General features: G+C 47.2%; 2 protein-coding genes and 1 non-coding gene across 6 annotated transcripts; 2 read left to right on the top strand and 1 right to left on the bottom strand.

Moving 5' to 3' along the window:
• Positions 1–28,021: 28,021 nt before the first annotated feature.
• SRD5A1 (steroid 5 alpha-reductase 1) lies at positions 28,022–72,889 on the bottom strand. Of its 4 annotated transcripts, none has more exons than XM_070476459.1 (5): positions 72,275–72,889; positions 49,680–49,846; positions 44,787–44,888; positions 42,805–42,955; positions 28,022–28,804 (listed from the first exon to the last, which is right to left on the bottom strand). In XM_070476459.1, the coding sequence occupies exons 1-5, from the start codon at positions 72,559–72,561 to the stop codon at positions 28,744–28,746; spliced, it is 768 nt and encodes a 255-aa protein (XP_070332560.1). In that variant the 5' UTR covers positions 72,562–72,889; the 3' UTR covers positions 28,022–28,743. The 4 variants fall into 4 exon arrangements, with proteins under 4 accessions (XP_070332560.1, XP_070332562.1, XP_070332561.1 ...); XM_070476460.1 differs by lacking the exon at positions 28,022–28,804 and adding an exon at positions 36,479–36,597 and having other exon boundaries at positions 72,275–72,887; XM_070476458.1 differs by lacking the exon at positions 28,022–28,804 and adding an exon at positions 37,521–37,644 and having other exon boundaries at positions 72,275–72,884.
• A 234-nt stretch (positions 72,890–73,123) lies between these two features.
• NSUN2 (NOP2/Sun RNA methyltransferase 2) lies at positions 73,124–105,092 on the top strand. Its single transcript, XM_070476457.1, has 19 exons — positions 73,124–73,374; positions 73,473–73,630; positions 74,940–75,044; positions 80,642–80,747; positions 83,873–83,944; positions 84,716–84,800; positions 86,485–86,677; positions 88,508–88,582; positions 91,458–91,588; positions 94,468–94,541; positions 95,188–95,318; positions 95,636–95,732; positions 98,719–98,903; positions 99,204–99,296; positions 100,024–100,159; positions 101,089–101,169; positions 101,418–101,556; positions 102,647–102,686; positions 104,281–105,092. The coding sequence occupies exons 1-19, from the start codon at positions 73,288–73,290 to the stop codon at positions 104,588–104,590; spliced, it is 2,298 nt and encodes a 765-aa protein (XP_070332558.1). The 5' UTR covers positions 73,124–73,287; the 3' UTR covers positions 104,591–105,092.
• Positions 89,657–89,789, top strand: LOC139038301 (small nucleolar RNA SNORA70). The gene has a single exon (XR_011491300.1). It is a non-coding gene; the product is annotated as a small nucleolar RNA SNORA70 (small nucleolar RNA).
• Positions 105,093–112,692: the final 7,600 nt, after the last annotated feature.

Here is a 112,692-nt window from a genome sequence, read left to right as displayed (position 1 = left end):
TGGAGGCTAATTACTTCACAGTATTGTAGTGGTTTTTGCCATACATTGACACGAATCAGCCATGGATTTACATGTGTTCCCCACCCTGATCCCCTCTCCCACCTCCCTCCCCATCCCATCCCTCTGGGTCTTCCCAGTGCACCAGCCCCGAGCACTTGTCTCATGCATCCAACCTGGGATGGTGATCTGTTTCACCCTAGATAATATACATGTTTCGATGTTGTTTTTTCAGATCATCCCACCCTCGCCTTCTCCCACAGAGTCCAAAAGTCTGTTCTATACATCTGTGTCTCTTTTTCCGTCTTGCATATAGGGTTATTGTTACCATCTTTCTAAATTCCATATATATGCGTTAGTATCCTATATTGGTGTTTTTCTTTCTGGCTTACTTCACTCTGTATAATGGGCTCCAGTTTCATCCATCTCATTAGAACTGATTCAAATCAATTCTTTTTAATGGCTGAGCAATATTCCATTGTGTATATGTACCACAGCTTTCTTATCCATTTGTCTGCTGATGGGCATCTAGGCCTCCCAGAATATTATTTGTTTTTAAAATTTATTTACTTGACTGCACCAGGTCTTTGTTGCAGCATTTGAAGTCTAAGCTGTGATGTGGGATCTAGCTCCCTGACCAGGAATTGAACCCAGCACCTTGCACTGGGAGCACAGACCTCTAGGACCACTAGGGAAGTCCTTGCACTTTTGTTTTATGTTTCTTGCTAGTATCTTTGTTTTTCAACTGAAATTATGTGATGGTTTTTTAAGTTTACTGCTATTGCTGCGATGTCAGAAAGATATTGATCTTTGTATTGCTAACCAACCACTCAATTTGAGTTTGTTGTTAATTAAAATATTTGTGTAAGTTGATTTCCTTGGGCTTTTCGGGCAGACAATCAAATTACCTGTAAAAACAGGAAGTATTGTCTCCTACTTTGCAGGATGCAGCCTCATGGTTTTTTCACCTTACTTCATTGTCTGAAGTTTTCAAATCAGTGATTAACCATACCAGTGACTGCAGGCACTTTTCTTATTTTTGATTTTAATGGGAGTGCCATAGTTTTCATTGCTAAATATACTTTACCTGCTTATTTCCAATAAGTTGTTAGACTTTTAAGAAAATGGCATTCTATTTCTAGTTCTAGAAGCTTTTTTAAAAAAATTAGAAATGAATGTTATCAAACACCTTTTTGATGTTTATCAAAAAATCATAAAGCCTTTCTACTTTGACCTATTTATTCATTCAAGAACTATAGAACAGTTTCATTTATGTTAAATCATCCTTATATTTCAGCAATAAAATATACATAGACATTGTGGATTATTACTAGAATAGACCACTAAACAATAGATGCTAATATTTTATTAAAGTTTCAGCATCTGTGAGACTCACGTGGTTTAAATATGGTGACATTGGCTCCTTAGAGACTTCAGGATCATGATTTGTAAAATTATCTCGCAACGTTATTGACAGGTTTTTGATAATTTTTAATATTTCAAGAATTTTTTCCTGGTATTCTAATTCTCATCAAATCCATTTGAGTTATTTGCATCTTTCTAGCAAAATATCAACTGCTTTCATATTTATATAGCCTAAAGTTGTGTTTCTATCAACCTATTTTTGTATTTCTAAATAGTTGTGGCCTTGTTTTTAAAGCTCTGTTGTTAATGAAAAGTCATTACAGTTACAGATTCATTCTGAACTGTATAATCTCACAATACAAAATAAGTTCCCCAGCTCTGTTCAATCCTCTTCTCACTGGTGAGTCGGCATTCTGTCAGAAAATCAGAGTTACTGGGAGCATTGTGATTACAGAGGTCTAATGTTAGGAATCAGGGCTGATGGGGGTGGGAGGGAGTCAGGGGGACTGCTGATCTGAGAGGCGGTCCCTCACCAGCACATCGGAAGCTGGTGGACATACGGACTATGCAGGTCCCACCTTCAAGGCAAAACCACAAAGGGCACCCTTGGCGAGGGTCAGGAAGACTTCTGCCTCAAGAGATACGCTGCCTCTGGGCATGGCCACCGTGCAGGACCAAGCCGAGGACTTGGTGGTGGCCTGGGCACACAGCTGGGCAGCAGCGCCAGCAGTCCAGAGGATGAGTGGGACCCAGAGCCAAAATGTAGCAACATTTAAGCACGGTGATGTCATCGTTGTTCAGTCGCTAAGTCCTGTCCGATCATTGCGACCCCGTGGACAGCAGCGCGCCAGGCTTCCCCGTCCTCCGCTATCTCCCGGAGTTTGCGCAAATTCATGTCCGTGGAGTCAGTGATGCTCTCTAAGTATGGTGATACATAAAGTCAAATTTAGGTTAATTATAACAGAAGTTTAACATCTGAAATCAATCTACCTCCTTTGCTACGTGAATATAAGAAGGAGAAAAGGCATATCATCCTCTAGATAGATTCAGGAAAAAAAGATGTGAGATTTAACACCCTTTCATGATGATAGCTCAGCTGGTAAAGAATGCACCTGCAATGCAGGAGACTACCCACTCCAGTATTCTGGCCTGGAGAATTCCATGGACCGTATAGTCCATGGGGTTGCAAAAAGTTGGACACAACTGAGCAAATTTCACTTTCACTTATGATTTAGAAATCCGAACACTTGAAAACCAGGGGGAGAATGGGCCATCCTTGTTCTAATAAGAAGAATAAACAAAAACATTGAAGTAAACCTCTTGATAGTAAAATATTGAAACTTACCATGAGATCAGGAGTGAGACAAGGATATCCATTGTTACACAATTCACCACCCTGTGGAGGGTCTTGTTTGTAACAAACCATGAAAAAAAGGCAAAGAAGGCTTCGGCACAGTCAATAAAGCAGAAATAGATGTTTCTCTGAAACTCTCTTGCTTTCTCGATGATCTAATGGATGTTGGCAATTTGATCTCTGCTTCCTCTGCCTTTTCTAAAACCAGCTTGAACATCTGGAAGTTTACCGTTCACATACTGTTGGAGCCTGGCTTGGACTGTGTGGATCACCACAAATTGTGAAAAATTCTTCAAGAGATGGGAATACCAGACCACCTTACCTGCCTCCTGAGTAACCTGTATGCAGGTCAAGAAGCAACAACTGTTCCGGACATGGAACAGTGGGCTGGTTCCAAATAGGGAAGGGAGTACATCAAAGTTGTACACTGTCACCCTGCTTATTTAACCTCTATGCAGAGTACATCTTGCTAAATGTCAGGCTGGATGAAGCACAATCCGGAATCAAGATTGCCGGGAGAAATATTAATTATATCAGATATGCAAATGACACCACCCTGATGGAAGAAAACAAAGAGGAACTAAAGAGCCTCTTGATGAAAGTGAAAGAGGAGAGTGAACAAGCTGACTTAAAACTCAACATTCAGAAAACTAAGATCGTGGCATTTGGCCCCATCACTTCATGGCAAATAGATGGGAAAACAATGGAAACAGTGACAGACTTTATTTTCTTAGGCTCCAAAATCACTGCAGATGGTGACTGCAGCCATGAAATAAAAAGACACTTTCTCCTTGTAAGGAAAGCTATGATAAACCTAGACAGCATGTTTAAAAGCAGAGACATTACTTTGCCACCAAAGTCCATCTAGTCAAAGCTATGGTTTTTCCAGTGGTCATGTATGGATGAGAGAGTTGGACCATAAAGAAGGCTGAGTCTGAAGAATTGGTGCTTTCAAACTGTGGTGTTGGAGAAGACTCTTGAGAGTCCCTTGGACTGCAAGGAGATCCAACCAGTCCATCCTTAAGGAAATCAGTCCTGAATATTCGTTGGAAGGACTGATGCTGAAGCTGAAGCTTCAATACTTCGGCCAACCCTGATGCTGGGAAAGATTGAGGGCAGGAGGAGAAGGGGTAGACAGAGGACGAGAGGGTTGGATGGCATCACTGACTCAACGGACATGAGTTTGAGCCAGCTCCGGGAGATAGCGAAGGACAGGGAAGCCTGGTGTGCTGCAGTCCACGGACATAGAGCCGGACATGACTGAGCAACTGAACAACAAAATACCCAGAAGCAGACATATCAAAATATGTGCAAGACTTTCACATTGAAAACGATGAAACATTTTTCAACTTATTTATTTTTAATGGAAGGACGATTACTTTACAGTATTGTGTTGGTTCCTGCCACACATCCACATTAATCAGTGCTAGGTAGCTATATGTCCCCTCCCTCTCAAACCTCCCTTCCACTTCCCACCCCCTCCTACCCCTCTCTTTTGCTACAGAGCCCTGGTTTGAGTTTCCTGAGTCACACAGCAAATTCCTGCTGGCTAACTATTTCACATGGGGTAGTGTATATGTCCATGTTACCCTTGCTGTTAGCTCCACCCACTCCTTCCTCCCCCGCCCCCGTGTCTACCCCCAAGTCCCTGTATTCTCTGCTGCATCCCCATCGCTGCCCAGAAAATAGGCTCATCAGTACTGTCTTCATAGAGTCCATATATGTGCATTAATAGACAATATTTGTGTTTCTCTTTCTGACTTACTTCACTCTGTATAACAGACACTAGGTTCATCCACCTCATTAGAACTGACTCATATATGTTCCTTTTTATGGCTGAGTAATATTCCATTGTGTATATGCACCACAGCTTCTTCATTGATTCACCTGTGGATGGACGTTTAGGTTGCTTCCATGTCCTAGCACTATTGTATAGAGTGCTGCAATGAACTGTACATGGGGTACATGTGTCTTTTTCAGCTTTGGTTTCCTCAGGGTAGATGCCCAGTAGTAGGATTGTTGGGGCATATGGTAGTTTTATTCCTGTTTTGGTTTTTTTTTTTTTAAGGAATCTCTACCCTGTTTTCCATAGTGGCTGTCTCAATTTACATTCTCACCAGGAGTGCAAGAGGTTTCCCTTTTCTCCTCACCCACTCCAGCATTTATTGTTTGCAGATGTTTTGATGGCCATTCTGACCGGTGTGAGTGGATATCTCCTTGTAGTTTTGGTTTGCACTTCTCTAATAATAAACCATGGGAAGCGTCTTTTCGTGTGTTTACCAGCCATCTGTATGTCTTCTTTGGAGAAATGTCTGTTTAGGTCTTTTGCCCACTTTTTGATTGGGTTGAAAATGATGAAATATTTCTGAAAGAAGTTAGAGCAGAACTACATGAGTGAAAGGGTACGTCTTTTCCATAGATGAGAGAAACCTATACAGTGAGGATGCCAGTTCTCTCTAATCGACCTGCAGGTTGAACCCAATCTGAAGTAAAATTCCAGCAGGTTTACTTTGTGAAACTTAGAATACTTTGTCCTTCAAGACAGCAAACAGCACTGTAAGGGTACAGTGTTCCAAAAGTCTTGTGACTAGGACATTAATAAGCCAAGTCGAGATGGCCAAAAACAGGCCCACGTAAATCCGGAATATAGGAAATGAAAAGAGGCGGTATTTCAAAAGCCCGAGGAAAAGATAAACTGACCTTTTCCACAGGAAAAAAGATAGCAACCTGGCCCTGAGGCAGAGGGTTCTGAAACCTCAGACGCTCTGATCTCAGGCTTCCAGCCTCCAGAAGTGTGAGAACATGGGTTTCCGCTGAAGCCACCCCACGTGTGGCATTTTGTGAGGGCAGCCGGAGCTAAGAGAGTGAGTCCTTGCTGCTACCTCCACCGCTGGGCCCCGGCCACTTCAGTCCTGCCTGAATTAGACATGGGTGCAAACCACGTGTCTGTTTGCATGTGTTCTGACTCATTTAAGAGCTCCACAAGTAGGGGCCTTCACTACTGACTCAGCGAAGATGGCTCTCAACAGATGACAGTTTCCAGAGTGTTGAGTCATTAATTCTCCCTGGAATAAAAAGGCTCAGACCTTAAACATGCAAAGACATCCCTGTGAGTCCTCTGATTCCTAAACACATCTTGATTGTCTTCTTAAAGACCCTCAGCTAATTCCAGTGGCGTTGGACCTGCTGGAGGTCCATAATGGTGATTTTCATCCTTTTCGGAAATGTTAAATGCACGTTGCTTGATTTTTAATCACTTCCCCCAGCTTGCTCAGCTTTAAGTGTCTTTGCAATACTACCATGAAATGAGTTTCCATTGTTCTGAAGAGATTTCTATGAGCTTCCTAAAGATGATGTCTGTTAACCCCAAGTCAAAAGCACAGAAATGGGGGATTCCCTGGAAGTTCAGTGGCTAGGACTCAGCGGTGTCACTGCTGTGGGACTGGGTTCGATTCCTGGTTGGGAAACTAAAATCCCACAAGTCAAGTGGCCAAAAAGAAGGACAGGAATGGGAAAAGGGTAAGCAACTGTGATTGGAAGTTTTGCCCCTCAGCTGGAGCTCTTTATGTGATCCATGTTGCAGAAAAATTCTTTGGTCTTTCCTATAGTCATTTTGAACCTTAGCCAACAAACTTAGGTTAATTGTGGTTTGATCTTTATGAAATTGCTAGAGGATTCTCAAGTCTGTCCAGAGGTCGCCTCCTGCGTGTAGGAACACCCCTGTTTCCCCAACTCTGGAGCTCCCACAGCACCTTGAGGCTCCCCTGTCCCTGCCATCAGCCCCTGGGTGGTGGTTGTGGCTTGGCTGGCAGCCTCTCCATTCTGACTGTGGGTTATGACTTCCTGGTCCCTGGGGCCCACTGCAGGGCCTGCCCCAGCAGGGACTCAGTGAATACGAAGGATGACTAATCCACTGTGAAAGGAAGAATAACACAGGTGGGGGTTTGCAGAGCAGGAATCTGCCATCCTAACTTGGAGCCCCTCTGGTCTGACCCCAGGTACAGGCCAGCAGGCAGGAACCCGGTAAGCCTGTGTGATTTATGGCAGCCCCCTTGAGGAGGGATGTGGGGTGAAGGAGCCAGACCACCCTATACTTCCAGGTTTCCCTCCGAAGCACCCCTGCCTCCCTGGGTCACTTCCACTGCCCTTACATCAGCCTTTGTGCAATTCCCAAAGCCTCAGATCTGCCCAGGAATATCATCAACCTCCTTATGAATTCCTTCGGATTAAAATTTCATAATTTTCTTTTGCATGTATGCGATCTTTTCAAGATCTGAGTTCTTTAAGAAGAGTAGGACTCTTGCTTCTGAAGGTTGCTGGGATGGTTAATTTTATGTGTTGACTTGGCTAGGCCATGGTGCCCAGTTGTTCAGTGGTCCTGGTAGGTATTTTGTAGATGTCGCCAACTTTGCAGTCAGTTAACTTGAAATAAACATTCCCCTTGATGCTGTGGGTGGGACTCATCCAATCAGCTGAAGATCTTAAGAGCAAAATCTAGTCCTCCAGAGATTAAGGAAATTTTGCTTCAAGACGCAGCCGCTCCTGTCTGTGTTTCTAGCCTGACCTTCCTGCTGGCCTGCTTGATGGAAATTTCAGGCTTGTCAGCCCTACAACTTCATGAGCTCATTCATTCATTAAAATAAATCTCTTTATATCTATTTGTCTATCTGGGATTCCCTGGTGGCTCAGATGGTAAAGAATCTGCCTGCAATACAGAAGACCTGGGTTCAATCCCTGGGCCAGTAAGATCCCCTGGAGAAGGGAATGTCACCCCACTCCAGTATTCTCGCCTGGAGAATCCCATGGACAGAGGAGTCTGGTGGGTTACAGTCCATGGGGTTGCACAGAGTCAGATACAACTGAAGCAACTCAGCATGCATGCATGTACACACGTAGAAGCTGTATGCAGCAAATTTCTTACTCCTCCAAAAAAAATTCCTTCAAACAATATCCAGGACTTCCCTGGTGGTCTGGTGTTTAACAATCCACCTTTCAATGCAAGGAACATGGGTTTGATCCCTGGTAGGGGAACTAAGATCCCACATGCTGCTGAGCAACTAAGTCCACACGCCACAACTACTGAGCTCACGCACCACAGTGAAAGATCCTGCATGACGCGGTGAAGATCCCACATGCCATAAGTAAGACCAAATACATAAATGAATAAACTAAGGAAAATCTCCTGATGTTCTCTAGACTGTTAGATGCCTAGGAACCTTATCAAGATAATGGGCCCATGAATTTTCCTTGCCTTTGTCTCTCACGCTCTGTTATTGATCTTAGTAAGGCATCTTATACACTTATACGCCTTATATACTTATACATCTTATACACTGAACTATGTCCCCCATATTCACATGCTGAGGCACTAACCCCCAATATTACTATATTTGGATATGGGGTCTTTAAAGAGTTTACTGAGGTTAAATGAGGTCATATAGATGGAGTTCTAATTATATATAACTGGTGTCCTTATCAAAGGAAGAGATGTTAGTGCTCACGCTCTCCGTGAGCACAAAGGAAAGGCTGGTGAGGATACAGGGCAAAGGCAGCTATCTGCAAACCAGAAAAACAGATCTCGCCAGAAACTTACCCTGCTGGCCCCTTGATCTTGGACTTGTAGCTTGCAGAAGTGAGACAATAAATTTCTGTTGTTTAAACTGCCCAGGTGTGGTGTTTTGTTATGGCAGACTAAGATATCATTGAAGGTACTGGTTACTTCTTGATCAGATGCAATCTGTGTAATTCCAGAAATATACAGGGTCAATGTGACATGCTGCAAGATATCCACATAACAATTCCACAGACTAGATTATGGCAGAGAAGACAAGTGAATACAACTCTGAGGCAAGATTGTGAAGGTATATTGTTGGCTCTGCCAAGTAAAAGCAAACTTCTCCTGGTTCTTGCAAGATGGAAAATAATAAATGAAAGCATATGTTGGATCATAGCTACACGCCAAATGCCAGGAGCTGTGTTGATATTTTCCAGTAAAGGTACCATGTCTGAAAGAACAGCTGCTATTGGAGTCACTGTATAATTAAGTTTATAGTGACCCATAGTCTGGTACCTTCCAAAAAGCCTGAAGATTTTACTGAAGGTACTAGATGTATCAAATTGATGTGGCCAAGCTTCTGCATCTGTCATCCAGCTTAACAAGATCAGATTCTAAGTTTTCAGAATACTGAATCTTGTCCACTTCTCAATCGTTTTCTTGGCTATTTACCCAGTCTGTTAGCTCATGTCTCAGCTTCAAGGGTAAATCGTGGCTGAACACAATAAGGATTAAAGAAACACTAGACCAGTCTGAGATTCCATTTGAGTCTGGCTTCGTGCGCCATGCATGTTCATGGCCATCTAGTCTAGGATCTGAGGTCTTGACTTCATAACTTGGTAACAGCTTTATGGCTAAGATTCTACTTACCTTTCACCCTTGCCAGGGACTTTTGTGACAGAACTCGTTAATACACATTTAGATGTTCAACCTGATATCATGTCCTGTGATGTATTTCCTAATTCTTCTATTTTGCAATAAATTTAGATGATTATAAGATAGTTGCAAAATAGTAGAGCATTCCCGTATATCCTTTGTGCAATAATCAAACCAGGAGATAAACACTGGTTGAGCACTCTTAACGAAACCATATCTATAGATCTTGTTAGACTGTCACCATTTGCCTATGGATTTTTGAAAACTGTTGCAGGGTGGAAGTCAGGGTCCCACATCTTGTTTAACTGTGTTGTCTCCTTGGTCCCCTCCTCTCTAAATAGCTTCTCGGTCTTTCTTGCCCTTCATAACCTTGACATATTTGAAGAATATGTTAAGCGTTTCAGAGAGGCTCTCAATTTATGTCCTGTGGTGTATTTTAAAAGGTGATATTACATCACATTATTTCTGCCTTAAAATTTCTGTTTCCACATCACTTGCAGAATAATACCTTAAACTTCCCTTTTGCACATATAGACTCTATCTTTTGATTTTGCTGTCATCCCATTGTCTTTCCTATATGACCGAGTTCTGCATCCATCTGGACCTCTTCTAATAAACATGCGCCAGCACCTACGTCCTCACTGCACTGGAGATCCTTTTTTCCTTCCTATTTATTTACCATGTGAACTTCTAATCATTATTCAAGGCAATATTACTCAGGCAAGTAATTCTAGAAGCTACAATGGCCCCAAGTCTTAGTGACTTAACACAACAACTAGTCATTCTCACTCTCTCAAGTTCTCATGTGGCTATCCTGGTTAGATGGCTTTTCTGGGAAGTTCTCCTCCAGTTGGTGGGGAATGGCCATCCTTAAAAAACAATAGCCTCTAAGAGCACCATGAACGGGAAGAAAAAGTACAAGCGGTGGAAGGTTTTGGTTTTGATTCTTTTACCAGCACAAGCCGCTTCATGCTCACACCATTCTGACTCATGTTATATCAGTTGAAACTAACTGTATGATCACACCCATTTGCAAAAAGAATAAGGAAATGTCTCCTGGATTCCAGGAGGAAAACAAAGCAGTATAATACGATTTTAGCATTATCTGTGCTGGGGGCCACCCTTCTGGTTACTGAAATGCTTTCTTTTAAATTCCATGTAATACAGCTTGCTCTCCTTCCCAAGAACTTAGACACCCACCCAGTTTCAGCATCCAACTCCGAGCCCAGCATCTCGGAATGGCCCCAGCCACTCCCTGAAGAACAGGGGAAGCTCCTTTAGGTGTGGCCCCTGTGATGTGAGGATTATTTATCACCCGCTCCCCTGATTTGAATCGACAGTGCTGAATCAGAACAGAATTCCATGAAACCCTGTCATTTGTGAAAAGAAGAAAGGAAGTGTCGTGGCCACTGCTGACTGGAAGCCGTTGCTTCAGCCCTGCCAGCCAGGCGTGGTGGTGATGCCTCCCTGCGCTCTGGTCTCCGGGGAACTCTGGCTGGAGCTGGCTTTTGCTCTCCAGGCTCAGACATCACCCACTCTCTAGGAGTTCCTCTTTCCTCCTACTGCTATGGCCACATGAGTGGATTTCAGGTGTGTTCTTCTTGAGGCAGTACATCTTCAGGCACTGACTTCCTGTTTAGGAAAGATTGCGGGCTCAAAGTTTTCTAAGTCCCCCAATAATCAAAAGATTCTTTATTCCACACTCAAGGTATTCCTGGGCTTCCCAGGTGGTGCTAGAGGTTAGGAACTCGCCTGCCAAAATAGGAGGCTCAAGAGACACAGGTTCAATGCCTAGGTCAGAAAGATCCCCTGGAGGAGTATATGGCAACCCACTCCAGTATTCTAGCCTGGAGATCCCCATGGACAGAGGAGCCAAGTGGGCTGTGGGCCACAGGGTCCACAGGGACACGACTGAAGCGACTCAGTGAGCGCACACACACACACACGCACATACACACACACGCACACACGCACGCGTGCACGCACACACATATGCACACACATGCACACACGCGCGCATGCACACACGCACGCACATGCACACACATGCACACACGCACGCGCACACACACATGCACGCGCACACACACATGCACGCACACACAAGTGCACACATGCACATGCGCACACATGCACACACACTTGCGCGCACACACACACTTGCGCGCACACACACACTTGTGCGCACGCACACATGCACACACACGCACACACACGCACACACACGCGCACACACGTGCACACACGCACACGCACACATGCACACACATGCACGCACACGCACACACACGCACACACGCACACACACGCACACATGCAGGCACATGCACACACGCACACACACTTGCGCGCGCACACACTTGTGCACACACACACACGTGCGCACGCACACATGCACACACACGCACACACATGCACACACACGCACACACATGCACACACACGCACACGCACACACGCACACACATGCAGGCACATGCACACATGCACACACGCACACGCACGTGCACACACACATGCACGCACACACACGCACACACATGCACACACACAGGGTATTCCTGGCAGAGCCATCATCTCAGAAATTTAGTGACACTGTGTATGTGTGTGAGTCAGTTCCATGTCCCTGTAACTGCACCAAAAGATCTTTCCTGAATCTCCTCTGTTTCCTGGCCTCCTCCCGTTGTGGCTTTCTCTCATGCAGCAGCCCCTTAGAGGACATTGGGTTTGAGGGGCAGTCTACACACTTACTCACACCCTGGCCTTGGGTCATGCTATTTCACTCAGAAAGCTTACCAGAACTTGGTCAGCTCAAATTATACATTCCTCTCATCTTTTACTGTCTGGGGACTAGAAACAGTTACCTTTTCAGTTCTTGAATTTCTAGACTCCCCAGTGTTGTTGTTAGTCACTAAGTCGTGTTTGACTCTCTGCAATCCCATGGACTTTAGCCCACCAGGCTCCTCTGTCCATGGGATTCTCCAGGCAAGAATCCTAGGGCAGGTTGCCATATCCTCCTCCAGGGGATCTTCCTGACTCGGGATCGAGCCTGGGTCTCCCACATTGGCAGGTGGATTTTTTTACCCCTGAGCCACCAGAGAAGCTCTCTATTACCTTTCATTTTCTGCTTACAAAACAGCCATTTACTTCCTGAGCTCATCTCTTTCTTGGATCACCTTCACGAACAGAGCCAATTCCAGTGAAAGCACATTTCTAACTTCTCATTTTCCAGTGATGCCCCATAGAGCTGATCATGATGTAGTCTGCCCCCCAAGTTTCTGCAGGTAACCCTTTTGTCAAATGTTTTGTCATGTGGATGGCCAGCCACCCAGCATGCTGTTTCCTCACCCTCTATTGCTCAACTGCTAGACAAGTGAAAATTTCTCACGCACTTGATATCTGATGCAGTTATTCCCGTCAGGGCACCTCTCTTAGGCAGTGACTCAGCAATCCAGGCTCCCTGCATCTTGAGGTGCTACCAGTTCCAACATGTGGTTCCAGATTTGGCGCAGGAGAAGAGGAGAATGGATCCAGTGTACAAAATATCTTACAGACCAGCCTGGAAATGTCATCCATCAGAGCTGCCTACGTTCCTCTAGCTGGAATGAGTTTCAGGGCCCCCCCTTGCATAGATGGTGCTGGTAAATGTTAACCTCCTGGGTGCCCAAGAAGAGAAGTAATTGGATGATAAGACTGAAAATGATTTCTGCTGAAGACCAATCTGAAATGTCACCTGATGTCTTTTGCAGAATCAAGCACGTCCCCCTCCACTTAGACATGTCTTGAAAACAATTTGTACCACCTTGTGTTAGACATCGTTTTATTGACTCATCAGGTATTGAGTGTCTCGAGGTTAGGAACTGTCCCGTATTCCTCCCTGCAGCACCTGCCTGGCACTCAGAAGGGATGAGTGAATAATTGTCAAGAAGATGTTGAGACGGGAGGAACGCTAAGCTGAAAGGGGACGTTTAGTCATCCTTGCGGCAGGGGAAGGTGGGATTTCTCTACTATGTGATCAAAATATGTCATTCCTTGGTGGCTCAGATGGTGAAGAATCTGCCTGCAGTGCAGGAGACCTGGGTTTGATCCCTTGGAGGAGGGCATGGCAGCCCACTCCAGTGTTCTGCCTGGAGAATTTCATGGACAGAGGAGCCTGGTGGGCTACAGTCCATGGGATCAGAAAGAACTGGACATGACTGAGTGACTTTCACTTTCACTAACATATCGGTAAACGAAGGATGTTGTGGACACCAATCACGGCAGTGACCCTGACAGTACCCCGAGGAGACTCAGGGTGAGGAAACGCAGACACTGGCCACAGACACTGAGGTGCCTGGACTCCCGCCTCTTCCCGTACTTAGAAAAACACTAAATTCCTTGAGATATCTGGTTTTCTTTAATTAACAGGAATCATTTGATGCTCCCACCCCTTGGTCTTTGTTGTAAAAATTCCTGTATATCCTGTCTCCCCACCTTGCCGTTTCAGGACAGCCTTTCACAGTGATCCGAAATGCTGTGTCCTGGTCTTAAGTCTTCAATTTTGTCCACTGAATAAAGCATAACTCTCAGGTTGTGCATTTTTTTCCCATCAACAGTTTGAAAGAGAGACATTGGGAAATATTCACCAGATGGTCAACACCGAAATCACATTGATTATATTCTTTGCAGCCAAAGATGGAGAAGCTCTATACAGTCAGCAAAAACAAGACCGGGAGCTGACTGTAACTCAGATTATGAACTCCTTATCGCCAAATTCAGACTTAAGGTGAAGAAAGTAGGGAAACCCACTAGACCATTCAGGTATGACCTAAATCAGGTCCCTTACAATTATACAGTGGAAGTGAGAAATAGATTCAAGGGATTAGATTTGATAGACAGGGTGCCTGATGAACCATGGATGGAGGTCGTGACATTGTACAGGAGACAGGGATCAAGACCATCCCCAAGAAAAAGAAATGCAAAAAAGCAAAATGGCTGTCTGAGGAAGCCTTACAAATAGCTGTGAAAAGAAGAGAAGCAAAAAGCAAAGGAGAAAAGGAAAGATATATCCATCTGAATGCAGAGTTCCAAAGAATAGCAAGGAGAGACAACAAAGCCTTCCTCAGTGATCAATGCAAAGCAATAGAGGAAAACAATAGAATGGGAAAGACTAGAGATCTCTTCAAGAAAATTAGAGATACCAAGGGAATATTTCACGCAAACGTGGGCTCAATAAAAGACAGAAATTGTATGGAGCACAAGATATTAAGAAGAGGTGGCAAAAACTGTTCAAGAAGGATCTTCATGACCCAGATAATCACGATGGTGTGATCACTCGCCTAGAGCCATACATCCTGGAATATGAAGTCAAGTGGGCCTTAAAAGCTAAGTTGATGTGATGGAATTCCAGTTGATCTATTTCAAATCCTAAAAGATGATGCTGTGAAAGTGCTGCACTCAATATGCCAGCAAATTTGGAAAGCTCAGCAGTGGCCACAGGACTGGAAAATGTCAGTTTTCATTCCAATCGCAAAGAAAGGCAATCTCAAAGAGTGTTCAAACTACCACATAATTGCACTCATCTCACATGCTAGTAAAATAATGCTCAAAATTCTCCAAGCCAGGCTTCAACAATATGTGAACCATGAGCTTCCAGATGTTCAAGTTGGTTTTAGAAAAGGCAGAGGAACCAGAGATCAAATTGCCAACATCCGCTAGATCATCGAAAAAGCAAGAGAGTTCCAGAAAAACATCTATTTCTGCTTTGATGACTATGCCAAAGCCTTTGACTGTGTGAATCACAACAAACTGTGGAAAATTCTTAAAGAGATGGGAATACTAGACCACCTGATCTGCCTCTTGAGAAATCTGTATGCAGGTCAGGAAGCAACAGTTAGAACTGGACATGGAACAACAGATTGGTTCCAAATAGGAAAAGAAGTATATCAAGGCTGTATATTGTCACCCTGATTATTTAACTTATATGCAGAGTACATCATGAGAAACACTGGACTGGAAGAAGCACAAACTGGAATCAAGATTGCTGGGAGAAATATCTGGGAGAAACCTCAGATATGCAGATGACACCACTCTTATGGCAGAAAGTGAAGAGGAACTAAAGAGCCTCTTGATGAAAGTGAAAGAGGAGAGTGAAAGAGTTGGCTTAAAGCTCAACATTCAGAAAACTAAGATCATGGCATCTGGTTCCATCATATCATGGCAAATAGATGGGGAAATAGTGGCTGACTTAATTTTTCTGGGCTCCAAAATCACTGCAGATGGTGATTGCAGCCATGAAATTAAAAGACACTTTCCCCTTGGAAGGAAAGTTATGACCATCCTAGACAGCATATTAAAAATCAGAGACATTACTTTGCCAACAAAGGTCCATTTAGTCAAGGCTATGGTTTTTCCAGTAGTCATGTATGGATGTGAGAGTTGGAATATAAAGAAAGCTGAGCATCGAAGAATTGATACTTTGGAACTGTGGTGTTGGAAAAGACTCTTGAGAGTCCCTTGAACTGCAAGGAGATCCAACCAGTCCATCCTAAGGGAGATCAGTCCTTGGATGTTCATTGGAAGGACTGATGTTGAAGTTGAAACTCCAATACTTTGGCCACCTGATGCGAAGAGCTGACTCATTGGAAAAGATCCTGGTGCTGGGAAAGATTGAAGGCAGAAAGAGAAGGGGATGACAGAGGATGAGATGGTTGGATGGCATCACCGACTCGATGGACATGAGTTTGAGTAAACTCTGGGAGTTGGTGATGGACAGGGAGGCCTGGTGTGCTACAGTCCATGGGGTTGCAAAGAGTTGGACACAACTGAGTGACTGAACTGTACTGATAAGGCATATTTTCTTTAAAAAATGAAAGTAATAGTATGTTCCTTTTCACTCATTCAAGAGGGAAAATTGTCCTCCACCCCCACCATCCTTGGCATTCACTTAGCAAATCTTGCATCTCCCAGTGCATTATTTTCAACCCAATGAAAATTCCTAGTAGAGACTATTATTTATATGTGTCTTGCCCTGAATTACATTGTTACTTATAATGGGAACAAAGCCTGTAAATTATGGGCATTGGACATTCTCAGGACCCGCATTGCACTCAGTACTGTGAGGGGGATGGATGGGGAGTCTGTTCCTGAAGTTTAGGACTGTGTCCCAAGGCTTCTCTTCTCCAGGAGCCCAAGATAGACAGAAAACCTTCCTATTCAGGCAGAACCAAGTCCCGTTCACTGGTGGAAATGCATAGAAATGTGGAACAATAGTCCATTTGTGTGCTATTAACCAGGAAACAAAGGGCTGCTGATGAAGTGGCTTAAAGGGATTCTGGGTGTCATCTGTGATGTCTCCTGTCCCCCAAGCAGGGGCGACTGAGTGTGGAGGAGGACGCTTCCCTAGGGTCAGAGGAGGTCAGCCACCAGGAGCTGTTAGTTAGTTAGTGGGGCACCACGTGTGGGGGCATCGTCAAGAGGTATGGACGGTGCCAGTTTGTATTTATATCGACAGCTTTCCAGCAGATGGAAGTGTCTTCTAAGATAGTCAGGGACTTCCCTAGTAGTCCAGTGGTTTAGATGCTATGCTTTCACTGTAGAGGGTGTGAGTTCCACTCCTGGTCAGGGAACTAAGATTCTGCATGCTGCAAGCTGTGGTCAATACACAAATAAATAGTAATAAATGTATTAGTAGATAGACTACACTTTAAAAGACAGGTGTGTGTGTGTGTGTGTTTGCTATCCAGTTGTGTCCAACTCTTTGTGACCCCATGGACTGTAGCCTGCCAGGCTCCTCTATCCATGGAATTCTCCAGGCAAGGATACTGAAGTAGGTACCGACTTCTTCCTCCAGGGGAGCTTCCTGACCCAGGGGTTGAACCGGGATCTCCCGTATCGCAGATGGATTCTACCGTCTGAGCAGTCAGAGCCTTGTGACAATTTCCCGACAGGTGGACCTGAAGACTCTTGAGGAGGGGCACTTATTTATAACTTGCCCCACCCTGGCCATGTGGGGCAAGACCCACGCCGCCAGCCCTTACCCCTCCCTCCCCAGGGCCCGGCACGGAGAGGCTGCGTGAACGGTGGGGCGGGGGGTGGGCATATGCGTCCAGCCCTGGGGAAGGTGGCCCCTGGCTGGAGGTAGGCACTTGGCTTTGAGAAATCCCTCTGGCGGGAAGGCTCCGTGAAGCAGTGCCTGAGGCATCCATCTGTTTTCCCCGGCACCTTCCGCAGGAGGGCAGCGGAGCCCAGCCCTGGGAGAATCAGAGCTTGGGATACTCAGGTGCCCGTGCCTGTCTTACCTTCCGCAGGCTCCGCCCCTGGCAGACTCCCATCTCACCGGATAAGCAGACTGTTGAAAGAGTTTATTGCCCTCTTTCCACAGAGCTATTGCTTCTTTAAGTGACTGAGTTGACGTCTTAGTTTTAGGTTTATGAGAAATGGAGCAGAAAATTGAGCTCCAGCGTCCCTTTCCCTCTCCGGTACTCTCCCATGTTACTAGCATCTCGCATTAGTGAGGTGCAGTTGTCGCAGTTAATGATATTAATAATATACTAATAACTTACACAAAGTAAAACCTAGATAGCGTTTGGAAGTTAAAGTCACTCAATCGTGTCTGACTCTTTGCAACCCTATGGACTGTAGCCCACCCGGCTCCTCTGTCCACGGGATTCTCCAGGCAAGAATACTGGGGTGGGTTGCCATTCTCTTCTCCAGGGGATCTTCCTGACCCAGGATCGAACCCTGGTCTCCTGCATTGCAGGAAGACTCTTTACCATCTGAGCCAACAGGGAAGCCTCTGATAGCATTTACATTTAACACTTAAATTATTATTCACATAATAGAATAATAATATTTTGTTATTAACTAAAGTCCACACTTTACATTAGGGTTCACTTGATATTGTACATTCCATGGGTTTGAACACATATAACCACAAGTATCCATTATTATAGCATCATTCAGAACACACCCGATTCTGTGTTCTGTGCTCTGCCTACTCAAGACTCCCCTGAATCCCAATCCCTGGCAACCACTGATCTTTTTGTTGTCTCCATAGTTTGCCTTCTTCAAAATATCATCTAGTTGGAATCATACAGTATGTAGACTTTTCAGGTTTGCCACACTTAGCAATATGCAGTTGTGTTTCCTCCAAGTCTTTTTATGGTTTGATAGCTTTTAATCTCTGAATAATATCCCATTGCATTGATGTACCACAATTTCTTTAATCATTCCCCTTTTGAAAAACATCTTGGTTGCTTCCAAGTTTAGGCAATCATAAGCAAAGCTGTTGTAAGCATTCATGTTCATAATACTTGTGTGGACATAAGTCTTCTTTTTAAAAATTCCTGTTATTGGAGGACAGTTGCTCTACAGAGTTGTTAGTTTCTACCGTACGGCAGTGAGTCAGCAATATGTATACATATATCCCCTCATGTTTGGATTTCCTTCCCATTTAGGTTTCACTTCCCAGGTGACACTAGTGATAAAGAACTCCCCTGCCAATGCAGGAGACATAAGAGATGCAGGTTCCATCCTTGGGTTGAGAAGATCCCCTGGAAGAGGGCATGGTAACCCACTCCAGTATTCTTGCCTGAAGAATCCCATGGACAGAAGAGCCTGGCAGGCTACAGTCCACGGGGTCACAAAGAATGAGACCCGACTGAAGTAAATGAGCAAGCATGTACCCATTTAGGTCACCACAGGGCATTGAGCAGCGTTCCTTGTGCTATTCTGTAAGTTCTCATTAGCTCTCTATTTTATACACACTAGTATATATATATGTCAATCCCAATCTCTTGCTTCATACCCGCCTTGGTAACCATACATTTGTTTTCCACATCTGTGTCTCTATTTCTGCTTTGCAAATAAGTTCATCTAAATCTTTCTTCTAGATCCTACATATAAGTGATATTATACAATGTTTATTTTTCTCTTTCTGACTTACTTCAGTCTTATGATAGTCACTAGGTCCATTCATGTCTGTGCAAATGGCAAAATATCACCCCTCCTTTTTTCTGAGTATTCCGTTGTATAGACATACTGCATTTTCTTTATCCATTCCTCTGTTGATGGACCTTTAGGTTGCTTCTATGTACTGGCTATTATAAATAGTGCTGCAATGAACATTGGAGGGCATGCTCTTTTGGAATTATGGATTTCCCTGAGTATATGCCCGGGAATAAGATTTCTGAATCTATGGTAGTTCTATTTTCAGTTTTTAAAGGAACCTTCATACTGTTCTCAATAGTGGTGAAATCAATTTACTTTCCTACCAATAGTGCAGTAGGATTCTCTTTTCTTCACATCCTTTCCAATACTTATTGTTTGTAGGTTTTTTATGGTGGCCATTGTGACTGGTGTGAGATGATACCTCATCTTACTTTTGATTTGCATTTCTCTAATAATTAGTGACACTGAGAAGTTTTTCACGTGTTTGTTGGCCATCTGTACGTCTTCTTCGGAGAAATGTTCATTTAGGTCTTCTGCCCATTTTTTGCGGGGCGGGGGGGTGTTGTTTGTTTTTTAATTTTGAACTGCACAAGCTGTTTCTTTCTTTTGGCTGTCAATCCCTTCTCAGTTGTTTTGTTTGCAAATATTTCTTCCCATCTGAGTGTTGTCTTTTCATATTGTTTATGATTTCCTTTGCTGTGTCGATTGAAAAACTAGAGGGAATCAACAGTAGAATAACCAAGGCAGAAGAACTGGAAAAAATTTTCAGTTCATTTCAGCTAGGTTAGCAAACATCTAGGAGTGTAATTGCTGGCTGGTACGTAGGTTAGCAAACATCGAGGAGTAAAAATGTTGGCTGGTTTGGTAAGAGTACGTTCAGTTTTGTAAGCAACCACCAAGCTGTCCTCCAAAGCAGCTGTGTCATGTTGCATTCCCATAAGTGATGAATGAGAGCTTTTTTGTGCTACATCCTCTCCAACGTTTAGCATTGTCAGTGTTTTGGATTCTGGGCATTTGAATGGATGTGCAGAGGTATGTCATTGTTGTTTTAATTTGCAATTCCCTAAATGACATATGTTATCAAGCATTTTTTTCATATGCCTGTCCCTCACTTTTTCCTTATGGGCCTAAGGGAGATATTTCTTACTCAGAGCAGAAATATTCAGCTTCCCATTATGGGAGAAATATTTTTTCTAGACTGATTGGGCCAAATATTCCCTTAACACATCTTTCAAAATTGATGGGGAATGAGACTCATGCCAAGTAACATTTTCTGTTTTAGGTGCTTTCAAGATAGACAGCACTATCAGTGTTAGATCAATAGGGAATAATCGAGGGCCTCCAGAGGATCCCAGTTGGGAATGGAGTTTTCTCAGCCACGTGGAGCCTTTGAGACCAAATCTTGCTGCTTTGCCATTGTGGGAAGCAATCAATCCAGACTGTTGAAAACTCACCAAAGAGCTAGACACTAATTAATGTTAGATCTTTCTACAATACTGCTTCTCACATGTATATTTTTAGGGCAGGCAAGCCAGATATTTTTTTTTAGAGAAAAGCACTCATCATCTCATTGAGAGAATTGACTGTTTTTTTTTTTTTAAATTACATTTATTTATCTTGCTGTGCTGGGTCTTAGCTGCAGCTTGTGGAATCCAGTTCCTTGACCAGGGATCGAAGCCAGGCCTCCTGCATTGGGAGTACAGAGTCTTAGCCCCTGGACCACCAGGGAAGTCTCTGGCTTGTTTTTAATTCTGTCAAACTGAAGGATTTAATTTAGTTTGTGTGCTTGCTCCAGCAGATTCTCTACAAGCCAGTGTTTATTGAGTCGTTAATATTATCTCCTAAGGACGGCACCTGTCAGCCACAGCGAGGGGTGCAAAGAGCGAAGGGCAATGCTCCCTCCTCACCTGGATGGGAAGGTGGGGTTAACACACAGCAACAGTAGTGACAGCAAACAGTTACAGCAGGAATGCAACCGCCAGGCGTTTCAACCGCCAGCTTGACCACGGCTCCTGAGTTCCTTCTAGCTCTAGTTTGACGCTGACGATTCGAGCGGTCTGCTCTGAGGCACGTCGCCCTGAAGAAGGAACTCTCTCAGTGGGACCGCCTGACAGTGCCCGGGGGCTGGCTGTGCCAGATCCTCGACAGGTCCTGGCAGCGGTCAACGTGTGGGCACCGTGGTTCCTAGATGACCCTCTCTCTTCACAGCTTGTTTTTTCCCTCCTGAAGCTTTGGCGGATAACGAACCATCAGTGCTCTGAAATGTCTAAGACAATATTTCTAGGAATCCAGGTGAGACTCTTCCCAAATGCACCCAAGTTTGGGGAGCTTGTCTGTGAGCTTCCTTCCTCCTCAGCCTCATCCCAGCTGAGCTCTGATGATCATTACTCTGTGAAACAAGATGCCAAATGAGATGTCCTTAGTATCCTTGGGCTTTGTCTTTAGCCCAAGGACCGTTCAGGTTCAATCCCTGGGTCAGGAAGATCCCTTGGAGAAGAGAATGGCTACCCACTCCAGTATTCTTGTCTGGAGAATCCCATGGACAGAGGAACCTGGCGGGCCACAGTCCATGGGGTCGAAAAGAGTCAGAGATGACTGAGCAACTAACGAACACGTTCACTTTCAGTTCTGGATATTACATAAAACTTTTCCAAATATTCCCTCCAAAAGACAGAGTTTTGACCATCTCATTCATTCTTCCTCAACTAGCTAATTCAAAGACATTTAAAAAAAAAATCCATTCTCCCAATGTGCTCTATAAAGCATCCGAGCTTCCAGCATCTTCCCAGAGGAAATGCAAAGTGAGGGAGTTACTCTAGCAAAGGGCGGGTCTCTTTGACCAGGAGGACTGCATACAGACAATCTTCAGGAGTTCCCACCTCCCCTTTCCCATCTGGACCAGAAGCAGTGGTCACCAAGGGCCTTACCGCATTGGTGATGCGGACCCCTAATCCTCAGCCTAATGCTAAGAACTCCCCACCTCCACATGCTATCAGCTCTCCATACTCCAGTCCTGTTGCATTCATCCTGTTTCATTTCTGGTGGGATGGAGAGCTCCATCATCCTTCCTGAATGCAGGTGAATGGTGTTCAACCATTCATGCTCTTCCACGTAGACAGACACCTGTCCACTCACCAACAGATGTCTAGATGGACCACTAAATGCTGAGGGATTTTACACTGCTTCATTAGACACATCTTCATTTTAGGTAAAAACTGACTGCTTTAGGAGATCCAGGAATTGAAGAAGTAGCTGTCTAATATTTCATTTGTGTTGTATTTGACAGAGATGAGGATAGGATGTCAGTCACACAGTCATGTCTGACTCTTTGAGATCCCATGGACGGTAGACCACCAGCCTCCTCTGTCCACGGGATTTCCCAGGCAAGAATACTGAAGTGGGTTGCCATTCCCTTCTCCAGGGGATCTTCCTGACCCAGGGATCAAACCTGGGTCTCCTGCATTGCAGGCAGATTCTTTACTGTCCGAGCCACCTAGATGAAGCTTTTATAAATGAAGGTGAACATTCTGAAATATTTCCTTTGAATTCCATTAGTCAGTGGCAATAAAAACATGACTTTCTAATCTTGTTTTCTTCAGGGAAGAGTAGAGAGTCTCATCTTTAAAAACCTGGGGAAATGGCCTGCTTTCAACAGTTTTTAAACTGGCTCATAGTTGATTGATAACATTATTAACAATTACATTCCATCACTCTGTGGGCAAGGTCCTAGAGGTTCAGAAAAAAGTTATTTTACTGACTTGCCAGTTCCATGTACTTTCTTCTGACAAGTTATGTTTTGAGATGACTTAAAGCAGCAAGGACATTTTGGCCAACTTGGTGTTAGCCCTGGAATTAGAACAGCAAAAGGTAGTCTTAAAAATGTTCTGGTTCTTTGTGAGGTTAAGAAGATGTCCTGACACATGTATATTTGTCTTAGCTGTTTTGACAAGTTCTCTGTCCCCAGTCAACTGCAGTTTAAAAAAAAAAAAAGCAAACCGTCCTACTCTGTATAATTGTTATCAGTTATCTATTGCTGCATAACAATGATACCACAAACTTAAGGTAAAAAACAATACACATTTATGACCTCTGAATTTCTGAGGGTTGGGACTCTGGGCACAGCTTAGCAGGGTCCTCTGTGCAAGGTCTCATCAGGTGCAATGAAGGTGTCCTCTGGGCTGGAGTCCCATCAGAGATTCTGCTTTCAAGGCTTTTCTTCCAAACTGGTATGCCAGCTGGCAGCGTTCAGTTCCTGTGGTTCTAGGACTGTGGGCTTCTGCTTCTTGCTGAGAGTCAGCTCGAGGCCATTTTCAGCTCCCATCATGTGGTCCTTTCCACAGGGCAGATTCCACCATGGCAACTGGCCTCTTCAAAGCCATCGGGAGAATTGAATCAGTAGCCAAAAGCTTCCCAAGAAACAAAATCTAGAACCAGACAGCTTGACTGAAGAATTCTACCAAACATTCAAGGAAGAATTAATACCAATCCTTCTTAAACTCTTTCAAGAAATAGAAGAGAGAGGTACTCTTTTAAACTCATTTATGGGGCCAACATTACTCTGATACCAAAACCAGGCAAGGGTGCCACAAAAAAAGAAAATTACAAGCCAATATCACTGATGAATATAGACAGAAAAAATTCTCAGAAAATATTAGCAAACCAAATTCACCAAGCATTAAAAGGATCATACACCATGAACAAGTGAGGTTTATTCTAGGGGTGCAAAGATGATTCACTATCTTCAAGTCTGTCAATGTGATATATACCACATTAAACAAAATGAAGGATAAAAAATCAGCTCAATAGATGCAGAGAAAGCATTTGATGAAATTAAACATCCATTTGTGATAAAGACTCTCAACAAAGCAAGTACAGAGGGAATATACCTCAACATAAAAAATCCATAGATGACATAGCTAACATCATACTCAGTGGTGAAAACCTTCTCCTCTAACATCAAGTACAAGACAAGAATGCTCACTCTCACCACTTTTATTCAACATACTATTGGAAGTCCTAGACAGACCAATTAGGCAAGGAAAAGAAATAAAATGAATCAAATTTGGAAAGGAAGAAGTAAAACTGTCATTATTTGCAGATAACATAACATTAAATGTAGGACAACCCTAAGACTCCATCAAAAAACGGTTAGAATTAATAAACAAATTCAGTAACACTACAGGATATAAAATCAACACATGAAAGTCTGTTGTGTTTCTGCACACTAATAACAGGCTATCAGAGAGAGAAATTAATCCCATCTAACAATTGTATCAAAAAGAATAAAAAACCTAGGAATAAGTTTAACCAAGGAGATGAAAGACTTGTATATTGAAAGCTACAAGACATTAGTGAAAGAAATTGAGGAAGACACATTGGAAAGATATTTTGTGCTCATAGATTGGAAAAAAATCAGTGTTAAAATGTTCATACTATTAAAAATGATTTACAATTAAATGCAATCCCTGTAAAAACTCCAATGGCGTTTTCACAGAAATTGGACAAACAAGCTTAAAATTTGCATGGCACCCCAAATAGCCAAAGAAATCTTGAGAAAGAACAAGGTTAAGAGGCACCATGCTTCTTGAGTTTCTACTATATTACAAAGTTACGGTAATTATGGTATTGACACAAAAACTATGGATTTGATTCTAGATTTTGTGGAAGCTTGACTCAAAGGAGTTTTTTATTTTTTTGAGCTGAAAGTCTTTTCTCCTACTAGCCACGGTTAATGCAAACCAGAGCGTGAGTTGTGAGTATGTACGGGAATTGGGCGTGGCGCGCAGGCACTGTCCCGGACCGTGGGCTTACCGGGGCAGGTGTGGGGGGTGACTGGAGAAGGCTTCCCTACCGGTTGACCCGTTGGGCATCCATCGCCTTTGGCATGTCTCTCCTCTCAGAGATGGAATGCCAAGAGGTTCCTACCCATAAGACACGTTTCTAGGGATGGAATTAGCGGGCAGAGTGACTCAAACTGCTGTGCCTTGGACCCTGGGGAAGACATTCTCCCCTGAACCCAGCAGAGATGAAACTCACAGGAGGAGTCTGAGAAGAGAGGAAGCCTGGCCCTGGAGAAGCATCCTTTGAGGTGGGCACAGCATAGTAAGCTCTCTGCTTGCTAGATTTCAGATTTAGCCAAGATAGCCACTGGATGGTTTTTCCTTAAAAAGAATGGAGTAGATAGCTGATGACAGGCTGGGCACAGTCGTGGGACAGAGGAAATTGGAACACAGGTGGTTTGGATGCAAAGCAGGTGAAAGGTAGAGAGAAGTCCCTGCCAGGGAGAGTGCCAACTGCTGCCAGGTCAAGCCAGGAGAAGCCTGGCATTGCACCTTTCGGGGGGGGTGCTGGAAGGACTGAGTCACTACAGGAACGGGACCCTCTGTTGGGGCTAAGGGACAGTCACTTGGGCTTAAAACAAAGAAGGCAGCTGGCAATCGTGAAAGATGACAGTTTCTGGAATACCACCTGACTTCAGCCCTTTCAAGAGAAACCAGTCCTGAGTGTGGGCTGCACTTTGCGCAACAGCAGGACTTAGCCACAAGGCCAGAGGGCAGAACAAAAGCAAGCGAGGGCGAGGGCAGCGTGGGAAGCCTGGTCCCTCCCAGCCCTGGGCACGGGGAGGGGAGGAAGGAAGGGACCTGCGACCTGCCCCCGGGGGCCGGGGAGAGCACGGTGGGAGTGGACCTGGGCCCCCGTCCCAGCCCTGGGGCGGCTGCAGCAGTGATTTTGGCAGAGGGCACCCAGGTCTGGGCGAGCGGGCAGCTCACGGGAGCCTGAGGGTTGGGCACCTGGGCCCCCCAGGGTCCCGAACCAGGAGGGAGGGCTGCCCTCTTCACAGAGAGACGCTGCCAGAGGGGAGACTGCGGTCCCAGTGGGGGTGGGGAACTCACGTTCAGCTGGGAAAAACCAAGACAGTGGATTCTCCCCAGGGGCGTCACAGAAGGCTCAAGGACCCAGGGACTCCTGAATCACACTGGAGCTATAGACTTCTTTGGCAATCTTGGCATCATAGCCCGCGGACACCCTTAACCTCATTGTTAGTGACGCTAGTTGGGGTTGAGTCAGCGCTTTGGGAATAAGGTCAAGTAACAGATCAAACAGGCAGATGTGTGAGCCCTGAGCTGGCCCAAGGAGCCGTTTCAGCTTCTGAAAGCTGCTTCTGTCAAAGAGGGACCCCCAGGGGACACCCCCACAGGTCACCGCGTGCACGCACTCACTTGCTTCCAAGGGTGCAGGATTCCAAGACTTGTTATGGGTCTGAAAATACTCAGGCCAGCTGTGTTTGGCAATAAACTTGAACAACCTCCAGCCAGAGGCAGCGACAGGACAGTGTCCAGATCGTCCGTGTGAAAGCCACAAACCCCGTACAGGACACAAGTTTCATATCACCGCATCCAGGCTTTCTCTTAAGCATGGAGCTTTTCCACCTTGGCTTTCTCGTTGAGGGAGAAGCAACGTGGGAGTTGTCTTGTCCATCTAGCAGTGTGTTTCGAGCCCTGACTCTGTCCCAGGTTCCCTACCAGGTCTCCAGGTGGATCTCGATGGACGAGCCCCCGGGGCCACGCTGTTGGGAGGTGGGGTGGATATAATGGAAGCCACGAGGACCATGCTGTGCGCAACTCTAATCCTTGTCACCCAGCCCCCGGGGCGCTGATCAGCCTGGGGAGGATGGAACACTTGAGATTGACGTCTCTGTTGACGATGGCTGCTTGTGTGCTTCCAGAAAACACTTGGGAACACGCCAGAGATTTCTATCCTAGGAAGGCATGAGATTTCTATCAGAGGAAGACTGGCGTGCAGAAAGTAGGGAAGAACAGTTAACCCTCTGGACCTTGAATGAAGTGGTTGGTGAATAGGCCTTCTGTGTAAATAACCAGCAGACAATCACCCACTTGATGTCTGAATAATTTCAGCATGCTAACAATCAGCCTCCTGGGGTTGTTGAATATGTGTCTGACAGCCTCATACACCATCATCCCCATAACACAATCTGCAAACGCTCTTCTGGTGCATCTGAGAGTGATTTCGTGAGAAATTCTAAGGCACATGTTAAAAAATAAAATAGAAAATTACTCCTCTCTCCCTGTGGTTCAGAAGAGATGTGTCTTTACAGGATAAGATCATTTTTGGACTAGTTTTTTTAATAAAGAAAAAAAAGAGGGTTAAATGCTGTTTTCTTTTTAAACACAGGACTTTAAATGCTTTTAATGAAGAGTATATTCTTAGTAAATGTTTGCTTCTCTCTGGTCAAACCAGTTTGCATTGTAGTTGGAGAAGATCCACATTGAGCAGTCCCAGTTTTAAATGATTAGAAGAAAATGTAACAGTGTTTAATGGAGGGAGATAAACAAGTTCTGACTTCTGAATCTCACCAAGGAAAATGTTCATTCTGATTTACTACTTGACTAGCTTCAAATCTCTAGACAGAACAGATGGACACTGTGAATAACGATGCTTGTGTGTGCATTCTATCCTCTGTGGTGATGCCAAGCCTTTGAAAATAGAATTATTGTTATTTATCCAAATTGAAAATTTATTTTCTTTTCAAATACAGGACCTTAAATCTAAACTATGTTTTGCCTGCCAGCTTGGACTGGAGTCTCTTATGGTATTATGGTCGTAGTGTGTGATAAATGATTCCCAAGTCCTTTAGTATCACGTTTTTAATTCAGCATGCCATGGGATAAAGACTTCTGAGCTTTGACAATGAAGGAAAGCTTTCACTAATTTTAAGTCTTTTAGGCAAGGTAAATATTAGGAACGTAACTCCTGAAATGTGCAAGGGTGTGTTTATTAAATTTGTGCTGTGAATGGTCTTCACAAAGAACAAGGAAAAAATTTAAGACATTCAATTATTGTTTATAGTCAACATTTCCTAAAATTTGGTAGAAATTCAGCTGAACTTTCAGACTCAGAATTGAGACTAAGGGTGTGTTACAAGGTTGTTTTTTTTTTTGTATTTAGATAGATGGCATGTGGTGGGCCAACAGTGCTTGCTGTTCATGACCAAACAGTGATTAAAACGTAAGACTGGGCTTCTCTGGTGGTCCCCCCACAGTGCAGGGGACATGGGCGTGATCCCTGGTCTGGGAAGATCCCACATGCCAAGCAGCAACTAAGCCCATGGGCCACAACTACCGAACCTGAGCTCTGGAGCTGGTGCTTCGCAACCAGAGAAACGCTGGCAGCGCGAAGCCTGCACACCTCACCCAGAGAAAGCCCGCATGCAGGGGCAAAGACTCAGCACGGCCCAAACTGAAAAAGTCTTAAAAAAAGGTAAGACGTTTGGTCTTTAGTTAACATTAAATATTTGACAATCCAAAAAGAAGAGCGGAAAAGAAAATGGAAGGGAAATAGGGAAAGAACATAAGAACGAGAGGAAGAAATGAAGGAAGAAATGAAAAAAGGGGTAGGGCAAGGAAAAGGGAGAGAGAGAAAAAGAAAAAAGAAAAGAAGGACATTGCTTTTCCTCCAAAGCGGTCTCGTCAGTTTCCACTCCCGCCGGCCATGTGCGTGTGACTGAGTTGCTTCAAGTCCTCCCCGACACTTAGCACGGTCAGGCTTTAATCTGAGCCTTTCTATTACACGTGTGGGGGTATGTTTGTGGTTTCCTTTAAAAATGCAGCCTTTCATGGCAATCCCCTCACCATCCAGTGGTTAGGACTCAGTGTGCAGGGACCCGGGTTCCATCCCTGGTCAGGGCACTAAGATTCTCAAGCCGTGAGCTGTGGCCAAAGAAAAAAAAAGTTAAAGAAAAAAAAAAATCAAAACACTAGCCTTTCATCTTCCACTTCTCAATGTTCACCATACTCATCCCCGCCCCCACATTTGTCTGGGGCAGATCCTCCTCTCCTCTCCTCCTGACTCGCCACCCGGCTCCGATTCCTGCCATCTCCTCTGCTTCTGGCTCATCGTGATGGAGCAACCACGGCAGCCTCCAGGCCTGACGTGGTCCCTATCTCACGCAGACGCCTCCGGTGGCCCTGACCGACAGGACTTTCCGTCCTGTGAAGGGTGCGTGGTGTCCTCTTCACACATCCCAGCCCCTCCCACTCCCCCTTTCTCACTTTATTTCCACCAACACTGGGCTAAATTTGGTCCCAGAAGCTTCCTTGCCCTTCACTCCTCTGGCCTCTACGGGTATGGGGTCGGCCCAGACTATTTCTCCCTGAATTGTAAAAAAAAATGCTATATTCTCTGAGCAGTTTGAGGGCTCTCTGTTCTTCATTTCTCATAATGTAAACATCGCCTTGTATTTTCCTTCTGCACCAGACCTGCGGTATGCGGTTCACACGAGACCCCAGATCTGCTAGGGGCAAAACTGCATTGTGGGACTTCCCTGGTGGCACAGTGGAGAGCAATCCACCTGCCAATGCAGGAGACATGGGTTCGATCCCTGGTCTGGGAAGATTCCACATGCTGCAGAACAATGAAGCCAGTGTGCCCCAACTATTGAGCCCCTGCTCTACAGACTGAGAGCCCCAACTACTGAGCCCAAGTGCCGCAGCTCCTGAAGCCCTAGTGCCTGGAGCCCGCGCTCTGAAGCGAGAGAAGCTGCCACAGTGAGAAGCCTGAGCACCACAGTGGTGAGTAGCCCCCACTTGCTGCAACTAGAGAATGAACCAATGAATGAAGTTGCTCAGTTGTGTCCGACTCTTTGCAACCCCATGGACTGTAGCCTATCAGTCTTCTCCATCCGTGGAATTTTCCTGGCCAGAGTACTGAAGTGGGTAAGCCCATGCAAAGCATCAAAGGTCAGCGCACCCCAAAATAATAAATAATAATTTTAAAAACCGTGCTGTGCCTTTTATGTGTGTGTTCAGGTGCTCAGTCATGCCCGACTCTTTACAGCCCCATGGACTGTAACCCACCAGGCTCCTCTGTCCATGGGATTTCCCAGGCAAAGACAGAGGGGTGGGGTGCCATTTCCTCCTCTAGGGCATCTTCCCCACCCTGGGATCGAATTGCTTCTCTTGCGTTTCCTGCATTGGCTGGCAGATTCTTTTACCACTGAGCCACCTGGGAAGCCTGTGCCTTTTAGCCCCTTTGTCTAGTTCGGTGCTTGGCCATGGTGGACCACAGGTTACTCCAGAGATGTACTGAGTCACCCCATCCTGGTTTTTCTGCCTTGGGGTCCAGCGATACAGTGCCTGCCATCCATTAAATGCCTTCATTCAATGTGCAGGAACTGTCATCAAATCTCGAAGGCACTCTCAGCAACCTGTGCTGCCTCTGATCCCCCAACAACAATGACAACGAAGGAAAGTGGGAGCCATTCCCAAGAACAGAATGGCTGTCTGCGGGGAGCTCTCCATGGTCCTGGGAGCCTCGTTGTGCATGGGGGCTCCGACACAAGACACGCCGCGATTACCGCCCGCCTTCTTTCCTCCTCACAGAATCTTGACTTCACTTTCCTCACCATCCAGAATCCACTGCCCATTTCTGTGTTCTTTTCTTGTTTAATGAAAATACAAAAGAACACACGAAACCACAAAGTAAAACGTAGCCACCCAGCATGAGTATTACTACTTGAAAAATAGATGTGAGGTATTTGCTTTAGATGTTTAAAACGAACAAGGAAAAGTACCCATTCCGGAATACTGAAGTCATCTCGATGCCCCGCTGAATTCCTGTCTCCTCTTGTCTCGGAAGATCAGAGCTCTTTCCTTCACACAGTCAAGGACTTCTGGGTATCCAATCATTTTTATACTTTCATTGCCTACTATTCTCCATGGACACATTGTTTTGTGTTTCCCTCTCAACTTGAAACTCTGCATCACTCTCCCATGATTGTTTTGCCCCTTGCTTCCTCCCTTCACCAGAAAGCTAGCCCCTGCTTCCTGCCTAGTCTGAGTTCCCCTAGTTTCAAACGTACAATCAGATGTGGGGCCTCCTACATGGCGCTGTGGTGCCCTGTCCTTGGTCTTCAATTTTCTAGGACAACCTTGATTTAACCTTCTACCTCTTCTATCAAATTCTCATTTTCTGAGGTACCAGATTCATCGTTCTCTGATAATTTCATTTTCACATCTTATTGTCTTGTGAGTGTAATAATATAATTTTTAAGCTTGAGATGTAAGGGATATAACAATGAACTGCATATACTTAGAGTGTATAATTTGATGCATCCAGCTGTGGACTCCTCACATAGCCAAGATAATGACCATCAGTCTCAAAGATTTCCTTATGCCCTTTTGTAAGACCCCACCCCCCTGCCTGCACTCCCAGGCAAATGTTTATCTGCACACAATGAAGTTGGCACTCATTAACTGGCTTCTTTCAGCCAGCAAAACGATTCTGAGATATATTCATGTTGTTGTGGAGATTCATACTTTATTCCTTTTTAGTACAGGGTAGTATTCCATTGGATGGACACACAATAGTATGTCTAAACCATTCATCTGTTGCTGGACAATTGGGTTGTTTCTAGCTTTTGGCTATTACAAATAAAACTGCTGTGAACATTCATGTGAACGTTTTTGTAAAGATAAATGCTTTTATTTCTTGAGTAAATGCCTAGCAGTGAACTGTCTGAATCATACAGGAAGCGTACACTTAACTTTTTAACGAGCTGTCACAGTGCTTCCCAAGGTGGTTAGATGGCACCTCCCTTTCCCACTAGCAGTTTGTGAGGGTTCCTGGGCCTCCACATCCTTGCCAAGGCTTGGTTGCTCATCCTTTTTAATTTCAGATATTCCAAGAGGTGGTTAGTGGTATCTCCTTGTGGCTTGACTGGTGTTTCCTTAGTGACGAAAAGATGGTAAGAATCTTTGTATGTGCATTTTGCCATTTGTACATACTCTTTGGTGAAGTGGCCATTCAGATCTTCTGCCCATGAAAAAAATATTTAAAATATTTATTATTGAGATTTGAGAGGTCTTGACATATCTGGATATAAAACGGCCATCAGGTATGGTGTGTGAGCCTCCATCAGCCACCCAGCCCTTCACGCTGCTGAGTCACATTTCAGTGCATGATAACCGTCCCACACATGTCCACTCATCTGTGCACGCTGAGTTGCCCAGATGTCACAATTTAAAACAAATGAAACATTTCCCTTTTGTTCCTGCAATGAGGTTTTCTCCAGAACCACTTGCTTTCCATGCCAGCGACTTTTCTGAGGGTCTGGCAACTCTCGGTCATCAGTCCGCACCTTTCAGAAAGCAGCAGCGGCAGAGCGGAGCTGCCACTAAGAGGCGATGCCGCCCCAAGCAGGCAGCCCACGGCAGACATGGCAGCCCCCGCGCTACACGGGGTGGCTCCCGCAGACCGCAACGTGGAGGCCTTCTTTCCTAGGGTGCCACCATCTGTTCGCTCCGGCTCTCCCTGGAGAGCCCTCCAGCCCCGTGCCCGCCGTGTGTCTCCCCTGGGGATGAGCACAGAGCTGATTTCTGGGCTCTGCATCCTCTTTATGGGGGTCTGTGCAGTTAGCCCCCCGCCCTCCCATCAGCTCTGGCATTTAGGGACGACCACCATCACAGCCCCAGGTGGTGCGAGCGGTCAAGAACCCGCCTGCCAATGCAGGAGATGTGAGAGACGTGGGTTCGATCCCTAGGTTGGGAAGATCCCTTGGAGGTGGGCATGGCCACCCACTCCAGTATTCTTGCCTGGAGAATCCCCATGGACAGAGGAGCCTGGCGGACTGCAGTCCACGGGGTCGCAAAGAGTCGGACATGACTGCAGTGACGGAGCACGCATGCGTGTCACAGCACCTCTGTTCACCGTGACCTGTCTCCACTTGCACACGGGCTGTGGATAGGCTGCAATGACTAAGCCTCATTCTCCTGACAGGGCCAACCCCAACCCTTAAAGTCCTCCACGGGGACTGTAACGGCGGTCAAGATGCAGCAGAGGGAAGTGAAGCGTATGTTCAGCTTATCATACTTCACTGGGAACTTCTAAGTGTGCTCCTAAAAACAGAAAACCATTCCGAGGCACTCAGTGCTCAGTCGTGTCCAGCTCTCTGTGACCCTTTGGACTATACCCCGCCAGGCTCCTCTGTCCATGGGACTTTCTAGGCAAGAATACCAGAGTGGGTTGCCATTTCCTCCTCCAGGGCATCTTCTTGACCAGGATTGAACCTGAATCTCCTGTGTCTCCTGCAATGCAGGCGGATTCTCTACCTGCGAGCAACCAGGGAAGCCCCAAACCATTCCTAAGGATGCTTAAAAAAAAAGGAACTCTCCTTTCCAGATCACTATAGAAAGTAAACCAAAGAAGCTGCAAACAAGTAATAAAAGCATAAAATGTGACAAAAGACAGAACATTTCAGTGTAAAAGAACATTTCACTTAGTAAAAGAATTTGAGCTTTCAGTGGCAAAGTCCATTTGTTATGTTGGTAAAGAGAACTAAAACAAAAGAATTCTAAAAACCTGGAATGAGGAGACAGGCAAAGAAATGCCAGACGGACTTATCAACAAAAAGAGCTTTGTGGGAACCTTTTTAACAAAGCAGAGTTAAGGTAACAAGCGTTCAGCAGGTAGATTATCTTATATTGATAACAGGTACAGATTATAGAGTGGAAAACTGGGAAAAACAGCAGCAACAAAACAGAGCAAAAACCATTTGAAGTAAAATGAAACTGTGATCTGGAAGAAAAGGTTGAGAGAATGTTAACAGTATAAATACTACATCTGAATTAACTACAGAAGAAACAGCACCAACTTTTAAAATGGTGTTGTATTTTATAAAAAAGGTTTGAGGCTACAAAGGAAAACTCAGATTCCTCAAAGGAGAAATCGCACAGATGATAGTCTCCAGTACACCCACACATGGGGAAAGAACAACAAAATGTTTAAATCAAATCCCCCCAAAAGGTTGAAAAGCAAAAAGCACCACTGCAAACAGAAAGACTCGTTTTCTGAAAACATGTGGATCAGGGCTTCCATGATAGTCCAGTGGTTAAGAATCTGCCTTGCAATGCGGGGCACACTGGTTTGATCCTGGCCCCGGGAAGATTCCGCATGCCTGCATCACAGCTGCTGAAGCTGGAGAGCATGGAGCCCGTGCTCCCCAGTGAGAGAGGCCACCGTAATGAGAAGCCTGAGCACCATGCTCAGGGAAAGACCGCACGCTGCAACTAGAGACCCAGCACAACCAAGAATAAATAAGCACATAAAAATGTAAAAGTTAGAGTAAAACAGGCAAAAAAGATAAGCATTGAGAGTAACCAATGAATAACTACAAGATCAGAATGTCCAAGTGAACCTAGCCTTAGTCTGTCATCTCCTCTATACCTGCTGGGAAATCCTTGTCTTCCTTTTCCATCTGTGTGAAGTGAATCTGAAAATCTTAGTAAACAGAAAATTAACAAAAACAGCAAAGACATGATCCCAAAGGCTAAAGCAAAAAACTGAACAATAACCACACAAGAAAATAAAAGTGATCAAAATAATAATTCTGAGTTAGGCATTCCTGTTAAGATTACACAAAAATCATAGCAATCACCTCTATTATTTAATCCTGCTCTTGAATGTCTTGCTAATATAAGCAGCGGACAACAACAATACCAATAGCTTCAAATATTGCAAAACAAGAACTAGTTAAGGTATCTGAGAATGGTACATTGCAAAGCTGGAGAACCTGAGAGGAGCAACAACAAACGGCTGGAATTCATAAAATAATCTTAGCAGCATGGCTGGAGGAGATTGAGCAAACTCCAGGAGACAGTGAAGGACAGGGAAGTCTGCAGTGCTGCGGTCTCATGGGGTCACCAAGAGTCCAGCGTGACTTAGCAACTAAACAAGAAGCATGGCTGGACGTGACAAATACAGAAGCATCAATGTGTGGGTGTGTGCTCAGTCATGTTCAACTCTTTGTGACCCCACAGACTACAGCTCCCCAGGCTCCTCAGTCCATGAGATTCTCCAGACATGAATACTGGAGTGGGTAGCCGTTCCTTTCTCCAGGGGATCTTCCCTACCCAGGGACTGAACCTGAGTCTCCTGCATTAGCAGGTGAATTCTTTATCACTGTGAATAGCTTTCATTCATCCTGGTTATAAAATGTACTTGGGGACATAGTATCATTCACAAGAACGAATAAAATATCTAAAAATAACCCTAGCAGAAATGCATAAAACTTATATAAATAATGTTACACAGCTCTATCATGAGACAGAAAACATTGGGCACTATGAAATGTAAGGGCTTAACTGGTGGCTCAGACTGTCAAGAACCTGCCTGCAATGCAGGAGACTTGAGTTTGATTCCTGGGTTGGGAAGATACCCTGGAGAAGCAAATGGTATTCTTGCCTGGAGAATCCCGTGGACGGAGGAGCCTGGCGGGCTGCAGTCCATAGCTGAGTAACTCACTCACACACACAGACACACACACACACGAAATGCTAATATGAGTGGGAAGGAGACTGCAGGGCTGAAAGTCACATCACCGTCTGAACTTCTAGTGTGAAGAATCATAACACAGAAGAGGAACAAAATGACTGAGCCTCTAACGGTAATTTTATTAATCTCCTTTATTTTTGTAATGAACACAATAACAAACTGTCATAGCTTGCTACATTACAGGGTCTAGTAAATGGAAGACAGGCAGACAGGCAGACCGAGATCTCTTCCTGTGTCAATCACAGAGCCGGTGCGTGCCAGTGAAGCAGGAACCGTGTGTCAAACCACCACTGAACCCCGAATTCTGGTCACTCAAAAAAGCAGCACCGACAGACGCAGAACTCCTAGTGGGCCTCTTTGACAAGACTCTTTCTGGCCAGGTACGCCTTCCAGAACCCAGGGCCCAGATTAGTTAAGGCTTGCTCAGATTCCTGAGGTTTCCAGAAGACATTGTAAATATTTACAGTTTTATGGTTTCAAGTAGTTATTCAGTCAGAAAAAGGTCCAAAGTTTAATTTGATCATAAAGTTTCCTGCAAGAGCCTTCCAGTTTTTCAGGTAAAATGAAGCACAGAGTTTAGTTGATCATTAAAGTTCCCTGCAAAAGCTTTCCAGTTTTAGTTAAAATGAAGGACAACCACATCAGGAAAGCTTTTTGAAAACCCTAAGAGACTGCAACAAACCGCTAACACCGAGAATACAGTTTCTACACGAAAACTCGTGGGGAGGGAGCCCTGGTTGGGAAGGTGAACCAGGAGAAGGGGAGAGGGCAGCTGATCCGATGGGGTGCCCAGGGGTCCGGAGGGCAGGGGCCAGAGGGCGTGCTCCCTGCCTGGAGGCGCAGCTGAAGAATGCCTGAGACACAACGTGGTGAGTCCTGGAGTCCCGTCACTCAGCGTGGTCAGCGGCTGCAAGCGAACACGAACTCTCTCCACGCGCCCGTTCCAGTTCCCAGCTCTGCAAACGCAGCAGCAACACAGGAGAGGAGGGGGTCTTCTCTGGGTGTTCACTGCGTCTTCACAGCAGAGACTCAACGGCCTTCCAAAGGGGAGGCTCCTGTGACACATCCGGCAATACCGAGCAAATGTCATTATTGTCATTGATCTCCGCAGAGTTGGGAGCGTTGACAAAAAGAAACTCTGCTTCAAGTTGCAGGCGTGCAATCTGGAGAAGGACTTTAAAAGAAAAGAAAAAAAGTGCCTGAAAAAATTCCAATTCTACCTCAAAGGAGGAAGGAAAGCCATCCCAGGCCAGCAGCTCCTGGTGAGGGACCTGATGGGAAGGCTGCCCTGGGCACCTTCATGCCCCCAGCCGAGGGCCACCAGGAAGTCCTCCTGTGGGGGTACAGTGCCCTGCTCCTGGAGAATGCCCCTGGCGCGCTGCCTCCAGTGAGGTCACCTGGTGGACCAGGCCGGAGTGGGTGCCAGAAGCCTTTGGTACCAGCCTCCACTGGGCCTTTCTCCAGGCCCAACTCCTCTGCCTGCCCAGCACCCAGTTGTGAGAGGTTGTGGGTACACCGTGGGTAGCCAGAACTGTCTGACCTGGCAGGAGGAGGCACATGAAGACAGAAGATGCCTCTGGCTTGGAGGGGAGAGGGATGTCACCTTTGACCTTAAACTCATGCTGTCGAGGTTGTGTAAGGGATACAGAAATGTTTCAGCTCATAGAAAGTGAAAGTGAAAAAAGTGTTAGTCGCTCAGTCGTGTCCCACTCTCTGCGATCCCATGGACCGTAGGCCGCCAGGCTCCTCTGTCCATGGGATTCTCCAGGCAAGAATACTAGAGTGGGTTGCCATGCCCTTGGCCAGGGGATGTTCCCAACCCAGGCACCGAAACCAGGTCTCCGGCAATGCAGGCGGATTCTTTCCCATTTGAGCCACCAAGCCCGACTCCATGGAAGCAGACCTCAAATCAGAGGCGTTCAGATTCCTGATCTGGTTAGTGGGCAGTGTCATCCTTCAATTTGTGATTTCAGTTTGATTAGACTGTTATTAGGCAGCGTACACATTTGCTAAGGGAAAAAAATCCTAGAGCAAATCTTAAAAAAGATGAAGTACCAGAAAAATTACAAAGACATCAATCAGTTCATTGACACGGTCCCAAGAGAAACTTAATCAAAAAGTTTCAAGTCAAAGATAATTCCACTGATGACAAACTTAAACCAAAAACGGAATCATGATTTTTCTGAATTTTGGATAATCTTCAAATTTCTCATGGTACCACCTGAAATAAGACAAAAAAAAATACATTAAAAAACTTACTTTTCTCACTGAAACGTTTGACAGATGCTAACAAAATGGACAATAGTCTCCTCATAAAGGGATCCTGACCTTTTTAAAAGTAGTAATACAACAGTAGAAATGAACAGAGCATTGGTAAGGAAACATACTCCAATCAAAAAAGCATAGTAATAAAAATTCTGGCACCTCAGGTACACAGCTTGACTTTGTCGGTATTGTGGATAGCTAAACACATCTGATGGTACAGCCTGATTCGAGAAGATGTGACACCTATGATTCACTTTTCTATTGGCAAGGAAAGTTACAGGCATGTGATAAATATGCTGACCTGGAGGCTGGGGGGCCACCTTAGCAGACCCCAGAAGCAGACAGACTAGGGGAGCGGAGGGCAAATGAGCAGGTGTGTCCTGACTATGGTTTGGTGACCCTGAGAGTTTTCTCCAGTCATCGGAGGAGAATGAGGGCTCAGACCCAGGGTCTGTGGCAAGAGCATGCAGCTATGGGCTGGGTAGCTCTCAAAACAAATCCAGGAACATGCAACAGGGCTCGTTCATAATGTGGCCCTCTGCTCAAACAAACAGGGATTTTCAGTTTTGACTATAAATGAAGTCAACCAAGGCACATTCATTCATTGTGGAAAGGGTTGCAGCCAAGTGGATGGAGTAAAAATGAAAAAACGATCGGACAAAATGGAGAAATAGATGGAAAAAGGGAGTTTCCCTAAGCACAGCGAATGTTAAACAGACTGAAAACAACGATGGAAAATGATTAGCTATTATTTCCAAAGATGGCAGAAATATATGAGATATACCTGTTATAAAGATGGCAGAAATACATGAAATATACCAACAACCTGAAAGTGAGTCAGTAAAATCCTGTTGATTTTAGATAAATTCAACACTGTTACCCGCATGGAGCCGTGACGTGGAAGACTGCCGTGGTACTTTGACGCGCTGTTCTGCATCCCCCAAAGACACATCAAGAGAGGCACCCTGAGGAGGTGGTCACCTCCCCTGACACATGTGTGTGTGCGGGGTGTGTGCGGGGTGTGTGCATGCTCAGTTATGTCGGACTCTTTGTGACTCTGGACTGTAGCCCACCAGGCTCCTCTGTCCATGGGACTTCCCAGGCAGAAATACTGGAGTGGGCTGCCATTTCCTTCTCCAGGGGATCTTCCCGACCCAGGGATCAAATCTGCATCTCTTGCATCTCCTGCATTGACAGGTGGACTCTTCACCACTTGAGCCACCTGGGAGACCACAGCAACCACGGACTTCCAGATCAGTGATGATGTCTGGAGACAAGAAGGGTTAGAGGCCATGGTAACCATGGACTTTTCCAGATCAGTGATGTGCCTGGAGACAAGAGGGGTTACACACAGCAGTGGAGCCGAGTACGTGCACAATCCATGTGTTGACTCACACTGGCCTGTGCTACAGTTTGAATGTGAACCCTGCAAAGTCACGTAAAAAACCTAAGGCCCAAGGGGATGATAGTATCAGGAGGTGAGGCCTTCAGGAGGTGATAAGGATGGAGCCTCAAGAATGGAGTCCGTGCCCTGATTAAAGGGGCCCCTCCCTCTTCTCGCCTTATGAGTTTACAGTGAGTAGGCGCCATCCGCGACCCAGCCAAGGGCCTCCCCCAGAACTGGCCCTGCTGGTGGCATCCGGATCTCAGATTTGCTGCCTTCAGAGCTGGGAGAAACAGATGTCTCTTGTTTATAAGGCCCTGGATTATGGCATGTTTGTTATAGCAGCCTGAATGGATTAAGACATCCTGCTCGGGATCCAGGACATGAACCAGCTGGTTCCTCAGGGCCTGCCGTGGGTCAGCAGGGCAGGAGGGCAGGAGGTGAGTCCCTCTCCTGACCCTGCCCGGGGACTGAGGACAGTGGCCTTGGCAGGGCAAGCGTGAAGGCCAGCGGCAGTCCAAAGTCAACAAGGACAGCCTCACCCTCACAGCCCTCGGGTCAGCTCCAAGCACTGCGCAGCCCAGGAAGCTGTTCTACTTTGTTTAACCACTGAGACCTCAAATCCACCTCAAGAAAAGACTTCAAAGCAGAGGTTGCCAACCTTTGTGGCACTAGGGACTGGTTTCGCGGAAGACGGTTTGTCCACAGACCAGGTCAAGGGAATGGTTTCAGGATGCTTCAAGCACATTATATGCATGGTGTACTTTACTTCTTTTATTATTACATCAGCGCCATCTCAGATCATCAGGCATCAGCCCAGAAGTTGGGGCCCTGCTTATAAGGAATCTTCCAGCAGTCCAACGGTTAACATTCTGTGTTTCCGCTGCAGGGGGCACGGGTTTGTCTCCTGGTCAGAGAACTGAGATCCCCTAAGATTGCTCATGCCGCACAGCATATATGTATATGTATACACTTTATACATGTGCTTTCTTGTTCAGTCGCTCAGTTGTGTCTGACTCTTTGTGACTCCATGCACGGAAGCATGTTTCCCTGGCCTTCACTATCTCCTAGAGTTTGCTCAACTCATATCCATTGAGTAGGTGATGCCATTCAACCATCTCATTCTCAATCACTCCCTTCACCTCTTGCCCTTAATCCTTCCTAGCATCAGGGTCTTTTCCAAAGAGTTGGTTCTTTGCATCATGGGGCCAAAGTATTGGAGCTCCAGCTTCAGCATCAGTCCTTCCAACAAATATTCAGGACTGTTTTCCTTTAGGATGGGCTGGTTGGATCTCCTTGCAGTCCAAGGGACACTCAAGAGTCTTCTCCAACACCACAGTTCAAAAGCATCAATTCTTCGGTGCTCAGCTTTCTTTCTAGTTCAACTCTCACATTCATACATGACCACTGGAAAAACCATAGCCTTGACTACACAGACCTCTGTCGGCAAAGTGACTTGTTTCTGCTTTTAGTACATTGTCCAGGTTTGTCATGGCTTTCATTCCAATGAGTAAAGGTCTTTGAATTTCATAGCTGCAGTCACTGTCTGCAGTGATTTTGGAGCCCAAGAAAATCAAGTCTACCACTGCTTCCACTTTTCCCCCTTCTATTTGCCATGAACTGATGGGACAGGCTGCCACAATCTTAGTTTTCTGAATGTTGAGTTTTAAGCCAGCTTTTTCACTCTCTTCTTTCACCCTCATCAAGAGGTTCTTTAGTTCCTCTTCACTTTCTTCCACAAGAATGGTAACATCTGCATATCGGAGGCTGTTGATATTTCTCCCGGCAATTTTCATTCCAGCTTGTGATTCATCCAGCCATAGACACTTCTAAAAGGACAAGCAGCATATTTCTATTACTTTTCTCATTCATTTTTCTACCCTTAGAATCAAAGCTTATGTGACATGACCAGGGCTGGATATCACTTCTTTGTCTTGAATTTATTACTATCGAGGCTGAACTGACATCTCATTGCCTTTCTGCTGAATGTGGAATAACCCTGTAACCATTTGCGTGTCTGTGTGTTTCTAGATCATGAAAAGCTTCGTGTTCCCAATCTCTCTTCCAGAAGCCTTCCTCTGCCAGGGACAGGTCATTGACGCGTGAGTGAAGACTTTCCAAGTGTAAACAAATCACAGATCTTTATCAAAGTCTTACGAAATATACTGTTGTTCCATGAATCTAATTTTTTTTTAAATTTTCTAAGACATTAGATATTTTTAGTCTAAAGAGATGATAATATATGGTTTCAGCCAGGCCTGTGGAGAGCGTGGTTCTTTCTGGTTCTGGGCAAAATGTTTTGCAGGCCTGAGATGGCAGGGATCAACCAGCAGAGGAGAAAACCGAGCGTCTCAGACTCCCCGCCTGTGCTCATGGCCCCAGAGACGGTGCACCCCAGAAGGGCTGGCGTCACCAGCTTCCCGGGGCTGCGGCAACACAGAGCCACAAAGCTGGGGCCTGAAATGACGGTGTGTATGCTCTTGCCGCCTGGCAGCCAGAAGCCCGCCACCCAGGTGTGGGCAGGAGCACGCTCCCTCCCAGGCTCCAGGGGACGGTCTGTCCCTGCCTCTCCCAGCTTCTGGCAGCCTCTGGGTGCCTTGGTCCATGACGGCATCGCTGCATTCTCGGCTTCTGGCTTCCCTCTGTGTCTGTCTGCTGGTGGCTGTCTCTTCTCTGCGTGACAGTCTGTGTCCAGACTCCCCTTCTTCACAAGGACACCAGTTCTTGGGCCCGACTTCCAGTGCCACCTCATCTGAACCAGCCCCATCGGCACAGACTCCACTCCTAGGGTCAGGTCACAACCTGACACACGCCAAACTCCCAGCACTGCTGTGGCATCAGGGGGACCGTCCTGATACTGAGCCAGTCTGGGAGCCCCCAGTTGCAGGACACATGACTCCCAACCTGCCTGAGGCTTTGTTCCCTGAGCCTTGGTTTCCCACTTGTTAGGCTGGGCAGATGCCCTTCAAGATCACTTCACCTTTAACACCCTTGGTTTTTCATGTTGATGGTCCAACGCATCGCAGGCCTTTTCAGGGATCTGATAAAGGTCGAGGCCTCACACTCTGGAAAATGATGTGATTTCAGGGTACAGTGCCCATTGGGGACCCCCGGCCTGGGCAGTGGGGCACACCTATGGGACAGGACTTCGCCAGGGCACGATGCCGACTCTTCCAACTCCTGCTGCCTGGTCAGCGTTCCCCTTTGTCATCGGCGAGTCCACAGCAGACCCCCAATCCCCTGCCAGACATTTAACTTGACCATAGAGCCCAGCCATAGAATATCCAAGATGCTCAGAACAGGGTGAAGCAGACAAGGATGCTGACACATGCCTGATGATTACAGCTAGGCATTTCTTCGGACATTTGTGTTTTTCTGTTTTCATGTAGCTAAAAGTGTCAGTCACTCAGTTGTGTCTGACTCTTTGTGACCCCATGGACTGTAGCTGGCTACGCTTCTCTGTCCATGGAATTCTCCAGGCGAGAATACAGGAGCGGGTTGCCACTTCCTCCTCCAGGGGATCTTCCTGACCCAGGGATCAAAGCCGTCTCTGTCGAATTGCAGGCAAATTCTCTAATGTTGAGCCACTGGGAAAGCCCTTTGGTTTAACTAAAGCCTGGTATAAACTGGGGTTTGACAAATTAATACGAACATTTCTAAAATCTAACCTGAGGATTGCTCTATAGAGATCAGAGAAGAAATTAAAAATGCCGAATGTGTTTTCAAACATACTTGTGATGTTGCTGAGCCCTAGTGAACAGGACACAGAAGGTGAACACAGCAAAAGCCCAGCCCTGAATGGACCAGCAGGCGAGGGCGTAGCCACACCACTCCACGACTTCTCCGAAGTAGTTGGCTGCAGATATGTATTCAAACAAGCCCCCTAGGAGAAAACAGAGCCGGCAGCACACTTACTAAAAAACAATGCCTAATGAAACCTTGACTGGAGAGAGACCTGTGCATAACCTGTGGAGATAACACAAAAACCAGCTCTGGGAAAATGCGACCTTTACAGGACTCGCATCACTGAGACACATCCAGTAAGACCAGCTTTACTATTTCATACTACAACTTCTGGTCATAACTGCACGCCTAGATCAATATTCACCGGTTTATCTGACTACGTAAGAAGGCTACGGCTTTAACACACTTCAGTAAGTTGCTTTACTAGCTAACGAGTCAAGCTGACAAAGCTTAAACCAGGCTGTGGAGCACAGACCAACAGTGTTAGTCTTGGTAAGATGGACTTCGAGGAACCCCTAGACAAAAAAGGGAAGAAAACATGAATTTTCAAGGACAGATTCACTTGTGCGTTCACTCATCAACCCTTCCTGGACTCAGTAAGTCTACATGACAGGCCAGACCTTCTTCTAAGGATGGGGGGTGCTCCATGGACGAGATGGCTCCCTATATACCTGGGTTATTACACCCCAGGGAGGGTGCGGGGGACTCAAGGGGCAGAGCAGGGGGAGGCGGCTGGGAGTGGGGCTGGGAGTGGGCTGGGTGGAAGGAACTTGTGCCAGAGACCAGAGCGGCACACTCCAAGGATAACCCCAGGGCCACAGCTTAAGCAATTTGAGGTTCACGGGATTTTTCGGTCATTTATTCCGCTGTGGTTTCCAGGAAGATAAACACAAGGATTCCAAACTGAGCGCTGCTGTTTGAGCTGTTCACCTTCACTCTTTTAGCTTTTAGCTTTACCAACTGATTAAAAAATTTTTTTTCAGAAGTTCTATTGCTTTTTTTAACTTATATATCTATATAGTTCTTTTTATAGTACGCTACTCCTTTACTCAGACTTCCAATCTCTTTACGGTTTAAATGCGTAAGTTTTAAATATGAAAGTTTATAACCTGTATCTGAATTCTAAGCTCTGAGATCATGCACATCAGTGAAGTCTTTGCTCATGAGGCTCTGTTCCTCATGGGCTCTGCAACTTTTGACTGTGGCTCTTCTTCCACGGTGGAGGGTCTCCTGGGCTCTCGAGGCCTGAGTTGAAGACAGGTTCCCTGGGGATCTGGGTTTGCCTCGACCGCGGTGTGAGCCCACCACCCCCAGGACCACAAAGATCCTAACTCATGGCTGGATGGTATTTTTCAGACCAGGCAAGTGGCACGAATTTGGGCTGTAAGCCACCCTGAGGGTCAGCGGGCAGTCACCAATTCCACCAAGATGCAGTCAGGACTTTAGCCCTCACTTAGATTTTGCCCTCTGAGGATCACTTCTGCTCTTGATACCATACTGATGCATTTAAAAATTTTACTCAACATTTTAAAGTGTTTTGGAGAGAGGGTCAGTCAAGGTATCAATTCTATTCTATGGCAAGAAAGAAAGTGCTGGACACCCCTCGTAGACCATTAATTCCTACTCATATGCTCTTTCCAAACACAGATATAACTAGAATTTCCTTTTTGCTTCCATTAGTCAGAACTGGTTCTTCTATCATTTTAAGAAAACAATGATTAGTCACTGCTACTACTAGTAACAGTGACAGACTGAAAACCTGCAGCTAATGAACACTATACTTCACTTACGAGCTCTGGCAAAACCCAAACAGCAAGGCATCAGGCCATACAATCTTAGAATGCACGCTAAGTCACTTCAGTTGCGCCCGACTCTGCGGCCTGATGGACCGTGACCCACCAGGCTTCTCTGTCCATGGAATTCTCCAGGCAGTCAATTTCAGAATAAATACCCCATTTTTTGGTACATACCTCTTGGTATTTTATAGCCAGTCTCCCCCGGTTTCCTGAGGTTCCTCAGGACATGATCTGAATGGATGTTAATCAGCATGCCTATCAACCATAAGGCAGAACCTAAACAAGATAAAACATCCAAGGGTATTATGGTAAGCCACAGAATTCACAAGCCCAAGTGTGAATGAACAGTATTATTGTGATCCTTCACAATATCATTACAGGCATAACATAGGAGCCGTGACTGACAGTAAAAATCATGGAAATAAACACTGTGCTTCACTTAGAAAGACGACTTAGCTGACTTAGGTGTTGTGAGATAGGGCTATGCTTTTCTAAAAATACTACTGAATTACCCAATTCATCTAAAATCACTTGATCTGATGGTCACAGTCTATGTTTTTAGGGTGACTGGGATGACTAGAACTCTGACTAAGTCACAAGGCTCTTTCCTAGGAAAAGGCGTTGTCATCATCCGTGGGTCGGCCCACAAAGTTCACATGACCTCGCAGACACTGTCTGAAGCACAGTGTCCCTCCACCCCCTCCCACGGGCAGATGTGGGGCAGGAGGTCCCCGGAATGTGCTTTACCAGGGTGGGCTGCACTCAGGCCCCTTGAGGGGTGGTCCCCAGGAGCTCCTCTCTGGTCCTTGTTTCCCTATAATTTTACGTAACCATTTAATGTAGATCCACACCCCTCCCCTACCCATTTTCTGCTCACTCATCATTCGGCATTCGTGGAACTGTTCATGTCCTCAACTCTCAACAAAACTGTCAACTGTCAGCTTCCTGGCTCTGGCTAGATTTTCCACAGCATCTGAATGCTTTCTCTCCCATTCTTAAATGACTGCAAAGGGTTTTCACCAGTTAAGGGAGACTTAGTACCACACCAATGAATGTCAACAAGAAAAGAGAAAATGTCAAAACAGTGTTTGATGAAAGGAATGACTTGACTTCATTAAGACGTTAACTTGATTGTTCTGAGATATGAAAAGAAAAGTGAAAGGCACATGGTGCTCAACTGTGGCACTTGATTCAAAGTCAAACAAACGAACACTTGGAGTAACATTATTAACTATTCATCAGTTAGCCCAGGGGCATTAAACAGTTTTCCCGGGTGAGAACAGGGATGTAAATCACACTCAGGTCTACAGTAAGGCTTTCAGGATCCTGTGATTTCTTTCCTAGGCAGCTTTCTTTCTAAACAGCTTGTACCAAATTTTGTTAACAGCTTTTGTAAGTCACTTATTTTGTTTGGTGTTTAGCCACTCAGTCATGTTCAGCTCTTTGCAACCCCGTGGGCTGCAGCCTGCCAGGCTCCTCTGTCCATGGGATTTCCCAGGCAAGAATACTGGAGTGGGTGGCTATTTCTTTCTCCAGGGAATCTTTCCGACTCAGAGGTCGAACCCATGTCTCCTGCATTGGCAGGCAGGTTCTTCACCACTGAGCCACGTGGGAAGCCAAAGCATTTACTAGAGCCATCGATTAACAGTTGACTTGCTACTCTGTTTGTATTTCACTGTATCACTTTGGAAGCTCCAGAAAGCATCATGTTCTCAAAATTCCATGAGACAAGTTTCCTTTATCACCTAGGTCAGTAATAAAACTAATACCTGTGTTCATCTGAACTAAGCATTTAATTTCATGGCTAGAGATCTTAAAATCTTTGTACAAACTCTTTTAGATGAACTACTTTTACTCCTCTGGAAAACTTTTTGTTGGGATTTTATTATTATTCACTTATCTTTTCATGGTAACTATTGTAAATATAATTAATCATTTATGTGATTTCAAAACTTCATATAATAACAAAAGCTATGTGTACGTGTCCTGTATGAACAGTATACCAAAAAAGTAACCCAGCTTGTTTCTCAATGACTGTGCTCTCATTTTCAATTCTTCCTGTTCAATTGTGGAGAGGTTAAGAAGTCTATACACAATTTACTGAATGTCTTAAACTTTAGACCAGCTTCAAAGGGTTTTCAGGGCACAAGTGCGACCTGCAGAACTACTTCAAATGACATTTAAATGCACAGGCCAAAGAATTCTTTCATTTTATTGCTATTCATCAACAATTTTCAAACAATCCATCCCAGAAGCAATTCCCATGAGAACCTCAAGGAGCAGCAGTGTCAGTTGCTCAACTGTCTCTGACTCTTTGCTGACCCGTGGACTGCAGCCCACCAGGCTCCTCTGTCCCCGGGACTCCCCAGGCACAAATACTGGAGTGGGTAGCCATGCCCTCCTCCAGGGGATCTTCTTGACGCCAGGGATTGAATCCAGGTCTCTTGCACTGCAGGAAGCGTCTTTACCACCCAAGCCACCCAAATAAACAATTAAAACTGTTATCTTTTAGTTAAAAAAAAAAATCGCCTTTCTCTGTCCTTGGCTGCCTACTACAGGGGCTGGTGATGATCCGGTTGAAACCACTACTCCGCCATGACTCAGGCTAGGTCCAGGGCCGGCTGATTCACTCTGTGACCTTTCCTTCCTCAGGTGACGAGGACCTAACTTCGGCCCTTCTCTGAACCTCAGAAGGCAGAGCGTGGGTGCAGTTCCTGGCAATGGACTAAGCCTGTTCTGTTTCCTTCCTCCTTCTGATAACTGGGGCAGAAGAAAATCAGATAGTCAGAGAGCAGTCAAAGCAAGATCGTGTTTGGGGGCAGTGCACAAACACAACAGATCAGTCTGGTGTTTCCTGGAGGCAGAGACTGTGGAGCCAGCGTGGGCGTGTGCTAGGGCGCCCAGTCCTGTCCGACTGCGACCCCATGGGCTGCAGCCCACCAGGCTCCCCTGTCCATCGGGTTTCCCAGGCAGAAATACTGGAGCGGGTTGCCAGGCCCTCCTCCAGGGGGCATCTCCCCTTCTCTGGGATTGAGCCAGCATCTCTTACATCTCCTGCATTGGCAGGCAGGGTTCTTTACCACTGGTGCCGCCTGGGAGTTTAAATGTTAATTTTCTCTATTATGACCAATTCATAGATGTGGAGAAAAAAACCCCGAAAGAAACGGAGGGTCCCTTTATTTTTCACTCTGTTTCCGGCTGTGCTCGGCCTCACTCCTGCATGTGGCTTTCCCCAGTCGCGAGGAGTGGGGGCTGCTCTCTAGGAGCAGTGCTCCGGCTTTTCATGGCGATGGCTTCCCCTGGTGCAGGCCACGGGCTCTAGGGCACACCGGTTTAGCTGGTCTCGGGCAAGTGAAATCCTCCCAGATCAGGGATCAAACTTGTATCCCCTGTGTTGCCAGGCGGATTCTTAACCACTGGACCACCAGGGGAGTCCTAAGGTCACCTTATATAGTTTAAAGGGCTTTGGAGCAATTTGAAGATTTGACAGACTCTTAGTAGCTACCTGTGTGCATGTGTGTGTGCTCAGTGGCTCAGTTCTGTCCAACTCTCTGCAACCCCCTTAATGGGACTCTCCCCCTTCACTGCCTCCCCCACCCCCCACCAGGTTCCTCTGTCCATGCAATTTTCCAGGCAAGAATACCGGAGCAGGTTGCCATTTCCCACTCCAGGGGATCTTCCTGACCCAGGGATCGAACCCACGTCTCTTGCATTGGTAGGCAGATTCTTTACCACTGTACCACCTGGGAAGCCCGGTGGACTAGCTACCATGGGAGTAAGCGATAACTGAATGTGCTAGAATTTCTAAACACGAAGAGGGTAAACATACAGAAACTTCCTTATAAACAAGAGCCCCCAAATTACACATTTTTTACATCCTTGCAAATATTTTTGATGACTTTTTTTTTTTTACCATTTTTGTTTAGAAATTGTAAGGTTTAATTAGAACTGGAAAATGTACTAGGAAAGTGAAATCGCTTCTCTGTGTTAGCAGCGGTAGCCAGGTGTTTGTCAGCGACCCAAAGGCTACCGTCCACGGGGTCACAAAGGGGTGGCCCAACGGAGCATGCACCCTCAGTGACCCAAGCCAGCTGCTGCAATTAGACTTGGAGCCCATCACGCCAAACTTGGCATCGTAGGACTGATGTACATCTCAGCTTTCACAAGAAATATCACCATATCGCCAGCATAAGAAATTTAATGGCCCTGAGTAAGCCAGGATATACCAGCCTTATCTGATGACAGAAGATCTTGTTCTCACCATACCAGCCCCTGCCTGCTCTGGTCCTAAGTTAACAGCCTAAGGACTAGAGCTCCTGCTGGAGGGGTCATCTGCACGGTGTCACAGATGGCAGTGGTGGACAGGCCCACCCAGACACCACGAGCACAGACCAACATCCTCTCAGCCCTGCAGTGGAGTGTTGGTCGCTCAGTTGTGTCTGACTCTTTGCGACCCTGAGGACTCTGGTCCACCAGGCTCCTCTGTCCATCGGATTCTCTGGGCAAGAATACTGGAGCAGATTGCTATTCCCCCCTCCAGGGAATCTTCCTGACCCTGGGATGGAACCCAGGTCTCCTGCATTGTGGGCAGATTCTTTACCGTCTGAGCCACCACCAGGGAAGCCGAGAAAATGTGCTACTTTATATTAATTGATAAAAATTTTAAAAAAGTTTCAAAAACCTCATAAAGCTCAGAGTTTAAAGTCTCACTGCCTTGTTAAAGATGACTGACTTCCTCTCGATTTCCAGAAGGAACTGTAGGAGATCTAATGACGGTCTTAGATTACACGGCCAGTTAGCGCCCGAGTGGCCTCAGTCCTGGTCCGCTGCTCAGCCTGCTGTGGCTCGTTGCTATTTTTAGGTCACCTTAAGAACAGGTATTTGCGCTTTCGGGGCTTGAGTGGGCAAGGGAGCTGGGCGCCTGCGTCACGGGGACAGCCTGACCCCTCGTCCCAGGTCAGGGACCTTGGCAGACTCTGTACTCTCAAGATGCTAACTGGACCCTACCGGAAGGTGAACACCGAGCTGAAGGTTACAAGGATGGGGCGCGTCGCTGAGGACACTCACCTGTTAGAAACCGGGGGTCTCTGAGCCAGTCGTCCGCATACACTGCGTACTGACTCAGGTACCTGCTCTGCAGGTAGCCGTTATAGGTGCAGAAGACGAACGCCAACAGGAAGACATACAGTGGTGTGGGCTTCCCTCCCCGGATCAGAAAGGGGAAAACCAAGGTCCTGCAGAGATAAGAAGTGTTTTTTTATAAAGCAACAATGATAAAGAATCTAATGTCTGCAATTCTGCTTTAAGTGTCTTAGATTTTTTCTTTTTTAAGTGTGATGATTTTCTTCATTGTCTTCTTGCAGCAATGATTAGATGTTTTCTTAACTGGCTCTTGGGCTTCCCTGCTGGCTCAGATGGTATAGAATCCGCCTGCAATGCAGGAGACCAGGGTTCAATCCCTGAGTCGGGAAGATCCCTTGGAGGAAGGCAGGGCAACCCACTCCAGTAATCTTGCCTGGAGAATCCCACGGACAGAGGAGCCCAGTGGGCTACAGTCCATGGGGTCACAAATAGTGGGACACGACTGAGCGCCTTTCACTTCACTACTGGCTATTCTATTACTACTATCTCTAATTGTCCCAGATGTCTTACAGAGCTTCCAACTGGAGGAGCTCAGCGCTGAATTACAGGTGTGCCGGAGCGGGGATGCTCTTAGCCCCGCAGCTGATCAGGGCAGGATCTGGGGGGGCCAGAGCTCTGGAATGGCTATGTCTTCCCAGTGAGTCTTCTTTGTCAGATTATCCCACTATATGCTAAAGATGTGTCACGTACCTTGTGTGCTATAATGAGAAACAGATTGAGAAGTTCTGTTCTAAGTGTCTTGGATTTTTAATCTTGACTTTTATATAAAAGTCATTCTTAGGAATACTTGCACAGATGAACTATATCTGTTGAAAGCAGAATTTCTAGTTAAAGACTTAACGGTGTTTCAATAATGTACACCACGGGGCAAAAATTCAGGGTTCTAGTTATGCAGAGTGTGAAACAGACACATGGGATGAGAGAAAACGGAAGGCTCCATCCTCCTAAAACCAGTGACTCGGTCTGGGCCAAGCTGTACGAGTTTGGGGACCACCGTTACGTTATCTGTCACCATGGTGATGGCTGGCATCTCCCTAGTGCCCACCATGGGCAAGGCCTCCCAGCTACCTGCACAGAGACACTGTCAGCACACTTGACAGAGGACACGGTTAAGACTCAGAGCGCTCCAGTGAAATGCCTAAGGTCATGGGCTACTGAGCGGCTGAATTTAAGTATACTTTGGCCACCTGATGCGAAGAGCCAACCCACTGGAAAAGACGCTGATGCTGGGAAAGATCGAGAGCGGGAGGAGAAGGGGACGATAGGGGATGAGATGGTTGGATGGCATCACTGACTTAGGGGATATGAATCTGAGCAAAGTCAGGGAGATAGTGAAGGACAGGGAAGCCTGGCGTGCCGCAGTCCATGGAGTCACAGAGAATCGGACATGACTTAATGACTGAACAACAACAACATTCGTGTTAGTCATTCAGTCGTGTCCGACTCTTTGTCACCCCGTGGGCTGCAGCCCACCAGGCTCCTCTGTCCATGGGATTCTCTAGGCAAGAACACTGGAGTGGGCTGCCATGTTTCCTTCTCCAGGGGATCTTCCCATCGCAGGGATTGAACTCGGGTCTCCTGCACTGCAGGTGGATTCAGCTTTCCTTGGCTGTACCGCACTGGGTTAGGTGCACATTGTTGTTTAGCTGCTCAGTTGTGTCCGACTTTGCAACCCCATGGACTGCAGCCCACCAGACTCTTCTGTCCATAGGATTCCTCGGATAAGAATACTGCAGTGTGTTGCCAGGCCCTCCTCCAGGGGATCTTCCCTTCCCAGGGATTGAACCCTTGTCTCCTGTGTCTCCTGCATTGGCAAGAGGATTCTTTACCACTGAGCCACCTGGGAAGCCCTTAGTGCACACCAGTTAAAGAGGGGAAAATAAAAGGACAAGAAGTTAGAAATGTAGGAAGAAAACAGGATGTAAAACTTTATACTGTGTTTGAGTTTTCTCTTTAAAATCAATACATCATACATTTAAAAGGGGGTCATCGATACATACCCTATAGCCCTTAGGGGGATAGTAAGAAATGATTTCAACAACTTTATGCCAACAGACTTGACAACATGGATGAAACAGACAAAATTCATAAAAGACAGAGGTGACCAAAACTGACCAAAGAAGAAAGCAACAACTTTAATCCCTCTATCAATGAAAAAGAATTCAGATGTAAGGAACTGTAGAAAAGCCAAAACTAGAGTCAGGGGAAGGGATTAGCTACAAAGAAGCGCAAAGGACATATATAGGGACACAACGTCCTATATCTGGATTGCGGTGATGACCACACAACCTGATCCAATCACCAAAGCTGATCAAGTGAAAATTTATTTACATAAACGATAGCTTGAAACGGGAAAGTGTACACACTTATTGTTTCCATTTTGGCCATCTACTCCGGGGTAAAAACATAAACGGCTGTTAACAGTAACGGCACAATAGTAGTACTATAGTGTCAATCTCCCCAGCAGTCTCACTCAACATCTCCGGAGGACTTTCCCATGAATCACAAGCAGGTTCTCATCTGGTGCAGCCACTTTCCCCAAAGGCCTTGTGTAAGTTTAGGGCCAAGTCTGAGCTGGACAGTAAGCGTCCACTGGGCAATGACATCATTGGTGGGGCAGCGATTTGCCTGGAAACTATAGTGCTGACAGTTCAGTTCAGTTCAGTCGCTCAGTCGTGCCCGACTCTTTGTGACCCCATGGACTGCAGCACACCAGGCCTCCCTGTCCATCACCAACTCCCGGAGTTTACTCAGACTCATGTGCAGTGCGTCGGTGATGCCATCCAGCCATCTCATCCTCTGTCGCCCCCGTGACAAGCCCCTCAGAAAGAACAGGGAGGGACTTTCCTGGTGGCCCAGTAAGGACTCCACGCTTCCAGTGCAGGGGGTGCAGGTTCGATCCCTGGGTGGGGAATTAAGAATCCCCAGGTATGTGTGTGCTCAACTGCGTCCAGCTCTTTCTGACCCTCTCTGCAGGCCCCTCTGTCCATGGGATTCTCCAGGCAAGAACACTGGAGTGGGCTGCGATTTCCTCCTCAGGGAATCTTCCCATCCCAGGGCTCAAACCTGCATCTCCTGCATTTGCAGGCAGATCCTTTCCCGCTGAGGCACCGGGGAAGCCCACGGGCTGTGTGGTCCACAAAAGAGAAGAGGCACTTCTCTCTGCACTGGGGAACCATGGCTCCTACCTGGGCAGACAGCTGGTAAGGCTGACTGGCACTGGGACGCAGGCTGACTGCAAACACTGACACTGCAAGACCAGGGCTCGGTCTTGATTGGGGGCGCCGGCACAGGCGCCCTTAGAAACAGGCAGGGGCTCTGAGGGGTTGCGATCAGGCCCTGTTGCCATGGTGCCTTTCTGCTTCTCCCGGCTTCTCAGCCAGGGCAGAGGGCCCCATGCTAGAGCCAGAGGAAGCGGCTGATGACAGAAGACAGACCGGTTCTCGGCCTGTTCCCGAGTGCCCAGACCTGAGAAGCACTGGGAATTAACTGATCTCATTTTCCAAGTCAGCTCAGAGGATTCCTCTATAGCCCGCCAGGCCCCTCTGTCCATGGGATTCTCCAGGCCAGAATGCTAGAGTAGGTGGCTCTTTCCTTCTCCAGGGGATGTCCCCGACCCAGGGATCGCACCCCGGTCTCCTGCATGGCAGGCGGACGCTTTACCGTCTGAGCTCCTGGCTGGCACCCGGTAAAGGTGGAACCTGAAGCTGCCTCTTGTTCTGCCTTCCTGCCCATCCCTCCTGGGTCACTAACGTTCTGTGACACCAATGTGAGTATGGATCAGGTGTCGGCAAACACAGCCACAGGGCCAAGTCCAGACCACCACCCGCTTTCTACTGCCTGGGAGCTAAGAGTGCTTTTTACATTTTTAAATAGTGTGTGTGTTAGGCAGGGGAGTGGGTCAAAAGACTATTCCATGACACATGAAAATTGTATGAAATTCAGATTTCAGTGTCTGTAAATAAAGCTGTACTGGAACACGGCCACGGGCCTCTGTTTACACCTCGTCTGGAGGGAGTTCAGTGGGCGTGACAGAACCTGCGTGTGGCAATGTTATCTCTTTGCACAGGGCTCGGTTGCTTGGTATTCTGGGACATGATGCAGGGATCCGCGTGCCTACCCGTCGAGTCAGAACAAGGAAAGCTGTTGGACTCTTTGTGCTTTGAAGGCAAGTGGAGTGTGGGCTGTTTGGTTACCGTGCGCACTCTGTCCAACTCTGTGCGACGCCACAGACTGTGTGGCCCCGCCAGGCTCCTCCGGCCGTGGGATTCTTCAGGCGAGAATACTGGAGTGGGTTGCCATTACTGCTCCGGGGGACCTTCCTGACCCGGGGAGTGAGCCCGACTCCTGCATCTTCTGCGTTGGAAGGTGGACGCTTTACCGAGCCAGTTGGGAAGCCCCTTTGAGGACTCCAGCAGCTGGCGAAGCATCTCTGGGGCTCACTGCCAGCACAGCGGTGGCAGACCAATGGAGGCCCGCACGGCCAGGCTTGGTGGTCATCGCAATGTCCCCAACTCATGGGAAAGCGGTGGTGAGAAAAATCAGAGAGTTTAAAACAGCGCCCCAGGGCAGAACTTCTTTTAAGAAAAGGAAGGAAACGAGGCTACGGCCTCAGGAAGCTACCAAGCAGTTTATTTTGTTAGCCTAGCAAGGAAAACCACCTAGACCAATGGTGAGTCAATTACTTGTAGGGGAAACACACCCAGGGAATATAATCTTGTGTAACATGATTATTAGCCTTTTGGGAAGAAGAGTGGCTTGCGGAGTGAGGACACCAGGAGTGACACTTGATAGTTCAAAACGGAGGCAGAAGATGGTGCAGGCGGGCAACCTTGGCGCCTGGTAAGTCCATGGACGTCACTGCAATGGCTCAGCTGTTTATTCCAGGGGTCGGTGCTGAGGCTGGAGTGGCCGAGGGCTCAGGCTCTCTAAATCAGGGGCCCTCAGCCCCTGGGGAATGGACCTGTTAGGAGCCGGGCTGCAGAGAAGGAGGTGAGTGAGTGATGCGTCATCTGTATTTACAGCTGCTGCCCCGTTAACTCACTTTACAGCCTAAGCTCTATCTCTGGTTAGATCACTGGTGCCTTTAGATTCTTATAACAGCTTGACCCCTACTGTGCTTCAATCATCCCCAAACTGTTCCCATGCTATCATCCCGGTCGCCGAGAAACCGTCCTTCATGAAACTGGTCGGTGATGACAAAAAGGCTGGGGTAGGCTGCTGTATACGGTGTGTGGGGAACAACCAAAGGTGAGGCTACTTTGAAAGAAGTTGAGCAAACACCTAGCTCAGTACAGTGGAATCTACAGTGGAATCTACTGAGATGTTGTAACTCATGGTGGTAAAAATGTGTGCGACAGACAAAATACAAATTTACCAAGCTTGTGAAAATTTCAGGCCTTTAAAGCTATCTGTTACACCAGCTCCCCTGGGGGCTCAGACAATAAAGAATCTGCCTGCAATGCAGGGGACCCGGATTTGATCCATGGCTTGGGAAGATCCCCTGAAGAAGGGAATGACAACCCACTCCAGTATTGCTGCCTGGAGAATTCCATGGACAGAGGAGCCTGGTAGGCTACAGTCCAAGGGGTCATAAAGAGTTGGACACAGTTGAGCAACTAAAACTTTCACTTCCTTATACCAGCAATTTGTTGTTGTTATTGTTGTTTAGTCACTAAGTCATGTCTGATTCTTCGTGGCCCCATGGACTGCAGCCTGCCAGGCTCCTCTGTCCGTGGGATTTCCCAGCCAAGAATACTGGAGTGGGTGGTCATTTCCTTCTCCAGGGTATCTTCCCCACCCAGGGATCAATCCCTCACCTGCACTGCAGGTGGATTCTTTACCACTGAGCCTCCAGGGAAGCCTCAAGTTAAATTTTATTCCCAACAACAACAACAACAACAAAGAATCCCATTCTTCTCATTACACCTCTATTACCAAAACTGCATTGAGGTATTGTATTTTGAATTCTCTCGACACAATTTCTGTGAACATTTGTTTCCTCTTAAGTCATAAATTCCTTCACCAAGGATCTTCCTTTGCTCTTTGGGCCAGAAAGCTGGGCAGACATACCTGGCCCTTTCCAGGGAAGTTCACAGACCTTAGTCCAGATCACAACAGCAGATCTAATCTGGACATGTCACCTGGGTTTTCTTAGAAAGCACTCTTGCCTGTGGCCCCAGCACTTGGGTTTTGGGCAGCCGCTGTGGTCTGGGGCTGGCTGGTGGCGGTGGGGACCGCACACACCTGTCCTGTTCCCTGGATGGCCAGGAGGGGCGCCCTGACCTCTGTGCCTGTGGAAGCCGGTCACAAATGACCTGGGGAAAGGATTTCTCTCTCTTTGGTCTCACGTGAAACGTCAGGAAAGGGGCCAGGGCTGGATACAGGGCCTTAGGCTGACACTGGTCTCTTCTGTTGCTCTCTGTCGTTGGAGGGCTCAGCAGCGACCCTGATGTCCACAAAATCAGGAGGCTGGAACACACTGTCCCGAGCAATGCCACCCAGGCCCACAGACCTCAGGAGGGAGCTGCATTGTCCTCCCCACCCTGTCCTTCCCCAGAGGCCGAGCACGTCCCCGGGGGCCGGCTGCCCTGGCTCAGAGGTCCTGGGGCCGGGGTCTTCAGCGACACTCAGATGCGACACGCTTTCCAGAGGGGAGCACCGTGCCCCCTTCCTGGCATCTTCTGGATGGTCTTTCTCCTTCTGGGTCATTTCCTTTTCCTTGGAAATCCATGCAGCAGCTGTCAGCAGTGTTTTCCTTTGACTTGGGCCAAGAGGAACCAGAATGGGTGGGGAGGGGCAGCTTCTGGACGTGGCTTTTCCTGAACCTTCCTCTAGACTTTGGAGGGACAAAAGCAGCTCAAGGTTGGCGGTGACACCAGCCATTTACCCGGGGGAAGGTCCAGGCTCAGACAGCAGGGGAGGCGGGCGCCTCTGCTGGGCGGACACAGCGCCTGCCAGGAGCCAGTTCTGGGACCCAGGTCATCCAGTTATGGAGCGTGTTTGTGTTCAAATGATCTCACACGCCGCCTCGCCCTTACCATTGCCTCTGGGACATGAACAGCACCCCTCGTGGGAAACAGGCACTAAGTCAGAGACTCAAAATTCCTTAGCACAGACATCATCTCTTGAGAAACCATGAAGCGCATCTTTGGAGAAATCAGGTTATAAAGCCATTTCCTCTTCTGCATACACAATTGCCAGGTCCCCAGGAGCTGGGAAGAAGAAATCCTGTTTCCTGCATCATCAGGAGGGGTGTGGGATTAAACCTGACACTTTGCTCCTCACTGTGTTACAGCTTGCTCGTTTTCTTTCTGTTCCGTGTCAAGAAAGAACATGGCCTTTCCGTAAAGTTCACGTTTGTAAGGCAGTCAGGAACACGGGCGAGCTTCATGACTGGGTGAACCTAAATCTCCGAGATGCTGGAATCCCTGGGGCGCTCTCATGGCTCGGGGCAGTTTGCGGTCCACCTCCTTTTGGGGGTGAGTTTATACGCTTAGACAGCAGAAGAGGACTTCTCATAGTTTCTGACAGAATGTTCTCAATAATCCCTAATCCTACATATGCCTTTAAAAAAAAAAAAACATGTCAGAACCATTACTATTAACCTAATGAAAAGATCAGGACCAGAGGCTCAGAGGAACATGGGGGAACTCTCTCCTGGGTGATAGAGAGAGACACCAGGAGGTGGCCGCCTCCACGGCAACATCCTGGGTGTGCCATCCGCCACATCCCGAGGGGTCAGCCAGAAGCAGGACCAGGCAGGGCTGTTTTTGTCTACTCACACTGCAGCACATTAGTCTTTAGAAGTCATCTTTATTTCTTTATTTCGTATTTCTACTAAGCTAGTACAGTACTTACGTTAAGTGACAGAAGTGGGATATAAGATTTTGTGTGCTTATATATCCGTGTTGTTATCTTGACTACTTAAGAAAAAATGATCCAAAACTTATAAAAAAACAATGAAGGAGGGACTTCCCTGGTGACCCAGTGATTAAGACTTCACTTTCTAATGCAAAGGGTGCAGGTTCGATCCCTGGTTGGGGAACTAAGATCCCACATGCCTTGGGGCTAAAAAAACCAAAACATAAAACAGAAGTGATATTGTAACAAATTCAATAAAGACTTAAAAAAAAATGGTCCACATTAAAACAACAACAACAACAAAAAAAAAACAGTGACAGAGACAGGAAAGAGATATCCCAAAATACCATCTATGTTATCTCTGAGGGGTGGAATTCTAGGTGGGTTTATTTTTGTTTCCTTGAATTCCTCTGCACTTTATAAGTTCTCTACAAGGAGCACCTATCTCAATTGCAGGTTCTTTTGCACACAATATGCAGACGAGTATTTTAAGCCCTGATCTCTAATACATTCAGAACAGACCTGATGAGAAATCTGATTTCTGGGAACCTGAAAAACTCAGGCAAAAACAAAGGTGGGAATGAAGACACAGATATAGAGCACAGAGTTATGGACAAGGTTGGGGGGGGGCGGGAGAGGGCAGGATGCATGGTGGGAGGGACCCGGATACATGCACACCGCCATATGTAAAATACACAGCCCATGGGAATCTGCTGACTCAGGGAACTCAAACTGGGGCTTTGTGACAACCAAGATGGGTGGGATGGGGAGAGGTGGGAGGGAGGTTCCAGGAGGAGGGGACACATGTTACCTATGGCTGATTCATGTTGATGTTTGGTAGAAACCAACACAATATTGTTGAAACCAACAACACGCTATAAAGAAAGCTGAGCACTGAAGAATTGATGCTTTTGAACTGTGGTGTTGGAGAAGACTCTTGAGAGTCCCTTGGACTGCAAGGAGATCCAGCCAGTCCATCCTAAAGGAAATCAGTCCTGAATGTTCATTGGAAGGACTGATGCTGAAGCTGAAACTCCAATACTTTCGCCACCTGATGCGGAAGAGCTGACTCATTGGAAAAGACCCTGAGCTGGGAAAGACTGAAGGCGGGAGGAGAAGGGGATGACAGAGGATGAGATGGCTGGATGGCATCAGTGACTCAATGGACATGAGTTTGGGTAAACTCCAGGAGTTGGTGATGGACGTGGAAGCGTGGCATGCTGCAGTCACAGGGTTGCAAGGAGTCGGACATGACTGAGTGACTGAACTGAACTGTGGGCTCAGCTGGTAAAGAGTTCACCTGCAATGTGGGAGACCTGGGTTTCATCCCTGGGTTGGGAAGATCCCCTGGAGAAGGGAAAGGCTCCAGTATTCTGGCCTGGAGAATTCCATGGACTACATAGTCCATGGGGTTGCAAAGAGTCGGACAGGACTGAGTGACTTAAATAAAAAAAGATCCCATGGACAGAGGAGCCTGTGGGCTACAGTCCATAGGGTCACAAAGGCTCAGACATGACTGAGCAACTAAGCATATATGTAAGCACAAGGCATGTATAACAGGAAAACACAGCAGAAAACTGAAGAAAGAGAAGGGCATACCAATCCCTCAGCCTTTGCCTTCTTTTGTGCCAAAGTACAGAGTGACAGAGTATTCTTTGTGTTTGCAGCCTCACCTCAAAAGGGCAAAATCCTTCTTTAAATACATATCTTTATTGCAGTTTAATCACTACAATCACTAAATTCCTTTCTTTTTACAGAAGGAAGGATAAACAAAAAGAACTGATCCAAATCTAGAAGTGCTGTAGATTACAGTGATGTCAAATTATTGAGAAAGAAGTGAAACAATTAATTATTAAAATTAACAACCATTCTCATTTAAACATTTGAAAGTGGTTAGCTCTACCATTTCCTAGTAAGTAGATAAGTAGATGCATGCTCAGTCATGTGTGACTTTGTGGCACCATGGACTGTAGTCTAGACGGCTCCTCTGTTCCTGGGATTCTCCAGGCAAGAGTACTGGAGTGGGTTGCCATCTACTCCTCCAGGGGATCTTCTTGACCCAGGAATTGAACCTGCATCTCCAGTATTGCAGGTAGATTCCCCGCCATTGACCCACTGAGGAAGCCCACCATTACCTAAGTTACTGCCAGATCACCCAAGTTGGCTACTTAGTGTTCCAAACTTGGGTTGGCGACCTTATAGGCTGCCCTGGGAGATGATGTCCAATCGCTTCTCTTTTGAGGGTCAAATCATTTGCTGAATGATTGTGTTATTTCCTATAGCAAGAAAACTGAACAAGAGTCTTCTCCAATGCCACAGTTCAAAAGCATCAATTCTTCGGTGCTCAGCTTCCTTTATAGTCCAACTCTCACATCCATACATGACCACTGGAAAAACCATAGATTTGACTAGATGGACCTTTGTTGGCAAAGTAATGTCTCTGCTTTTTAATATGCTGTTTAGATTGATCATAACTTTTCTTTCAAGGAGTAAGTGTCTTTTAATTTCATGGCTGCAATCACCATCTGCAGTGATTTTGGAGGCCCCCCCCCCAAATAAAGTCTCTCATTGTTTCCCCATCTATTTGCCATGAAGTGATGGGACAACATGCCATAATCTTAGTTTCTGAATGTTGAGTTTTAAGCTAACTTTTTCACTCTCCTCTTTCACTTTCACCAAGAGGCTCTTTTGTTCTTCTTCGCTTTCTGCCATAATGGTGGTGTCATCTGCATATCTGATGTTATTGATATTTCTCCCGGCAATCTTGATTCCAGCTTGTACTTCATCCAGTCCAGCATTTCTCATATAAGTTAAGTAAGCAGGGTAACAATATACAGCCTTGATGTACTCCTTTCCCTATTTGGAACCAGTCTGTTGTTCCATGTCCAGTTCTAACTGTTGCTTCCTGACCTGCATACTGATTTCTCAAGAGACAGGTCAGGTGGTCTGGTATTCCCATCTCTTTCAGAATTTTCCACAGTGTGTTGTGATCCACACAGTCAAGGGCTTCGGCGCAGTCAATAGGGCAGTAGATGTTCTTCCGGTATTCTCTTGCTTTTCTGATGATCCAACAGATATTGGCAATTTGATCTCTGGTTCCTCTGCTTTTTCTAAATCCAGCTTGAACATCTGGAAGTTCACAGTTCATGTACTGTTTGAAGCCTTGCTTGGACAATTTTGAGCATTACCTTGCAAGCGTGTGAGATGAGTACAGTTGTGCAGTATTTTGAACATTCTTTTGCATTGCCTTTCTTTGGGATTGGAATGAAAACTGACCTTCTCCAGTCCTGTGGCCACTGCTGAGTTTTCCAAATTTGCTGCCATGTTGAGTGCAGCACTTTCACAGCATCATCTTTCAGAATTTGAAATAGCTCAACTGGAATCCCATCACCTCCACTAGCTTTGTTCATAGTGATGCTTCCTAAGGCCCACTTGACTTCACATTCCAGGATGTCTGGCTCTAGGTGAGTGATCATACCATCGTGGTTATCTGGGTCATGAAGGTCTTTTTTGTACAGTTCTTCTGTGTATTCTTGCCACCTCTTCTTAATATCTTCTGCTTCTGTTAGGTCTATACCATTTCTGTCCTATATTGTGCCCATCTTTGCATGAAATATTCCCTTGGTATATCTAATTTTCTTGAAGAGATCCCTAGTCTTTCCCAATCTATTGTTTTCCTCTATTTCTTTGCATTGATGGCTGAGGATGGCTTTCTTATCTCTCCTTGCTATTCTTTGGAACTCTGTATTCAAATGGGTATATCTTTCCTTTTCTCCGTTGCCTATCCCTTCTCTTCTTTTCACAGCTATTTATAAGGCCTCCTCAGACAACCATTTTGCCTTTTTGCATTTCCTTTTCTTGGGAATGGTCTTTATCACTTCCTCCTGTACAATGTCGAGAACCTCTGTCCCTAGTTCCTCAGGCACTCTATCAGATCTAATCCCTAGAATCTATTTGTCACTTCCACTGCATAATCTAAGGGAAAACCTTGTGCGCACCAGGACCTAAGAAAAAGGAACAGTGACCCCACAAGAGACTGACCCAGACTTGCCCATGACGGTCCAGGAGTCTCCAGCGGAGGTGGTGGCCTGCTGCAGGGTTGGGGGCACTGAGTGTAGCAGTGCGGGCATGGGACCTTTTTGAAGGAGGTCACCGTTATCTTTATTGCCTCCACCATAGTTTGGCTTCAGGTCAAATAACAGGGAGGGAACACAGCCCCTCCCATCAACAGAAAATTGGATTAAAGATTTACTGAGCATGGCCCTGCCCATCAGAACAAGACCCAGTTTTCCCCTCAGTCAGTCTCTCTCATCAGGAAGCTTCTATCAGCCTCTTATCCTTCTCCATCGTTCTGACAAAATGTAGTCCACTGGAGAAGGGAATGGCAAACCATGAACAGTATGAAAAGGCAAAATTACAGGATACTGAAAGAGGAACTCCCCAAGTCAGTAGGTGCCCAATATGCTACTGGAGATCAGTGGAGAAATAACTTCAGAAAGAATGAAGGAATGGAGCCAAAGCAGAAACAACACCCAGTTGTGGATGTGACTGGTGATAGAAGCAAGGTTCGATGCTGTAAAGAGGAATATTGCATAGGAACCTGGAATGTCAGGTCCATGAATCAAGGCAAATTGGAAATGGTCAAACAGGAGATGGCCAAGAGTGAACGTCGACATTCTAAAAATAAGCGAACTAAAACGGACTGCAATGGGTGAATTTAACTCAGATGACCATTATATCTACTATTGTGGGCAAGAATCCCTTAGAAGAAAGTAGCCATCATAGTCAACAAGAGTCAGAAATGCAATACTTGGATGCAATCTCAAAAACGACAAAATGATCTCTGTTCGTTTCCAAAGCAAACCATTCAATATGACAGTAATCCAAGGCTATGCCCTGACCAGTAATGCTGAAGAAGCTGAAGTTGAATGGTTTTGAAGACCTACAAGACCTTCTGGAACAAACACCCAAAAGAGATGTCCTTTTCTTTATAGGGGACTGGAATGTAAAAGTAGGAAGTCAAGAAACACCTGGAGTAACAAAGGCAAATTTCGCCTTGGAGTTCAGAATGCAGCAGGACAAAGGCTAATAGAGTTTTGCCAAGAGAACACACTGGTCACAGCAAATTCCCTCTTCCAACAACACAAGAGAAGAGTCTACACATGGATACCACCAGATGGGCAACACTAAAATCAATTGATTATATTCTTTGCAGACAAAGATGGAGAAGCTCCATACAGTCAGCAAAAACAAGACCAGAAGCTGACTGTGGCTCAGATCATGAACTCCTTATTGCCAAATTCAGACTTAAATTGAAGAAAGTAGGGAAAACCACTAGACCATTCAGGTATGACCTAATTCAAATCCCTTATGATTATACAGTGGAAGCCGAGCCACAGGGGAAGCCCACGAATACTGGAGTAGGTAACCTATCCCTTCTCCAGCAGTTCTTCCCAATCCAGGAATCAAATGCAGGTCTCCCGCGTTGCAGGCAAAGTCTCTACCAACTGAGCTATCAGAGAAGTTCATGGGATTATCCAGGCAAGAATCCTATAACTGGTTGTCATTTCCTTCTCCAAGGGATATTCCAGACCCAGGGATCAAACCCTCGTCTCCTCCGTTGGCAGGCAAGTTCTTTACCAGTGGTGCCATCTGGGAAGCCCCTCGTGTGTTGAGTGTTAGCTGCTCAGTTGTGTCCGATGCTTAGCGACCCCGCGGACTGTGGCTCACCAGGCTCCCCTGTCCACGGGATTTCCCAGGCCAGAATACTGGAGTGGGTTACCGCTGCCTTCTCCAGCGGATCTTCCTGACGCGGGGATTGAATCCAGGTCTCCTGTGTTGCAGGGGATTCTTTTTTTTAGTATATGTGCTGCCGAAGCCAGCACTGCAGGGGATTCTTAACCATCTGAGCCCCAGGGAATCCCCGGAAGTCCCTTACGACACCTTTAAAAGAGAGGCTGACCGAGGCTCTGCCCAGGTCATTAACGGATTCCAGCAGGAGGGAAGCTGGACCTCAAGCTGGTGACGTGCTTTGAGGGGCCGCCATGACGGGTGACAACAGAACCAAGACCCCACAGGGTCGCAGACCTGGCTGAGCGCATGCCTTGGGGTGGGTGTCTGAGAGTTGCACTCTGGGGCTTGGGGGTGGGGCGGGGCGCGTGTGGCCCCCTTCCTCTGTGGCTTCAGGGTAAGGGCGGTAACTGGGGGCCCCAGTGGCAAACACACAGCCCTGCGCTCCAGTGGGACTCGGTTTCGGACTACCGTTACACAGAAGAGCTGATGAAGAGATGATGCAGTGAGTCGCTCACTGACCGCCCAGTGGGAATCAGTGACACAGGCGCCCTGGGTTCGGGTCACCCCGAGTCTCCGCTTGGCTCGACAGAAAGCGGAACAGGAGCTGAGACGGGGTTGAGGGTGCCACCCCAGGACCCCGGTGCGGAGAGGCTCTGAGCAGACCTGATAACAGAAAGCGGCTCATTTCCAGCACGCACGTGCCTGGGGTGAGCAGGAGAAAGGTCGAACTCTGCATACAAACAAAACCCAGGGCGGTGTGACAAGGTGTGGACAGTGCTCTCTGGACTCAGACGCCTGAGATCAATAGCTGACCTCCACGCTGACCCCATGCAAGGGCCACTGGCGCAACGACATGGTTTGCCACGGATTAAAAAAAATGCCCACAAACATCCTTGTCCATCCCCGGGGGTCAGGGCCTTGATGCGCTCTGTCTGACAGCTGTTCCCTGCCCCGCTCCTCAGCAGGCCTGCCCCGCTGTCCCCGGCTCTCCTCCACAAAGTCCTGTTGATTTTACCCTTGTACTTAGCAAAAGTACAAGAGTTTCTCTCATCCTCACCGATGTCTTAAGAGACCGTCTTGCCTCCATCTACAAGCCCACCAATGAGCAGGGAGTCAGTGGATCCTCAGACAGGTGTGCTAAAGGAAGATTATAAAAACATGCGGGCAGACACCCCTTCCCACAGACCACGGGAAGCCCCTCCACCTGGCTCTGCTTCTTCACGATGCTAATGCTCCCCTAGGGCAGGGCCCTGCCCTCCTCCAGGGTCAGCCCACAACCCAGCCCAGGGCCTCGGCAGATGGCCACCAAGTTCTGGAAGTTGCTGCCCACTCGGGCTTGCATATCCCAAGCACGTGTCCCAATTCCTGTGGTTTTCGTTTCTTCTGCCACCAGTTTGACTCAGGGTGGGATTCACACAGCCTCCCTTGTTACTGAGTCTGGGCTGGCCGGCAGCGCCCCGACAAAGGGGGGGCGAGAGACGCCTCCCGGCTGGCTGGATGCTTTGGGACGAGCTCTCAGTCCCTTCTGCACTCCTGCTCCTGTCCACTTCCTCTGGTAATCAACAGCCTGGGGCTGATCAAACGGAGGCCCCTACTTCCTCAGAGGCACACCCCCTGCTGGGGCCAATCTGCTCTTGTTATCAGGGCCAAGCTGAGCAGATCTGGTCTAAAATTTGGCTATAAAACTATAACCATAGAAAAATACAATTTTTGACAATGTGGTCACAATATTTTTTAACTCCAGAGAAAGCTTGATGAAAAAAGTTCTCTCTTTAAGAATTCTTGCCCTGAGGAAATAATTCCTCCCATACCTTTAGACCAGAGCTCTCTGGATCACTTATATAGACCATCTCTAATTCCTGAAACCAAAAGGAAAAAAAGGGGAACAGCCTTTTAAAATATTACTCCAACTATTTTTACAATTAGTGTGCTTTGTATTGTGATATCTGATTCATAACTAAGTTTGGAAACATAATTTTGTTATCCATTTATTTGGATAAATGTATGTCTCAGGGTGTTTCTTTGTTTTTTAGATAATATTGCTGATTGCCGAGATCAGTGTGTAAATGAGGTTTAATCTAACTGGCTTTAAAAAAAAAAGTGGGCGCTTACAATTCAAATAATTCTAAATACAAGAGAAATTAACCTAAATGAATTTCAGGTTCATGTGAACTGGGAAATATTCAGTATTAAATACCTGATATTAATGTTTGTTTGTTGATCTAAATAATGTACACATGTCTAAGAGTAACTAACAATAAGCTGAATATTTTCACTGTAGCTAGGTTTAATACAAGTTAAATATTATTATATGTGCTATAAGTTTATCAGCAAGGAAATTCCCTCAAGTGAAAAAACTTCTTAAAAATGCAAATGAGATATGAGCCTTTAGATAGACTCTATTAAGAATAATTATGCTTTAGGAATGTCTGTCTGAAATAGTCTCTGCAGACTGGGGTAACTTGAACTTCTAAGGGTTGTGCTTAACTAAGTGTTGGAAGTCTATTGAATAGCTAAGTCATTTTCCAAATAAAATAATATTTTGAAACATTTACTACTGAACACTAATCTCTTACAGAGAAACTAAAGTGATTTGGGATTAAAAATGAATGATGTTTGGTGCCATCCTAAAACGTTCTAAGAAAGCAAAGGTTTTAGAAATTATTAGTGCTATCTATGCTCACTGATCTATAAAATGCTCATATAAAAGTCAATTCTTAGTTGCTTAAGGGAAGTAGGAAGTGTGTTTTCACTAAAGAAGGTATGAGGAATGGAATGGCATTTTGTGACGCAAAAAGGAAGTAAGCCTGACTCACAGGTGGCTTTCTAGGATGGAAGAACACAGTGATAGGTACAGAAAATGATAAGGTTTGTGACAAATGAACCATGAGCAAAGAGTCTTGTACATGGTTAGGACTAAGTTTAAAATAAAGTTAATTTTATCTTTTAAATAAAGTAAGCTGGTGCGAATTTCGCTTTTCTGTTTAGAGGACACCTTTTCTTCAGATGTTGAACTGCCTATGATAATAGTTTTAAATTTTAGTTTCTTTATCTCTTAAATGATTCTGAAATCCCTTATTGTTACTTTGGCTAAGTGAATAGAATTGTTTCACAGTGAACTATAATCCCATTTGACTCAGTCTTCTAAACCTTTTTGATACTTGTTGACAAAGCTTCCTAAATCATTCTAATGAAGAAGATTTCTAGCTAACCTTGGGATGCTTCAGAGGGCCCCTGAAACATCCCAAAGAGAGATATTATACTAATTAGGTTCATTTTGTTACAGAATTACATGGGGGAGTATTGTCAAGTGAACAAACAAGTCTCAGGTTATATTGTACGGTAACTGTTACTAATATAGATGTCCTAGAAACTGTGTGGAGTTCCTAAAATTCTGATATGTTTGGGTGTAATGTTATCAGGCATAATTCTAGTTACTATCTCAAAATATTGTCATAGCACTAACCAAGTTTTGGAAAAATGCTTCCTCTTCAAGAAGATTTATAGAAAGGACTTTTGGATAAATATCAGTTTCTGAACTGGGTAAGGATTCTAGTGGAAAACCTGATGACTTCACAAAGGTTAACAAAAAGACTGGTGAATATGCTTACGGTTTCTATCTGAAAAATTACTGATTTGAATCTGTGTTTTCCAGGTGTAAGAAAAAAAAGAAAAACCTTCTTCTCAAAGTAATTATGACAGTAATTTGGCAAAATTATATTTTATAAACAAACAGAAACATTTATCTTTTCTATCTGAACCCTCCATATACTAGAAGCTCTTAGTTTCTGGTAACTTTATCAGATAAGTTAGGAAGCTTATCTCAATAACAGGTATGGGAATCTCAAAGGTATTCTGGAGACCTTGAGAAGGGAGGAACTTACTTAGATCTGTTAGGCAAAATCTGTGATAAGCCTTTGGCAAAGCATCTACCAACGTGGGAGACCCGGGTTCAAACCCTGGGTTGAGGAGATCTCCCGGAGAAGAAAATGGCACCCCACTCCAGTATTCTGGCCTGGAAAATCCCATGGATGGACGAACCTCGTAGGCTACAGTCCATGGGGTCACAGAGAGGAGGACACGACTGAGCAACTTCTTTTTTCTTCTTCCTAGCCCTGAAAGGTTTTATTTTAAAAGTTCAGTCTGAGACTCTATAAAAGTCTCAGCAAAGCAAAAAAGTCTATGATCAATTATGGTTATGTAAGTCCTCAGGCCAAGTTTATCGAGACCAGCCCTTTATTACAAACAGGTCTTAATTTGGTTATATTTGGTAAAAATGATGGTGATTTTAGGGAGAAGTAGATGTTCCAATGAATGTTAAATCTTAGCTTGTTAATGGAGGTCTGTATCTGCTAAGACTCACTTCCTGGATAGTTCTTTGCTGTTAGGGTATATTAATGTAAAATTTAATTGAATTACTAAAGGACACTCTAGGGTAGTTTCTGAAGCTTATCTCAGTAATCTGTCTTTGGATGAAGATCAGATGCCTCACGCATGACCTGCAACCAAGACTGGAAGAAGACATAGTTTAAGGAACTCTCTCCAACCTGGATGAAAGAACCTTTCTATCAGGTACTCTAAACTAACTCATGCCCAGTGAAACCGAAGGGAAATTGACTCTTGGGTTAACTCCCACTTCCAAAGGCCCCTAAGCTGGACTGGTCTGCTGACCAGAGACGCCTGCTGACCTCAAACTCACCTTAAAACAATGCTCAAACAGAGGAAATTACACTCCACTAGGACGAGAAGAAGAGGACATCAGAAGTAGACAGCTTGCCCAAGATGCTTATCTGACTTGTATGATCATTTATAACGTCTTCTTGATTCCTTGGACCTATGCCTATCAATCAAACACTTTCTATCACGGACATGAGTCAATGCTAGTTTAAAACTCAATCCAATTGTTGGGTTGTGGCCAATTACCTGTGTCTAGTACTTCTGGGTTACCTTGATGGATTTCTGCTCTCTAGGGCTCTGATTGGATACCCGCTAGGAAATTTATTTTAGATGAATGTTCAGTCCTGTTTTGTCTATTCATGATATTACTAGATGGGATCCTCTCACCTGGTCAATTAATAATATCTGTTATGATGCTGGCCATACACTTAAGTTTTCTCTAATGGTCACTCAAACTCAGTTGGAGTGACAAGCTAAGTCTCTATAAAAAATTAACCTCTCATCTATTAAAAGGAAAACTCTCACAGTTATGGGGTCGATCTACATGGTTAATACCAGACTATGGTCATTTTAGTTTAAAAGCTCCTCTATGTTGGGAAGGCTTAAATCATACTAAAAATAACCAACCTGGTAATTATGAGACAAGACTGGGTGTTTTATGAACTATGTCTATTATTACTATTAGAGAGAGTGATTGGTATGGAACTCAGAGGGTTTGTGGCACTAATTTATGGCCATCACATCTACAGGGATCGATACGAAGGTGTAGCCTGGGATTCCCATGAATTTAAGGTCATACACGTTAACAAATTAGAGGTAACCCCAACCAATCTACCATTGGTATGATCCCATTGGGTCAAGGATCTGTATTCTACTGGTATGACCATTTAGGGGTGTGTGTGTGTGTGTGTGTGTGTGTGTGTGTGTGTGTGTGTGTGTATGACCATTTAGGGGTGTGTGTGTGTGTGTGTGTGTGTGCGCAATTGTGCACACGTGCCTTCAATGAGGTTAAAGGATGTAATTGGCCATATCTAAGCCTTAACACGGAGAAGGCAACGGCATCCCACTCCAGTACTCTTGCCTGGAAAATCACATGGACAGAGGAGCCTGGTGGGCTGCAGTCCATGGGATCACAAAGAGTCAGACATGACTGAGCGACTTCACTTCCACTTTTCACTTTTATGCATTGGAGAAGTAAATGGCAACCCACTCCAGTGTTCTTGCCTGGAGAATCCCAGGGACGGGGTCGCACAGAGTCGGACACGACTGAAGTGACTTAGCAGTAGCAGCAGTAGCAAGCCTTAACAACTTTCATAAGCTTTAAATGATAGTAATCGGGCTATTAGTCTACTGAATTCTGAGCTCTCTATGATGAAAAAGGCAGTGCTACACAAACACATGGCCCTTGACATCCTTACAACATTTCAGGGAGGCCCCTATGCCATAATTCAAACTGAATGCTACGTTTTTATACCTGATGAATTCTCTAATATAACACATTTGGTGAACCATATGAAAAGTCAGGTTTCTGCTTTAAGTGACCCATTCCCTAGTCTTGATGATCTTTTTAAAAAAAAAAAAACTGGTTTGCTGTGGGAGGCTCATGGCTAAACTATTTACTTTTAATTCCACTAATGTTATTAACTATACCATTTGCATTTTGCTTGTTTCACAGGATTATTATTTCTTGTATTACCAGGTATATGACTGAGCCTCCAATGAAATTGATGACTAGACTTGAAGCAGTTGATCAAACGTATAGCTCGATATACAATCAATGATAGTAATAGTGTAACTCTAGGTATTTTCATGCAATGAGAGGGAATACCTTCCTGGGCCATAACTAGAAGACAGGTGTCCCGACATCTTTGTCTATTAAGACCTGGTCCAGTAATAGCACACTGGTTTTGGCTTATCAGCAAAAACCTTCTTCAGAACTGGGAACGAGCCTTCCCACCAAGGCAGGACAAAATGGTTATGAAATGCACCCCCCCCCCCCAAATGTAGCCAGATTTATGACCACAAGGGAGAAGTGTCAATTACAAATTGGCACTTACCAAGATCACTGCCATCTGCCTGCAGGGAAATTGAACACCAGGCTGCTATAGCTATTGACCTTGAACAACCCGTGAGGGAGTTCAGGGTGGAGTGAGGCACTCTGTGCTCCAGAGAATCTGGTGGGACAGGTCTTTAGATAGTTGGATGTTTTTAGGAACAGATTTTATGATCGCAATCTTTGCATCTCCTCATACTAGAGAAAGCACTAAATCCCTTCATGGTGACATCAGATCATCATGACTAACAAACACCTTTTGTAAAACGAGTGCTTCATGGCATTGAACTCCCCCTTCACCGAAACCTTATACACTGACTTCCCCCCACTACCGCTTTGGAGCATCTCTCAGAGCTATCTGAGACGCTGCCTCCTGGGCTACTTTCTTCATTTTGCCCCAAATAAAACTTCACTCGCAACTCTCAAGTTGTACATCTTTTTTTAGTTGACAGTGCTCACTGACTTAGGTCAAATGACCGTTGAATAAATTAGCTGCTTGGGTAGAATGGAAGATGTTTATCTCTTCTGTTTGGAAAACTTGTTGTTCAGTTGCTCAGTCAAGTCTGACTCTTTGCAACCCATGGACTGCAGAACACCAGGCACCCCTGTCCTTCATCATCTCCTGGACTTTGCTCAAGTTGGAAAGTTTGGAAAACGTAAATGTCCCCAAATCACCCAGGTGACGTCTACAGTAGCATGAACAACTGTGGGCGGCAGCCTCGCTGTGAGGTTTCCTCTCTTCATGAACGAAATTACTGGCCAGGTTTAAGTGCTGCAAGTCATCGCTCGGCTCCCTGTTTTGGTTTGGACTTATGGCAAACTTGGGCTTCCCTGGCGGCTCAGAAGTAAGGAATCTGCCCGCAATGCAGGAGACCTGGGTTCAGCCCCTGGGTCGGGAAGATCCCCTGGAGACGGGAATGGCTACCCACTGCAGTATTCTTGCCTGGAGAATTTCATGGACAGAGGAGCCTGGCGGGCTACAGTCCATGGGGTCACCAAGAGTCGGATGTGACTGGGAACACACTGATGAGTCTGTTAGCGAGCTTGCTTACTGGGATTCTCTAGGACTGTCAGGTACAGAGCACTCAGAAAGACTTCGTGGAGCACTGACTGCCCATTTCCAGTGTCTACTTAAAACTTAAAAGCAGATTGGGATGCAGCTGCCCAGGGGCTCAAAAGAGTCTCAGAGACATCCGCACTGACGTCTTCTACTGCTCTGTGAAGTGGGTGTCCTAAGGTGGGACCCATAACCAGAGAGGTCAAGTAACCTGCCCACGTTCCCAAAGCAGTTGAGCTCAGGTCTCTGACGTGCAGAGAACACCCCTTTTAACTGGGCAGCCTTTAGAAGTCTGAATACAAATTTTCAAATTTTGATTTTAAGTTTTCGAGCAGTCATTTGGTTTAGCTATGCAAAAGTGTGGAAGTGTTAGTCGCTTAGTTGTGTCCGACCCTTTGCGACCCTATGGACTGTAGCTCACCAGGCTCCTCTGTCCATGTGGATTCTCCAGGCAATACTGGAGTAGGTTGCCATTCCCTTCTCCAGGGGATCTTCCCCATTCAAGAATCGAACCCAGCTCTCCTGCAATGCAGGCAGATTCTTTACCAGATGAGCCCCCAGGGAAGCCCTTAAGCTGTGCAAAAGTCAAAACCTAGGACCTGGAGAGAGTCCCAACTTGTTACAGACCTGAAGAGTACAGACACAGCCATTGAGCCTTCTTCACAAAAACCAAACATCTGGAAGTCAGCTTAAAGACCTTAGGTGTGTTTACTGCTTATTTCTTGGAAGGCTGCTTCCACAGTGCTGGGGGCACCTGCCTATACTGTAGTGAGAAAGTGCCTGAATGTGACCCATTCAGTAGTTGTAGGAAACCAGTCCCCCAAGGTGCAAGTGATCATCTGATTGGGAGAGACAATCCTCCACCCTCAACAAAGAGTCCACGACGGACTAGAAAAGTAGGAAAAGGGAGCTGTGGGAGAGAGAGCAGAGCGCAAGGAGAGGCGCCAGGCCCTGGTGCACAGGTGCGGGGAGCCGGCCCGGGGCGGCGCGAAGAAGGGGGCGCACGAACCCGGGGCGGCGGGGAGAAGGGGGCGCACCAGGGGCGGCTGGGGGAAGCGCGGAGCCGCCCGCTCTTACCGTTGGGCATAGTGGACCAGGAACATGGCCAGGAGGATGCAGTTGGGCCAGCGGTTGAGGCGCTCGGCCGGCGCGCCCGCGCCCGCGCAGGCGAGGAGCGGCAGGGCCAGCGAGGGCAGCTCCTGCATCACCCAGGCGGCCCGCGCTGGCAGCCCGAAGGCGGAGCCGGGCGACGAGTAGCGCCCGTAGGGCGAGCCCCGCAGCTTCAGCAGCATATAGCACACGACGCCCAGGGCGCATTCCAGGTAGGCAAGCGCGTCCAGCAGGAACCGTTCGGCCAGCTCCATGGTGGGGGACTGCAGGCGTGCTCCATGGCCCGGCGGCTGCGTCGGGCCACATATAGGGCGGCGGCGGCTGCGGGCGGGGTGTTGTGGGGGGCGGGAGGCGCGGTTACCTGAGGCCGGCGCCCGCTGTCAAAGCCCTGGGCCCGGATCCGCCCCGTGCGGGCGGCCCCGGAGCCACGCGCCACCCGTCTCTTTAGTCCTGGGTGCGCGCCGAGGACGGGGTGGGGCGCCCGCTTGCCACGCCCACACGGCCAGAGCCCCGCCCACTCCAGGCCCTCCCCCACCTTCTCACCAGTCCTGAGTGCGCGCCGGAGACCCGCCTTGCCCACGCGCCTAGAGCCCCGCCCACCAGGCCCCCGCCCTCTAGGCCCCGCCCATTCCGGGCACTCCCTGACAGTCTACCTAGTCCTGGGTGCGCGCCGAGGACGGGGCGGGACTCCCGCCCGCCCCGCCCACGCGGCTAGAGCCCTGCCCACCAGGCCCCCGCCCACTCCGGGCCCTCCCCGACCGAGCGTCGTCGCCGCGGTGCGCACGCGCGACCTCGGGCTGTCCGCCTCGCTGCCTGAGCCGGGGCAGAAATCCTTGCGCTCCTGCAGGTCTCTCCCTCCCTGCAGGTGCCGGGGAGGCGCATGCGTGGACCCGCGGGGTCCTCGAGCTGCAGCCCGGAAGTGCTAGCGGCCGACGGTGGCGGGTCGCGCTGTGCGGGCGGCGTGCGCGGCCGCGTGGGCCATGGGGCGGCGGTCGCGGGGCCGGCGGCTTCAGCAGCAGCAGCAGCGGCCTGGGAGCGCGGAGGACGGCGGAAAGCGCAATGGGGCGGTAGGAGCCGGGGGAGGGCGGACCGGGGCCCCGAGGCCTGCGGGGCGGCGAGGGGGCGGCTTCGCGGCCCTGGGTGCCAAGTTTCTCATACTCCTCAGGGCTGGGAAGGCGGCTACCCCGAGATCGTCAAGGAGAACAAGCTGTTCGAGCACTACTACCAGGAGCTCAAGATCGTGCCCGAGGGCGAGTGGGACCAGTTCATGGGAGCGCTCAGGGAGCCTCTCCCGGCCACTTTAAGAATTACCGGTTACAAGAGGTAAGGGGGTCGTGCCTTTCACGTTTCTCGGAAAGTTGGGGTTTAGGATGCCCCGGCTTTAAAACGCCGATGTATTTCTCCCAAGAAGCACACGTCAGCGGTGTGGATGCGAGAGCCCCGAGGCCTTGAGAGGAGGGAGCACGGGTGTCCCAGCGGAGTACGGGGAGGAGGACCTGGCAAGTTGGGAGGTTAGAATCAGAAACGAGCGTGCAAGCTGAGAAGCAGTTGACTCTTTGGGGGCCCGTTGACGATGCTCCACCCTTTGGAACACATGAGAACCTGTGACATTAGTGAGTTTTAAGTGAAGCTTATGGTGTTCTATCTCTTAATTTTTTTTTTCTTTGAGTTGTGTAACTGAGCACGTGGGCTTATTGCTAGCTGCACAATGGAAAGACCAAATACCGAGGCAGCAGTCTTGCAGAAAGCGAAAAGGCTTTATACTGCAGGATAGTCAAGCAAGGAGACAGGAGGCAGTGCTCAGCTCTTCCCCATCAGCTGTTGAGCATGATATTTATCCTCGGAAGTAGGGAGTAAGTGGAGGAGGGGGCACTGGAATGATGGGTGAAAATTAAAGGTAAATTTCAAGCATCCCCTGCAGGTGCAGCTGTGCTTCATACCTTTTTATGTGCAATTTTGAGGTGGGAAGTCTGTTACATGTTGTGGATTTTCCACTTTGTGATGTCTAAAGTTTGCTGTGGGTTATTTAAATTATTGAAAAAGTTTATTATGAATATTTTGCCCTCGGCCCATGGCCTGTGGGATTTTAGTTCCCAGACCAGGGATCAAACCTGCACTCCCTGCATTGGAAAAAATAAGAGTCTTAACCACTGGACTGCCAGGGAACGTCCCTACTGTGGGTGTATTGGTCCTTTAATGTGCCTCTGCTGGGCAAAATGGCCTTTAGGACTGTTGTGTTCATATCCTGTTTCCCTGGTCTTCTTCGAAACAAGCTCAGAGATGTCATTTAATCAAGTTGTTTCTTCCTTATGAACCTTTAGTGTGTAAGTTTAAGGATATGGTTGCAGTTGTACCTTTTGCAGATGATCTGCAAGTGAAAATGGAACTTGAGGAATGTTTAGGAGAGGAGTAGAATAGTATTGTATTTAGTTTTTCACCTTTTAGAGATTAAAGGACAAGGATTGTTCAAACTTCAAAAGAATACAGTAAAATGGTAGTAATTAAAGAATGTCTTCACTGCACACAAGGATGGCTTTTGTTACAAAACTCAATCTTAGGTTTATAAAGAGATAAAATGTATTGAATTAGCTTTCCAGATTGATTTGAAACTTCTAAAAAATTTTTTTGATAGCCATGCAAAAGAGATTCTCCATTGCTTAAAGAACAAGTATTTCAAGGAACTGGAGGACCTGGAAGTGGATGGGCAGAAAGTTGAAGTTCCACAGCCCCTGAGTTGGTAGGTATAACGGCTTCATCCTGTTGGATGTATCTCTGGCTTCTTATCTTTGTCACTTGAATTTATTTCTTGGTAACCTGTTTGATATTGTCATGAAAGAACCTAAATATATTTGTGAGACATTTTCCTATTCTTATTCCCAGTGCTTTTTTCGCTGTTACTTCACACCCGTGTGCAAATTTTCCTTTGTGATTTGCACCACTGTGTATTGAAGTCTTGATTTCCATCAATTTTTCCAAGTCAGTACAGCTGCTTTTCTTCCTTGTTGTTACCATTTCCACCATTTCTACTTAAACCCCTTGTCTTCATGTCAGAACTGTTGCAGACTTAATGTTTTGTTGCAGGGCCCAGCATAAGACCAGGTAGGAGTCAGAGTCTGGGAGACATATGGAGTGTAGCCAGCATTTCATTTTGCTGATTGCTTGGTTTATTGCATATGAACACACTACACAACAGAAGTTAGTCACGCAGAGAAGGAAAGGAAAGGGGGTGATGGAGGAGGTGTCTCGGCATGAGTGTTGGTCCCCTGCCTGCAGTTGGGCCTCGGGACAGGTGTGAGCTGGAAGTCCCCACCTGCTCTGACAGCGCCTCCAGTGGCATCTGTCTATCTGAAACAGTTCCTTCATCTTGCAGTATCAGGTCCTTTGACAAAGAACCTTCAAGCCCCTGTCTCGGTGTTTTAAAGCGTCCGTCAGTGGGTGTCTTAACAGTGATAATCTGAGACCACCTCTTTATCAGTCACCCCTTCTGCTTCCACTGTGTCTTTCTAGATGTTACCAAACAGCGGATGTTTCCAAACAGTCCTCATGCAGGTTCACATTGGCTACTGTGACTCCATTTCAGACTCCTCGACATCACCCAAAGTCACACAAGATGAGTGGGATTCCCGTGACTATAAATCACATCACAGCTCCTCTCCTGGCAAAGTCTCAGCAGGGGCTTCATCAGCTGTCCTGTCTGTCTCTGTCTCCAGGGCCCATGCTCACCCTCCTTTTATCCTCGCTGTCCTGTTGGTGTCTCATGGCTCATTTGTGTGTCTTGATCCAGTTCAGGAGTGTGAAAGCGGTCCTGTCTGTCTCATGAATGGCCCAGAGAGTCAGGCACAAACCATGGTGGTGCCAAGGCCGGGGCCATTAGTTCAACCTCAGCTCAGTTGCTCAGTCATGTCTGGCTCTTTGCGACCCCATAGACTGTAGCACGCCAGGCTTCCCTGTCCATCACCATCTCCTGGAGTTTACTCAAGCTCATGTCCATCAAGTCAGTGATGCCATCCAACCATTTCATCCTCTGTCGTCCCCTTCTCCTCCTGCCTTCAATCGTTCCCAGCATCAGGGTCTTTTCCAATGAGTCAGCTCTTTGCATCAGGTGGCCAAAGGATTGGTGTTTCAGCTTCAACATCAGTTCTTCCCAATGAACATTCAGGACTGATTTCTTTTAGGATGGACTGGTTGGATCTGCTTGCAGTCCAAGGGACTCCGAAGAGTCTCAAGGCTTGCGCTATGGAAGTCATGAAGTGGTTAATAGTTACGCATTGCAGAGTATCAACTTTAAGGTTCTGAGAATTCTCACAAAAGGTCACCACCACATTTTAAATGATTACTATAAAAATGTGAATTGAACCAGCATTGCCTGGCAGTTTGTTGTTCAGTCGCATCTGACTCTTTGTGACCCCATGAACTATGTCACACCAGGCTTCCCTGTTCTTCGAGGTCTCCTAGAATTTGCTCAGATTCTTGTCCGTTGAGTTAGTGATGCTATTTGAAAGCGTTGGTTCTTTGGACCCCAGCCTTCTTTATAGTCCAACTCTCAGATCCATACTGACTACTGGAAAAACTATAGCTTTGACTAGATGGACCTTTGTTGGCAAAGTGATGTCTCTGTTTTTTAATACACTGTCTAGGTTTTTCATAGCTTTTCTTTCAAGGAGCAAGTGTCTTTGAATTTCATGGTTGCAGTCACTGTCTGCACTGATTTTGGAGCCCAGGAAAATAAAATCTGTCACTGTTTCCAATTTCCCCTTCTGTTCGCCGTGGAGTGATGGGACTGGATGTCATGATCTTTGTTTTGAATGTTGCGTTTTAAGCCAGCTTTTTCACTCTCCTTTCACCCTCATCAAGGTGCTCTAGTTCCTCTTCACTTTCTGCTAAAAAAATGAATTTAACCACCATTTCCCGAAAGCTTTTGAAGTTTTGACTGTTCAAGTGTTTGATGTATCTTTTCTTTTTGGCTAACCTTTGTTCATCACAAGCCAAAATGAGGTTCTCATTGTTGCTGGTCTGTGCGTTTGCTTGCTTTTCATTCTTTTGTTGGCTGTTTGCATGTTCAGTGTCCGTATCACAGATGTGCACAGCATCCACAGTGGAATGAGTACTGAGTGGCCAGATGCTTAAATCAGATCAAAACCAAATATCACCACTGTAGAGCGCGTTTCTGGGATACAGGAATGAGTCTGCAGTGTTACACCCAAAATTCCATGATGGCTCTTCTGTTAAACAGTCTTAATCAGAGTTTAGAAGCTTGACTGTTAAGAGAACAGGAAAAGGACTCTGATGCCAGGTGCTGAGGCCAGTGGATAAGGAAGGTGTCCCCCCCGCTGTGTCTGCAGCATCGCCAAGCGTGGCGACTGTCCCTCTCAGTCACTGGGGTGTACACTGAGCTCTTGGCCCGCGCCATGGTTTGGAGGTTTGATGGATGGCCCTGGTGCTTGAAGTTGGGGTCGTCTGATGTTTTCATAAGCAGGTTTAAGGTTGTCTTTGCACATTTCTATGCATAATAATCTTCCCTGCGTTTGCTGCCTCACACAGTCACCTGGAAACATTTATTCCTTCCACCCTGTGTCCAGAAGTGCAGTTTCTCAGATGCGGCCGCCTCTGCGCAGAGAGAGGAGCTGGAGAGCCGGCCCCTGGGGAAAGGGTGTCTCTCTGGGCTTCCTGCTGTTTTTCCCACAGTCCCGACCTTCGACCTTCGTGGAGTTAGGCTCGCTGTTTTTGTTGCTCTCTGCAGACTGCAGTTGGACTGTGGTTTAACTGGCCCATTCAGTGTTAATGGCTGTTTTTCATTCTTGATTGTTGAACTTTGGATCTGGGGGCAGGACCAGTCAGTTCCAGATCTCTTGGAACGGCCCTGCAGGTAAGGCCCTGTGGGTGAAGAATGCAAGGAGTCACCCCACTAACAGCTGGGCCTTCTCTTTGCGTACTGTTTGATCCAATTTTCTGAACACAGCTGAAGGGTCTGAGCAACATGTTGTAAGATACAAGTTCCTAATACTCACCCTTTTTTCATTATCAGTGACAACTGTGAGACAGTTTTATTCTATAAACGTTAAATCAAATTGACTGGTCAGGTGTGGGATACCCATAAATCAGTAAATAAAACAGAAACTTCAAATACTTTCTGGTGGTTCTTTATATTGTGGAAATTGCAGAAATAGATCTTAATATTGTTTTAACCTTTTGAGACATAGTGGGATGTAGTATAGGAGAAATATTTTGGGGGACCAGGTTTTCTAGAAGGAATGTTATATATAGGACTTGAGGCAGATTTCATTTTTTTTTTCTTACCTTTCATAAACTTGGAATTGTGAGGGGTTAAAACATTTTTTAGAAAGCCTTGTTTTGACAATCATTTGTTGCAAATGCACCTTCTTATTCTGTTTATGTTCTTTTTAATTGTCTGAGTTGATGGTTTATCCTAGATGTTGTATACAGAGAGAGTTTTCAACTCAGTCTTTGTATTTGTTTGAAAGTTCTTAAGTAATATCCTTATAAGATGAAGAGCTTTCATAATTATAACTTAGAGTCAAATTTTATTCTTGTAATAGTAAATTTACATTTTTAGCTGCTAGAAACTTAACCAATAAAGTGCATAAAGAAATATTCCCTCAAGTTATACCTAGAGTCTGCTGTCTATTAGAAAATGAAAATTCAGCCTTGTACAATAAATATTGGCAGGCAGCATTCAAATTAGTGTGGTGTTTGGTGGTTTGATAAGGTAGTTATTGGCATGTGTGCTGTCGTTGATCACAGACAACTCCGTTTGCCAGGAATCTTAAGCAAGCAGATGTTTGGCTATCACCAAAGGCCCGTATTCTTGCCTGGGAAGTCCTGTGGACAGAGGAGCCCGCGGGCTGCAGTCCATGCGGCCACAAAGAGTTGGACGTGATTGAGCGCAAGCACATAAATACACACAGGCTGCTGAGGGGCAGCAGGTTCCGCTCAGTTCAGCTGGAGCCAACCCAGAGGAATCCCTGCTGTTCACCTCTAGTGAGGCCACAGGGAGTAGTTAAAGCTAAACGCCTTTTAAAATTGCCTAGTGAGTATGATTGCATTTGGTTTTGTATTTTTGAAACAGGTTAAATATTCAAGAGGGAAGCAAGCATAAGAAATAGAAACAAAGTTCCAGGACACTTGGAAGGTGGCCATGAATAGGTTCAGCCAGTTTAACCTTCATAATTTGGTGGAAAGCACTCATCAGATATAGCTCATGATAAAATGACCGTTGAGCAGTTTCTTCAAGTCTTAAGTCTCAGTTTGTCTCTGTCAGATAGTCACTCAGATTTTCAAAGCAAACGTGGTGTTTTTCAAACATGCCATCCCACTTTCATGGCTGTCACCTTAGCTGCAGTTTGATGCATGGCAACTTTGTGACTCTGCGTTGTTAAATTGAGCTCATCCTTGCACCTCAGACTGAACGCTGCGCGCAGTAAGGCTTGTCACCGAGTGCCACATGACGCCGAGCGTGGCCTGTCCTGTCCGTGTGCTGACCCGTGCTCCTGGAGTCCAGCGGGTGGACAGGCGCACAGGACGGTGATGAAGCCGCCCACCTCCTCATCTGTGACGGCCTCGTTACACACCGTTCAGGTGTGTTTACAGAGACGGCAGGACATGCTTTGTTTTCGGTCTGTGTAAACATCAGCCTGGGACCTCAGATTAATACGTTTTTGATTTCCAAGGTTTGGGGGTATATAGAATATTTCACAATATTATTGGACTGCTTGGTTTGAGAAATAGTGAAAAATACAGCAGAAAAAACCCCTGTAATCAAATCCAACCTGAGCTGGTTATCCGTTTCACCCTAGATAATACACATGTTTCAATGCTGTTCTCCTGAAACATCCCACCCTCGCCTTCTCCCAGAGTCCACAAGTCTGTTCCATACATCTGAGTCTCTTTTTCTGTTTTGCATATAGGGTTATCGTTACCATCTTTGGACTTTCTGATAGCTGCCCTCCGGCATTGTTTTCTGCCGTGTGAACCGCACTGTAGTTTGTCAGCATACGCCTTCTCTAGGGCTCTGTGCCCTTACGACGGTGGAGAGTGGGGGCATTGGGGTCTCCCCGCTTCCCCTGCCCTCGGCCGTTCACTGGCGCAGCTCCTCAGTCACATTCAGCGCTGTGCCCCTCAGCACCCGGGGCTGTTTGGGTCCAGTCTCAGCGAGCTTCGTGTCCTGCGCTCATCCTTGGAGGACGGGGCAGGGGTGTGAGCGGCCACAACATGGCCGGGCGTCTCATTTGGCCCATGACCTGGATAATCAAGACGCTGTGAAGAGCCCCCTTCAGTATGTGTAACCCATGCATGTTTTCCTTTCCTTTCGGGCAGGTATCCTGAAGAACTTGCCTGGCACACAAATTTAAGTCGAAAAATCTTGAGAAAGTCTCCACAGCTGGAAAAGTTTCACCAGTTTCTGGTCAGCGAGACGGAATCTGTGAGTAGATGACTTCAGGCTTGCTGGTCTCCTTAAAGCCTGAGTATCGCAGTTTTATCTCAGCCATGCCTGCCAGTGGCAGTGATTGGGTAGATAAGGCACGCAGAAAAGCACCCTGAACTCACTGTGAGCGCCCCGTAACATCTGGTAATGTAGGTTGAATTAGTAGCTCCTCTGATCATGCAGAGTCCCGGGGCCGCCGGCACGGTTGTCAGCGTGGCTTCTGGTGTCGGGTGGCTGCAGCCACGGCCGGGTGCAGCGCTGTGCCCCCCGCACCCCACTTTGGAGCACGTTCCGTCTGCTGTCGTGTCCTTTTCGGGTGCACATGCCAGGTGCCTTTCTTGGAGAGAAGTTGATGGGTTTTTATGGCCATCTTTATTTTATTACAAGTGCTATACTCCACCTTTGCCACACAGAAGAACAGCCTCTCAGTGTGACAGGTTTGGTTCTCGTAAAATGACATGGTCTTTGCCCCCTGGTTCCTCAGCCACCCCGATTGCCGTTCAGTCACTAAGCTTCTTACCTTTAGCACCACATCTTCCCCAGCAAAAGTGCCGCCCCCGCACGCAGTGCATGACTGAGTGAGTGCCCGGGAGCCAAGGGCATTGTCAGCTTTGCGGTTTCCTTTCAGTTCTGGATTCTTCGGTCTCACATTTAAAATTGGAAGCTCCCCCTTCCTATTTTCTAATCTCCTTTTCCTAGCCCAGGAAACCTGAGTGTCACCAGATGGTTTTTATTTCCTTGTTGCTCTGAGCGTCTCTGTCCACCTGACAGGATTATTTGCTCCCCACGATTCTTGCCTTGAAGCCACGGCCAGTTTAGAAACCCTTCACCTCCCTCAGTTCCATTCTCTCCTCCGTCCACAGCTGTGTGCTCTCAGGCTTCCTGTCCCTTCGGTACCTGGTGGCAGGCTCCTGTTGGCCTGGGTTCCAACTCCCGCCATGTTGAGGAGTACATGGTGCTGGGCACCGCCTGTGCCCCCTTCTTTGCTCAGACTTGTGCAAAAAGGGCTTCTCTGGCTTGGCATTTAATCTCCGGGGGTTGTGTGAACTGTCGGCGAAAGTGTAGGCATAATCTCCGTGGGGCGTGTGAACCGTCAGAGAAAGTGCAGGTTTGCACTTGGGCCGAGCGTCCTCCTGCATCTGTGTGAGTTGAATGACGAGTGCAGGTGGCTGTTCACACAGGAAGCCCAGGTCCTGAAGGAGCAGAAGCCTCCTGGGAGCTGACGGTTTGGGGCTTTTTCTTGGGCGTTCAGTCCCAAGCTGCTAATTAAGAGCTGTGCGTCTCACAAGTGCTGGATTTTTCACAGAATCTTTGAACAGCCGAACATTCGAATAGATGTCCTGGCCCACGGGTGAAGGTGGCGAGGATGGCTGGCTAGTGTGGAGGTGTAGTTGTTGTCTGCCTTCTGCTGAGGCAGGGAGGCAGTGGTTGATGGGGCGCTGTCCAGGAGTACGGAGCAGGTGTGGGCTGCCCCTGGAGACAGGAGCACCAGAAAGAGAAGCTGCAGTCTCGCCTGTGAGGGGCGCTTCTGGGGGCTTTCTGTCCTGTGTGCGTGTCGTACTTGAGTTTCTAGCAATCTAATGTCATTCTGACACTGATGCCAAAGGCAAGCCAGAGAATGCTCAAACTACCTGACAACTGCACTCATTTCATGCTAGTTCAGTAATGCTCGAAATTCTCCAAGCCAGGCTTCAGCAGTACGTGAACTGAGAACTTCCAGATGTTCAAGCTGGTTTTAGAAAAGGCAGAGGAACCAGAGATCAGATTGCCAACATCTGTTGGATCATCATAAAAGCAAGAGTCCCAGAAAAACATCTGTTTCTGCTTTATTGACTGTGCCAAAGCCTTTGACTGTGTGGATCACAACAAACTGTGGAGAATTCTTCAAGAGATGGGAATACCAGACCATCTGACTTGCGTCTTAAGAAATCTGTATGCACGTCAGGAAGCAACAGTTAGAACTAGACATGGAACAACAGACTGGTTTCAAATAGGAAAGGGAGTACGTCAAGGCTGTATACTGTCACCTTGCCTATTTAACTTATATGCAGAGTACATCATGAGAAACGCTGGGCTGGAGGAAGCACAAGCTAGAATCAAGGTTGCTGGGAGATATCAATAACCTCAAATATATCAGTAACCTCAGATATGCAGATGACACCGCCCTTACGGCAAAAAGTGAAGAACTAAAGAGCCTCTTGATGAAAGTGAAAGAGTGAAAAAGTTGCCTTAAATCTCAACATTCAGAAAACTAAGATTATGGCATCACTTCATGGCAAATAGTTGGGGAAACAGTGGAAACAGTGGCAGATTTTATTTTTGGAAGCTCAAAAGTCACTGTAGATGGTGACTGCACCCATGAAATTAAAAGACTCTTACTCCTTGGAAGAAAAGTTATAAGCAGGCTAGATAACATGTTAAAAAGCAGAGACATTACTTTGCCAACAAAGGTCCGTCTAGTCAAGGCTATGGTTTTTCCAGTAGTCATGTATGGATGTGAGAGTTGGACCATAAAGAAAGCTGAGTGCTGAAGAATTGATGCTTTTGAACTGTGGTGTTGGAGAAGACACTTGAGAGTCCCTTGGACTGCAAGGAGATCCAACCAGTCCATCCTAAAGGAGATCAGTCCTGAACATTCATCGGAAGGACTGATGCTGAAGCCAAAACTCCAATACTTTGGCTACCTGATGTGAAGAGCTGACTCACTGGAAAAGACATGATGCTGGGAAAGATTGAAGGCAGGAGGAGAAGGGGACGACAGAGGATGAGATGGTTGGATGGCATCATGACTCGATGGACAGGAGTTTGGGTAAACTCTGGGAGTTGGTGCTGGACAGGGAGGCCTGGCGTGCTGCAGTCCATGGGTTGCAAAGAGTTGGACATGACTGAGCAACTGAACTGAATGTCATTCTGATGGACAGGGATTACTGTCTTTGATAGTGGCCATTTATCCACTAGCAGAAAAATGGGTCTTACTTGCTGTATGCACGATAGTACTAACTTTGGTGTTCTGTGTGTGGTTATACAGTATTTTCTTAATGCATTGGAAATAATGCCCAATATTAATTTCTTTTGCTTTTTTTTAATGCCATTGCTGATTTTTAAAAATTTTATTTTCCAAGGGAAACATCAGCCGTCAAGAAGCCGTCAGCATGATTCCACCGCTGTTGCTGAATGCCCACCCACACCATAAGGTACTCTGAGCCTTACATAGAAAATGCTTGTGTTCATCTCTCTCTGTTTTGTTGAGACCTTTTATCTTAATATGGTTCATCATTTAATTTTCCTTTTCACTATGGGTGAAGTGGAAAATGATACGTATTTTATTTTAGGTTCTTTTTGCAATTTTTATAGCTCAGTTTTTTTACTTACTGCTGAGATTATCTTCATTGTTTCTCGTTGACTCAGTCAGATTGAAATCCCAGTGAACACATACCGAGGGCTTGTTGAATGCCGACCATGGTTCTTTGTTCTTTTTGTGAACTAATTCTTTATTGCACACACATCCCTGTGAGGGTAGATGCTATCACTCTCCCTGTTTTTCCAGATGACGAAAAGGAAGCAAAGAAAAGTGGAGGTAACTGGCTTAAAGTTAGAAGCTAGTCGTCAGGGGCCAAACTGAGTTTGGAACTCAGCGAACTCTGCCCCATAGCGTTCTGTTACATTGCTTTTTGCATTTAGTATCTTTACTCAGCATCCCTGAATGTATTTTTCTGCTGGTTTCTAGTGCTATTTTTGTTCTGTTTCCTGTGGCACGAGTATCTTTCTCCTTTTGTGATTTGGGGGTGATATATATTAGGGCATCCCAGTAAATCAAATAGGACATATGCTGTAGATTTATTGTATAACTAAGTGCTTAGGTCCTGAAGTAGAAATGAAAAATAATTTTAAATTGTCCTAAGTTAGATGTAGAATGGTTGATTTATGTAAAGAAAAACATCCAGCATTTTCTTGCTTTTCACTAGATCTTAGATATGTGTGCAGCTCCTGGGTCAAAGACCACACAGTTGATTGAAATGCTGCACGCGGACATGAATGTCCCCTTCCCAGGTATGTGTGGGGCTGGGGTTTAGGGGTGAGGGTGCTGCGCTGGTGGGTGGTGGAAGAGTAAACACAGTGATAGCTTATGGTGAACCGTGTGATCTCTGAAGAAGATTGAGCTTCGGCACCAGGGCCCAGGCTTGATCACTCAAGAGCCTTTGTGTAGCCGAGTTTATTAAAGTATGAAACAGACAGGGAAAGCTTCTGACACAGCCATCAGAAGGGTGGCGGAGAGTGCCCCTCTTGCTAGTGTTAGCAAGGGAGTTATATCCTTTTTCAGTTGGTTATTAAAATAAATCAGAGTGTCTTAAGGTTGTAAAAATCTTCCTAGACCCACTCCCATGATGTACACTCTAAGATATCAGGATTAGGCAGAAGGTGTTCAGGAAGGAGAAACCGTCCTCAAGCAGGATTGTTCTTCTGTGACCCTACTACAGAGCTTAAACCGAGTTGTTTGCTGTGTAATCATCAGTTCCGGGCTTAATGAAGAAAACAGCAACTTAGTTTTATATGACTAAGACTAAGGAATGCAGAGAAAAAAAAAGATGTTTGTCCTTCCCTCCTCCTGGAGAATTCACGACCCCTTTTCCTGCTCAGGTACCAGGGACTTCTTCTCAGCCTGCCTAGGAATTGACTGTCTGGACAGGGGCCGTCAGGCGCCTGGGTTTCCGTCTCTGAAGGTAGAGCCGGGCGCTGTGCCCGGCCGCCACACGTGGCCTGTGTGCCCCCGGAGGGGCCTTCAGTTTAGCATCACGCGTGGCTTCTGGGAGAGCATGGGGTGGTACTTTCTGAAGCCACAGTACGGAGATTTTTGTTTTGTTTTTAATCTGCCTGCTGGAACTCTCTGGCTGCCTCGCGTCCTGGTTGCGTCCTGCGGGATCTCTTGTCGCGGTACGCCTACCCTTGCCGTGGCGCTCGGGCCCAGGAGTTGACCCCCAGTGTGTGGGATCTCAGGTCTCCCACCAGGCCTCGGACCCACGTTCCCTGCATTGCAAGGCAGGGTCTTAACCACCAGACCCCAGCGGGGGCCCCAGTAGGTTGATTTCAGTTTGAATTTTCGGGAGTCCCCGTCTCACGTTGGGGTTTTGGTTCTCTTCTGACCGTTACTACCTGTGTGAGAGGCAGGAGGATGTAGTTTAGAGCCTCTGTCATACTCCCCAGGTTTAAATCCCACCAGCGTCTGGTAGGTGAGTTGTGTGACATTTCCAGACTCCACATAGGAAATGAGGCTTCATTCTTGAACTTGGAGAACATTAGGTCGATGGCAAAGATCAGAGCCTCCCCGGGCGCAAGTGGATCCTCAGGAGCCTCAGTCCCTGTCCCCCGGGAACTGACTCTCAGGGTCGACAGTGGAGCCCTAGGACTTCTGCCCTATTTTAAACGCTTGTCGAGAGATTCTCTTAGTTACCACGTCTTTCTCCCTTCACCCTCTGTCTTTTTGTTAATAGTCAGTGGTAGAAAAGATAGTTTGGGCAGCCTTCCAAAGTGAGGAACTGTTGGAGAGATGAATTTTGAAGTTTTGACATTTTAAGAAACTTTAAATCCCTGCCAAGCCGCTTGCTTCCTTCTCCTGGGCCGCGACCCCAGTTCCCGCAAGTCTGAGGCTGGGTTGCCGGTCTCCCCTGCCAGCCTGGGGGTGAGCACTGCCCCATGTCTGCTCATTTGACCCGATGCCGTGCCTTTGCGTTCCCAGAGGGCTTTGTCATCGCCAACGACGTGGACAACAAGCGCTGCTACCTGCTGGTGCACCAGGCCAAGCGGCTGGGCAGCCCCTGCATCATGGTGGTCAACCACGACGCGTCCTGCATCCCACGCCTGCAGATGGACGTCAACGGCAGGAAGGAGGTCCTCTTCTACGACCGCATCCTCTGTGACGTCCCTTGCAGGTACTGTCAGGAGGCCAGGAAGCCCAGAGTCCCTGCGAAAAATCAAGTCAGAGAGAGTCTAAAGTGAAGCTGTACATGGGCACGTGTGTAGTAAATCTGGTCACAGCTGGTTTGAAGAGAGAGGCAGCGTGAGCCTAAATCAGAAAACAGAAACTCAATGTTAGTGATAAACAAGGAGATCAGAGAGGGGCGGTTTTAATGGTTGGAAGGGAATGTGAAGATGATAGCGGAGAGCAGTGACGTCACATAGAGCCTTGTTGCGGGCATTGTGCCGGGAGTGCGGGGTGAGTGTAGATACTGTCACAGCGCGATAATCGCTGTTAACACCGGGTGAGTCCTGTGTAGGACATCCAGGGCTTCCATGAAGGTTGGGGAACTCATGCATTTGTACACATACCTTTCTTCGAATTTTATTACGTTAGATTTTTATAGAGTTTACTAATAAAGTAATTGCAAGGCATAGCTGAATTACTGAGTTTTTACAAAAAGGAAAGAGTAAAACTAAAGTGGCTGAGTTCCTGGAGGCAGTGACGTCAAACGTGCTGATGTCAAACATGTCTCTCTGAGCACGTGACTTAGCCAGACTAGTACAAAACCCGCCATCATACTTTGTTAGCTCTAAACGCAGCATTTAAGTGGGCTGCATTGTTACCAAGTCCTGTCTTGTTTAAACAAACGGTAGATTTACTACTAGTGGAAGAGTTCAGTGGCGGTATGACTGTGTGTCAAACACCTGGAAGAATTCTTCAGAAAAGTTGAAATAGGTCATGAGCTGCATTTGTTTTTTTTATCTCAGATTGCAAGTTTTTAGTTTTCTTTTGGATTAGATGTTTTCCCACCCCTGTGGGTTTTTTTAATCCTCTTTTTTAAAATGGGAGGATAATTGCTTTACGATGTAGCGCTGGCCTCTGCCATGCATTCGCGTGACTCAGCCGCAGGTGTACCTCCGTCCCCTCCCTCCGTCTCCCACCCCACCCCTCTCGGTGGTCACAGAGCACTGGGTTGAGCTCCCTGTGTTCTTGTGATCAGAGATAACCACGCTGCGACCATGATGTGACCTCGTGGGCTCTGAGTTGTGAGTTGAGGAAATCAGAATTTTAGTTCCCACGGGACAAGCAGGGGATGTCATTTGAAAGCCATTATATCTTATAGGACATTTCCAGCCTTGGAGCCTTCATATGAAGGACATGTGACCAGACCCACAGTGAAAGTTACATTTTACAGGGAAGGCCATCAGACACAGGAATTCCTCCAAAAAGTCTGGGATTCAAAATTAGACCCAGACCGAAAGACTAATTGCTCAACTGTATTACAAAATTTACATGGAAATGATTTCTGTTAAATAAAAGTAGAAATTAAAAAAAAGTTTAACTGATAGAGAAAACTCGTGGTAAAGAAATTAAAATGGCTTACTGAATTTGCTGAGGAAGTCCTTTATAAGTTTATCATTTTTCATGTAATTCTGATTAAAATGCTACTGTTGAGCAGCAAGTTTCTAAGTAGCAGGATCAGATTGTTATCTGCGTTCAGAGTTCTGTCCTAGGTCTGGAGATGGTGTTTTGCTGGTATTTCTCTTAAATGGAAGCAAATACTGTCTCTTTGTTGAGTGAGGTTTCCTACTCAGATCTTTTATTTCCTCATTGAATTGAAATTGAAATATAATTAGAAAGTTTAATGCATTAGAGTGTCCTACAAACAGAAATAGGATGGGGCTTGTGAGAATTTAGATTGTTTTCTAAGTGGTACTCATAATACCTTTAGCTTGGATTGTTAAGCTCCAGTCATCCTACTGGTACAGAGGTTTCAGTTCTTAAACTCATTTCTTTGCAGTGGAGATGGCACAATGAGAAAAAACATTGACGTCTGGAAGAAGTGGAGCACCTTGAACAGCCTGCAGCTGCATGGGTAAGTCAGCTGTACCTGGTGGCCCTGGGTGACTAGGAGGTGAGTGAGGGTTTATGGTCGAATCCCTGAATGTGCAGAGCTTCAGCTGGCTGACTGCAAGCCTCAGAGCGGTAACCGCCACCTTCCTGAGTCTGCCTATTCGTCAGGAGTTGTTTCAAGAGTAGGACACTGAAGTTGTATACGTTTTCAGGTTTCAATACCTGAAACGTATTGAAATGTATTGAATGCCTTTTATAAAAATTTCCTGTGATATTTCTAACATGTTGTCTGTGAAAAGACCGTTTCTTACTAATATTTCGCGTCTCTGTTTTCAGTTCTTTATGTTGAGTTATTTTACCGTTTAACATCTGATCTCAGAAATATTTATGGCTATCTTTAAAAACATTTTTGAAAAGTTCTTAAAACTGAGAAGAAAAAGGAAATCTTATAACTCAGATATATTTTTGTAATTCCTCGTGTATTGTAGTATTTTCCTGTGCATAGAGATTTTTTAAAATTGTACTGTCTACAGAGCTTTGGTTTCTTTATTTCATTTAGCATCAGAATTGCAGATGCAGAACTGCGGTGATCTAGAGTATGCGTGCGTGTGTGCTCAGTCACTCAGTCGTGTCCAGCTCTTTGCGACCCCATGGGCTATAGGCCACCAGGCCCCTCTGTCCATGGGATTTTTCCAGGCAAGAATACTGGAGTGGGTTGCCATTTCCTTCTCCAGGAATCTTCCCCCACCCAGGGATCACACCTGAGTCTCCTTCATTGACTGGTGGATCTGTACCACTGAACCACCACCTGGGAAGCCCTGATCTAGAGTATCCTAATGAATATTTTTGTAATCCTGATATTAATCTATATTATCTAAATTTATTGCTTAACTATCTGATAATTGGGGGGGGGAAGCAAAATTCACTGGTACAGAGAAAAAATGAAAGTTTAAAAAAAGTATCTGTAAACAATGTTGATACTAATCTACATTATCCAAATTTATTACTTTTCTGATAATTGAGGAAAAAACCAAAATCCACTGGTGCAGAAATAAATAACGAAAGTAAAGGAAAGTATCTGTAAGCACTGTTGTTTTTGCAGCCAGTAAGCCGACTGTGCTCTCCTCGCCATGGGGGCCCAGCGTGCAGCGCTGCGGGCGGCAGCCTCCTTGGCAGCGTGTGCCGCCTGTGGCCTGCACAGGTTGCGCTAAGGGGCCTTGGAGACACCTCTTCCTGGAGGGCACCCATGACTGGCCTGCTGTCCCCAGTCTGTCGCTGGGTCGGGACGATCCCCTGGAGAAGGCAGTGGCAGCCCACTCCAGTACCCTTGCCTGGAGAATCCCATGGACAGAGGAGCCTGGTAGGCCCTGGTCCATGGGGTCGCAGAGAGGCAGACATGACTGAGAAACTTCACTTTCACTTTCATAAGCAATGTTGTTACTGTTCTGTTAACCTTTCCCAGCATGTGAACAAGCAAAGCATAAAGCTAACAACTGAATTCAACATATTAGGAAAATTTCACTATTAAAAAGACCATATAGATACATGATTTTTCTATTAGCAGTTGGCATATTTTAAATTCCTGTTTCATGTGAAGCATTGAATTGATATAGTTAAGTAATAAATTTAGATGATATAGGTTAGTATCAATACTGTTCACAGATACTTTGTTTTCAGTCATCAGAATAGTTAAGTAATAGATTTAAATAATATAGATTAGTATCAGAATTACAAAGGTCATCTAAAATAATCATAGTCAACACTTAGAGTATACCATCTGCATACACACCGAATATAGGTTAAGTGTATTAATTGCATCACATTGGACTTCCCTGGTGGCCCAGTGATTAAGAATCTGCCTGCCCATGCAGGGGACGTGGGTTTGATCCCTGGTCTGGGAAGATTCCACGTGCCTTGGGGCAGCTGAGCCTGTGTGCCACAGCTACTGGAGGCCTCACACGTAGAGCCTGTGCTCTGTAACGGAGACCCAGCGCAGCCAAAAATAAAATGAAAATAAAGGAGTGAATGCTTAGAATTCACTTTTAAATGAGGCATGTCATATATACTTAGAAGATGTGATTTATTTTCACAGAGGAACATAAAATGGAGTTATGTTGAAAAAAAAATTTTTTTAGTGGAGTTACATTAAAAATCCTGATATTCTAAAAGGTATTTCTCCTGTGAAGAGCCCTATGAAGAAAAGGAAAGTCTTTTAAAAGATTGGAGACACTATTTTTGTGAATGGCACATTCTGGTTTTATGGGTATCGGTTGCTTTCCCCCATGGGAGATGAAGGGTTTCTACAGGTACTTCCTGGTAGCTTCTGTCTCCTCAACTTCCCAGTTTTATTAATTTCATTGTCATTTTGAAAAGGGCAAGTTTTGTAATAATTCAGTTAGTTTCTCAAATTCTCTCCATGATTTTACCTCGGATATTGGGATGCCTTAAAAATAACGAAATTGTGCCATTTGCAGCAACATGGATGGACTTGGCGATGATCATACTAGGTGTGGTCAGTCAGGCAGGTAACATGCCCCGTGATGCCACTCACATGTGGGATCTAAACAATACAGCGAACTCGTGACGTCACACACAGGCACAAATCAGGCTCGCAGATACAGGAGCAAACTTGCAGTTACCAGTGGCAAGGGGAGGAGGGACAGTGCAGGGCTTGGGGATTCTTGTTTTTAATCAGCAGGGAGCACCTTAAATAGGTTTACCCTAACTTCGTTTAGAACCTCAAAAGGTGTATATATGAGTGCTGTTCACTTTACAAAGAGCGTTTTGTGCGTCTGTCATCAGCTGTACGTACTAAACACCTGCTCTAGTAGGTGCCTGTGATGTGTGTGGCACATGGTGGTGCTTGGTCTCAAGGTGACCTAATGTCCGGCCCTCAGTTTACAGCTGCGGATTGCAACGCGGGGAGCCGAGCAGCTGGTGGAGGGGGGCAGGATGGTGTACTCTACGTGCTCACTGAACCCCATCGAGGATGAAGCCGTCATAGCGTCTCTACTGGAAAAGAGTGAAGGTAAGTGCGTGCCGAATCTCTTAATAAGAAAATGTGTTTCAGAACCTTTATTGCTGTAGTGTGTTTTCCTTGGGCTTTTTCTCATTTTGTTCATGGACATTAGCTTGTCTGATGAGTCCATGGACCCTACAGTGAGGTGTGTGCATGCTTGCCAAGTTCTTCAGTCGTGTCTGACTCTTCTCAGCCCCATGGACTGCAGCCCCCCAGGCTCCTCTGTCCTGGGATTCTCCAGGCACGAATACCGGTGTGGGTTGCAGTGCCCTCCTCCAAGGGATCTTCCCAAACGAGCCCACCTCTCTTAGGTCTCCTGCATTGACAGGCAGGTTCTTTGCCACTAGCGCCACTTGGGAATCCCCCAAATGAGGTAGCCCTGATTAAAGAAAGACATGCTTCTATGACGAATTTGTCATTTTTCATGAGAAGTGAGTTTGCCTGTTTTCTTTCTATAAGTTTGAAAGGTGGTATCAGATCCTTTACCACACCGTTGCATTTTTTAAAAGTTTTAATTGTAAAACACACGTAATTTGAAATAATGCAGCTCATTTAAAACGTGCAGTTCACTAGTGTTCACTCACTAGTGCATTCACTCTGTTATGTAGCCAGTCTCCTGAGCTCTTGATCTTGCAAATGAACTTCTAGCCCATCGAGCAGCTCCCCCATGTCGTGTTCCCCCCCCCCGCCTTCCCTGCTATATTTTCTGTCTCTGTGTTTGACCACTCTAGGTATCTCCTGAGTGGAATCATGCAGCACTTCTGTGTGTGTGACTGACTGGCTTATTTAGGATCATGTCCCCAAGGTTTATTCATGTTATATCATATACTCTCAGAATTTCCTTTGTTTTTAAGGCTGAAAATATTCATTGTATGTTTAGACTCTGCTTTGTTCATCCATTGATCTGTCAGTGGACGCTTGGGTTGCTTCGGCATTTTAGTTGCTGTGAATAATGCTGCCTTGAACATGGCTATACCAACGACTTGGAAAATCCTGCTCTCAGTTCTTTTGGGTGTATACACAAGTGAAATTGCTGCAGCCTGTGGTAATTCTGTTTATTTGTTGAGGGCCTACCATGCTTTTTTCCATAGCAGCCGCACCATTTTACGTTTCTACCAAGAGTGTACAGGTTTTCCAGTTCCTCTGCATCATCACCAGCACTTGCTATTTTCTGCTTTTTTGATTATTAACCATCCTGATGGGAGTGAGGTCTTACCACACTGTTTTACACTGAGGAACCAGACAGGTTGTCAGAACGTTTTATGTTTTTGCTGAAATGTTAACGTTTTCCATCAAATTCTCCTTAAACCAAATAGTGGGAAATTTAAAACTAATTACATCTCCTGAATAGAACGCTACTTGCATATGAAGCAGGTTGAAATGTAGATCCTGAAACTGGTGTGCGCCTCCTGAGACGGCGTCAACAGCTGTCTCAGCTTCTGTTACATCTTCTCAGAAGCTGAAAGGCCTGTGCTGTGAGGTGAGCCCTCCCGTGCTCCCCTTTGCGGTTCCTTCAGTTTGAATTTACTTTGTCGTATTTTGTTTTGCTATACTTATCTGAAGACTTGCTTTCTGTATCATGTTTTCCGTATGGAAAAGCTCCACCTTTTGGTGGTGCTCTATTTCAGAAGGCCTGTGAAGAGAAGGGTCATGGGTGATGTAATCTGATAGTAACCGAGAGTCCTGTTCGCTAAGTATTTTTTCACTGGGTAGGTGGGTTTCCTGTCTGCGTTTTGCTCTCACAGCTGTCTCTTGGCACGTGGTTGCTCCAGACCACATCCTGAGTGTCTCATTTCCGTGCTCCGTCAGAGGCACGTGTGTAGACGTGACTTCATCAGACAGTGACTCTTGCCGGGTCTTGTGTCCGCATTTGCTGGGGATTTTAACTGCAGGGGTGGGGTCCCTACCTGAATGTCCTCAGACCCAGCAGGGGGAAAGGTAAGCACTTAGTCTGTGCTCGCTGGACCCCCGCCAGCAGCTTCTGACCCAGATGCTAGCAGAGAGTCACCGCTGAGCCCAGGCAATGTTGGATTGAGAAAACCAGTTTCTATGTTTGTGCTGTTACCTGGTGTTCGCTTTTAGAAGCTGGAATATTCGGATGGACTGTGGAGGCCAGCGTGATGCTTTTGTCGAAGGTTTCTCACTGTTGGACCTCCACCTCGGGGATTCCTCTGCTTTGTTTTCACGAGTCCTGCATTTAGCTTAGCTTCCATGGAGCTCTGTTGGATTTTCCTTTTCGTGAGGTTGTCCATGGATCTGTCCGTGGTTTGTGTTGGGTAGTTTCATCTGAGAGGTTTCCTGTAATGGCCCCAGAGTACAGCTTCTTGTAACGGTGCTCTTGTGAACAGTGCTTCAGAAGGGGGCTGTCATCCTGATGGCCTTTTTAGAAAACTAACTTGGGCCTGAAGCTGAATGTTTAAAAATGTCCACAGTTTTTCGTGTTGCTTTTTGGATCTGGTATGTTTGTTAGAGACAAAGGCATGCAGACGCAGATCATCTCCTTGGTGTGACTGGAGACTAGGAGCCAGCCGAGCACGGGGCCCAGCCCTGCGTGTTCCAGGCCGCCTGCCGCGCCATGTCTTGGGCACAGCGTGGCCTCTGCGGCTGCTTCCTGCAGCTCTCCTGTGCTGTCCTTGGCCCACATGGCGGCACTTGCTCTAAGTGTGCTGTTCCGTGGTCTTGAGTGACTCTTGATATTACGCTGTGGAGAAGAGCTCATTTACGGTCAATCCCTGACCTACCCCAGAAGTCTCTGATCTGCTCTGTCTGGGGCGGGGGTCTGCCCTCCCGGGACAGTCTCTGTAAACAGGATCTTACAGTATGCGATCTTTTACGGTTATTTCCTTTCCCTGGGGTAACGAAGTTTTTGTTTTGCTGCTGACCTGCAGGTGCGTTGGAGCTCGCCGACGTGTCCTCAGAGCTGCCGGGACTGAAGTGGGTGCCTGGGCTCTCGCAGTGGAAGGTAAGTCTCCCGCCAGGACTCTGGCTCAAAAGGGCAGGTCCACTCACTAGGCCTCTTAGAGTCATGAGAATTTTAAAGCATCCATGCTAGGGTAACTTGAATAAATGGTTCGTTTGATTATGCAACTTAGAATCAGTTTCAGAATTATGTTTAATGACAAATGGTATGAGTATACAAATATTTCTGGCAATGGAAGTTTTCCTGCCTTTATTTTGCAATTACAAGTCAGCTTTGTTTATTCTCATCCCTGTAAGCATAGCTTTGCTTTTTTCCCTTTTAATTGGCTGGGGTTCCAAACTTTGTTTCCAGTATGAAGCAATTCACTCCTCAGTTTTAGCCCAGGAACATTCTGAGGCTTGTTTTATAAAAGAAAGAAAGAGGGAGAGATAAAGAGGGGAGAGAGAGAGGAGAAAGAAAGAAAAGAAAAGAAAACCCGCTTGGAAAGTGAAAATGCCGCCTGATAGAATGATTGTCCTGGTTCATGGAATAAAAGAGATGGTCTCATTTCTTTCTTTGCAAACTGTCCTCCTCTCTTTGGGGAGAATGAGAAGCACCATCTCTTGAGAGCTTCCTCACCCCCTCCTCTGACTCTTCCCTGCTCTCAGATGGGCTGGTCATTCAGAGTCCCAACACTCTGGCCCTGTAGGTGATGACGAAAGATGGGCAGTGGTTCACATCCTGGGACGATGTCCCCCACAACAGACACACCCAGATCCGGCCGACCATGTTCCCCCCGAAGGACCCTGAGAAGCTGCAAGCCATGCACCTGGAGCGGTGGTGAGTTTCCGAGATGCGTCTCGGGCATTTCTTGTATGGGCCATGCTGTGTCCTTGGCTGAACTCTTGGACATAAACTTTTCAGCAAGTAAGGTTTTCAGTGCCTCTTAGCTGCTGGCAGCAAGCGTTTGTATTGTAAACTAAAAAAGCAAACTGGTTTGAAAATGGTGATATTTTGGACATTGTGTTATTAAGTCTTGGCAGATTACACATTTACCATTCTCTCAGGGTTGTGTGAGTATTTACAGCAACAGATTATATATTTTGGATCAGTTAAAAAGGGTAAATTGTGTGTGTGTGTGTGTGTTTTTTTTTCAGTCTTAGAATATTACCACATCATCAGAACACTGGAGGGTTCTTTGTGGCGGTGTTGGTGAAGAAGTCTTCAATGCCATGGAATAAACGTCCCCCAAAGGTAAACGTCTTCCAGAACAGCAGAGCGTGCTCTGTGGTCTTTCTGTGCAGCTGAGGCAGAAGCTGACCGCAGAGCGTGTTTGAAGGGTAGAGAGCAGTGGGGTGTTCTTGTGTGTGTGGTGGTGATGGTGTCGTTAAATTTTTGAGTTTTCCAAAAAGGAGTAATTTCTTAAAACCTTAACTAAGGTCGCTCAGTTGTGTCTGACTCTTTGTGACCCCATGGACTGTACCATCCATGAAATTCTCCAGGCCAAAATACTGGAGTGGGTGGCCTTTCCCTTCTCCGGGGGATCTTCCCAACTCAGGGATGGAACCCAGGTCTCTCCCGCATTGCAGGCGAATTCTTTACCAGCTGAGCCACCTTATAAGGGAAGTGGAAAAGGCGGAGTTTGGGAATTGCATGGGGCTGTGGTCCTTAGGGTAGAGACGAACTGCAGAGTCGGACACGACGCAACTTAACACACACATTCTTTCTGCATTTTCAACCCACTTCTTTAATAAGACTTGAAAAGGTGTGAAGACCACTCTGTGACTCAGTCAGAACCCCTCTGGTGGCATCTGTGCTCTGCGTTCCGGTGGGTGGTTTTCAGCTGGGACAACTCTGCCAGTTGCAGGCCAGCAGCCTTCCCCTTGGCCGTGGAGGGCAATGCCAGGCTGTCCAGGCCTGTCTCAGGTGGATGTGGACAAGGCTGACCCGTCATGACAAACATCAGCCGACCCTGGGGTTGTGTAAGGGAGGCCGTGAGGCAGAGCGGTGGGGAGATAGCGGCTGCTGCTATTTTTGTTGTTGTTTAATAATTTTATTTATTTATTTTTGGCTGTGCTGAGCATCATCTTCTCTGCGAGGGCTTTTCTCTAGTCACGGTGCGGGGGCTTGTCGTTGCTGTGGGTTCTCTTGTCGAGGAGCACAGGCTCCAGGAAGTGCATGTGGGCTCATGAGCTCTGGCTCCCGGGCTCCGGAGCACAGGCTCAGTAATCGTAGCCTGCGGGCTTAGTTGCTCAGAGACCTGTGGGGTCTCCCTGAAGCAGGGATCAGGCCCGTGTCCCCGGCACCGACAGATGGATTCTCTACCCCCCAAGCCACCAGGGAAGCCGAAGCCAGCCTCTGAGTCTTGACTCAGGGTTGGGGTGTGAAGCGCAGTTCTCCCCTTTGTCAGTGTGCGGTGGGACTTGACAGCTTGTCCATCAGCCTGCCTCCCGTTGCCATGGACCAGGGCCTGGAGTCACTGTCTGCGGGGCTCTAATTCCTTCTGGTCCATGCAGGAAAATGAGGACCGATGGTGCTTATAGCCTTTGGAGAAGCCGAAGCCAACCATTCTCTAGGGTACGGCTCATCCAGGCCGGTGCCTGCGGGCATAGCCTCCTGGGGAGGCGACGCAGCGCTTCGAGCAGTCGTCCTGGGGCTCGTGAGGCTGAAGAGGTTCCCCTGGAAACGGGGCTCCTGCCTCGCGCAGCCCCTCGCCCCCATCAGGAAAGGAGGCATGGAGCTCAAAGCTGTGCTCTCAACACGTGAACGCCGACCTCATCTGCAATGGAAATTGTCTTGCAGCCATTGCCATACATTACATGTGATTTTCATGCAGTCACAATGAAGTAGTTTTTAAATTTCAGAATGAAAGCATACAAACTCTGAATTTTGCAGTATGAGATCCATCTTATTTTGCACTGGTCACGTTTGATGGTCAGAGCACACGTGAGCCCACCTAGCGTGGCGCTGCTGGGGCCACGTGGTGAGACTTGGGGCTTCGGTCTTCAGGGCACTGTTGTCCCGTTGAAGCGATGCAGTGTGTGAACACTGCTGGAGCTGGGGCCGGGGAGAGGCGTGCGGACAGAGTGCTGTTGCTGTCATTGTGAGGGGGCGGGACCAGATCTCAGCATTGCGCAGGACAGAAGGAGCTTCCTGGGCCAAGGGGCACAGGAGCAGGGCTCTGAAACAGGCGGTTTCCCGAAGCACAGATGTGAGGGGCGGGAGTAGAAAGGACACACAGCCTTGCTAACCTTCGCAGAGGATTTGGAGGTTTGTTCTTTGTTTGCCTTTTTCTTTTACAATTAAACCACGTTTTCTGGGAGGCAGTGTTGCACAGCGTTACAGAACCTTACCAGCCTGTCCACTTAATAGTTTTGTGAACTTGACGGACGTGTTGAACTTTCCTGTGTACATAACCTAATTTGTAAACTCACTTCACAAGGGTTGGGAAATACTACTTTTACCAGTCTGGTGACTTGTTAGCAAGGACGTGTGGCTGTAAAGAACTTCACTAAGTGGAGGTGTAATGGACACAGACCAGCCTGTTGGCTCAGGGGTGCGCCATGGCGATTCTGTGTATAAATGCCTGGTTGTGGTGTGTCTTTTTCCCAAGGTGAGAACTTTTAAGGTCTTTTATAGCAGGTTTGAAATACACAAGCAGTGTCGTTACCTGTAGTCCCTGTGATGTGTGTCACGTGATAGTTTATTGTCTAAGATCTTATATAAGGTATACATAAAAAGTTAACGGCAGTAAGACACTTTGCTCATTCTTAAAGCCAAATTTATCTACAGTTGTCCCAGATCAGAAGTCAGCTAGTTTTTCGACAAGTAGTCCCTCTGTCACTTCATCTTTCTTCAGTTGGTTCCCGGGCCCTGGAGCATTTCCACTCTCCTCTCTTCGTGTCCTTGTCTTTCTTCGAGGCCCCATGTAGCGTGTCTGGAAGTGTGTGACCCACCACACAGAGCAGATGCCTGGCAGAATTTCTGGGTAAAGACAGGCTGGTGCTGCTAGCCTCTGCTAAGAAACAGGAAGTTAAAACTAGAATCTGTGCTCGTGAATTCTGCTTATAATAGCAGATAGATTTAAAATGCTTACTTTTTTAAAGAATCCTGTTGTCTGTCTTTTGCATGTGAGCGACTGTATTCATTTGGGCAGGTTTTGTGTCCCTGGAATCATCCCTTCCTGTGTCAGGACAGAGGCGGTTGCTGTCTGGGTGTTAATGAGCGTGTTCCTGTCCAGCTGCAGGGTGAGCTGGCGGTGCCGCAGGCCTCCGTCCCCCTGAACCCCGTGGAGCCTCCGGCAGGCAGCAGCTCTGACCCTTCAGAGCTGGAGAGCAAGCTGGCGCCTGGGATCAGCGACACAGAAGCAATGGAGACAGCAGAGAACGTGGAGAACAGTGGGAGTAAGAAGGATGGCGTGTGCGGGTGAGGACCACTGTGTCTCGGCCCTCACGCTCCAGCATTTGCCCAGCCCTCGGAGGTTCAGCAGGCCCCAGCCCGTCCAGGTGGTGGCTCCGCAGGGCCAAGCAGGTCCTGGCTGTGTGGGCCCTGGGGCTGATGACCCTGCAGGATGGATGCCTTGGACCATCCTCCACAAGGAAGAGACGTGTGTCCCTGCATAGCCAGGCTGCCCAGGGCGGGGCGGGGCTGCGGGGAGGAGGAGTGGGCTGGTAGGACTACTGCGACCCCTCGCTGACGGATCCCCTCATCCCCTCCTCTCCTCAGCCCTCCTCCATCTAAGAAAATGAAGCTGTTTGGATTTAAGGAAGATCCGTTTGTGTTTATTCCCGAAGACGACCCGCTGTTTCCACCTATCCAGTAAGGATTCATTCGGCCTGTTAAATTCCTCATTTATGTTTACCATTGGGTTAAATGCACACGTGGTCCTGTGTAACTGTAATTGTTCGTTTAGCTCCTTTTTAACTGCCTGTTAGAGCTGGGTGAAGCTTTACAGGGTCTTTCCCAAACCCTTCAGTTTAAGGTGAGCCGTAATCAGAGCATGTCGGAGCCCGGAAGGCAGAGAGAATGGAGATGGAGACTGGACTTCGGGCCCGGGTGGGAAGCCCTTGGTGGGGGTCCATGGCTGGGATACCGCCCCACCTTGCTGCTGGTTAGGGAGGGTGGGTCTGGTGGGGTTTCCAGCTCGATCACAGGGGAAATGTGTTTGGGATACCAGTAGGGTTGCCCTCTTCCTTGTCGGTTATGTTTAGTGTCTGTGAACCAGAGTGCTCACATATGCTGTCCTGTAGCTGACTGGTGTTTTGCCTGTGTTTGTGAAAATCCCTTCTAAAACGCCTGTGAAGAGGGGGTTGTTCTCAGGTGTGTTGCTGGAATTCAGGGGAGATGTGCCTGTGAACACAGGTCCTGGATCCAGGAGGTGCAGGCCAAGCAGAGGACGTTAGGATTAGATGGTGGGTGTCCAGGGCAGAGCCCCTGTCCCTGAACCATGCGAGTGTGAGAACTTAGACCATGGAGGGGGGCGGGACCACAAGGCAGGCGTCACGTTTGAGCTGAACCCTCGTAACCAGTTGTGTTCCCTTCACAGGAAGTTTTATGCTTTGGATCCCTCGTTCCCAAAGACAAATCTGTTAACTCGCACCACGGAAGGGAAGAAGAGGCAGCTCTACATGGTGTCCAAGGAGCTGAGGAACGTGCTGCTGAACAACAGCGAGAGGATGAAGGTGGGGTCCTGGCCCCGGAGGGCTGTCCTTTCTCACTGTTCGCATTCCATCGGAGGGGCTGGGGCCCAGCCGCCCGCCTGGGGGTGTCAGAGCTGCCAGTGGGCACAGGCCGCCCCGCCACGTCCTTCCCGCCCTCTGTGTCGTGGGGCGCGGGGGCCTGCCTGCTGCTCTGTGGGCGCTTGGTTTTGTTTGTCCTTAACGTTAGCCTTCAGGTTTTTCCACTTTAGGGCCCGCGTTTTGCTTGCTTTTCTGTGTTCCCAGCTCATTTCCCTCTTGCCTGTTTGTTTCACATGGCCTACCTCCATGTGGTCTGGAGGTCCCGGGGGTCACGTGTTCTCAGGACAGGACTTGGACACTGTCCTCTCCCGTGTGCCCACCGTGGTTTCCAGGGTGATGGCAGCCTTGCTCCTCATGGCCCATGACGGCGTGCTGGTATCTCTTGTGTTTCCAGAGTTTCCTGGTTTTATTGTCTATTGTGCTAATTATTGGGCTTCCCTGGTGGCTCAGTGGTAAAGAACCCACCTGCCAATGCAGGAGACATGGTTCGATCCCTGGATCAGAAAGATGCCCTGGTGAAGGAGGGAATGGCAACCCACTCCAGAATTCTTGACTGGGAAATCCATGGACAGAGGAGCCTGATGGGCTACAGTCCATGGGGTCACAAAGAGTCAGACACGACTTAGCAGCTGAGCGCACACACGCATGTGCTGAGTGTTAGTATAAGCCACGTAAAGCAAGACCACTTGAGGGTTTCAGTCAGGCTGAGAGAGTGTTTCAGTCCAAGGAGCGTCTCAGCCACTTCTTTTTCCTTCTTTGAGCAGCTGCTGACAGCTTTGTCTCCTTGTGGTGCTGACGGAAGGGAGTATTTTCATTGATTTTCTGGACTTTAGCTTTCGTGTGTTTGTTTCATCTGGTATTTTCCATAACAGGTCATTAACACCGGGATTAAAGTCTGGTGTCGAAATAACAGCGGTGAAGAGTTCGACTGTGCTTTCCGGTTGGCACAGGAGGTGAGGGCGCAGACGGGTGTTTCTGAGCTGGCCTGGTGGGCGGGGGAGGACCCCTTCGAGCAGGGATGCCCGCCTCCAGCGGGAGCGCTCAAGGTCTCTGAGCTCTCCCGGGCTGGGGGTATGACCGCCTGTGTAACCCCGGTGTCATCGGGGTCCCCCCACCCCCGGGTAGGGGCCGTGGTGAGGGCCAGACTCTGGGCACCGCCTCACACTGGTTGTCATGGTGACCTCTCTCTGTATCCCCACAGGGAATATACACGTTGTATCCGTTTATTAACTCAAGAATTATCACCGTATCGCTAGAAGACGTCCAAGTTCTGTTAACGCAGGAAAACCCATTCTTTAGGAAGCTCAGCAGCGAGGCCTACAGCCAGGTCAAGGACATGGGTAAGCGGCCTGACGCGGAGACGCCTCTCGTCCTCGCTGGGGGCGGCTCGGTGCTCCCCCTGCCGGGTTCTCGCCTTGTGTGCCGCGCGTGAGCTTTTGTCCTCAGGGTCTGCGTCCGCCTGCGGAGGGATCTGAGGGCCGGAAGCGGTGGAGGCGTGCCCGGGTCCGCTCCCCTCTCCGGCCCGCCCCCCGGCGCGCCTGTGCGGGTGTGGGCTCGGCCGGCCGCCGGGGCGGGGGTCTGTCCGCGGGGGAGCGGAGGGCAGTGCCCGCGCTCAGAGGCCCAGGAGGGTGGCCAGCGCAGACGTGCTCCGTTTGGCCTCTTGGCCAGCCTCCCTCCTTGCTCGAGGCTCCTGCCGCTCCATGGACGGGCTCAGCCGGGCTTTCCTGTCTCTTAACCTCCCACCCCACATCCCTCTAGTGAGGTTTCCACCTCAGAATGAAAATAGGGCCTCCGGGGGTTCTAATTGTGTTTGCTTTTCGTTCTTGGTTCCTTCTTTATCACTGTACCCACCTTTCTGGCTCGGTTTGAGGGAAACGGTACAGATGAGGTACTAAAGTCAGGCAGGCACGAGGCTGAGGCCTGGAGCCGCGGCCTGAGGCCCAGGCGCCGCCGGCCGGGCCTGTCTCCTCACCGTCTCCTCAGGCAGAACCACGTTCACATGGGGGGTTACCGTCAAGGGTAAGGGAACTGCTTGGACTCGGTTTTGCTTTGTCTTTTTCTTTTAATCATGCCTTTAGATTGCAGTATGATTTTGACAATTTTTATATGTTTCACGCAGTTTCTGGGAGTTGAACCAATTATCTCTTTAATCTTGTGTTTTGAGAATTAAGCAGTGGTTAATCCCCACCCCCTTGCGCCCGATAGCGCCTTGCGGAGCAGCTGAATCGCTGAGCGCTCTGACTCACCGCCTCCACGGCCCCACTTGGTGCCTGGCGTGGGGTGGCCTGGTGGGCTTAGAAGGAAAGACCTCTGGCCTCCTCCGAGACCCCTGAGACCTGGAGTTTAGGTTCTCCTCCGGGCCGGTAAACGAGGGCAGCAGAGGCGTCCAGGCCGGGAGGGCTCAGCCAGCGGTGTCTGTTTCTCTTCCAGCCAAGGGCAGCGTCGTCCTGAAGTACGAGCCGGACCCCACGTAAGTGAGACGCTCCAGCCTCCGGGCCTCCGCGTTCTCGGGGGGCGGGGGGTCGTGCCTTAGAAGCCTTTCAGGATGCTCCCCTCAGTACTGCGGAGCTCTCAGAACTGCAGTGTCCCCGGGTGTCACCGTGAAGATCCTCTTTATGAAACATGTATGTATGTGTATTCAGAGGATAAAGCGCAGGGTCAGTGTGAAGACAGGGCTGTTAAGAGAGGCTGCGTTCTCGCGCGCCTGCCGGCCGTGTCTGGTGACCTTGCCCTGCCCGTGGGGGCGGCCCTGACAGCTGCCGTGGCCCCCGGGACCCCCACTCGGTGACGCCTCTCACAGGAGGGGCTGGTTCTGGGTGGGCCGCAGCCCCGGGGCCCTCAGGGGAGGGCGGGGTGTGTCAGCATCTGCACCCCAGATGGTCCCCACTCAACTGCTGCCTCTGACAAAATGCCGCCTCCCGAGGAGGAGAGAGAACAGGGCCTGGGCTGGAGGGCGGTTTGGGCACCTTCTCCCGAGGTGGGCCTTGGCCTGAGTCTAGGTGGTAGGAAGGAAGCTGGGAGCTCAGACCCTCAGGCGGGGTCTGCACCGCCAGGGGTTGGGGGGGATAGTCAGTGTTAAGATACTGGTACTTAGGCGGCTCACAGAGAGTTTAAAACAGGCAGTTTTAAGATGTGGGTTTAGTGTTCCACATACGCTGGTTTCTACCAGTTGAAGTACACAGGTGACAAAAGCTTCAGGCATTAGTTTTTTTTCTAAGGAAGAAAATGGGAGTATGGGAATTGTCTTAGGTTTTTCTCATTGTTTTTTAATCATCTAATTGTCCTAGAAAAATGGGAAGGTCCGATAGATTTCTCTCTTTCTCAGTGGTTTTTCTTGTTGGTTCAGGCCTTTCCCATCTTTTTTTTTTTTTTTTTTTAAATTACTTAAACCCTTGTTTGGTCCTTGCTCAGCCTGCATCACTGATGCCTTGTGCCAGTGGGCCTGGGACACGTGTTTACTTAAGGAGGTCTTTAGGAGCTCAGAAACTAGACCAGAGTCTCCTGCGAAAGGAGCTAAACAACAGTGCGTGTGGCCCACAGTGACACTCACGGCGCTGGGTAAGGGGCATGCGAGTGGCACTGACCATCAGCGCCCTCCTCATTAGGACGGGGCCACGTGGGGCTGTGTTGTCAGGGGTGGGGACCCCGACCCTGTCCCTGCCGCCCCGGCTCCAGGCCGTGTCACCCGGCCTCTGGGGGCCTCTGTTTGCTTGCGTGTCCAGATGGGCCGTGAGGAGGGCGCCCTGAGGGACAGGGCCGTGTGCCTGTCGGTCAGTGGGGAGGGAGGCCTAGGATAGGCCTTCAGACTTGAGAGGGTGCACGTGTCTGCAGATGCTCACGCTTAGAGTGCTGGACGTGTGCAAACCTGGGGGCTCACCCGCGTGAGTCTGTAGGGGGAGACACTGGCCTGCCTGAGGGCCTTGGCGGTATTCGAGGCGGGAGGAGGGACGCCCGTAGGACGGCAGACTGGCTTGGGGGTGGCCGTGGGTGCGGTCGTCCGCGCTGGCCACTGAGGCTGCCGTGAGCAGACCAGGACCGCTAACCCGGAGCCGCTCTGTGCGCAGGAAGCCAGACGCGCTGCAGTGCCCCATCGTGCTGTGCGGCTGGCGCGGCAAGGCCTCCGTGCGAACTTTCGTGCCCAGGAACGAGAGGCTGCACTACCTGCGCATGATGGGGCTGGAAGTGCCGGCGGGAAAGAAGCGAGAGGGTGCCGTTGGGGCGCCTGGGGCCGGCGTGGCCAGCCCCGCGGAGCCGGAAGACGAGGTGGATGCGGCCAGCCCCGCGGAGCCGGAAGATGGGGCCGGTGCTGAGCAAGAGGCCGGCCTGGACACCTCCTCAGGTGGGGACCCGGCGGGCGCTGGCCTGCCCCGGTGAGCCGCGGGGACCCCGCCAGGGTTGCCCCGAAGACCAGATCTGGGACGTGCCTGTGAAGATGCAGCTTACAGGAGGCCTGGTCTCCGGATGATCCCAGGACTCCCTTCACATGGAGCTAACAGAAAGTATCTTTTTAGCTTGTTAGTAACTGCTCACTTACTTTGTTTCTTCAGCAAAGTTGATCCTCTGTGCCTGTTGCTGATAACAGACTTGGATCATTAAAAGTCTTACTCTGCCAGGAAATGTGACTGCCTTGGCAGGAAGCTTCAGGTCCCCTTTGTTATGCCTGTATTGGTCTTAAGGCCCAGAACTTCTTTTTAAGTGTTATTTATCGAGAGAATCTGTCACTACTTCCAGATCATTGGAAGACTGTACTGTCAGCTTTAATAATTGTATTGAGTTGCACATGAGTGTGACGTTAGTATGTGGTGGGGTTAACATCTGAGGTGTCAGATGACTTCTGTGCCTTTGTAATAAAGGGTAAAACAAACTTTATCTCACAGTAAGAGTTTATTGTGAGTTTGTGATACTAGTTATGAAGGTTTTGTGTGCTTTTATTGGAATGCTCTGCAATTAAATAATTTTTAAATGGGGTTTGGGATCCTTGGAAAGTTTAAATAAAGAATTATTAATGAAAACAGGTGTGTGTGTGACTCAAGTTGTACTCCACTTCTTGAGGTAGAAGGAACAGACTTATTTTTGGGGTAAATGGAAGTATTGGGATTAAAAGCGTCTTAGCTGGCAAAGGGAATGTTACTGTGAAGATGTGAGGTCAAAGTCACTCAGTTGTGACTGCAGCCAGCCAGGCTCCCCCGTCCATGGGGTTCTCCAGGCAAGAACACTGGAGTGGGTGGCCATTCCGTTCTGCAGTGGATCTTCCCGACCCAGGGATCAAACCCATGTCTCTTGCGTTGCAGGCAGATTCTTTACCATCTGAGCCGCTGGAGAAGTCCAGCTCTTTCATGAAATCTAAGGTTGGGCCTGAGAGCACTTGACTTGCCTTTGGGTTCACCTTTTATCCTCTAGAGGGTGGTGTTGATGCTGCAGCTGCAGTGAGTCTGGCTTGGCTGAAAAGGGCCCCTTAGCAACCTGGGGACTGACCGCCCTGCTGGCCTGCTCCCTGGGGCACTGCGCTCACCCGGCAGGTGCTTCGTGGCCTTTTCAGTTAATCCATTAACTGAGTCCCTGCCGGGTGCCAGGTGGGGCTCTGGGTGCTGGGGGTGCCGCTTTTCAAGGCAATCAATTTTAAAAAGATTATGATACAGTGAATTTTCATGCCCCCTCATGGCTTTCACAGATAAGGACTGTTTTTCCCTTTAAAAAAATAACCTCAATAACTTGACTCCCAAAACAGTAACAATTCCTTAATGTGAGATACCTTACATGAAAATTCTATGCACTGAAAACTGTTAAGATGTGGATGAGAGAAATTGAAGACACAAATAAATGGAAAGATAATCCATGCTCATGGGTTGGAAGGATTATTGTTAAAAATGTCCATACTGCCCAAAGTGATATTACTTTCCTAGTTAAGTTTTACTGAGATTAAAGCTGCCTGCACATTTCTTCCCTTCCCTTGATAGACATTTTGCAGGGCAACACTTGAAGACCATGTACCTCTTTGTTATCAAACTTTAACTACTCTTGGTAGTTTTTCCTGAACCAGTTTTTTACCATCAGTTCAGTTCAGTTGCTCAGTCATGTCTGACTCTTTGCAACCCCATGGACTGCAGCACACCAGGCCTCCCTGTCCATCACCAACTCCCATAGTTTACTCAAACTCATGTCCGTTGAGTCAGTGATGCCATCCAACCATCTCATCCCCTGTTGTCCCCTTCTCCTCCCGCTTTCAATCTTTCCCGGCATCAGGGGCTTTTCCAGTGAGTCAGTTCTTTACATCAGGTGGCCAAAGTGTTGGAGCTTCAGCATCAGTCCTTCCAATGAATATTCAGGACTGATCTCCTTTAGGATGGACTGGTTGGATCTCCTTGCAATCGAAGGGACTCTCAAGAATCTTCTCCAACACCACAGTTCAAAAGCATCAATTCTTCGGCAGTCAGCTTTCTCTGTAGTCCAGCTCACATCCATACATGACTACTGAAAAAAACCATAGCTTGGGCTAGAGCTGCAAAATGATAGTTTTCCAATTTTATCACTCGTCTACACTTACATTTTTTCTTGTCCCCTATTTGCTTCCTTATTCATTTATTTATATCATGAACTCAAGGATTCCTGTTTTATTCAGTACGGGATGTTGCTTTCATTGCCCCAGTATTGGCTGATAGGATCTGCTTCTAGTTGGTTCTGATGTCCTTCATGTATCTCTGTCATGTGGAGTTTCCCCCGGCTCCCTGGATCCTTGCAGTGGAATCTGGTCGTTAGAAACCAAGGTCTGGTATTAGGAGTGCTCACTGCTGCTGGGGTGCTGTTTCTTACAAACCCTCTCAGCGGAGAGAACTAGGCAATCAATGTGAATGTGCATGCACACACTGTGTTATGTGTTACCTGTACATTGTTTAAAACCCTGTCATACCAGTACCTCTAATTTCAGCCGACCCTGGGATCTCCTGTAGTCCCCCTTCCATGTTTATCCTCCTCTTCCATGTAGGCCCCAGAGCCCTGAATTTTCTCACTGTTGGTGTTTGTTCAACATTTGAAGGTACTGATTCCCTCTTAGGGGCTGAAAGCCTCACACGCTGGCCGTTCCAGTTCCCACTGACTATGCCAGGGCCACTGTCACCATCCTCTGACCCTCTTCCCTGAAGGTCCCTGCTGGCCAGTGCCAACATGAACGTAGGCACCAACCGCAGGGAGCTCCCAGTTTCAAAAGTTTCTCCTCCAGAGCTTCTTTAAAAAATGGGTAGGGGGTGGGAGAGAGGCTTAAGGAGGGGGTCACAGGGCAGAAACCAACGCGATTATCCTCCAAATAAAATTTTAAAAATGCAAAACTCTGGCCCTACTTATCAGAGGCTATTTCTCATAGCTGGGCTAGAATCTACACCCACTATGGTGACAGGTTGAGGACCAATGGTTTATATAACTTTAGCTCATGTAAGACTTACCCTGTAAAGACAAGTTAGAACTCACTGTTTTCTTTGCAGTAAAGAATCCCAGCATTTGTTCAGTTGAGGTACTTTACATTATGATCTATAGAGGCCTGGGTTCGAGGTTCAAACCCAGGTGTGTCCACACTGCATCATAGTTAACCATGGGCTCATTCGGTCAACAAAGCATCCTTCAGTATTTAGATCTTTTCCCAATTTGACACATAAGCAAACCAGTTCAGTTCAGTTTAGTTGCTTGATCGTGTCCAACTTGTGAGCCCATGGACTGCAGCATGCCAGGCCTCCCTGTCCATCACCAACTCCCAGAGTTTACTCAAACTCGTGTCCATTGAGTCGGTGATGCCATCCAGCCATCTCATCCTCTGTTGTCCCCTTCTTCTGCCTTCAATCTTTCCTGGCATCAGGGTCTTTTCAAGTGAGTCAGTTCTTCACACCAGGTGGCCAAAGGATTGGCAAACCAGGCCTAGGTGATTGCAGTTACTTAACAGTGCAGTGACCAGCCTCTGCCAGTGATATTTAAGTGGCTCACTCATGCTGACCCATGTCAGTCAGATGTGACCAGGAGAATCCACATGGTACTGTGAGCAGGGGAAGCGGAAGAACTGCCGACTGTAGCAGGGTGGGAGTAATGGGCTGGCCGGTCAAACGAGAGAAGGCTGCAGGGTGTGGGCACCACAGACCGAGCAGCCCGCTGGGAGACAGAGCACCACCTCAGGAAGAATTTGCCATTCCTCACCCGGGGGTCTGCTGGGGAGGGGGCGACCACAGCTCACTGAACAGCAGGAATGTAGCTGTGTCTTTGCACTCGTAGAACTTGCTGGAAGTCTGCCCCCGGTCTGTTGCACTTTGTAGGAGCCGCCCCCCGGGGGGGGGGGGGGGGGGGGGGGGGCGGGGCCGGCTCCAGAATCTTGGAAGCAAAACCCCTCCTTCCTGCAGTGCCTCTCTGGTGCCTTCTTCTGGCAGAACTGTCTCAAGTGCCCAGGTGAGGATGATGATTGTATGACTTCGGAGCCCTGAAATGAGGAATCAATAACTGAATAGGCGTAGCACACGGCCTCTGTTGCCTCACGGCCTGTGGGGTCTTATTTCCTGGACCAGGGACTGAACCCATGTCCCCTGCATTGAAAGGCAGATCCTTAACCCCCGCACCACCAGGGGGTCAGTTCCCAGGATTCCAATTGTCAAAAATGCATGGGACCCACAGGAGCAGCATTGCAGGGCACCACCCCTTTCAAGAGATGGCTGCACTGGCTGCTTTTCAGTGACCATGTTTTCATGGTCAAACCGCTTTTCAAAACCGCCGGAGAAGAGGACTCTCCAGAGATACAAATGTGAGAACTGAGTGTGTGTTTTCCGGCTTCTCTTAAAATGAAGGCCAAACCTCTGAGCTGCTTGTCAAATGTACACGTGAGCACTTTTCTCAAATCACAGGGTATTAGGAGAGTTTGCCTAGTTAGAGACATGGGTTGAATCCAGGCATCTAATTTCAGTGTCCCCCGCCTGCCCCCCCCACCAAACCCTAGTAAAAACTACAGTAACTGTATTTTAACAAACAAAAGCAGAGAGCAACATGGTTTCAGAAGCTGGAAAGCAAGCAGACAGGTAGTAATAAGAGAACCCCAGAGAGGGAAGTGCTAAGCCCGCAGTGAGAATAGCTGAGAAGCCATCCGCACACGGCCCTTCACTTGGCTCCCGAATGTTCGGGGCAGCCAGTCTCCCTGTGGAAGACTCTTCTCTGGAACCTGTGCAGCTCCAGAGGAAAGATCTAGGGTTCCTGGCCTCGGGGTTCCCCAGAGCTGGCCCCCATAGAGTCACCATCAGAACTGGCACATCTCCCCAGCCGTGTAGCTGATAAGCCTTGGAGCCCTCAAGTAGCCCCGAGGAGGCAGCCTGGGAGTCCCAGGCCTCGGAAACCGCCTTTGGCATCGAACACAGGAATCAAAGCAAGCAGGAAAAAAAAAAACAGGAAGAAGCACAGACTTTCCAAGGAGGACAAAGCTGCTTTAAAAGAATCCCTTTCATTAAAAAAGTTGGGGACCCCCTGGTGGGCCAGGGGGTTAAGACTTCGCCTTCCAATCAGCGCAGGGCCTGTGGATTCGATCCCTGCTTGGGGAGCAAAGATCCCACAAGCCTCGCAGCCAAGAAACAGAAAACAGAAGCAGTGTTGTAACAAAGTCAATAAAAATTAAAAAAAAAAAAAAGGGTTCGATGATGACAGTGTATGACTAAGCCTGATGAGACCCTTTAAAACCAAAAATAAAAGTTAACGAGGGTGTTTTTCACATGAACGCTTCACTGAAGGTTTCTTTCCAATTCTAATCAACATTTTGGTGAGGAGTTTCTGCTCTGCAAGAGGAGTGTTGCAAGAGAAAAGACAGCTGGCCTAAGACAGGTTTCTCTTCCAGACACAAACACGCCCATGAGAACCTAGCTCACCTGGCTGAATGAGACCCACACATCCAGAAATAGTGGCTGCTTGGCTGTCACTGAGACAACAAGGTTTAAAAGCTTAAAAGCATCTGTTTCCTTTGAACTTTGGAATCCGTCTTTGAGAAGATGGATAAAATAAACTTCCTAAGAAGAAAATGACAATATACATAACTTCGACCCAGCAAGTCCACTTCCTGCACTTGCAAATGAGCAAAATGATGTGTCTACGTCATTTGATGCCACATTGTTTGTAACAGAAAACCAGAAAGACCGCGACATCCGTGGTCACACCGGTGAAATGAATGATACCTAACCACTGAGCAAATTCTGGGAGATGGTGAAGGACGGGCAAGGCTGGCGTGCTGCAGTTCATGGAGTGGCAAAGAGTTGGACACGGCTGAGTGACTGAACAACAACAAAAGAGGGATAGTTGATGCCATCAAAATGGCAGGAGGAAATCAAGAGTCCTCTCCTGGTGGAGGGGCGCAGGGCGACCCTGAGTCATCCAGCCAGTTGTGACACATGTGTCACCAGGAAGCTCATCAGATACCTGTGCCCAGGGTTTGTACCAGGGCACCTCCGCTGACTCGTTCAAAATCCCAATCTTCCACAAGGAAAGCTGGTGATCAAGACAACGTCTGCTTACACAGTTGAGACGCAGAAACCCTCCCGGTCAGCTCGAGCAGGGCAGGAACAAACACTCCTGAAGTCGCAGTTCCCAGAGGCCAGCCCAGAGTTCAGGCCTTGCTGGGGTCAGCTCTTCCCTGCACACCTCCACCCTGGCAGCCACTCCCCTGGCACCGGATGCTGCCAGCAGCTGTGCGGGGTGGGGGTTGGGGGCTGGACGCAGGTCTTTCCAGAATCGAGTCTTGAGATGACTGCAGCCTCTTGGCACGCTTTGCAGCTGGAGACCCAGCCCAGATCCGGCATCCTGACCCACAGGAGCCATGAGACAGTAAATGTAAATAAATTCTGGGGTGATTTGTTACCCAGCCGTAGATAACCAATACAGTCACTTGGAGACAGCTGACTGTGTGACCTTGGGCCAGCTTCTTAACATCTCTCAGCCTCTATTTCCTCATCTGTGAAATGGACAGAGTGACAGCACCCACCTACCTGGTGAGACTGATGCTGGGACAGCGAGGGACAGCAAGTGCTTCGAGGTGGAGGCTGATTTTTTTATTTAGCTTTTTAGGACAAGGCATTCACTGCTAAGTCAGTGTTTCTTTTTGCTCTTGGATAAAACCTTCAATCAAGGCAGACAGGGGCTTTCCAGGTGACTCAGTGGTGCAAAATCTGCCTGCAGTGCAGGAAACAGTTTGTTCTCCGCATCAGGAAGCTCCCCTTAGAGAAGGAAATGGCAACCCACTCCAGTATTCTTGCCTGGAAAATCCTCCAGACAGAGGAGCCTGGCGGGCTACCGTCCCTGGGGTCGCAGAAGAGTTGGACGTGACTGAGTAACTCAGTACGCATGCACAGGGCAGGCAGATCACCCGGGAGACGTGCAGGTGGTTTAAACTGTGGCTTTGCTTACAGGCTCTGTCCTCGGCCTCAGGGGTGACTAATGCTGTTGGATGTGGAGGCAAAGACTGCTGACCACCCAGCACCCATTGCCTGGCTCCAGGGCATCTGCCCTCACCTCTTTTTGCAGGCTCGGGGAGGGGGCGTTTCATGTCAAGGGGAGCAGCTCAGGAACTGGTTTTGGCAGGAAATAGGGATGGCATAATGGACCCCATATTTAAAATTTTTTATTTACTTGGCTACACAGGGTCTTAGGTGCAGCATGTGGGATCCTGTTCCCTGACCAGGGGCCGAACCTGGGTCCTCCACACTGGGGGTGCAGATGCTTAGCCACTGGACCACCAGGGAAGCCCCACTGACCCCACTCTGGTTTCAAACTGGTTTCCATTGCCAGCTCCTTCCACCCTCAGAGTCAAACTTCATTTACTATCGAAGACTGTTTGAAGGTCGTGAATGAAAGACTCCTAAAACCTGGAAAATAGCAGCCTTGCATTAAAAGTATCCGAGCACCTGTGAAATTATGCAAATTTGTGTTCTGATTAGATTATTGTAAGATTGTTGTTGGTGTCAGGAGGATGACTATACTTTTTAAAATAAAATTAAATATCTGTGGTTTGTTTCTCCAGGTGGATTTTTGTTGCAATAAATAGCATTTTCCAATAACAAAGTGTCTAAATATTTCAGTCAGTTTTAAACCGTGACAAGTGCAAACAGTATAAATGTTCAGAGCCTGCACTAATGGGACACAGTCAGCACCAACGTTCAGATATGCCTTTTTAAAAAAAAAAAAAAGTTAAACTGGGTTTATGATACTACGATGGCATCTGTTTTTTTAAGAAGTAAAAGTTATTTTTTTATTTGCAAAAGCATACTTAATCACATACATAGAAAACATTAAGTGATCTTCAAAAAGCCAAAGTGACAACTGTGGAGCTCAGTTAATTCAATAAAGTAGCAGTACTATGACCATGTAGAAAACTTCTCATATTTCTGTAAACAAGCAACATTTTTTTGAAGTCTCAAGCTATAGTATAATTTGCAATTTTGTTTATTTATTTACAAAAGCATCCAAGAAGGAAGTGAATG

Source organism: Odocoileus virginianus, chromosome 14, assembly GCF_023699985.2.
Source record: "Odocoileus virginianus isolate 20LAN1187 ecotype Illinois chromosome 14, Ovbor_1.2, whole genome shotgun sequence".
Classification (NCBI taxonomy): domain Eukaryota; kingdom Metazoa; phylum Chordata; class Mammalia; order Artiodactyla; family Cervidae; genus Odocoileus; species Odocoileus virginianus.
Note: the sequence above shows the minus strand (reverse complement) of the source record. Positions and strands in the feature narration are given on the sequence as shown.

Coding starts and splice junctions, on each gene's coding strand:
- SRD5A1 (XM_070476458.1), bottom strand. CDS start 72,561: ATGGAGCTGGCCGAACGGTTCCTGCTGGACGCGCTTGCCTACCTGGAA. Junction 42,956..44,786: donor TGGCTATAAAATACCAAGAG/GTATGTACCAAA, acceptor GTTTTCTCCTAG/GGGGCTTGTTTGAATACATA. Junction 37,645..42,804: donor AGGGCTCAGCAACATCACAA/GTATGTTTGAAA, acceptor GTCTTATTTCAG/GTGGTACCATGAGAAATTTG.
- NSUN2 (XM_070476457.1), top strand. CDS start 73,288: ATGGGGCGGCGGTCGCGGGGCCGGCGGCTTCAGCAGCAGCAGCAGCGG. Junction 95,733..98,718: donor GGAATAAACGTCCCCCAAAG/GTAAACGTCTTC, acceptor GTTCCTGTCCAG/CTGCAGGGTGAGCTGGCGGT. Junction 102,687..104,280: donor AAGTACGAGCCGGACCCCAC/GTAAGTGAGACG, acceptor CTCTGTGCGCAG/GAAGCCAGACGCGCTGCAGT.